Below are 109,956 nucleotides of genomic sequence, written 5' to 3' on the forward strand. Positions count from 1 at the left end.
TGTCATAGAGAATCCAATATTGAATCCTGAAAGGGAAAATGTTTAGAATCCTTTTCAGCAAGCAGAGGGTTTTCCCATGCTAGGCTCATGCCTCGTGCGTTCAAACTTGTAAGATTTCATGGGTATGTTGATTTTTGTGTCCGTCTCCAAATCTGTTTTGATATCACAGGAGATGACTTGCCTGCGCGAGCTTATAAAACAAATGCATATGATAGTGTTATAATTGTGAACCAGCGTTAGATAAGTGATAGAAATTAAAGGTACGATGGAGCAAATATTTCATAACAGAAAAAAAAGTTGTGTTGGTGATCAAAAATTTAGAGACAGAACAAAATGATTTGTAGCAATCTACAATGTTTATGAGGAAAGATACAGTACTTTTACCACATGATTTAGTTTTTCAGTTAATAAAAAGCAAAAAAATTACAAAGCTAAATTCTCTATCAACTTAATATTAAAAAATATAAACAAAAATAATTTTGGAAGGAAAAAAACCCATGAGAAAAAACGTTGCAGCAATTGACAATGTTTTGTGAGGAAAACTATAGCGCTTTTTCCAATAAAATAAACTAAAAAACCATTTAGAGAAATATTGTAGCAATTCACAGTGTTTTGTGAGAAAAACTACAACGCTTTCCTTATATGATTTAGCTTTATTGTAATTATAATTCTTAACTAACTCAATCTTCAAAAAAAAATCGACAAAGATAATTTTGAAAAAAATCATAAAAAAATCACATGGAAAAACACTTCAACAATTCACAGTGTTTTAAAGAAAAAAATTACAAAGCTAAATTCTTAATCAGCTCAATATTAAAAAAAAATTGACAGAGATAATTTTAGAAAAAAAAATAACAAAACAAACACCAAAAAAAGAAAAAAAATCCATGTTGGAAACACTGTAGCAATTCATAGTGTTTTGTGATGAAAGCTACAGTGCTTCCCCACATGATTTAGCCTTATTTGTAATGACTTGTAATTGTAATTCACAAACAACTCAATATTAAAAAAATAAAATTAAAAAAAGATAATTTGAAAAAAATTATAAAAAAAAACCATGCGGAGAGACACTGTAGCAATCTACAATGTTTTATGAGCAAAGCTACAATGCTTTCCCTACATGATTAAGCTTTATTACAAAGTTAAATTTTAACAAACTCAATATTAAAAAAAATAAAATTGATGAAGATAATTTTGAAAAAAAATATTACAAAAAAAGAAAACACAAAAGAAACTGGAAAAAAACTATGTGAGGAAAAACTGTGTCAATCCATAGTGTTTTGTGAGGAAAAACTTGTATTTACTTGTAATTGCAATTCTTAACCAGCTTAATATTTAAAAAATAAAATTGACAAAGATAATTTTAGGGAAAAACATAACAAAAATAGAAAAAAACCAAGTGGAAAAAAACACTGTAGCAACCAACAATAATTTTCGAGGAAAGTTATAGTGCTTTCCTCACATATTGTAACTGTAATTTTTAACCAGCTCAATATTAAAAAATAAAATAAAAAAAGATAATTTCGGAGAAAATCATAAAAAAAAACCATGCGGAGAAACACTGTAACAATCAAAAATGTTTTTAAGAAAAAAAATTACAAAACTAAATTCTCAATCAGCTCCATATTAAAAAAAAATCGACAAATATAATTTTAATAAATAAATAAATAAAATAGAAAAATTATGTGAAAAAGCATCGCAACAATCTACAGTATTTTAAAGAAAAAAAATTACAAAGCAAAAATTTTAACCAGGTCAATATTTAAAAAGTAAAATCAACAAAAATAATTTAAAAAAAAACAAAAGAAAAAATAAATGAAAAAAAAAGAAAAATTAGAAAAGTTGAAAAAAAAGAAAAAAGAGAAAAGTTAGCAAAAAAAAAGAAGAAGGGGGGAATCATTGTGGATTACTGATTACTGTTATAATCCACAGTGATTTAGGTGTGGAGGAACAGTGATTCCCCCACACCATTTAGATATTATTGTAATAAATACTCCAAATCGAGTGGCAAAACAGTCAATAATGATGTTTCGGATGGCAGTTCTGCCAAAGGATAGTTAGTTGTAGGAGTTCGAGTTGGCTGGTGATTCAATGTTGGATTGTTGGGTGTAAATCATGGTTTTAAACATATTTACAAGTCTACTCAAGAGTTCGACATGGTTTGAGGTGGTTTGGATTGCGAGTTGATCAGTGGGTTAAACCAAGGGTTTTTTTTTCAATAAAAAAACTATAAAAACGATGTCATAATATAGTTTTAAAGAAATTGTTTCACATGAATAACGTAATAACCGTGTTATATGATGCTGATGCTCTATATAGTGAAACTTGATGGTGATATTGGTTATGAAGAGAAGCAGTCATCATATGTGAAAACTGGAAAATAGTTTGGACATCTTGCTACCCATTCCCATTCATGTAAAACTTGAAATTACTAGTTGAGCTTTGCGTTTTCTTACACCTTGAAGTAAATGAAACTTGCTTTAATTCGAAGCAATACTTCGAGTGGATAGAATAATTCTCTTGTGAAAATCACGCGTACTAGGAAAGGGAAAGAGGCACACATGTAAAGCATCATCGTATTGTACGAATGCATTTGTGTCCTTTCCTCTACTCAATAATCAACATTACTTCGTGCATCGGTAATGTTACAGTGAAGGAGAATACGTAGGAATATGGAGTCTCTCTGTTTTATAACCAGGAAAAGTCCGTTGGCCTCCTCGTATGAAAGCTCCCTCTCTTGATTCCTCTCTCTTTTCATATGCTATCCCTAACTTTAATTATGGAGAACAAGAGACTGTAGTTTCCATAGGGACTAAGACTCGATACATTGCTTGCTTTAATTTACTTTTGACTGACTTGTAGTCAGTGTGTTCTTTCCATCTCAGTCTTCAGGAACCTGCCCCATTTTTTCTAATCAACTGTACGTTCATTTCTTTTCTCTCATTGGGATTTTGGTAGCTATCAAAAAAGAAGCATTGCCACCTTTTGGAAAAAATATCTGTACTAGCCTTACTGTAGGGTTGCTTGCTTCACTCATAAGAAACCTGTAGTTTCATTGTTTAATTCTTTGCAAGTTCAAGAGTTTTTATTTTGTTTCCTTATTATCGGCTTCGTCAACTGATTTTACAGACGCTTAATAGAGAGGTGAAACGATGGAGAAGAAAGTAGCGAAAACGAAAACTAAAGAAGGATTAGTAATTCCTGGTAGAAGCTTGGTAGATTTGGTGTTCTCTTGGTCTATCGGGCAAGTACTCAACAAAGATCGTTACAAAAACCAGGTTTGCATGCATGCCATTGTGGTCATGTTAACGTTTATGTGTATGATGGCGCTTCAGATTTTTAATTTTTTATATGGTCTGTTTTTCTGGTCAAAATCTGGTTGTTTAGTGGGCAGGATTTTATTTTTCCTGATTAAATTTGGCAACTTGATTAAAGTGAAATCATTCAGAGACATTCATGTCAATTTTATTTTTAATTTTTTTGACCTTATGTTTTTTTTTCCCTTGTTCTTGCATTTGATGTCTGGCACTAAATTGTTCACGAACAGGTGAAGAAGATGTTGGGTTATTCCCGAACTCAAACACACAAATTTACGTGGTTCGGCAACTTGCCTACTCCACGGAGCTACTGGTTTGTATTAATCAAGCTTAGAAACAATACAAACAACAAAAACAAGGAGGAGGAGAAATCTTCTCTACTCAACTCAAGCTCTCTCTCTCACGTTTTTCTCTCTGTGTTTTCACTCTTCTCTGCATTCTTCACACACCAACACTCTTCACTTTGTCTAATTATAGCCAAAGCTTGGGGGAAGAAGTCAAGGCCACCAATTACGGCAAAATAGTTGCCACCATTTATGCCTCCACTTTATGCTAAGTGGAAGGTGATGTGTTCCCACTAGGCATTAGTGGAGGTGGGGCATTGTTTGTCCCCATGATATTAACAATCTCCCACTTGGAGACAAACAATGAAATTATCTTTTATCCTTGAAGGCCAACTGAAGTTTTACACAACTTCAGTTTGTCCAGTGTAACTCCTTTGGTTAACATGTCAGCTGGATTCTTGCTTCCGCAGACCTTTTCTAGCAGTAGTTGCTCCTCGTCTAGCAATTGTCGGATGAAGTGATATTTGATCTGAATATGCTTAGTCCTGGAGTGATATGCTGGATTCTTGGCAAGGAAGATTGCACTCTGACTGTCGCTATACAAAGTACCCTTTCCATTCATCTTGCCCAATTCTTTCAGAAAACTCTGCAGCCATACGATCTCTTTTGCAGATTCTGAGACTGCAACATATTCAGCTTCTGTTGTTGAAAGAGCGACGATCTTTTGCAAGGTAGAACTCCAGGAAACAGCAGTACCTCCTAGAGTATATACATATCCTGTAGTGCTCTTTCTGCTATCAACATCTCCTGCTAGATCAGCGTCTACAAAACCTTCAAGTTTCAAACCACCAGCTGTGAAGGTAAGACATGTCTCTGATGAACCTTTTAAGTATCTCATAATCCATTTCACCGCCTCCCAATGTTGCTTTCCAGGATTGCTCATATATCGGCTTACAACTCCCACTGCATGGGCAATGTCTGGTCTAGTACAGACCATAGCATACATCAAAGAGCCGATAGCTGAGGCGTATGGAATCTTATCCATGTATCCACTTTCTAGCTCAGTTTTTGGTGACTGGTCTTTGCTGAGCTTGAAATGATTCCCCAGAGGTGTACTTACTGGTTTAGCATTATCCATACTAAACCTGCTGAGAACCTTCTTGACATACTCTGTTTGTGAAAGCTTTAGTATGCCTTTGTCTTGATCTCTGATGATTCTCATGCCAAGTATTTGTTTAGCAGCTCCCAGATCCTTCATTTCAAATTGTTTTGACAATTGTTGTTTCAGCTTGTCAATCTCCTCAATGTTGGATCCTGCAATCAACATATCATCCACATATAATAGTAGAATGATGTAGGAGTTATCAAAATGTTTGACATAGCAACAGTGATCAGCCTGGCATCTTGTGTATCCCGAACTACACATGAAGTTGTCAAACTTCTTGTACCACTGTCTTGGAGCTTGCTTCAAACCGTATAGGCTTTTCTTTAGCTTGCAGACTTGGTTCTCCTTTCCTGGTATTTCAAACCCCTCTGGTTGTTGCATGTAAATGTCTTCCTCCAATTCTCCATGAAGAAAAGCTGTTTTTACATCTAATTGTTCAAGATGTAAATTCTCTGCTGCTACTATCCCCAGAACAACTCTGATTGTTGTAAGCTTCACAACTGGAGAAAATATCTCAGAGTAGTCAATCCCTTTCTTTTGTTGAAACCCTTTTACAACAAGTCTTGCCTTGAACCGTTTGCTTCCATCATGCTCAGTCTTTACTCTATAGACCCACTTGTTTTGCAAAGCCTTCTTTCCTTCAGGTAGTGTGGTCAGCTCCCAGGTCTTGTTCTTCAGCAACGAACTCATCTCATCCTTCATGGCTAACTCCCACTTGCTTGAGTTTCCATCTTGTAAGGATTCTTCATAACTTAGCGGTTCACCACCATCTGTCAGCAAAATATAATTCAGTAGAAGTGTGAAACGTTGTGGGGGCTTTACAGTCCTTGAAGACCTGCGAACATAAACAATTGGTTCACTTGGCTCTGCATCATCTTGTGTAGTGGTGGGTACAGATGTGCTTGAATCTTCTTGTAAAGACTCTTGAGTTTTGTTTTGCTCGGTAACATCGGGAAGCCCTTCTAATCTGATGAATTCAGATTTTTGTGGACTTGTATCTGAATCAGTCATATCTGTTTCTGCACTTGATCTGTCTTTGTACAAAACTTTCTCATTGAAGATCACGTTCCTGCTTCTGATAATCTTTCTGTTCTGATCATCCCAGAACCGAAATCCAAATTCTTCATCTCCATAGCCAATGAAGAAACATTTCTTGGATTTGGCATCTAGCTTGTTGCGAGCATCAGAATCTATATGCACATAGGAAACACACCCAAAGACCTTTAAATGAGAAAGTTGTACCTCTTTTCCTCTCCATACTTCCTCGGGCAATCTGAACTCCAAAGGAACTGATGGTCCACGGTTGATCAAGTAAACTGCAGTATGAACTGCGTCAGCCCAGAATGTTTGAGGTAGCCCTGAATGCAGCCTCATGCTTCTAGCTCGTTCATTGATGGTCCGGTTCATTCTTTCAGCAATGCCATTCTGTTGTGGTGTGCCTGGAATGGTCTTTTCCATTCTGATACCATTAACAGCGCAATACTCCTTGAAACCTCCATCAATGTATTCTCCTCCATTATCAGATCTTAAGCATTTCAACTTTAAACCTGATTCATTTTCAACCATAGCCTTCCACTTCTTGAATGTTTCGAACACATCAGATTTATTTTTTAGAAAGTAGACCCATACCTTTCTGCTGAAATCATCAATGAAAGTTACGTAATACCGAGAACCTCCAAAAGATGCCACTGGAGACGGTCCCCATAAATCTGTGTGCACTAGTTCTAGCTTTCTTGGTCTTAAGGCCCTGCCAACCTTTAAGAAACTAAGCTTCTTCTGTTTTCCAAGAACACAGCTTTCACAAATGTCTAGATCAACATTTTTAAGCTCTGGCAGTTTTCCCTTCGACTGAAGTATTTTCATCCCTTTTTGACTCATATGGCCGAGTCTACAGTGCCATAGCTGTGCTTGATTTTCTGCTTCAGTAGAGGCAATAATGTCTGCAAATCTTGTGGTCATATACAGGGTGCCGGTTTTCTTTCCACGAGCCAAAACCATTGCTCCCTTTGATACCTTCCACATACCTCCAGAAAAAAGGATTGAATGACCACTCTCATCAAGTTGTCCGACTGAGATCAGCTTCTTCTTTAGTCCAGGAACATGCCTTACATTTTGCAAGTTCCATGTAGATCCATTCATTGTCTTGATCTGCACTTCTCCTATACCCACAATCTTCATTGGTTGTCCATCGGCTAGATAGACTACACCGTGATCTCCAGCAACATAGTTTTGCATCATCTCATGGTGTGGTGTACAATGGAATGAAGCACCAGAATCAAGAATCCAATCATCAATTGGACTTTGTACAGCAAGAATCAAAGCGTCTTGCACCTCATCTGTGGTAGTGTTTGCAGAGTCAGCTTCAGGTTTTTTCGGTTTTGTGCAATTCCTCATGAAATGACCAGGTTTGCCACAATTCCAACATTCAACCTGCTTTCTGGGTCCGAACTTGCTTTTACTTCTGTATCTTGATTTGGATCTGCCTCTGGATAAACCTCTATCCTGTCTCCTCCCTCGAGTGTTAATGTTGAGAGCTGATCCTGAACTTGAACTTTCACCTGAGTCTTTCCTTCGCACTTCTTCAGCTAAAATCAAGTCTCGGATATCATCATATTTCAGTTTGGATTTTCCAGCTGAGTTGCTCACGGCTGTCCTCATACCTTCCCAACTGCTTGGAAGTGAAGCTAGTAAAATGAGTGCACGGATCTCATCATCAAACTCAATCTCTACAGATGACAATTGATTTGTGATAGTATTGAAGTTGTTGAGATGCTGTGTAACAGAGGTGCTTTCTGTCATCTTCAAGTTGAACAACTTCTTCATCAGGTGCACTTTGTTATTTGCTGATGGCTTCTCATACATCCCAGACAGGGCTTCCATCAGTCTTGCAGTGGATCTTTCTTTTGTAACATTGTGAGCAACTCTTCTTGATAAAGATAACCGGATAATACCCAAAACTTGTCTATCAAGAAGCAACCAATCTTCTTCTGGCATATTTTCTGGTTTGCTCCCCAACAGAGGAAGATGAAGTTTCTTCCCATATAAATAGTCTTCAATTTGCATTTTCCAATATCCAAAATCTGATCCATCAAATTTTTCAATTCCCGCAGCCTTTATTTCATCTGCCATTTTTACTGTTTCTCTGATTCGAATTTGTCAAATCTGACCTTACAGATGTGTCCGGAACGGCCAAAACTATTGGAAACGACACTGAGATCACCCCAATCGGACTTCGGATGGCTCCGATTTTAACAATCAAAGTTTTGGATCAACGGACGGTGCAGATGAAGCCGCGTGTCAGGCCAGAATAGTGTCTGCGAAGCACTGGATCAAAACTCACTTTTGCTGACGTGTCAAGATGACGTGGCATCCACGTAGGCCAAATGGGACCCACGTTTGCTGACGTGGCAAAAGCACGCGTAATTTCGGCTGACGTGGCAGTTGATGACGTGTCTGCTGACTGGACGGATGACGTGGCGGATGACTGTGCAGGGTTGCTGGCGTGGCTGCTGACTGGCTGCTTGCGTGGCGGGTCAACCCGGTTCAGTTGCAGACAATCGGGTGAAGACGACGCGTGGAGAGCGTGGCGCGAGTGGTCGCGCGTGGGCAGTGCTGTCGTCGGCGCGTGTTGGCGCGTGCGGGCATGCAGGACGTCGGTTCTTCGCCGGGTTTTCACCAGTGAATTCGTCTCTTCTTCCTCTACGCGATGGTAATGTCAAAAACACGTTTTGAGAACTTTGATTTTTGAGTTTGGATCAAACACCCTCTTTTTCAAGAACAAGCTCTGATACCAGTTGTTGGGTTATTCCCAAACTCAAACACACAAATTTACGTGGTTCGGCAACTTGCCTACTCCACGGAGCTACTGGTTTGTATTAATCAAGCTTAGAAACAATACAAACAACAAAAACAAGGAGGAGGAGAAATCTTCTCTACTCAACTCAAGCTCTCTCTCTCACGTTTTTCTCTCTGTGTTTTCACTCTTCTCTGCATTCTTCACACACCAACACTCTTCACTTTGTCTAATTATAGCCAAAGCTTGGGGGAAGAAGTCAAGGCCACCAATTACGGCAAAATAGTTGCCACCATTTATGCCTCCACTTTATGCTAAGTGGAAGGTGATGTGTTCCCACTAGGCATTAGTGGAGGTGGGGCATTGTTTGTCCCCATGATATTAACAGAAGATACCGGAGACATTCATGTCAACGACACATTACATGGAGTCATTCATTCCTGCGCTAATCGAGGAAACTCGTGCTGACTTATGCTCAAACATGACAATGGTCTCCCAAGCACCTAAAAGAGAAATCTTTTCACTGGGAATAGCTAAAGAGAACAAACCTCCGAAAGACTTGTTTTATAAGATCTGGTTTGAAAAAATGAGAAACAATGTGAATGGGGAAGGAATATATGAGCCTGGGGTTGGAGATCTCCTTGCTTTGACAGATGTAAGACCGAAAGACATTGATGATTTGAACAGGCCTGGGTTTAACTATCTTCTTGCATATGTTCATGGACTATCTATAGCGAAAGATGATAACGATAAATATGACATTTTGTCAATTCTCACATCCAAACCCATTCAATTTGAATTAGAAGACAGGGAAAATAAAAAGGAGTCTGTCATTGCTGGAAAAGGAAGGCAAAAGAACATGAAAGCTAATGTCTTTGTTGTTTACCTAGTGAACATGATGACAAATATTCGTACATGGAGATCATTGAACTCAGAGCTGGAAGGAGGGAACATGAACATTATCCAGAATGTGCTTCATACTAGCTCAGCTGTAAGAAGGGTGGTTCATTTTTCCTGATATGCGGAAGTTTTAGCTATATTCTAATCATTCAATTGCCTAACTGACAGTGGTTGTGTCTGCTCCTGCAGGATGGCCAAGATTGCACTCACTGCTTATCTGAAGTGAATAGAAGTGCTACACTTTCTGGTATGGAAGAAACCTCTTCCAATTTAAATGACTCACAGCAAGATGCAATTGTAAGCTGCATTGGTCTGAGTGAATGCCAACATCAAAGTACTGTCAAACTAATTTGGGGCCCTCCGGGGACGGGCAAAACAAAGATGGTTGGTTTATTATTGTTTTCTCTACTTAAGTTGAAGTGCAGGACCCTTACATGTGCTCCAACCAATATTGCTGTGTTGGAAGTAACATCGAGACTCCTAAGGCAAGTTAGGCAAGTTACAGACTCTCTTGAATATGACACTTATGGACTTGGAGATATAGTTCTCTATGGGAACGGAAAGCGAATGAAGATCTCCGAGAATCATGATCTTGAAGATATATTTCTTGACAATCGTGTCGAAGCACTTTATCATTGCTTTAACCCGTCAACTGGCTGGAAGCACACTCTAGGCTCATTGATAACTTTGCTTGAAGATCCTGAGCATCAGTACCGCCGATACTTGGAAAGTAAGGATGGAATGCATGGATTTGAGGAGATAAACACCAACAAAGGGAAAGATGAAGCGGTCAACGATCAAGAAAAAAAGGGCAGGAACAGCAGGAAAGTTTTGAAGAAAGCTCTTATTCAGGCCTTGAAAGATAACAAGACAAAGGAAAAACAGAAACAAAATAAAGATGGCAAGGTAAAGAAGGAAGTTATTCTCTCTTTTGAGGAATTCGTAAAGGATAGTTTCGAATTCCTTAGTGCGAAGTTGGATGTTTTAATTGTAGATTTGTATACACACTTGCCAACATCTATCATTTCATTAGAAGTGGTGAAGAACATGATCAGAGCACTTGGTTCACTCAAGTGCTTCAAACCCTTGCTGTATAGTGTTAGTGTTGGAGATGAAGGTCTAAAACAAGTCCTCAGTGATTTTGAAAATGAAGGAAGCGGAGCTGATCAATTTTCACAGTTGGCCTATATGAGAAAATATTGTGCTCAGACACTGAATTCACTTCCTCGAGTATTTGACATTCCCAATATTTTTGAAGTTGAAGGTATAGCAGCACGAAACTTTTGCTTGGGAAATGCGTGTCTGGTTTTCTGTACTGCTTCAAGCTCTGCCAAGTTGCACACAGAAGGAGCAAAACCGATAAAATTGTTGGTTATTGATGAAGCTGCCCAGCTTAAAGAATGTGAATCGACTATTCCATTGCAACTTTCTGGTCTTCGCCATGCCATTCTTATAGGTGACGAGCGCCAACTTCCTGCCATGGTTCAAAGCAAGGTGATAAAGTTTATCTTTCTCGCGACCCATTTACTAGGTTATTCATAAGTTCTAATGTTTCTGTCACACACCTTCATCAGATTTCCGAGGAATCTGAATTCGGGAGGAGTTTGTTTGAGAGATTGGTAATACTGGAACACGAGAAACACCTTCTGAATACGCAGTATAGGATGCACCCATCTATAAGCTTATTCCCAAATAAAGAGTTCTATGATATGCGAATTCAGGATGCTTCAAATGTCAAAGAAAGAAATTATCAGAAACAATTCCTTCAAGGCAATATGTATGGCCCTTACTCATTTATTAATGTAGCCAATGGGAAAGAGCAATCCAATGACGGCCGCAGCAAGAAAAATTTGGTCGAGGTTGCTGTAGTTTCAGCAATAGTTGCAAGCCTTTTTAAAGGTATGCTTTTGAGTCATATCAGAAGCTATTAGATTTTTTGTTATTTAAGAAATGCTGTTAGGGAAATCAAATATATGACATTGCTATTGGTTTTACTTTTGATTGGCATGCAAGTTTGAAAGCTAAAGCTTTCCTTTTCTTTCTCTTGCAGAATTTAAAAGGGCAAGAAAGAGGATGAGCATAGGAGTCATATCACCATACAAGGCTCAAGTGTTTGCAATTCAACAAAAAATTGGAAATGCTTACAGTACATATAGTAACTTTGCTGTAAATGTTCGGTCTGTCGATGGATTTCAAGGCAGCGAGGAGGATGTTATCATTATCTCCACAGTCAGATGCAATGCAAGTGGATCAGTGGGTTTTCTTTCCAATCGCCAAAGGGTAAATGTTGCGCTGACCCGTGCAAGGTATTTTTTCCAAACACCAGAATTTAAACAATAGTTTGAGCAAGTTTAGGCAGGTTCATGTGTAAGTACATGTGTTTCGGTGATTTTGAATAAAATTTTACGACGCTATGTCTAATTAAGGTACTGCCTCTGGATATTGGGAAATGGAGCAACTCTTGTCAACAGTGACACTATTTGGAAGAAATTGGTTATTGACGCGAAGGAACGAGGGTGTTTCTACAATGCTGATGAGGATAAAAGCTTGTCCAAGGCTATAATGGATGCCTTGTTAGAGTTGGACCAACTTGATTATTTGTTGAATGCCAATTTTCTACTGTTCAGAAATGCAAGATGGAAGGTATGTATGCTGATTTTTCTTGCTGCACAAATTTCTTAATTCTTACTCTTATGTCTGAAGCTGAATACTACTCAGTGGACTTCTCACATCAACCTTTTTTCAATTGAAGTTTTTCTTCAGTGACAACTTTCGGAAATCTATTATGAAAGTGAGAAATGGGGCTCGTCATGAAGTGATTTCTTTGTTGGCAAAGCTTTCAAGTGGCTGGCGTCAATCTCCTGAAGAGAGAAACATCATTGTCCTACACGGAACTTCTTCTGAACTGTTAGAAAATTACAGAGTCAATGACCAGCTCAGTCTCATTTGGACAGTGGATATAATCAAGGAAAACAAAAACGACACTCAAATTCTTAAGGTTTGGGATGTTTTACTCTTACGTGATTTACCGAAACTAGCAAGGAGCCTCGATGCTGTCTTTGGGAATTATACAGTGAATAAGATGAACCGCTGCAGACACAAATGCACAGAAGGGTATGCATCTTTCTATTTTCCTTCTTCAGATATTATAGAGTGGGAGTTGTACAGCAGCAGTAGCTTGAGTTGGCTTCAGCATTAGGAAGCCATTGTTAAACATGCGTCTTCTTTTTCCTGTTTTGAGGAATAAGGGCAGGTCTCAAACCTGTGACCTCTCTCCTCCCTCTTTCTGTGCATTGAAATGGATGTTTATGTATACTTTGTCATTTATAAATTGGCAGGGATGTGGTTGTTCCAATGAGATGGTCAATAAGTTCCGGTGCCGCTCTCGAGAGTAGTAATCCTGAAACCGATCCTGCACAACTCCTGTCACAAACATTAGCTTCAATTGTTATCAGGGATGAATCAGAAGCACCAGCAGCAACTAGTAGGTATGCAATACTAAAACTCTGAACAATTTGTTTCACAATAGAAAGGTCAAATTTTATGTTGTCTTAGCTTCAACCTCCCACTCTATCAGTAGTATTCTTCGAATCACCAATTCTTGTATGATATTCATGAGTATCAGACAGCCCTGGAGGTCTAAGAAAGATGGATTTAGCAGTGGAACAAGGGGATCAAAACCTAGGCGGCGAAGGACAAATGATAATTAATGTGGTAAGAACATCTTTAGTGCTCTTGTTAAAATATTTTTAGAATAACCTCTCTTGCTCTAATGTGTGAAAACAAAAATTAAGATGGCAATTTGACTCCTCAGGTTGCTCTACAAGCTCTTGAATGGAAGTTGCAGGCTTGCAGCTGTCTGACTGAAGAATGAAGTCCTCCCTACTTGTTGATAGCTATATATCTGTTTAATCATGTCAATCTGGACTAAATATAATATGTTGCGAAAGGGTTGTAAAATTTAATGAAGATGTTTTTCCTTTCTAGCTTCAGGCATTAATTTAACGTTAATGTTTTTATTTTAGATGTGCTGAAGAAGAGAAATATGAAGTGGGAATCAAAGATGAGATGACGATTTCATCTCCCAGTTATTAAAATCCAGCCTAGGTTTCTTAAAAAACAGTGGGGAAGTTAAGACCATATAAAAAACAGGGAGCTAATACAATAATAGCAGTGATAATGGTAAAAATATATTATCTTCATTTTATTTGATTTTAGGACTTCATCGAATGAGGAACATGGAAGAGGGGAAGAAGATGAATATAAAAAATGAATTTTAACGAATTTTATATGAGTGGACAAATCAAATAAATTACCTAAATATTATGATTCCTACTTGTATATTATTATAATTATAATTATAACACATACTAAAGGGTGAAATGTCAAGATGTTTTACTCTTTGATTCTAAAAACCAACTTTTATATTTTATGGGATTGTTATAGTCTCATAATCAGGGTTGTGAGTTTTGCGGATAAGTTAGGTTGGCTAAGGTTTTTTTTTTTTAATTATTTTTTTAATTTCATCATTTAACATTAAGTCTAATGGGAATTGAATTTTATATTTTTTTTATATTTTTTTTCTATGGAGCTATCCCGATCTCTTGACCCGAGTTTGACAAGTTAACCCGAGTTGACTTGAGTTATTTTTTTAATTTTTTTTCAATTTTATCCTTCAATATTAGGTTGATTGAGAATTAGATTTTATATTTTTATTTATTTGCTTTATATATATATATATATATATATATATATATATATATGGAGTTATCATGGTCTTATGACCTAAGTTGCAGGTTAGGCCGGTTGATTTTTATTGAAACTTTTAATTTTTAATTTTATCATTTAATATTGGGTTGATTGAAAATTATGCTTCATAATTTATTTCAGTTTATGTTCTATGAGGTTATCATGGTCTCATGACTCGAGTTACGAGTATGGCCGGTTGACTCAAATGATTTTTTTTTATCTTTTTATAATTATTTTTTCCTTCTATTTTTATCTTTTAGCATTCAATCGATTGAGAATTAAATTTCATAATTTATTTTAATTTATTTTCTATGATGTTATTATGGTCACATGATCCGAGTTTGACAAATTAATTCAAATTGACTTAGTTTATTTTTTTAATTAAATTTTATTTTCAATTTTATTTTTCAATATTGAATTGAATAAAAATTAAGTTTAATAATTTATTTTTATAAAAGGTGTGCTGTCATGAAAAATAAGTGAGCAAAAATCACCCAATTAAGTTACAAGTAAGTTTTAAATATTTTATTTTGCATACGAATAAAATATCATAATTATTAAAAACTCAACGACACAATTTCTTCTTCGTCTTATTTGATGGAGATGTTTTACGTTTTTATATTTCAGCTCATCCTATTACAGATTATTTAGAATCTCATAAAAAATAATATTTTTTATTAAAAAATTGGTATAAGATTTTCTTTTAAGAAAATCAAGCTAATATATTAAATTGTACATTTATCAAGGTAACAGCCTCTTCAATCCCTTCAACTTTAGAGGGATGAAAGTGGTCGACGACAGCGACAACAAGATGATCTGAACTCGAGGAAAGAGCAAGGGGCAGAAATGTAAAGCATCATCGTATTGCATGTACGAATGCATTTGAGTCCTTTCCTCTACTCAATAATCAACATTAATTCGTGAATCGGTAATGTTACAGTAAAGGAGAATACGTAGGGATATGGAGTACTCTATCTGCTTTATACCAGGAAAAGTCCTTTGGCCTCCTCGTACGAAAGCTTCCTCTCTTGATTCCTCTCTTTTTTCATATGCTATCCCCAACTTTAATTGATGTTTAGTTTTGCTTTAAAACGTTTGAAAAAAAAAAAATGCTTGCTCTATATCTACAGGGGTAAAACAATGAACAAGACAACAAGAGACTGTAGTTTCTATAGGGACTAAGACTCTCGATACATTGCTCGCTTTAATTTACTTTTGAGTGACTTGTAGTCAGTGTGTTCTTTCCGTCTCAGTCTTCAGGAACCTGCCCCATTTTTCATTGTTTCTTTGTAAGTTCAAGAGTTTTTATTTTGTTTCCTTACTATCGGCTTCGTCAACAGATTTTACAGACGCTTACTAGAGAGGTGAAACGATGGAGAAAACTGAAGAAAAATTAGTAGCTGGTAGAAGCTTGGTAGATTTGGTGTTCTCTTGGTCTATCGGGGATGTACTCAACAAAGATCTTTACAGAAACCAGGTTTGCAAGCATGCCATTCTGCTCATGTTTATGTGTACGATGCACTTCAGATTTTTAATTTTTTATATGGTCTGTTTTTCTGGTTGTTTAGTGGGGAGGAAAGCCTGCTTAAGCTTTATTTTTCCTGATTAAATTTGGCAACTTGATTAAAGTGAGATCATTTAGAGACTTCTCCTTTTATGACCTTATGATTTTGCTGCAACAAGGTTATCTAACTTGGGATCAATAAGCTAAGCATCTGTTGGTTAGTGAGGCATAACATATTGTTTCTGATGTTCATTTATAGCAGTGACTACTTCTTATATCTTTTATAATTTTGAGAAATGACTTAAGAATAGTTGACAATTATGTACAATTGCAAGAATGCTCGATTATTTCTTGTTCCTGTGAATATGCTCTTTTTTTTTTACTCTCCCTTTTCTTGCATTTGATGTCTATGGCACTAATTATTGTTCATCAACAGGTGAAGAAGATACCAGAGACGTTCATGTCAACAACACATTACATGAAGTCATTCATTCCCGCACTAATCGAGGAAACTCGTGCAGACTTATGCTCAAACATGATAATGATCTCCCAAGCACCTACAAGAGAAATCTTTTCAGTGGGAATGGATAAAAAGAATAAGCCTCCGGGAGACTTGTTTTATAACATCTGGTTTCAAAAAATGAGAAACAAAGCCAATGGGAAAGAAATATATGAGCCTGACGTTGGAGATCTCCTTGCTTTGACAGATGTAAGACCGAAAGACATTGATGACTTGAACAGGCCTGGGTTTAACTATCTTCTTGCATATGTTCATAGGCTATCTGAATGGCAAGATGACGACGATAAATATGTAATTTTGTCAACTCTCACATCCAAACCCATTCAATTTGAAATAGAAGACCAGGAAAATAAAAAGGAGTCTATCATTGCTGGAAAAGGAAGGCGAAAGACCATGAAAGCTAATGTCTTTGTTGTTTACCTAGTGAACATGATGACAAATATTCGTATATGGAGATCCTTGAACTCAGATCTGGAAGGAGGGAACATGAACATTATCCAGAATGTGCTTCATACTAGCTCAGCTGTAAGAAGGGTGGTTCATTTAATTTTTCCTTATATGTGGAAATTTTAGCTATATTCTAACCATTCAGTACTTGCCTAGCTGACAGATGTTGTGTCTGATCCTGCAGGATGGCCAAGATTGCTCTCACTGCTTATCCGAAGTGGATAGAAGTGCTACACTTTCTGGTATGGAAGAAACCATAATCAACTCTTCCAATTTAAATGACTCGCAGCAAGATGCAATTGTAAGCTGCATTGGTCTGAGTGAATGCCAACATCAAAGTACTGTCAAACTAATTTGGGGCCCTCCGGGGACTGGCAAAACAAAGATGATTGGTTTATTATTGTTCTCTCTCCTTAAATTGAAGTGCAGGACCCTTACATGCGCTCCAACCAATATTGCTGTGTTGGAAGTAACATCGAGACTCCTAAGGCTAGTTACAGACTCTCGTGAAGATGACACTTACGGACTTGGAGATATAATTCTATTTGGGAATGGGAAGCGAATGAAGATCTCTGAGAATGATGATCTTGAAGATATATTTCTTGGCCATCGTGTTAAAGTACTTGAATATTGCTTTAGCCCGTCGAATGGGTGGAAGCACACTGTAGGCTCATTGATAAATTTGCTTGAAGATCCTGAGAATCAGTACCGCCGGTACTTGGAAAATATGGAGAAAAAAAATGAGGAGGGAGAGAGAGAGGATCAGGAAGATGAAATGCTTGAAATTGAAGAGATAAACAACAAGAAAGAGAAAGATGAAGTGGTCAATGATCAAAACAAAAAGGGCAGGAACAGAGTTCTTCTTCAGGCCTTGAAAGATGACATGAAAAAGGAAAAACAAAAACAAAAACAAAAGGTTTTTTCTCATCAAGAGAATCTAACAAAGTGTGAGGAAAAGGAATATAAAGATGGAAAGGTAAATAAGGAAGATATTCTCTCTTTCGAGGAATTCGTAAAGGAATGGTTCAAATTCCTTAGTGCGAAGTTGGATATTTTAATTGCAGGTTTATATACGCACTTGCCAACATCTATCATTTCATTAGAAGTGGTGAAGAGCATGACCAGAGCTGTTGATTCACTCAGCTACCTCAAACCCTTGTTGTATAGTGTTAGTGTTGGAGATGAAGGTTTAAAACAAGTCCTCAACGATTTTGAAAATGAAGGAAGCAGCGCTGGTCAATTTTCCCGGTTGTCCTTTATGAGAAACCATTGTATTCAGACCCTGAATTCACTTCCTCGAGAATTTGACATTCCCAATATTTTTGAAGTTGAAAGTAAAGCAGCCAGAAACTTTTGCTTGGGAAATGCGTGTCTGGTTTTCTGTACTGCTTCAAGCTCTGCCAAGTTGCACACAGAAGGAGTGACACCGATAAAATTGTTGGTTATTGATGAAGCTGCCCAGCTTAAAGAATGTGAATCGACTATTCCATTGCAACTTTCTGGTCTTCGCCATGCCATTCTTATAGGTGACGAGCGCCAACTTCCTGCCATGGTTCAAAGCAAGGTGATAAAGTTTATCTTTCTCGCGACCCATTTACTAGGTTATTCATAAGTTCTAATGTTTCTGTTACACACCTTCATCAGATTTCCGAGGAATCTGAATTCGGGAGGAGTTTGTTTGAGAGATTGGTAATACTGGAACACGAGAAACACCTTCTGAATACGCAGTATAGGATGCACCCATCTATAAGCTTATTCCCAAATAAAGAGTTCTATGATATGCTAATTCAGGATGCTTCAAATGTCAAAGAAAGAAATTATCAGAAACAATTCCTTCAAGGCAATATGTATGGCCCTTACTCATTTATTAATGTAGCCAATGGGAAAGAGCAATCCAATGACGGCCGCAGCAAGAAAAATTTGGTCGAGGTTGCTGTAGTTTCAGCAATAGTTGCAAGCCTTTTTGAAGGTATGCTTTTGAGTCATATCAGAAGCTATTAGATTTTTTGTTATTTAAGAAATGCTGTTAGGGAAATCAAATATATGACATTGCTATTGGTTTTACTTTTGATTGGCATGCAAGTTTGAAAGCTAAAGCTTTCCTTTTCTTTCTCTTGCAGAATTTAAAATGGCAAGAAAGAGGATGAGCATAGGAGTCATATCACCATACAATGCTCAAGTGTATGCAATTCAACAAAAAATTGGAAATACTTACAGTACATTTAGTGACTTTGCTGTAAATGTTCGGTCTGTCGATGGATTTCAAGGCAGCGAGGAGGATGTTATCATTATCTCCACAGTCAGATGCAATGCAAGTGGATCAGTGGGTTTTCTTTCCAATCGCCAAAGGGCAAATGTTGCGCTGACCCGTGCACGGTATTTTTTTCCAAACACTTTAAGTTAGACAATAGTTCGAGCAAGTATAGGCAGGTTCATGTGTAAGTACATGTGTATTGGTGATTTTGAATAAAATTTTGCGATGCTATGTCTAATTAAGGTACTGCCTCTGGATACTGGGAAATGGAGCAACTCTTGTCAACAGTGGCTCTATTTGGAAGAAATTGGTTAGTGACGCGAAGGAACGAGGGTGTTTCTACAATGCTGATGAGGATAAAAGCTTATCCAAGGCAATAATGGATGCCTTGTTAGAGTTGGACCAACTTGATGATTTGTTGAATGTCAATTTTCTACTGTTCAGAAATGCAAGATGGAAGGTATGTATGCTGATTTTTCTTGCTGCACAATTTTCTTAATTCTTACTCTTATGTCTGAAGCTGAATGCTACTCAGTGGACTTCTCACATCAACCTCTTTTCCATTGAAGTTTTGCTTCAGTGAAAACTTTCGGAAATCTATTATGAAAGTGGGAAATGAGGCTCGTCAGGAAGTGATTTCTTTGTTGGCAAAGCTTTCAAGTGGCTGGCGTCAATCTCCTGAAGAGAGAAACATCATTGTCCTACACGGAACTTCTTCTGAACTGTTAGAAAATTACAGAGTCAATGACCGGCTCAGTCTCATTTGGACAGTGGATATAATCAAGGAAAACAAAAACGACACTCAAATTCTTAAGGTTTGGGATGTTTTATCATTACATGATTTACCGAAACTAGCAAGGAGCCTCGATGCTGTCGTTGGAAATTATACAGTGAATAAGATGAACCGCTGCAGACACAAATGCACAGAAGGGTATGCATCTTTCTATTTTCCTTCTTCAGATATTATAGAGTGGGAGTTGTACAGCAGCAGTAGCTTGAGTTGGCTTCAGCATTAGGAAGCCATTGTTAAACATGCGTCTTCTTTTTCCTGTTTTGAGGAATAAGGGCAGGTCTCAAACCTGTGACCTCCCTCCTCCCTCCTTCTGTACATTGAAATGGATGTTTATGGATACTTTGTCATTTTTTAATTGGCAGGGATGTGGTTGTTCCAATGAGATGGTCAATAAGTTCCGGTGCCTCTCTGGAGAGTAGTAATCCTGAAATCGATCCTGCAGAATTTCTGTCACAACCATTAGCTTCACTTGTTATCAGGGATGAATCAGAAGCACCAGCAGCAACTAGTAGGTATGCAATACTAAAACTCTGAACAATTTGTTTCACAATAGAAAGGTCAAATTTTATGTTGTCTTAGCTTCGACCTACCACTCTATCAGTAGTATTCTTCGAATCACCAATTCTTGTATGATTTTCATGAGTATCAGACAGCCCTGGAGGTCTAAGAAAGATGGATTTAGCAGTGGAACAAGGGGATCAAAACCTAGGCGGCGAAGGACAAATGATAATTAATGTGGTAAGAACATCTTTAGTGCTCTTGTTAAAATATTTTTAGAATTAGCTCTCCTGCTCTAATGTGTGAAAACAAAAATTAAGATGGCAATTTGACTCCTCAGGTTGCTCTACAAGCTCTTGAATGGAAGTTGCAGCTGTCTGACTGAAGAATGAAGTGCTCCCTACTTGTTGCATAGTGTTGAATTCATGTCTCAGAAGCTGTTGACGAAGAAGCTGCTGATGAAGAAGCAGCTGATGTGGAATCTGCTGATGTGGAAGCTGATATGAGTTTTAGCTTTAATAAAACACTAGCTATTTGAATTTGTTAATTTATGTTAGGATTGATATAATCCTTTTGTTTAGTCATTATCCTTTGAATTCTGTTACGTAACAGCAGGAGATAATGTTGCTGTTACTTGCCTTTAAAGCTTTACTTTTCAATATTTTTCATTAAGCCTGTATGATCAATAAAACAGTGAAGTTAAACAAGAAGTCGATATTTGTTCTCTTTTGCATTTTCATTCTGTTAAAATCCAACAAATTGGTATCAGAGCCAATTTTTTCTTGAGAGATCTGTGAGATTGAGAGAGCTTAAACATTTACCCTAAACACTTACCCTAAACACTTTCCATTCTTCTAAAAAACCAATCAACACAAAATGAGTTCAGAAGTCTCCGTGAATTTGATGCACTACAGGCACAACATTTCCATTGTGTTCTTACTGCAAAAAATCCAACCATCCACAGAGAAGACTCATGAGACAAGCAGGTTCTGTGGAAGGTGCTTTTTTTGCAAAATCACAGAACAACATGCAACAAAGAAACAGAAATTACAACAGCAGCAACACAACATTTCCATTGTGTTCTTACTGCAAAAAATCCAACCATCCATAGAGCAGACGCTGGTGGAGGCCAGATATAAAATGTCACAAGTGTGGTCAGCTAGGACACATTGGAAGGGTATGCAAATTTCAACAACAACAGCAGCAACAAGGAGAAGTCAAAACTGTTGTTGAACAACCTGAAGAAGAACAGCTGTTTGTAGCATCATGTTTTGTTGCCAATAACTCAACAGAGAGCTGGCTTATAGACAGTGGTTGTACCAGCCACATGATCTATGATAAAGAGCTTTTCAAAAGGCTTGACAGAACAGCCATTTCTAAAGTGAGAATTGGAAACGGGGCATATCTTGTAGTAAAGGGTAAAGGAACAGTGGCAATCAAAGGCAACATAGGTTTAAAATTAATTTCTGATGTCTTATATGTTCCTGAAATTAATCAAAATCTTTTGAGTGTTGGTCAGTTGCCTGAGAAAGGATATAAGGTGTTGTTTGAAGACAAGTTTTGCTTGATTACTGATGCACAAAACAAGGAAGTATTTAAAATTCAGATGCAAAGTAAAAGCTTTGCTTTGAATTTTACAGAAGAAGAACAAGCTGCAGTACATGAAGAAAATAGCAGCACAATGCTTTGGCATAGAAGATTGGGGCATTTTCATCATACAGCTCTACTCTTTATGAAGAAGAACAATCTTGTGAAAGGCCTACCTGATTTAGAAGAAGATCTTCCATTGTGTGCAGCTTGTCAGTATGGGAAGCAGACAAGACTTCCATTTCCACACAATAAAAGCTGGAGAGCTACACAGAAACTACAACTAGTGCACACTGATGTGGGAGGACCTCTGAAAATATCATCATTAAATGGTAGTAAGTATTACATCACTTTCATTGATGATCATACAAGAATGTGCTGGATTTATTTCATGAAGTATAAATCTGAAGTTGCTGACATCTTCTGGAAGTTCAAAGCTTGGGTGGAAAAACAAAGCATACACAAAATGCAGGTGGTCAGATCAGATAATGGAACAGAATATACCTCAGAAAAATTCAACAAGTTCTGTGAGAAGGAAGGCATTGAACATCAGCTGACAACACCTTATACACCTCAGCAAAATGGGGTTGTTGAGAGAAAAAATAGAACACTCATGGAGATGACAAGATGTTTATTACATGACAAAGGATTGCCAAAGAATTTATGGGCTGAGGCTGCAAATACAACAGTGTTTCTTTTGAACAGATTGCCAACAAAAGCTCTGCAACAAAAAACTCCATTTGAGGCATGGTATGGCTATAAACCAAAGTTGCAAAATTTAAAAACTTTCGGTTGTCTTTGCTTCTCTTATATTCCGCAGGTCAAGAGAGACAAACTTGATAAAAAGGCAGAACCTGGAATCTTTATAGGCTACAGCTTAGTCTCCAAAGCCTACAGGATTTATCTTCCACAAGATAACAAAGTGATTGTTAGCAGAAATATCCAATTCTTTGAGTTAGAAAGCTGGAACTGGGAGAAAAATAAGCTTGAATTTCAAGAGGAGAATGCTGATGTTGATGATGCATCTGTTACAAAAATCAGATTGCTTTCTGATATCTATCAGAGTTGCAATATGGCATTAATTGAACCTGCAGGATATAAAGAAGCTGCTGCAGATCAACATTGGATGGCTGCAATGAAGGAGGAGCTTATAATGATTGAGAAGAATCAGACTTGGATACTTGTAAACAGACCTGCACATAAAAAGGCCATAGGAGTCAAATGGGTTTATAGAACCAAGTTCAATGCTGACGATTCTATAAATAAACACAAAGCAAGACTTGTTGTCAAGGGATATGCTCAGATGTTTGGGGTGGATTTCTCTGATACCTTTGCTCCGGTTGCTAGGCTTGATACTATAAGAATGCTGCTTGCTCTTGCTGCTCAAAATGGCTGGACTATACATCAAATGGATGTCAAATCTGCATTTTTAAATGGATATTTGGAGGAGGAAATATTTGTGGAGCAGCCTGAAGGTTTTGTTATTCAAGGAGAAGATGAGAAAGTATATCTGCTGAAAAAGGCTCTCTATGGTTTAAAGCAAACACCAAGGGCTTGGTACAGCAGGATTGATGCACATTTGTTAGACTTAGGCTTTACAAAAAGTCTAAGTGAATTTACACTCTATCTCAGAAAAATCAATGATGAATTGCTTGTTGTTTCTCTTTATGTGGATGACTTACTTGTGACAGGAAGTAACATGGAGCAGATTGATGTGTTCAAAAGAGAAATGAAGAATGTCTTTGAAATGACTGACTTGGGGAAAATGACATTCTTTCTCGGCATGGAAGTTCAACAAAAGCAGAATGCAATCTTCATATGTCAGCAAAAATATGCTAAAGAGATTTTAAAGAAGTTCAACATGGAAAAGTGCAGATCAACAGCAATACCAATGAATCAAAAGGAGAAATTTTGCAAAGAAGATGGAGCTGCAAAGATTGATGAAACACTCTATAGAACCTTAATAGGATGCTTGATGTATCTTACTGCAACAAGACCTGACATTATGAATGCTACAAGTATACTTTCAAGGTATATGCATTGTGCAAGTGAAATTCATTTTCAAGCAGCAAAAAGAATTGTCAGATATATTAAGGGAACAATTGACTACGGATTGAAGTTTTGTCAAGTCAAAAACTCCATACTCCATGGTTATTCTGACAGTGATTGGGCCAGCTGCGTTGATGACATGAGGAGCACTTCAGGTTATTGTTTTAGTTTTGGTTCTGCCATTTTTTCGTGGAGTTCAAAGAAGCAAGAAGTCATTGCTCAATCCACAGCTGAGGCAGAATATGTTGTTGCTACTGCTGCTGTGAATCAGGCTATTTGGATTAGAAAGTTAATGGCTGATTTGCAGATGGAGCAAAAGGAAAGCACACAAATACTTGTAGACAATCAAGCTGCAATTGCAATTGCAAAAAATCCTGTGTTTCATGGCAAAACGAAACATTTCAAACTGAAACTCTATTTCCTAAGAGAAGTTCAAAGAGAAAGTGAAATACAGCTGATCTATTGCAAAACAGAAAATCAAAATGCTGATATTCTGACCAAGCCACTTCCTCAAGCTAAGTATGAATTCTTTAGGCAGAGACTTGGAGTCTGCAACTTCAGAGCCAAAGAGGAGTGTTGAATTCATGTCTCAGAAGCTGCTGATGAAGAAGCAGCTGATGTGGAATCTGCTGATGTGGAAGCTGATATGAGTTTTAGCTTTAATAAAACACTAGCTATTTGAATTTGTCAATTTCTGTTAGGATTGATATAATCCTTTTGTTTAGTCATTATCCTTTGAATTCTGTTACGTAACAGCAGGAGATAATGTTGCTGTTACTTGCCTTTAAAGCTTTACTTTTCAATATTTTTCATTAAGCCTGTATGATCAATAAAACAGTGAAGTTAAACAAGAAGTCGATATTTGTTCTCTTTTGCATTTTCATTCTGTTAAAATCCAACACATAGCTATATATTTGTTTAACTCTGTCAACCTATGTTAAGTCTAATTATGTTGCAAAAGGGTTGTAAAAATTAATGAAGATATTTTTCCTTTCTAGTTTCAGGCATTAATTCAATGTTAATGTTTTTATTTTAGATGAAATAGGAGAAATGTATAGTGAGAATCAACAATGAGATGACGATCATCTCCTAAACAGGGTTGTTAAACTCGGGACAACTTTCGTATAAAATAACAAAGAAGTTGTCTCCCTATCTAGTTAAAATTTGTTGCGCTATATATATATATATTTCAAAACTACATCAAAATTCTTCTACATGCACGTTATTTCATTAGGTACCAAAAACGTTGTACGGCAAACTATATTTTTGCCTCTATAGCTTTTCCAACATTGATCTTATAGTTTCTAAAATGTTTCAATTTTACCACCGATAATTAAATGGCTAACAAAATGTTGGAACCGGCCCATACGGAGGGATCTCTTTGACAAACTAAAACAAATTCAAAGGTTGCAACAAGTTTCACTGCATACAAAGATTCTTGGCGCAGAAACCATATATATATAGAACAAAAATGAAAGAGAAGGGAGAAGGGATATTGCTTGAAAGAATCTTGTTTGAGTAGAAGGGTTGAGTTAGAAAACGTTTAAACGACAGAGATTATGCTAGGAATTCTGAACTACAGGGATAGGTATGGAGCATTTGTGAATCTAAAGTTATTCTTTTCTCTGTATCCCTGGCAAAGTCCATATACGAGGAAGAAAGACTTGAATATAAAAGGTGGAAACGATAGTTGACGTGAAGTCTATGAAAGGAATACATTTTAAATGTATCAAGCTTTTCTTTGTTTCCAAGGAAAAGCACGGCATATACTTTTCTTTCACTAGCAGAAGTGCTCAAGACATTAACTGTTCTGGATTTGCTACGGTATAGATGAGTTTGTGCTTCATTTTGCAACTCATAATAACCATATAATGTTGTTGTGCTTTTTGAGAAGCTGATGAATATGTAACAGGAAAGCAATGGACAAGAGAACTGATCGTGTGAAGTGGGAAAGGGTCAAGGGTAGAGGGTTCCTAGATTTAGTGTTTTCTTGGTCTATTCAAGATGTGCTCAATAAGGATCTTTACAAAGACCAGGTTCGTTAATTTGCAATAACATTCTCTTTGAAGATCATAATCTTATTCCATGTTTTGTTAAGTTCTTCATAGTTTTTTTTAAGAAGGAAAGCTCAAGGAAAAATATAGCTTGAAACTAAATAGAATAAGTTGAAAAACTAAGACGTAGAAGAGTTTGAAAACCTATCAAATACTCTTCTTTCAACTTCTTTTATTAAATTGAGAATTTATTGTTGTCAATAATTAATTATTTGTCATTAATGTTCTATTATTATCATTTTTAGTTGTATTTCTAAATTAAAGAGAATAAGCTGAAGAAACTAAGGTGTAGAAAAGTTTGAAAAATCCGCATAAATATCATCTATCAACCTTAATTGTCCACCATAAAACAAAATTAACAATATTTTTTGAATTTTACCCTTTCATGTTAAATAAAAAAACTTTTCATATTTATTATTCATAGACTAGATCAATTAATGAATTATTAAAAAATAGTTCATTACATGCTAAAGAAGAGTCAGAACCAAATTCAAGTCAATAATACAGTGAATTGCTATAGCTAGTCTCTAAAACATGAGATCCAAGTCCATGCCGGTACCTAAAGCCAAGGTCACTTTGCTTATATTTATTTATGATTCTTTAATTTTTTATTATATAAATTATAAGAAAATTTTGTATTTAGTCGGTGAAGTGTCAAGGGTTTTAGATTCTACAGGAACATACTAAAGTACTGTTTGAGATTAATTTCTAGTTTACATATAATAAATAAATTTATTTAAACCATGTTAATATTTCTGTTTAAAAAATCTTATTGAAATTTTTTTTTCAATAAAGTCTTAACTAAATGAAGTTTAACCATTTTAATTTGGCCCTTGGGAACAAATTTTCTAACATTATGTTCTTTTAAGAGCTTTTGGATTTAAATTTCTGTCAAAACCAGTTGGTTTTTCTACTGCAAGATTTTCTTCAAAAGTTTGGCAAATTAAGCTCTTGAAAATTCATACCAAGATTTCCTGCTAGCCAGATTACAAGCATGATAATGATTCTGAACTCTGATATTGTCCCCTAATAGGTGGAGGAGATCCCAAACTCCTTCATGTCAACAGCTCATTACATGAAAGCATTCATTACACCCCTACATGTGGAAACACATGCTGATTTGCTTTCAAGTACAGAATCACTGGCTGGAGCACCAACTTATAGAATACTTCGTGTTAGAAAATCTAAGGATTACAAGCCACCTAAGGACTTGTTTTATGAAATTTCGATGGAAGAAACCAGAGGTGGATATGTGCCTTGGGTTGGGGATCTTATAGCCCTGACAAATGTGAAACTGAAGTGCATTGATGATTTAAGGAAGACCCAGGAATCCTATCATGTTGCTTTCGTTCATACCGTGAAAAGGGGAAATCGTTTGACACCCTCGATTCTGTCTTCGAAGCCCATAGTGGATGAAGAAGGCTTGAAGAATGGAACACTCTTTGCTGTTCATTTGATAAATCTGACGACAAATTTGCGAATATGGAGATCGTTGCACTTGGAACTCGAAGGGAGGAACATGAACGTTATTGAGAAAGTGCTGCAAAATAATTTCAATGTAAGAAGAACTATGATTCTGGTTTCTTGATTCAGCATCTCATTTTGGTAATCCCCAGCTTTGAAGATGGCAAATCTGTTTGTTGTATTCATTTCTATATTGAGCTTGACTGCATCTATAACTGATCTCATGCAGGATGATGGAAATTGTACTATCTGCTCTTCTCGTAAAAAAAGTGATGCTGCCTCTGCCCGCATAAGGGATACATTACAGTCTTCTAATTTAAACAGCTCGCAAGAAGCTGCGGTTTTAAGCTGTATTCACACAGCCAGATGCTGTCATCAGTACACTGTCAAATTAGTACAGGGTCCTCCAGGAACTGGGAAAACAAAGACAGCTAGTTGCTTATTACAATCACTATTAAGAATGAAATGCAGAACACTTACATGTGCTCCAACTAACATTGCAGTGCTAGAAGTTGCAGCTCGTGTCGTGAGTACAGTTGCCGATTTAGTTGGATATGAAACTTATGGCATGGGAGACATAATTCTGTTTGGGAATCGGGAGAGAATGAAGGTTGATGGTGATCAGAATGACCTTCTTCATGTATTTCTTGATCATCGTGCTGATATACTTGAGAAGAGCTTTGATCCATCAACTGGCTGGAAACACAGTTTAGCTTCATTGATTAGTTTACTTGAAGACTCTGAAGCGCAATACCATTTGTACTTGCAGGATAACATGGGAAAGGAAGGACTTTTGACTTGTGAGCGATTCGAATGGAAAAGATTTGATTTCTCCGGAAAGCAATTAAAGTTCTGTATTGTGAATTTGTATACACACTTACCGACTACTTTGATTTCATTAGAAGTGATGAGGATCATGACCAGGGCTCTTGATTTGATGACATCACTTGAAACCTTGTTGCTTAGTCTCAGTGCTGCCGATGAAGGTTTAAAGCAGATTCCAGGGGAAAATGAAGATGAAGAAAGAAAACTTCATAATCGTATAAAGTTGATAAATGAAAAAAGGGAATGCCTCAATACTCTACGCTTACTTTCTCTAAAATTTCAGGTTCCAGAACTCGCTGATAAAAATGCTATTGAGAAATTCTGCTTATCAAATGCATGCCTGATTTTCTGTACCGTGTCAAACTCTGCCAGGCTGCATAGTATAAGAATGGCACCTCTGCGTTGCTTGGTGATTGACGAAGCTGCTCAGCTCAAAGAATGTGAATCAACCATCCCCTTACAACTCTGCGGCCTTCACCATGCTATTCTCATAGGAGATGAACAGCAATTGCCTGCCATCGTTAATAGCAAGGTTTGGATTTTCCTGAATGGTTCTATTCCTCTATCTTTTGATGCCATCAAAACCTTTTACTTTTTCGTACCATAACATGTTTAAAATGCACCACTATTAGATTTCTGAGAAGGCTGGTTTTGGTAGAAGTTTGTTTGAGAGGCTCGTAAAGCTGGGATGCAAGAGCCATCTTCTAAACATTCAATATCGAATGCATCCATCAATAAGCTTATTTCCGAATACGGAGTTCTATGGAAGGCAGGTTTTGGATGCGCCAAACGTCCAAGAAACTGGCTACAGGAGACGGTTCCTCCAAGGAGACATGTTTGAATCCTACTCTTTCATAAATATAGCCCATGGAAAAGAGGAATTTGTTGAGAAACAGAGTTTCAAAAATACAGTCGAGGCTGCTGCTGCTGCTGATATAGTTGGGAGACTTTTCAAAGGTTCTATTTAGAAATATCAGATGTTTCTGATGTATCTATTGATCTACAGAATTCTTTTGACTTCATTTTGATGTTACAGATATTAATGGCACTGGGAAGAAGGTTAGCATAGGTATCATATCACCATACCAGGCTCAAGTTCATGCAATTCAAGAGAAGATTGGGAAATTCATTTCAGACTCTGACAGTGCCTTTTCTGTAAGTGTTGGCACGGTTGATGGTTTTCAGGGTGGAGAGGAGGATCTGATAATTATCTCTACTGTTCGAAGCAATGAGAACGGATCGGTGGGTTTTGTTTCGAATCCTCAACGCGCAAATGTGGCGCTGACTCGTGCAAGGTACTAAATAAGAATCGAGAAAACATCAGCAGCTCAAAAGTTTCATTTCCTTTTTTTTTTTGCCTCTCCATTCCTATTTGAACTTTTATATTTTCTGGTGTGGAGGTATTGCCTCTGGATTTTAGGAAATGAAGCAACTTTAGTTAAGAGTGAATCTATTTGGAAGAAGATAGTCAACGATGCGAAGCATCGGCAATGCTTCTATAACGCTGAAGAGGATGAGAGTTTGGCTCAGGCTATTACAGAAAGCTTGATCGAGCATGGCCGACTTGATGTTCTGCTACAAACTCACTCCCCATTGTTCCGGAATGCAAGATGGATGGTAAGCTTATTAGTTCTTGGCAAGTCTTGAATATTTTTTTCAGAAATATTAACAGAATATACAATAGTTGCTGCTCTGCTGATCCATGGAACTGGAGCAAGCCATTCTTCAGAACAGATATTACTGCTTCTTAGCCCACAATAATGTCATGCTCCGGTGCCAAGTATTAATCAGCTTTTACCTTCACTTTAATACAGGTTTTTTTCAGTGATGATTTTCGGAGATCCGTGGCGAGAGTTAGGAATGTCAGAATCTGTAAGGAAGTGCTTTCCCTATTAGCCAAGCTTTCAAACGGTTGGCGTCAGCATCAGTCTCGCAAGAAGAGAAGACTGCTGGTTCACAATGGCATTTCTTCTCCACTGATAGAGCAGTATAAAGTTAGTGGACAGCTAAATATGATCTGGACTGTGGACATTCTGCAGGAAAACTCATTCTGCATTCAAGTTTTGAAGGTTTGGGATATTTTACCATCATCTGATATACCAAAACTAGCACCGCGTCTCGACACCTTGTTTCAGAATTACACGGAGGAGCAGATGAATCGCTGCTTATACAAATGTATGGAGGGGTAAGTTAACTGCAAAGATTTCAAGATATTTTTCATTCTTAGGATTCAAAATGTTGCTTATCACTTTTCCATTTCTGCTGCAGGAATTTGGTTGTTCCAATGAGATGGACAGTGGACTCGTCTAGTGATCATCAGGACAGCTGCGGCGAAGCCGATGCTGTGCAGCTGCCGAAATCACTTGCATCACCCTGTCTAGACGATGGACAGGGGACTCGTCAAGTGATCATCGAGTAAAGCTGCCAGGTATGCTACAGTTCTAGGTGGTACCGCCTTAGATTTTATCCCTGCCTTGATGGTTTTTGCTGGAAATAGCATCTAACATTAGTTTTATGCTGACTGTGATCAGAAAACAATGGAGGCTCAGAAGGAATTAGCAGAAGCGATGTTGTCGATCAGAATGATCACTGTTGGGGTCAGATTCTTTCCTCGTCAAGAACCAAATTACAATTCCAATCCAAAGAAATAGAAGTTCTTGAAGGGCAAGGACAATGATGCCTCTTTTACATTTCCAGCTTCTAGCCAGAGAATGTCTCCCTAGGTCTTTGAAACTCATGAACGTAACATTACAGTAATTTCTAATTTTAGATTCTTCAAATAATAATAATAATAATAAAGTTTGGATTTCTGAAGGATGAAGTTCCATTTCCTGGTTGCATTTTTACTTGTAAAAAATTACAAACATAGTTATTAAAGCCCGGCCAATTGCAAAATTTTACTTGTAAAAAACTATTATAGCTCGACCGGCCTAACAAATTATTTGAGATTCAAAATCTAACCTCGAGTTTTTATTTGAATCGATAGTGATATTAACTCGACTAAACCTAAGTGATCTAATATATTGACTCGTTACCTGATTGATTTGAAGCAACTCAGTTCAAATCCAGTTGAGTCAATATTAAGGAATTTTTATTTTTTTTAAAAAAACCCTAAACATCATCATTTAGAAAAAAAAAATTCAGATTGACATGATGATTCATGGGTTGGCGTGGAGATCTAGTTACCCCGGCCCTAAATCAAATCAGACCTGGACAGCTATGATAAAAAATAATTTTTCATTTGAATGAAAGATTATTTCAGCTATTCAAATATGATAATGATGTTATATGTAGAAGCTCTAGTAAGGGGGAAAAAAAAGTAGAGAACAAGAGATCACTAACTAATCTTCAAAAATTTAAGCTTTAAGTAGCATGGAAATCAACCAGCAATTGCACCGTACCAAAAGCTGTGCCTTCTGCCATCTGCCTTACTCTTCTAACTAATCTTCATACCTAGTTTGATGGTAGATTATTAATGCTTACTCTGATGCAAAAGTGTGCGATCTGCATTTGTCACCATATTCAGATTTATTTATTTTCAATGTGGTCCTTGAACAAAATAATTTCTTAATTTGGTTCCCAACAGATCAAGGATTCCGTAACTGGGTTTCTCCCGAAATTATCAGAAATTTATAAAATATACAGTTTAGATAGAAAATGCTTTCACGGACATGGAAGGATGACTCAATTAAGAAATGATTAAAACTTCAGAAACCCAATTGGAGAAACTTTTAGTTTGAGAACCCAATTAAAGAAACGATCCCCTTGATGTTTGAAGCTGAATGAATGAATAAAGATTATAATTGTCTCTCCATTTGGATAGAAGAAGAAAATGAAAGAAATCCTTCAGATGAGAAACAAAAATGATGGGGGGAAATGGAACCATGAATTATATTGGATCATCTTTTCAAAAAAAAAAAAAAAAACTACTATTGTGAAAGACCAGTTCGAGGATAGGAAAACATGACAAACGGTTGCGCATATGACAAAAATAAGATCCTAGATTGGGTGCTAATGCCAATTCTGAAGAGACCAACTTAATCCCTCATGGGCCTCATCATTACAGCAATTACCTCCTTTAGCCCTTTGTTTCCCATCACCATCTTTCTATAAGCTCTCCATTCCTCCCCTCCCAAACTAATGGCTTTGCTCCATGGTGATTATTGATTGCCCCAAGATAAAGGAAACTGTGGTTTTTTTCACTCTCTTTTGCTCTTCTGAGTCTTAGATTCAACCCCTGAGGACAAAGTATGCCATGCAATGAGCAAGCGAATACATTCAATTAGAAAACCCAATTCTATAGCTGAATGGAATAAATAGAAATGAAGATAATCACTTCATGACAATTGACTTGTAAGGACAAGATTTGAATCCAATACTTTAGTAGAAAATTTAAAAGTACAAAAGCAGTGATTCTTTTAGCTAAAAAAAAACCTGCTTAACCAACTTTACTTTCACCATAGTTCAGTTAAAAATCTCCAGGGTTTTTTTTTTTTTGAATCAAAAGCACCAATTCTTCTATAGTTAAATAAAAGACCATGGTTAAATAAAAGACCAACCTCTTGATGGTTCGACTACACCCAGCTCTTCTTGAACTCCAGTGATATTACGATTCTGAAACAAAAGGAACCTTAATGTATCATCATCCTTGTAAAACCATGGGGGTAGAAGAGGGAGCAGTGACAGAAAGAAAACTTTTTAGAAGTGTGTACTTCCTACAGATTGGACATTTAATGAGGTCCAATAAACATACATTTAATGAACATTTGGAATCTATGCGGAGAGACAGACATGGGTAATGAAAATATGACAGGAACCATAAAAAAAAAATGTTTCTAAATTGAAATGACAAGATATGAGCAATCACCTCCAATCACTCACCCCTTAACATGAATCCTACAATCCTACAACATCAGTTCTTGTAAAGTCAATTACTGTAGACAAATTCACATAGTTCTTCACAGCTTTGTTTCACACATAACTTTTGACCAAGTGAAGGTACTTATAAAAACTCAACAAACTCTGCATGTTTTACCAGATACACAATGCTTCAATACGTGTCAATGTTAATGACTGTATCATAAATGAGAATTGCATGTATCACAAAGCTTTGATATGTGTCGTTAATGACTGTATCAAAAACACTCCCCAAAGTGTTTTTTGTCATGTCCATAATGCCTGTCCCAAAATATTACTATTTTGAAGAGTCAAGCATTAATATTATCATGTCTGTCCCAAATTTACCCTATATATGTCGTTCTCTAAGAGTTAAATGCAGAAAACAATATCTGCAAATTGGACTTTAATATCCTCAAGAAGACTTCATGGGAGCATATCATATGTGTTCAACTAATGGACGGTGTTTGCCAAGTCTGAACAGGTGCTATCACAATCCAAAAAATGCAAAAATGGGAATATACCAGAGATACCACTAACCTCATCATAAACTGGAATTTGGTTGCGCCAGAAATCTAGGGTAGGTAAAAGTAGTCTCCCTGCAACATGTACAAAATGATTAAATAGTTGGTGAATCAGATTACAGAAGATATATTAACAGACCCTCCATAGAGATGATTTCCATCACTGGGTTTCTCAAACATGGGGAAAACCACGATCTCAGAAATGGCCATCTAAAACAGTTCAAGAGTTTGACAAATAGCTTCTGCAAAAACATAAGCAACAAGACATCTCATTTTGATTTCCTGAAATCAGAAAACTGATCTTTATGTCATAAAGGCCATAAAAATATCATATTTCTGTAATGTTCCATGTATAAAAATTCATAGACCAGGAATAAACTACAAAAAAGTAGCAAACAAACCTGATCTGGATCTTTTGAGATTCAATGATTCTGGAGAATGAATACATGTTGTCATTTCTCTAATCTGATTACAAGAATTTACCAAGGTAGACAAATTAAAAACAAGTATTTTGTATAGACTAAAAAGGTGTTAAAAAATAATGATAAAATTTGAGGCAGACATTTTAGTGCAAAGCAAAAGCGCAAATGAAAAACGCAGATCATAAAAAGCTCTATCAACTAATAGCTAGTAATAGCAGGTTCAATTACCAAAAAAAGGTGATATTCAAGTCTAATCTAAATATAGAAGTAAGCAAAAAAGTAACCCCACATAAATGACAAAATGTTACCCTTTATTTTGAAATGGTAGACTGGCAGATGCTAAAACTATCAGGATATCTACAATTTTCTTCTGAGAACATTTTTCAAGTGATGAGGGCATGAAAACATCAGAAACTTACAAGGAATTCACTTGAATTATTGGGGGAACAGCTATCTTTAAGATGGCGATGATAAAACATAAAGACAGGCCAGTTGTAACTGGTTATGATTTATGAATCGGTGGACAGTAAAAATAAATGTTGAGGATTTGCACATTTGAAAAGGAAAAAAACTAAATTACCATGAAAAAAAATCAGAATAGCTTACATCGGCATCAAAAATAACTTTCCTTCTAGCTTGCTTCATGGACAAACCTCCTTTCTCAACAGCTATTGTTTCTTTCTTCTCTTTACTTTTTGAATTTCCTGACAGTGTATTCATCTTTCTTGAAGCTCTCAACATTGCCTCTGCTATATCAAGAGTTGTGCCTGAATTTCTCTTCGGTTTACCTTCAACTGATACCAACCTTTTGGCTTTGTACCTCACTGAATGTCCAGAGACCGATTTCTGTATCGGTAAATTTATCAGATTTGTCACAGAGGCAGTGCTTTTCCTATGTCCAGAATCAATGAGATTAGCATCCAATGTCTCTGTTTCTTCCATGGATGGACTAATGATATTGGCTTCCGCACCTGACCGCATGCTGGAAAACAGAGAGTTTTCCACGAGACATTTTTCAGATTGATTTAAAATATCAGAATCTCCCCGAGTCGGAGATCTAGAAAGAGACGGCCCTTGTGTAGTATTATTTTCAGTGCATCTTAGCATAGCCTGAGGGCCTTGAGGCAAAGATGGCATTGAGAAATCACTTCCACTCTTCAGTCCATCCTTGTTTCCCTCATTTTCCCTTTTCCTTTTCTTTAAACTCGGGCTCACTTCCAAGGATACAGCCAGTACCCCACCTGAAGTTCTAACAGACCGTGTCTGGTCAGAGTTTGATTTAGTGATATTGCCCACATTATAATCCGTGAGTGCTGAGCATTCCCCCGATGCATCATTCTTGATGCTGATTCTTTCTAAACTACTTGACCTTTTAGCCATCAACTTTCCAAAGGACCTGGTTTTGCTTTTCTTGCTGCCTATCTTTTCCGAAGATAGTGCCACATCCACATGGTGACCAGAAGGTTTTGCTGGTACCACCACGCTATCTTTCACCCAACTTACATCATTTACACGACAACTTGATAGTGGTGAAAGATTCTTTGAGTCATCATTCTTCAAATTATTAACACCATCATCTACTGGCAATGATAAGAAAATAGGCCGGCATTCATTTTGAGACACCGGAGGCTCTGCCACGCTTTCACAGTTACTATTCAGAAACTTGGTTCCACATTCTTCCCAATCAGGAGGAAAGCCGAAACAGAAATGCCGAAAGACCTGTTGCAACATGAACTTTAACCTAACTTAAAGTACGATATGATGTCGAAAAACAAATAATATTAATAAACACGAAATAAAATAAGGAAAAAAAAAACCTGAGAGGAAAACCCATTTTCAACAGTGAGTGTCCTGTTAATATAACCTTGGAGAAGAACATTGACGCCATCAGCTGTCTGAAGAGTGAAAACATCGTATCTTTTGGTAATTGCTGCTGAGTGAAACACACGAACAGGTTTTTTCCTGAAATTTTTAATAATTAAAAAATAATTATTATTTACAAAGAAATCAAAGATTATAAGAGAGACAATGTAAAAATAAATAATTACTCAGGAGAAGTTAAGCCGGCAACAGCAATTTTCTTCCCTTGGAACTCCTGCTCGGCTTTGATCAACCACCAGTCATGTAACAACACCTATTTTTTCCAAAAAAATAATTAAAATAGGAGACATTATCAGCATCGTAGTGTAAAAGCGGTGGTTAAAGAAAGCAGTGATTAGTAACTAACTGTTTTCTGGAAAGATGAGGTGGCGGCTTCGGTAGTCATCTCGATACTGGAACATGGGATGAAGGTGAAGGAAATACGAGAGAAGTGAAGTGACCGTTGAGAAAGAAGAAAGAGAATTAGGAGACATTATTAAAATCGAATTGGGGTTTCTTTTGATCACTATCATTAAAAACGCTGTCGTATAAAGGATAGACACCGTTTGTTTGTTTTTGCGGTGCTTCTGAAAAAAATTAAGTTATTTTTTGCTTTAATTATTTTTTTATTATTTTGATTTGTTAATATTAAAAAATAAATTTAATATATATATATATATATATATATATATATATATTTTAAAACAAAAAAAATTAAAAATTAATCACAAACTCTAAATAAATAACATGAGTACCATCAGGGAAAAAAAAGTTATTCTTCAACTTGATTATTAAACCCAATCTAACTTAATTTAAATCAAATTTTAATTTAAATATATTTTAATAATAATTTAATTAAATTTAGGTGATCTAATAAGTTAATTCATTAGTGAATTAAAATTATTGGGTTAACGAGATTTTTCTTAAAAAAAACTTTTACCACCGGAATAGGATTAACCCTAACTAATCCGGATTAGGATATCCAAGATGGAACAGGAATCCCATCGGCTTACTGATCAATAGAATAGATTAGCAGCCTATATAATTAAGCACCTCCAGGGTTGAAATCCACTCCATTCTTTAGCCTTCCAAGAATTGATCGTTAGAATAATTAGGAGAAACCAAATTAAGCCATCTCTCCATGTCTCTCACGAAGCTCAAACGCTCTTCTAGTCAAGAAAATATGGATCATGTTTCTGTCAAAAGACTCAAACTCTTCAAGAATAAACTAGTATCCTATTCGCCATCGCCATCGCCATCTTGGGAGCTTCTTTTTCTAGTGGCTCGGTATCTAGACCCTAAATCCCTTGCTACTGCTTCTTGTGTGTCCAAATCATGGCTGGAGTCATTCTCCTCTGAGGATATTTGGCGGTCGATATGCTCTGCTCACTACCCTTCTGTCTACAACCTCAAACACGTAGACCCAGCTGTCTCTTGCCACCGCCTTTACGGTATTGCCTCCACGGCAGCCTCCAAGCTCCAGCTTCAAAAGCCAATAAAACCCCACCTGCCCCTAAATGACCTCCTCTTCGTCATCAATGCAAGGACCGGAGAGTCTTCCACTTTATTCACCCTATCCAAACCATGCGATGAACTCCAGGTAGATCCTAATGGGATATTCAAGTTCGCTGTCGACGTAGATCTTGAGTCTTCACTGAAAAAAGAAGCGATACGGGAGATAAAAGTCACATGGAACGTTGTGTTGAGAGGTTGGAAAGCTGTATTTAATATGATGGAATCTTGTAGTGGAAAGGCCAGCCTTGTTCCGGAGGCAGAAGACTTGTTTTCCAAGGAGCTTCCATTGCCGGGGTGTTGCTCAAACATGGTCACCGCGAGCAGCCTTGTTGCTGAGATAAAGTTGGGATTTTGCAGTGAGAATTGTATTGATGAGGAGGAGGGTATAGAGGATGACGGCAAGTTCAAGAGAGGAAAGTTGAGTTTGGCCATCATGAATACAAAACATTGGAGGTACCTAAGCATGGATGATGCTCAGAGACATTTGCAGCACTTTTTGCTGCCTTGCGATGCCTAAGTCGTTCTCGTCTCTTTTCTGATCACTTCTGGGAAGCTTGCATGGTGGCTCCTCTGATCAAAGCTTCTTGCAGTTCTTTTTTTTATTCATTTTAGTTTTACAAGTCTGGCATTGTGTAGCCTGTGATGCAATGATTAATGTTAATAAATTTCATCAGCAGTGATTTGTACTGTTAATATCTTTGATGATTCTGTCTTCCTACCCATGAAATCTTTGTTACTCTCAAAATAATAATAATAATAATAATCCCTGACAGCACAAGACACAAGCCCTTCTTCCCAAAAAAAAAAAAAAAATACTATTGCTATCGAATTCAGATAGAATATAACTCAAAATGAGTCCCTGTAACTCCTGCATGTATAGCAAAAGCAACTCCAGCCATGCCAATAACTTCACCAGCAACAGGTTCGGGGTGTTGATTTTTTTTCTCTCTTCTTTTTCAAGGTAAAAAAATAATTTTACCTGGTCAATAAAATATAAAATTTTCTATCAAAAACTTTATTGACTTTGGATAAGTTGTTTAATAGTAAAAATATATATTTGTCTCGTGATAAAAAAATAAAATTATTGCACTGTTAGATAAGAGTGTTTTGAGGTTTTTAAATTTTAATATACAATGCAATTACATTTTTAACCTTGAAAAAGAAAAAATATAATATTAGCATTTGGGGGTATTTTTATACTTTCATATAGGTAGTTTGTGTAATTGTCAAGGTCATAATATACAATTTGGTATTTTCAAATTTTTTAATGTTTAAAGTTATTGTAGCGTGCTCGGCACTCCTTAGCACGTGGGTGGCGGCTACATCATTTAGGAGGCGTGTATGACGTCACCCAGTGAACATGCATAACTAGCCTTCTATCATCTCTTTAGTCGCATCTTTGTGTCTTCTTCCATTTGGAGTGGCGCATAGCAGCTTACAGTGATCAAATTATCGTTTGTGGTCATTTGATTTCCCCCTTCTTTTCTCTCTCTTAATATGTAATGTACACCATTATTTTCTTTTCAATTTCAGTTTTTAATATATTAATTTCTTATTTCGATCCTTTTTTTATTTATAGAAGTTTTTATTCTTTTCAATTTAGTCTTTTAATTGCAATTTCTCATATGTTTGGTTTTTCACTTTAGTTCTTATTTTTTAAAATTTTTAATTTTGTCTTTGGCACTTTTGTTGAAGTTTTTTTCTTTCAATTTCATCCTTTAATCAAATTTTTTGTTGTTTTATTTTTTTTCAATTTGACCCTCATTCTTTATAATTTTTTAAAGCTATTTTTCAATTCAATTAAACCCTCCAATTGAAAATTTTTATCCCTCTAATTATTAATGTTTTCTCACCCTCATTTTTTTCAATCTTTTTATGTTATTAATTTTTTTTGTTTTATTTTTCAACATTTAATTTGTTGGGAATTCGGCTTTGTATGATCTTATTGTTCTGCATTAGTTATTTTTTAATATTAGTCTTGTGATTATCTTCAAGTTTTTTTTCTGTGAGTTTATCTCAGTTTCATGATCTAAGTCACGATTTTTTCATGACTTTTTTTAATATAAGTTTTTTTAGATGTTTTGTTTCTATTTCAATTTTCAATGTATTATTTTAATTCATCTATAATTTTTTTTATACAAATGAATTTTTTTAAAAAATAAAAAATATTCATTTTTAAATTATATTGCAAATGTATTCGGCCTTGCAAAATTTTTTAAAAATAAAAAAATATCATTGGCATGTATTTCGGCACAAAAAGTTATTTGAAAAGCAACCGCTACCACACTGCCAAGCACCTTCTAAATCATGAGTTTTTTAAGATGTAGATTTATCTTTTATTTATTTAAATAAATATATTTAATAAACATAATCATATGCATGTTTCATTTTATGTTATGAAATATCTTGATCTTGCTTGCATAGACTTTTCAATTTATAATTTGAATTTTCTCATGTAAAAATACATTGTGAAGCAACTTGCATACCATTTTAGTTTTTATACCAGATTTAGTTTTCATTGTTTTGATTACTATTTATTTTCTTTTTAATTTTTTGATGGTTAAGAATTTTATTCAAGATTTTTTTTTATCTTTTATATGGTCATTTCAGTCTTATGATCAAAATTGCTGGTTATGAAGATTGATTTGATTTAATTTTTATTTTTATTTATTTTATTATTTGATATTAAGCTATTAGGCCTTGAGTTTTTTTTTTTTTTCCTTCTTCTGGATTATCCCGGATTATAGGTTAATCAACTTAACTTAGAGTTCATTTAGGTTTTCACCATTTGAATATCTTCTTTTATGTTAAAAAAAAATAAGTCACTCCATAACGTAACACGGAAAAAAAAATCTAGTGTATATCTCGTCCATTCTCAACTAAATCTTCCTTTTTGACAATTGAATGTACCCTTGTAAGCACATAAATTTAGTAATTTCATAACTCTTTCTTGGGTATTATGATCACCAATATAAGTAAAAATATTAATTAATTATTTTTCTTGAATCAATTGGGATGGGATAATAAATTTTTGTTTTCACCTTTTTGCTAATAAATCAATATTTTTGTGAGGAATAGCATGATATATAAAATTATAATGATCAATACATATGATTCAATTAATGTCTGAATAATCAAGAATTCTACTTTTGATTTTACTGGAAAGATATGAACTAAAGAATTTATGTTTAATTTTATTATTATTTATTGAAGGGTTAGAAATTCAATATAAACCCAAAAGGATAAAATTAGAAAAAAAATAAAATCATTGTTATATTTAACAATTCAATGAACAGTGAAGAAGGCAAATCATACTCCAATATGTGTATAACAATAACCACAATAGCTGCAAGAAAGTAACCAGATAACCAGCCGCAAACAGGCAGCTAAGAAAATCAAGGCTCGAGGATCTAAACAAGACAGAAACATCCAGCTTCAAGCCAATGACCGCAAGGAGCTCACTGTTGTAGAAGATCTGAGCCGACAAGACACTGAGATTATGCAAACAAAGAATTTAACACTAATGGCAAGTTCAAAAAAATCTTAATATCTTAGTGGATGAATCAGTTAACTATTAATCAGAAAGCAATATCATACCAGCTCGCTCTTCTTGCTCTGGTAAAGAGGTTTTCCATTGAATCTCTACAGGTCCAAAACACAAGCATATATCGCATACTTATTGAACAACACACGGGGAGAAAAATGACACAACGTGTAGCGAAAGAAGAACCTATTAAGATGTTTTTTAAATGTTTACAGTCAACATCAATATGAGGGACATGAGCAATCTTGGGCCAATCTTCTCCTATTTCCCTTTGGCACCTTCCGCCCAGACTTGGACACATCCTGATCACAAGCTTTTGAAGTTCCTTCAGATTGCCGGTGCACTCTGGCAATTCTATGATGTTTGGACAGTCTTATATTGCAAATGTTTGTAAGGAGCCTGCAGATCCTTGAAGAAACTGTTTTGGTAATGCTCGCGTTGCTGGTAATGTTATAAAACATAGAGTCTGAAGGTTAAGTGGCTTAAATCCCTCCTCTTGCTCTTCGTCTATTGTCATCAGATCAAGCTTTTCACATACCATAATACTCAAATACTCAAGTGCAGTTAGGTATTTCATACTTCGTGGCAAAAAGATCAAGTTTTTACACCCTTCAATGCACAATTTCTGAAGACTTTTAAGACCTTGCATATCTTCACACAAATATTCAGGATTTTCACAGCTAGAAATCAATAAAATTTGAAGACTCTCCAAGCACCCAACTCCACCTTCTGGCAACCGCTTCTGCTTGGTGATTAGAAATAACAATCTAAGGCTGATCAAGCACCTCACATCTTTTGGCAGCTCTTCGAATCCATCACCTAGAATCAGAGCCTGTAAATTTTGTAACTTGAAAATAGATTTTGGGAATCTTTTCAGCTTTGTATTCTCAACCAAATTCAGATATCTCAACTCTTTCAGGGAGCCAATCTTATCCGGCAGAAATTCACAGACATCCATTAGTTCCAGCGACCGCAAATGCTTAAATCCTGACAAACATTTCTCGAAGTCTGTTCTGCAACTAGGTTCCTCTAGACTGGTTACAAAAACAAGCGTTCTCACACGCTCTATCTCATTTGGGAACTTAGGAAGAGCTTGGAAAAAAAAATTAAGAGTCAACAACTGATAAATGTCTGGTAGTTTTGAAAACTTGGTGGTTATTTGAGCGTAGGATTGAACATTCATTTTGAACCAATGATGATGCAAGATCATGCACTAAATCATGCATTTTAAAGCTAAGTACAAAAAGCAAATCGTTAACATCTTGGAAGAAACATTTTGAGATCAACTCACGCACATAGCGAATCCCAACATCTTCCAAGTTTTCACTTGGATGTGATGATTGATGAACCAGTCCTTGTGCCATCCAAAACTGCACCAATACGGATCCGTGAACTTATAATCTTTTGGAAAGATCGATCAATAAAGAAAGCATCTTTTCAAGTGATTTTAGAGTCGTTGATAGCTTATTTTTAAAGCAGGTAAAATACCATCTTCCTTCTCTTCCCAGGTCTCACTATCTCTTACCAATTTACACTCCCTTTCATCAGTTATACCATAAAGTTGAGTTCCCAAGTTGATTACTGCCAGAGGAATTTGCTTGCATTTTCCCACTATTTCTTTCCCAATTTCTACCAAATTTGGATGTTGCTCCTTCTGCCTTTCCATAAATGCACACTTGTAAAACAAAGACAGACAATCCTTTTGATCAAGAAGACTTAACTCGTGCGCGCCAGCAGAACCCATAATCTGTGCAACACGTTTACTTCTGGTGGTTACTATGATCTTACTTCCAAGTGCACCTTTTGATAATATAGGCTTCAGCAAGAGCCACTTCTGGGAGTCTTCGTTCCAAACATCATCTAAAATAAGCAAGTCTTTCCTACCATTTAAAATCGCTTCTAGTTTTGCTTTTAGTTCAATCTCTTCCAAGTCGTTACATCTTTCCCCAGTTGCAGATTTGATCATCTTTTGCATCACTTGTTTGAGAGCAAATCCATCTGAAACACATGCCTGCATCTTCAGCTCAAAAAAGGCATCCTCACTTCCATCGTCATACACCGATTTGGCAAGAGCAGTCTCCCCCAAACTAACCCATTCCAACTATTGGAATGACAAAGGGATGAGCTTCATCAACCTTGAAAGGTTCTACTAAGAGGTTGATGATGCATTCCTTGTCTTTGTCTCTTCCAATAAGACCGGAAAAGCTATCAAAGGATTGTTTCATCTCTGATATTTCCTCAGGCAAGACAGAACTATGATCACTAGTCTGCTCGGTGAGGCTAAGCAGAGACTTCAGAGATTCAATCTCGGCTAGCTTGTCGTTGAGGTCCTTTATTTTACGACCCGTTTTAAAACGGAATGCAAGCTTGTTAGAACTTGAAAAGAAGCGGCGTAGCTTTCTGCTACTGCTCCCTGTAGTTTTCACCACTTGCCTCCTCAAATCTTCACACTCAAATCCATCCAGTGCGTCCTCTTCATCATACATGAATTCTCGGAGCATCTGAAGCCAGAACCGAATCTTCTCATTCCGAGACTGTTTCTTCTCGGCATCCATCAAAACTGCATTGATGGCTAACAATTTCTCTTCAAGACTTGCAAGTTCAGCTTTAAGTCCCCATGCCAGATAAAGTTCTTTAATTGCAGAAGAGCCTAACTTCCCTAAAAGGTATTTCGCAATGTCGGTTGCAAATTCTTCCATTTAATACAAATAATTTATGTATGTTGATGTTGACTATATAATGATTACAAATAATATTCTTGGATGTCTATATATGTTGATTTATTTTCCAAGTTTTCATTAGTTAATTTCTTGAATTAATTTGTATTCAAATTTTGTTGATTGAATATGTATATATGTTATTGGTTATAGCAATCTGTATACCTAGTTGGTGAAAGACATTAACATGCGGCGACTTATCCTCCACAGTTATTAGAGTTGTAAACTTCGTTTGTTATTGAAACCTTAGGGTTTCATCTGTTATTTGATCTTATAACTCAGTCTGATATCAGACATGTATACCACTACAACATTACTATTATGCTTAATATGTGTGTGTATATCTATTTTAGTTCTTGTACTTTTATTATATCACAATTTATGGCATATAACTTGAAAATATTTATAATGCATATTAAATGTTATTCCATTACTGAGTTGATTGAACTCATCTTTTCATTCTAATATTATTTTTAGATTCTTAATTTCTATTAGCAGGTTAACATTTAATTGAGAGTTTCTGCCATTTCATTTGTTGATATACTATGCTTGTTTTCGCTAGACTTTTCTTCTTAATTCTTTTTTATTCGATTATTAGACGCTTTAGTATTACGTTGTTTTTAATTTAAATTTGGATTTTTATTTCAAACATTGAATTTTATTTAATATAATAAGTATTATGAAGTTTTGTTTTGTTTTTATTTAATGATGAGAAATTTTGAAGTTTTATATATATGTTTTATAAAATGTATGTTCGGAGATGTAGCGTATGTGACACATATACTGTTGGGCTGAAAAGAACAATGTGCAGAACAGATACCCTCAGTACTAATTCCTGGAAAGGAGAAGATGTTGTTGAAAGGGTAAAAAAAAGTTGTTTTTGCAGAAATTTATTGAGAAGGAGAATATGGAACAAGAGAAAGCAGAGAGGCGAGGCAGGTAGAGAGTCTAAAAGGGAGGACACGTCATTAACGATCAATAGTGGCTTTGTCACGAACAAGGGTGTTTTAGGAAAGACGTTTCTGCTAACTTTATCTAATTCGTATCCATGTTAGAGGGATGAAAGTGGTCGACGACGGCGACAAGTCGACGACAAGATGATCTGAACTCGAGGAAAGAGCAAGGGGCAGAAATGTAAAGCATCATCGTATTGCATGTACGAATGCATTTGAGTCCTTTCCTCTACTCAATAATCAACACTTGTGAATCGGTAATGTCACAGTAAAGGAGAATACGTAGGAATATGGAGTCTATCTGCTTTATAACCAGGAAAAGTCCTTCGGCCTCCTCGTATGAAAGCTTCCTCTTTTGATTCCTCTCTTTTTTCATATGCTTTCCCTAACTTTAATTGATGTTTAGTTTTGCTTTAAAACGCTTGAAAAAAAAGCAATGCTTGCTCTATATCTACAGGGGTAAAACAATGAACAAGAAAACAAAGAGACTGTAGTTTCCATAGGGACTAAGACTCTCGATACATTGCTCGCTTTAATTTACTTTTGATTGACTTGTAGTCAGTGTGTTCTTTCCGTCTCAGTCTTCAGGAACCTGCCTCATTTTTTCATTGTTTCTTTGTAAGTTCAAGAGCTGTTTATTTTGTTTCCTTACTATCGGCTTCGTCAACTGATTTTACAGACTCTTACTAGATAGAGGTGAAACGATGGAGAAAACTGAAGAAGAATTAGTTGCTGGTAGAAGCTTGGTAGATTTGGTGTTCTCTTGGTCTATCGGGGATGTACTCAACAAAGATCTTTACAGAAACCAGGTTTGCATGCATGCCATTGTGCTCATGTTTATGTGTATGATGCACTTCAGATTTTTAATTTTTATATGGTCTGTTTTTTTGGTTGTTTAGCGGGGAGGAAAGCCTGCTTAAGCTTTATTTTTCCTGATTAAATTTAGCAACTTGATTAAAGTGAGATCATTTAGAGACTTCTCCTTTTATGACCTTATGATTTTGCTGCAACAAGGATATCTAACTTGGGATCAATACGCTAAGCATCTTTTGGTTAGTAAGGCATAACATATTGTCTCTGACGTTCATTTATAGCAGTGATTATGTCTCGACCCGAATTCCGGATCCATGACCGGCAACACAGGAACGGTGTCGAAAGGACATCTTATCTATGCTAAACCTTAGAACAGACATTTCAAAAGAATAATTCATTAAAAAAAATACACAGCATTATATAATCTTCAGAAATATTATATTATTCAAAACTGATGAAACTAAAAAATAGTTCAAAACTCCTCATCAGTAATTAAAATAAAAACAATAAGTTATAATACTCATTAGATTGTCAAAATCCAAACTTAATTAAAATAAGGTAATAGTGGAGTGTCTAAGATATCGAATCAAAATTAAAAAGAAAGCCTCGCAAAATAAGTAAGGCATGTCGACTAAAACTGAAGAAGTAGGAACACTCAACAAAGTTCACCTGCTTATAGAAACTAAGAACCTGAAATAATATTAAGAATGAGGGGCGAGTTCAACCAACTCAATGAGAGAATAACATTTAATATATATTTTAGATATTAATAATTTGCAAGTCGATTTATCTTGATATACATATACATATTATCATAAAGTTGTGGAATACATGTCAGAGATTAGATAACACCCGAAGGTGACCAGATGACACCCAAAGGTGACCACTGTGGGATGATTAGTCGTCATAGGCTGACGCATCTCTCACCAGTTAGGTATACAAAATATTATGTGCACATAGGCTAACTACTTTATGTTATCATAGAGTTACTGACAAGTCCTATATCAAGGTATAATAGATATTCACAAAACCATCAAAGAAACGTATATCATATCAATAGAATTTAGTTCGATAGATTGTGAGTGCAAATTCAAGAATAAATGAGTACTTAGAAAAAAAACAATATATATATATTGAAGAAATTAACTGGTTGTGCTCATCGTATAATCAACATACATATTTATATATATTATATGCATATTAAAGATTATCCCACTCACCCGGAAAATATAGAACTAAAAAAAATATCAGATGAAAGACATGAAAAACATATTGAGAATCGTTAGGAGAACCTACAATAAATATACGAAATATACTAAAAAACAACTCAAAGCAACACAAATAAAAGATTCCAATGCATAAAAGAAAACCAGGTTTAGTTTTCTAGATTTAGAGACTAAAACGAAAATTATCCAAAACAAGGACCAAAACATAATTTTACCAAAACTGGACCAAATTATAAATACATAACCATACTGAAATTTCACTCATAAACCATCCTCAATTCTGTCTAGAACGAACCAGGGATCGAATTGTAATTTTTATAAAGTTGAGGGACTAAAATGTAAATTCCTAAAATTGAGGAACCAAACTGAAAATATTCCAAATCAATTATCAAACTGAGATTCATCATCATTAATCTCATAATAACACTGTCCAGAATCTCAAAATACATTTAGGGGTCAAATTGTAAATTTTCCAAAGTTTAGAGACTAAACTGAAATTTTCATAAATCAATGACCAAAATAAAATTTGGTCATCTCCAACCTCAAGACCATTCTGTCCATATTTTCCAGCAAGGTTAAAATAAATTTCTTAACTCATAAAAATTAATTTAAACAAATCAACTCACAAGCCCTTATTTTTAACAACATACTAATTAATCACATACCTAACATTAAACCCTTAATAATCATAAATCAATCTTAACAACATAAACTTCTAATCCTTCTAAACCCTAATCTCTCTCTCTCTCTCTCTTTTAATCCTTCCATAAACAAATCATAATTAAAAGTAACATGAAAGAGAATTACTTACTTGCTACTTTCATTTTTCTTAAATCCAAAACTCAAGATTAAAAACTGAAATTTTTAGTATGATGAGGAGAGCTAGGGTCACAGTGACCACAAGATTTAGAAGAGAGAACGTAATTCTCTTGCAACTTTTACTTATATATCTAGGTTAACTTAGGTTGAGTTTCAGCATACTTAGGCTTGGATTTAGACCAAAAGTTTGGATATTACATTTACTTCTTGTATCTTTTATAATTTTGAGAAATGACTTGAGAATAGTTGACAATTATGTACAATTGCAAGAATGCTCGATTATTTCTTGTTCCTGTGAATATGCTCTTTTTTTTCCCTCTCCCTTTTCTTGCATTTGATGTCTATGGCACTAATTATTGTTCATCAACAGGTGAAGAAGATACCAGAGACGTTCATGTCAACAACACATTACATGAAGTCATTCATTCCCGCACTAATCGAGGAAACTCGTGCTGACTTATGCTCAAACATGACAATGGTCTCCCAAGCACCTAAAAGAGAAATCTTTTCACTGGGAATAGCTAAAGAGAATAAGCCTCCGAAAGACCTGTTTTATAAGATCTGGTTTGAAAAACTGAGAAACAATGTGAACGGGGAAGGAATATATGAGCCTGGGGTTGGAGATCTCCTAGCTTTGACAGATGTAAGACCTAAAGACATTGATGATTTGAACAGGCCTGGGTTTAACTATCTTCTTGCATATGTTCATGGACTATCTTTAGCGAAAGATGATAACGATAAATATGACATTTTGTCAATTCTCACATCCAAACCCATTCAATTTGAATTACAAGAGAGGGAAAATAAAAAGGAGACTGTCATTGCTGGAAAAGGATGGCGAAAGAACATAACAGCTAATGTCTTTGTTGTTTACCTAGTGAACATGATGACAAATATTCGTATATGGAGATCATTGAACTCAGATCTGGAAGGAGGGAACATGAAAATTATCCAGAATGTGCTTCATACTAGCTCAGCTGTAAGAAGAGTGGTTCATTTAATTTTTCCAGATATGTGGAAATTTTAGCTATATTCTAACCATTCACTTGCCAAGCTGACGGATGTTGTGTCTGCTCCTGCAGGATGGCCAACATTGCTCTCACTGCTTATCTGAAGTGAATAGAAATGCTACACTTTCTGGTATGGAAGAAACCATAATCAGCTCTTCCAATTTAAATTTCTCACAGCAAGATGCAATTGTAAGCTGCATTGGTCTGAGTGAATGCCGACATCAAAATACTGTGAAACTAATTTGGGGCCCTCCGGGGACGGGAAAAACAAAGATGGTTGGTTTATTATTGTTCTCTCTACTTAAGTTGAAGTGCAGAACCCTTACATGTGCTCCAACCAATATTGCTGTGTTGGAAGTAACATCAAGACTCCTAAGGCAAGTTAGGCAAGTTACAGACTCTCTTGAATATAAAACTTATGGACTTGGAGATATAGTTCTCTTTGGGAACGGAAAGCGAATGAAGATCTCCGAGAAAGATGATCTTGAAGATATATTTCTTGACCATCGTGTCGAAGTACTTGAATATTGCTTTAACCCGTCGACTGGGTGGAAGCACACTGTGGACTCATTGATAAATTTGCTTGCAGATCCTGAGCATCAGTACCGCCGGTACTTGGAAAATAAGGAGAAAAAAAATGGGGAGGGAGAGAGAGAGGATCAGTATGATGAAATGCTTGAAATTGAAGAGATAAACAACAACAAAGAGAAAGATGAAGTGGTCAATGATCAAAACAGAAAGGGCAGGAACAGCAGGGAAATCTTGAAAAAAGTTCTTCTTCAGACCTTGAAAGATAACAAGAAAAAGGAAAAACAAAAACAAAAGGTTTTTTCTCATCAAGAGAATCCTACTAAGTGTGAGGAAAAGGAATATAAAGATGGAAAGGTAAATAAGGAAGCTATTCTCTCTTTCGAGGAATTCTTAAAGGATAGTTTCAAATTCCTTAGTGCGAAGTTGGGTTTTTTAGTTTCAGGTTTATTTACGCACTTGCCAACATCTATCATTTCATTAGAAGTGGTGAAGAGCATGACCAGAGCTGTTGATTCACTCAGCTGCCTCAAACCCTTGTTGTATAGTGTTAGTGTTGGAGATGAAGGTTTAAAACAAGTCCTCAACGATTTTGAAATTGTAGGAAGCAGCGCTGGTCAATTTTCCCGGTTGTCCTTTATGAGAAACCATTGTATTCAGACACTGAATTCACTTCCTCGAGAATTTGAAGTTCCCAATATTTTTGAAGTTGAAAGTAAAGCAGCCAGAAACTTTTGCTTGGGAAATGCGTGTCTGGTTTTCTGTACGGCTTCAAGCTCTGCCAAGTTGCACACAGAAGGAGTGACACCGATAAAATTGTTGGTTATTGATGAAGCTGCCCAGCTTAAAGAATGTGAATCGACTATTCCATTGCAACTTTCTGGTCTTCGCCATGCCATTCTTATAGGTGACGAGCGCCAACTTCCTGCCATGGTTCAAAGCAAGGTGATAAATTTTATCTTTCTCGCGACCCATTTACTAGGTTATTCATAAGTTCTAATGTTTCTGTCACACACCTTCATCAGATTTCCGAGGAAGCTGAATTCGGGAGGAGTTTGTTTGAGAGATTGGTAATACTGGAACACGAGAAACACCTTCTGAATACGCAGTATAGGATGCACCCATCTATAAGCTTATTCCCAAATAAAGAGTTCTATGATATGCTAATTCAGGATGCTTCAAATGTCAAAGAAAGAAACTATCAGAAACAATTCCTTCAAGGCAATATGTATGGCCCTTACTCATTTATTAATGTAGCAAATGGGAAAGAGCAATTCAATGACGGCCGCAGCAAGAAAAATTTGGTCGAGGTTGCTGTAGTTTCAGCAATTGTTGCAAGCCTTTTTGAAGGTATGCATTTGAGTCATATCAGAAGCTATTAGATTTTTTGTTATTTAATAAATGTTGTCTGTAATATATGATATTGCTATTGGTTTTACTTTTGATTTGCAAGTTTGAAAGCTAAAGCTTTTCTTTTCTTTCTTTTGCAGAATTTATAAGGGCAAGAAAGACGATGAGCATAGGAGTAATATCACCATACAAGGCTCAAGTGCATGCAATCCAACAAAAAATTGGAAATACTTACAGTGCATTTACTAAATTTGCTGTAAATGTCCGGTCTGTCGATGGATTTCAAGGCAGCGAGGAGGATGTTATCATTATCTCTACAGTCAGATGCAATGCAAGTGGATCAGTGGGTTTTCTTTCCAATCGCCAAAGGGCAAATGTTGCGCTGACCCGTGCACGGTATTTTTTTCCAAACACATTAAGTTAGACAATAGTTCGAGCAAGTACAGGCAGGTTCATGTGTAAGTACATGTGTATTGGTGATTTTGAATAAAATTTTGCGATGCTATGTCTAATTAAGGTACTGCCTCTGGATACTGGGAAATGGAGCAACTCTTGTCAACAGTGGCTCTATTTGGAAGAAATTGGTTACCGACGCGAAGGAACGAGGGTGTTTCTACAATGCTGATGAGGATAAAAGCTTGTCCAAGGCAATAATGGATGCCTTGTTAGAGTTGGACCAACTTGATGATTTGTTGAATGTCAATTTTCTACTGTTCAGAAATGCAAGATGGAAGGTATGTATGCTGATTTTTCTTGCTGCACAATTTTCTTAATTCTTACTCTTATGTCTGAAGCTGAATGCTACTCAGTGGACTTCTCACATCAACCTCTTTTCCATTGAAGTTTTGCTTCAGTGAAAACTTTCGGAAATCTATTATGAAAGTGGGAAATGAGGCTCGTCAGGAAGTGATTTCTTTGTTGGCAAAGCTTTCAAGTGGCTGGCGTCAATCTCCTGAAGAGAGAAACATCATTGTCCTACACGGAACTTCTTCTGAACTGTTAGAAAATTACAGAGTCAATGACCGGCTCAGTCTCATTTGGACAGTGGATATAATCAAGGAAAACAAAAACGACACTCAAATTCTTAAGGTTTGGGATGTTTTATCATTACGTGATTCACCGGAACTAGCAAGGAGCCTCGATGCTGTCATTGGAAATTATACAGAGAATAAGATGAACCGCTGCAGACACAAATGCACAGAAGGGTATGCATCTTTCTATTTTCCTTCTCCAGATATTATAGAGTGGGAGTTGTACAGCAGCAGTAGCTTGAGTTGGCTTCAGCATTAGGAAGCCAATGTTAAACATGCGTGTTCTTTTTCCTGTTTTGAGGAATAAGGGCAGGTCTCAAACCTGTGACCTCTCTCCTCCCTCCTTCTGTGCATTGAAATGGATGTTTATGGATACTTTGTCATTTATAAATTGGCAGGGATTTGGTTGTTCCAATGAGATGGTCAATAAGTTCCGGTGCTGGTCTCGAGAGTAGTAATCCTGAAACCGATCCTGCACAACTGCTGTCACAACCATTAGCTTCACTTGTTATCAGGGATGAATCAGAAGCACCAGCAACAACTAGTAGGTATGCAATACTAAAACTCTGAATAATTTGTTTCACAATAGAAAGGTCAAATTTTATGTTGTCTTAGCTTCGACCTACCACTCTATCAGTAGTATTCTTCGAATCACCAATTCTTGTATGATATTCATGAGTATCAGACAGCCCTGGAGGTCTAAGAAAGATGGATTTAGCAGTGGAACAAGGGGATCAAAACCTAGGTGGTGAAGGCCAAGTAATAATTAATGTGGTAAGAACATCTTTAGTAATCCTGTTAAAATATTTTTAGAATAATCTCTCCTGCTCTAATGTGTGAAAACAAAAATTAAGATGGCAATTTGACTCCTCAGGTTGCTCTACAAGCTCTTGAATGGAAGTTGCAGCTGTCTGACTGAAGAATGAAGTGCTCCCTACTTGTTGCATAGCTATATATTTGTTTAACTATGTCAACCTATGCTAAGTCTAATTATGTTGCAAAAGGGTTGTAAAAGTTAATGAAGATATTTTTCCTTTCTAGTTTCAGGCATTAATTCAATGTCAATGTTTTTATTTTAGATGAGCTAAAGAGGAGAAATATGAAGTGGGAATCAAAGATGAGATAACGGAGGATTTGCACATTTGAAAAGGAAAAAAACTAAATTACCATGAAAAAAATCAGAATAGCTTACATCGGCATCAAAAATAACTTTCCTTCTCCTTGCTTCATGGACAAACCTCCTTTCTCAACAGCTATTGTTTCTTTCTTCTCTTTACTTTTTGAATTTCCTGACAGTGTATTCATCTTTCTTGAAGCTGTCAACATTGCCTCTGCTATATCAAGAGTTGTGCCTGAATTTCTCTTCGGTTTACCTTCAACTGATACCAACCTTTTGGCTTTGTACCTCACTGAATGTCCAGAGACCGATTTCTGTATCGGTAAATTTTTCAGATTTGTCACAGAGGCAGTGCTTTTCCTATGTCCAGAATCAATGAGATTAGCATCCAATGTCTCTGTTTCTTCCATGGATGGACTAATGATATTGGCTTCCGCACCTGACCGCATGCTGGAAAACAGAGAGTTTTCCACGAGACATTTTTCAGATTGATTTAAAATATCAGAATCTCCCCGAGTCGGAGATCTAGAAAGAGACGGCCCTTGTGTAGTATTATTTTCAGTGCATCTTAGCATAACCTGAGGGCCTTGAGGCAAAGATGGCATTGAGAAATCACTTCCACTCTTCAGTCCATCCTTGTTTCCCTCATTTTCCCTTTTCTTTTTCTTTAAACTCGGGCTCACTTCTAAGGATACAGCCAGTACCCCACCTGAAGTTCTAACAGACCGTGTCTGGTCATAGTTTGATTTAGTGATATTGCCCGCATTATAATCCGTGAGTGCTGAGCATTCCCCCGATGCATCATTCTTGATGCTGATTCTTTCTAAACTACTTGACCTTTTAGCCATCAACTTTCCAAAGGACCTGGTTTTGCTTTTCTTGCTGCCTATCTTTTCCGAAGATAGTGCCACATCCACATGGTGACCAGAAGGTTTTGCTGGTACCACCACGCTATCTTTCACCCAACTTACATCATTTACACGACAACTTGATAGTGGTGAAAGATTCTTTGAGTCATCATTCTTCAAATTATTAACACCATCATCTACTGGCAATGATAAGAAAATAGGCCGGCATTCATTTTGAGACACCGGAGGCTCTGCCACGCTTTCACAGTTACTATTCAGAAACTTGGTTCCACATTCTTCCCAATCAGGAGGAAAGCCGAAACAGAAATGCCGAAAGACCTGTTGCAACATGAACTTTAACCTAACTTAAAGTACGATATGATGTCGAAAAACAAATAATATTAATAAACACGAAATAAAATAAGGAAAAAAAAACCTGAGAGGAAAACCCATTTTCAACAGTGAGTGTCCTGTTAATATAACCTTGGAGAAGAACATTGACGCCATCAGCTGTCTGAAGAGTGAAAACATCGTATCTTTCGGTAATTGCTGCTGAGTGAAACACACGAACAGGTTTTTTCCTGAAATTTTTAATAATTAAAAAATTATTATTATTTACAAAGAAATCAAAGATAAAATACGAGAGAAGTGAAGTGACCGTTGAGAAAGAAGAAAGAGAATTGGGGTTTCTTTTGATCACTATCACTAAAAACGCTGTCGTACAAAGGATAGTCAAGGCACCGTTTGTTTGTTTTTGCGGAAAAAAAATAGGTCGATTTTTGTTTTTAATTATTTTTTTATATTTTTTATCATTTTAATTTGATAATATTAAAAAATAAATTTTAAAAAATAAAAAATATATATTATTTTAATATATTTTAAAACAAAAAATAATTTAAAAAATAATTATTATTATAATATTAAACAGATTCTAAATAAATAACATGAGTACCATCAAGAGAAAAAAAAATATTATTCTTCAACTTGATTATTAAACCTAATCTAACTTAATTTAAATCAAATTTTAATTTTAATATATTTTAATAATAATTAAATTTAGGTAATCAAATAAGTTAATTCATTAGTGAATTAAAATTATTGGGTTAACGAGATTTTTCTTAAAAAAAACTTTTACCACCGGAATAGGATTAACCCTAACTAATCCGGATTAGGATATCCAAGATGGAACAGGAATCCCATCGGCTTACTGATCAATAGAATAGATTAGCAGCCTATATAATTAAGCACCTCCAGGGTTGAAATCCACTCCATTCTTTAGCCTTCCAAGAATTGATCGTTAGAATAATTAGGAGAAACCAAATTAAGCCATCTCTCCATGTCTCTCACGAAGCTCAAACGCTCTTCTAGTCAAGAAAATATGGATCATGTTTCTGTCAAAAGACTCAAACTCTTCAAGAATAAACTAGTATCCTATTCGCCATCGCCATCGCCATCTTGGGAGCTTCTTTTTCTGGTGGCTCAGTATCTAGACCCTAAATCCCTTGCTACTGCTTCTTGTGTGTCCAAATCATGGCTGGAGTCATTCTCCTCTGAGGATATTTGGCGGCCGATATGCTCTGCTCACTACCCTTCTGTCTACAACCTCAAACACGTAGACCCAGCTGTCTCTTGCCACCGCCTTTACGGTATTGCCTCCACGGCAGCCTCCAAGCTCCAGCTTCAAAGGCCAATAAAACCCCACCTGCCCCTAAATGACCTCCTCTTCGTCATCAATGCAAGGACCGGAGAGTCTTCCACTTTATTCACCCTATCGAAACCATGCGATGAACTCCAGGTAGATCCTAATGGGATATTCAAGTTCGCTGTCGCCTGTCGACGTAGATCTTGAGTCTTCACTGAAAAAAGAAGCGATACGGGAGATAAAAGTGACATGGAACGTTGTGTTGAGAGGTTGGAAAGCTGTATTTAATATGATGGAATCTTGTAGTGGAAAGGCCAGCCTTGTTCCGGAGGCAGAAGACTTGTTTTCCAAGGAGCTTCCATTGCCGGGGTGTTGCTCAAACATGGTCACCGCAAGCAGCCTTGTTGCTGAGTTAAAGTTGGGATTTTGCAGTGAGAATTGTACTGATGAGGAGGAGGGTATAGAGGATGACGGCAAGTTCAAGAGAGGAAAGTTGAGTTTGGCCATCATGAATACAAAACATTGGAGGTACCTAAGCATGGATGATGCTCTGAGACATTTGCAGCACTTTTTGCTGCCTTGCGATGCCTAAGTCGTTCTCATCTCTTTTCTGATCACTTCTGGGAAGCTTGCATGGTGGCTCCTCTGATCAAAGCTTCTTGCAGTTCTTTTTTTTATTCATTTTAGTTTTACAAGACTGGCATTGTGTAGCCTGTGATACAATGATTAATGTTTGTTTTCTTCATTAATAAATTTTACCAGCAGTGATTTGTACTGTTAATATCTTTGATGATTCTGTCTTCCTACCCATGAAATCCTTGTTACTCTCAAAATAATAATAATAAAAAAAATCTCTGACAGCACAGAATTCAGATATAATATAACTCAAAATGAGTCACTATAACTCCTGGATGTATAGCAAAAGCAACTCCAGCCATGCCAATAACTTCACCAGCAACAGGTGTGTGTATTATTACTACCTAAAAAATGGCAAAAATGTTTTACTGTAGTAAAATATATCTTGAGATTCGGTAAAATTATATTTGTGCTCTTTTGTAAAAAAAAAATTAAGCCTCTCTCAGTTAGGGGTGTTGATATCTTTAACTTTTTCTTTCAAGGTAAAAGTATTCTTTTAACTTTAAAGTCAAATTCTTGACTTTGCATTATAAGTTTTTTAACCGTTAAAATATATATCTGTCTCATAGTCAAAAAAATTATTGTGGTGCTGGAATAGGATATTTTGGAATTTTTAAATTTTAATATATAGTGCAGTTATATTTTTAACTTTAGAATAGCAAAATATAAGATTAGTATTTGGAGATATTTTCATACTTTTATATAGGTATTTTGTGTAATTATCAGAGTCATAGGGAATATTTTAACATTTTTAAATTTTTTAATGCTTAAAGCTATTAGAGCGTGCTAGACTCGTCCCAACGCGTGGATGGTATCTACATCATTCAGGAGGCGTGTGTAACGCCGCTCGGTGGACATAACTAGCCTTCCACCGTCTTCCTAGATGAGGAATAGCATCAATTAATGTCAATACATATGACTCAATTAATGTTTGAATAATCAAGAATTCTACTTTTGATTTTACTGGAAAGATATGAACTAAAGAATTTATGTTTAATTTTATTATTATTACTATTAATTGAAGGGTTAGAAATTCAATATAAACCCAAGAGGATAAAATTAGAAAAAAGGAAAAAAATCATTGTTATATATAACAATTCAATGAACAGTGAGGAAGGCAAATCATACTCCAATATGTGTATAACAATAAGCACAATAGCTGCAAGAAAGTAACCAGATAACCAGCCGCAAACAGGCAGCTAAGAAAATCAAGGCTCGAGGATCTAAACAAGACAGAAACATCCAGCTTCAAGCCAATGACCGCAAGGAGCTCACTGTTGTAGAAGATCTGAGCCGACAAGACACTGAGATTATACAAACAAAGAATTTAACACTAATGGCAAGTTCAAAAAAATCTTATTATCTTACTGGATGAATCAATTAACTATTAATGAGAAAGCAATATCATACCAGCTCGCTCTTCTTGCTCTGGTAAAGCTGGTTTTCCATTGAATCTACAGCTCCAAAACACAAGCATCGCATACTTATTAAACAACACATGGGGAGAAAAATGACACAACGTGTAGCGAAAGAAGAACCTATTAAGATGTTTTTTAAATGTTTACATAGTCAACATCAATATGAGGGACATGAGCAATCTTGGGCCAATCTTCTCCTGTTTCCCTTTGGCACCTTTCGCCCAGACTTGGACACATCCTGATCACAAGCTTTTGAAGTTCCTTCAGATTGCCGGTGCACTCTGGCAATTCTATGATGTTTGGACAGTCTTATATTGCAAATGTTTGTAAGGAGCCTGCAGATCCTTGAAGAAACTGTTTTGGTAATGCTCGCGTTGCTGGTAATGTTATAAAACATAGAGTCTGAAGGTTAAGTGGCTTAAATCCCTCCTCTTGCTCTTCGTCTATTGTCATCAGATCAAGCTTTTCACATACCATAATACTCAAATACTCAAGTGCAGTTAGGTATTTCATACTTTGTGGCAAAAAGATCAAGTTTTTACACCCTTCAATGCACAATTTCTGAAGACTTTTAAGACCTTGCATATCTTCACACAAATATTCAGGATTTTCACAGCTAGCAATCAATAAAATTTGAAGACTCTCCAAGCACCCAACTCCACCTTCTGGCAACCGCTTCTGCTTGGTGATTAGAAATAACAATCTAAGGCTGATCAAGCACCTCACATCTTTTGGCAGCTCTTCGAATCCATCACTTAGAATCAGAGCCTGTAAATTTTGTAACTTGAAAATAGATTTTGGGAATCTTTTCAGCTTTGTATTCTCAACCAAATTCAGATATCTCAACTCTTTCAGGGAGCCAATCTTATCCGGCAGAAATTCACAGACATCCATTAGTTCCAGCGACCGCAAATGCTTAAATCCTGACAAACATTTCTCGAAGTCTGTTCTGCAACTAGGTTCCTCTAGACTGGTTACAAAAACAAGCGTTCTCACACGCTCTATCTCATTTGGGAACTTAGGAAGAGCTTGGAAAAAAAAATTAAGAGTCAACAACTGATAAATGTCTGGTAGTTTTGAAAACTTGGTGGTTATTTGAGCGTAGGATTGAACATTCATTTTGAACCAATGATGATGCAAGATCATGCACTAAATCATGCATTTTAAAGCTAAGTACAAAAAGCAAATCGTTAACATCTTGGAAGAAACATTTTGAGATCAACTCACGCACATAGCGAATCCCAACATCTTCCAAGTTTTCACTTGGATGTGATGATTGATGAACCAGTCCTTGTGCCATCCAAAACTGCACCAATACGGATCCGTGAACTTATAATCTTTTGGAAAGATCGATAAATAAAGAAAGCATCTTTTTAAGTGATTTTAGAGTCGTTGATAGCTTATTTTTAAAGCAGGTAAAATACCATCTTCCTTCTCTTCCCAGGTCTCACTATCTCTTACCAATTTCCACTCCCTTTCATCAGTTATACCATAAAGTTGAGTTCCAAGTTGATTACTGCCAGAGGAATTTGCTTGCATTTTCCCACTATTTCTTTCCCAATTTCTACCAAATTTGGATGTTGCTCCTTCTGCCTTTCCTTAAATGCACACTTGTAAAACAAAGTCAGACAATCCTTTTGATCAAGAAGACTTGACTCTTGTGCACCAGCAGAACCCATAATCTGTGCAACACGTTTACTTCTGGTGGTTACTATGATCTTACTTCCAAGTGCACCTTTTGATAATATAGGCTTCAGCAAGAGACACTTCTGGGAGTCTTCGTTCCAAACATCATCTAAAATAAGCAAGTCTTTCCTACCATTTCTAGTTTTGCTTTTAGTTCAACCTCTTCCAAGTCGTTACATCTTTCCCCAGTTGCAGAGTTGATCATCTTTTGCATCACTTGTTTGAGAGCAAATCCATCTGAAACACATGCCTGCATCTTCAGCTCAAAAAAGGCATCCACACTTCCATCGTCATACACCGATTTGGCAAGAGCAGTCTTCCCCAAACCAGCCATTCCGACTATTGGAATGGCAAAGGGATGAGCTTCATCAACCTTGAAAGGTTCTCCTAAGAGGTTGATGATGCATTCCTTGTCCCTGTCTCTTCCAATAAGACCGAAAAAGCTCTCAAAGGATTGTTTCATCTCTGATATTTCCTCAGGCAAGACAGAACTATGATCACTTGTCTGCTCGGTGAGGCCAAGCAGAGACTTCAGAGATTCAATCTTGGCTAGCCTGTCGTTGAGGTCCTATATTTTATGACCCATTTTAAAACGCAATGCAAGCTTGTTAGAACTTGAAAAGAAGCGGCTTAGCTTTCTGCTACTGCTCCCTGTAGTTTTCACCACTTGCCTCCTCAAATCTTCACACTTAAATCAATCCAGTGCGTCCTCTTCATCATACATGAATTCTCGGAGCATCTGAAGCCAGAACCGAATCTTCTCATTCTGGGACTGTTTCTTCTCGGCATCCATCAAAACTGCATTGATGGCTAACAATTTCTCTTCAAGACTTGCAAGTTCAGCTTTAAGTCCCCATGCCAGATAAAGTTCTTTAATTGCAGAAGAGCCTAACTTCCCTAAAAGGGATTTCGCAGCAAATTCTTCCATCTTCTTTTTGAGTGGAGAGAAGCGATTGATAGGAAGAATGATGGAGAAGGGAGTGAAGTTATTTTCAAAGAGGCATAATACCTCTTCATCTCTAGCTAAAAGATTGCTTAAATTATTTAACTTTCATGTGAAGGCAACACAAATGCTTGTATTTTCTTTATTTTGCTGACATTTCCCTATGAATATTCTTTCCTTTGGTAGTAATTAGTTTATCTTACTTTGCGACGCGGAGAAAGGTACGAATTCGAGTAACAAGTCTAAACCTACGAACATTCTTTCCTTTGGTAGTAATTTAAGTTTTATTTAACATTCAGATCAAAATTTATAATTATTTTATGTCAGGCTGCTCATTTGAAAAACTTAAACCGTTTCTATTCTCAATCCAATCCATAAACCCCAGGCTAATTGTTCTGCAAACAAAACAAAAATGTTGAGAATCTATCCTATGGTACTTTTTATTTTGCTGACATTGCCCTATGAATATTCTTCCCTTCGGTTGTAATTAATTTATCGTACTTTTGACACAAAACAATTTCCCAAGAATCTAACCTCTGGTACTTTTCTTGAATTGTCAATTTTGATAGTGATGATATATTGTTAATTAATTTTAGGTTAAAAAAATACCAACAGGACACAGTTAACTAATATCATGTGATGCTCTTTTCTCACAGCCTAGACCTAGACTCCAGTCTCCTTTATTTTAACAACAACCATAACCCTAAAATCAACAAATATTGGAAGATCAAACCTTGAATTTGCAGAAGCAGCAGCAGCAAAAACCACAAATATTTAAGCATGATTTTGATGATCAATAATTTCTTCCAAATATTTATTGAATTCAAACAACTTTAATTGCACCCCAAGCCGATAAAATACCCATTTTGATTATCATTTTGAGATTTATTCATGGCTTTAGGCTTGTTTCATCATGTGTGCCAGAAAAATCTTTAGATGATTTACCTTTCTGTGATTTTACAGAGAAAGGAAGCGAGCGGATTCCTTGGCAGCGTATGCAAGTTGCCTCAGGCTGAAGTTGCAGTCATAAAGTAAAGCATCATTTCTTGAGATTTATTGCTTCCAGCTTTTTTACAATTTTGGATTTAGCATCAAGAAACTATTTTTATGACATTTGAAACTCTTGGATACAATAGTACAGATGCTTTAGGATTCCATTTATCCTTCAAAGAGAGTTCATTTTCCTAGTATGTTATTACCATATAAACGGGATCCATACCACTACCATACCATGGCAAATTACGTTCACGGGAGACTTGAAAAGAAAAGGGCAAAAAAAAGAGAGATTTCAGTTTTAAGTCAGAGAAAGGCATGGAAACCTCATAACCACATAGGAATGCGCCACCACAAGCATACAGAAGTTTACAGAGATGCATCTGAACAATAATAATGCACATAACCACACTTCTAAACTTTCCCATTTCATGGGGGCTCCATTTGATAAACGGCTTAGTCAAATTTTACAAGAGTATGCTTCAACCCTATCAAAACATCTTAAGCCTCTAAGAAAGTGTGAGGGCTGGACCATTTTACAACAGTAACCTTCAATCCTATCAACAAAACTAGGCCTCTATGAAAGTTCGAAGGCTGATATAAATTTCAGAACTCTTGCTTGCACTCGCTCCTTCTCTTCAGGTCCATCGAGGTCACCAATGTTATCATGATATTCCTATATATGATTCATAAAAGGAAGCATCACACAAAAGGTACTTGCTACGTTATGGCATTTGCTAGTTCAATGAAGTTTTTATGCAGTGCAATTTGATGGAAAATTACAATTTGTAATTTAAGGCTACCATTTCTACATATTTCATTCTTTCATATCCCATGTGATTATTTATGACTATTTTGGTATTCCATATATGGATTCTACACCCATACCCTTTTATAATGTGAAAATATGTTCTTAATAGTCTGAACTGTTAATTTCTTTTCAGACAGTGCTAAAAGTTCACTTCACAGATAAGAACTGACTATGTTTTATAAGAATGGACATCACCAATAACACAGGTCACTGGACAGAATCTAGATGCAGCTACAAAGCACGTACCAGAAGTATATCCTTAACATCGCTCTTAGTAAGCTTTTGCTGCTTCAATAATAGTTCAATCCTTGCTCTCATTCGAGGGTGCCTGAAGAAAAACCCACAAATCATCTTAAGAATTCAAAGTTAAGATAAGATATAACCTACAAATAAAGCTCCTCTAATGAGCTGATAAAATTATGGTTGATGGGAAACTTACTCGGAGCACCAAAGATGGCCCAGAATAATGGCTATCGACTGCAGGTTAAAACAAAAAACAGAGCTGAGATATTGAAAGCACGAAACTATTGAAAATCAGAGACAGAAACATGTTGAAACTCAGATAAATGGTTTTCTCAATCAGAAACTTTTCCAGATAACTTTTTTATCAGAAACTTTTCCAGATTACTTTAAATGACCAATATCTGTGCTTGATATAAACTTTCCATAGCAATGCTAATTAAAAAGACCTCAAACTAAAAATTACTTACTGATTGAATTACAGTAGCAAGATCTAAATTACAGCCATGAATCAATGATAACTTCCTACCACCAACTACATGATATATCCCACAACTTGTGCAAGTTCATCAACAAAGTAAACAATTTCATAGACAATTCTGACCAAAAGCCACTAGAATAGAAACTAACCTGAAGGGTGTACAGTCCAGATTCTAGTTTTCGATTATATCTTTCATCTCCATCCATCTGTATAACACACAACCCATTGTAAACAAAGTGGTTTCAATGTCAAATATGGACAAGACAACAAAAAAGCAAATGTGATGTACCTCCAGATCATCCAATTCAAGCTCATCCATTCGTTTAGTCTCTTCTTTTACTCTATCTGAATATCTGAGTAAAGATCATCATTAATCGGGTGTTAAAGTCTGAATATAGACATTAGAAACAGAATTTACAGCAACACCCCTGCCTCCTCTGCAGCAGAAAGAGGGTAGAAAGGAACAAGGGTGGAGGAATAGGGCAACTGTTCAAAATCCATGGGTAGAAATTCAAAAAAAACGAGTGGGTTATTACCTTATATAAAGTTCCATAAGGCGGTCTATCTTCTCACACTCATTTTCCACAAATTTACTTAGCAGTCTCTCCCTTCTTGAACCTCTCAAAATTCCACCTGGAAAAGAAAGAAACACCAGGAAAGATAGATTACATCTGTGGTTTTCTTGACGGGGGGTACCATAATATCCAGCAACTGAAAATTCTTTGTATAATTCATTTTTTTCATGTGAATTTAGTTGTGTACAATTTAACTCCAGTACGATCTTCAGATAATTCTTTTAATATTACAGCTATAAAATCCAGTATGATGAAAACAAGGTTTGCATAAATATATTACAAATAGAAGAGCACCATACATGACTCCAATTTGGGTCTACCAATCTCTACCACCATCATATAACTGGCCCACCACACCATGGGATAACAGATCTGATGGTAGACAGATATCTGAATATCCATTCGATTCACTGGTTTCAGCCCGGATATGCTTTTGCCAAGTGAAACTCAATACTCCAATAAGTGAACTTTTAGAACTCTTTTTGGACATTAATTTACTTTGCATCAGGTGACAATGCCACAACTCCTCCTTAGTGACCATGTATGAAAGCCAACAGATTAATAGATAGAATCATGTGTATTATAAGATTATAATGTTGTATTGAATCAATCAACTAAGAAAAAATGCCAAAATCTCAATTCCCAGTTCTTTTTTCTTTTAAGTTTGCTAACCAAACACCAGGAAGAGCAAAGGGGCATCATTTGCATCCACTCCAATTACTGTTATAGGTTACCAAATGGTCCTTGAAGCTTTAAGTATTGACTGCTAGCAACCATGAACAGAATGTTTAAAACGGTTTCACTACTTACCAAATAATGATGCAATTAGGGAAATAACACGCTCTTCTAACTCCTCTTGATATCGTTCTTTCTTATTCTTCTTGCTCATGGGAATCTGAAGAATTGAAGGTAACAAAAAAAAACATGTTAGTCCAATTACCTTCTACGGAGACAAATTAATGGCACAATCAAATCACAATTTCACTGCACCTCTGTTGCATTATGCAATGAAAGATGTGCTTATACTTTATGTCAACAAAAGATGAATGTTTATACGAAGAGAAGAAGAGCACAAATACATAAGGAGAACCAAGACATCTTCCACAAAGTAAAGGGATTAAAAAGAAAGAAAATCAGAAAACTTGTGCATTCTAGCCCATCTAATTGTGGCTAATGACAGTTCCAAGAAGCTGAAATCCACAAAGAGACCAAGACAGCCAAGTTTAGGGCATTTTTTGCCCCATTGAATATTGATTGACAGGTCTCCTTTAAAGTACTAGAAGCTGAGACAACTAGGCTAGTGATTGTCCTGAAAGGGATCATTAAAAGTTCTTGAACACAGTACCCTGTGCAGCTGCAGCATCTTATAATGTTTCACGCTCCAGAACCTCCCAAGAACACCTCCAATAAACTAGAGACCCCCCTTGATTAACCACAAATCTCAAACAACATTTTCTGCACATCTTAAAACAATAAAAAAATTGTGGGAAAATAATGTTACAGGTCTCCCAACTACTGTGACACATGACATAAACACCCACGCTCCATTCTTATCCCTACATGATTGATGAAAATGAAGGTGAAACTATAGAAACTGAGAATAACCAGTGACGGGAGGAAATCCTATGTTTGTCTATCACACTAATAGACAACGCCATGCAAGCACACATGTCTGGGGAGAAGGAAGCAGGGTATCTATGCAGGGATGATTTCTTGAAGAGATAAATAATCTCCATGTATGTTTTTATCAACTGCCAAGGTTTGATCTTTGAAGCTCAGAAAGCAACAGAAACTGAAACACAACAGAAAAACTTCAATCGTGAAAAATAATAAAACAGCAGACAAGTGCTTTCATATCTATAATCTACTTCAACACTAACACAACCAACCACACAAAAAAAAATAAAAAAATTTAACAAGACTCGAACAATAAAATGTTGCAGAATCCCAAATTTTAACTAGAGTTCCGAACTTTTTAATATCTTTTCATCAAACAAAAGGGACCTAAATTATCACACAAATTGTTCCAACTCTACGATATTTACACCACCTCAGTTACATTGTGTCATACAAATCTCATATCCTTCATTAACTAAATTCAATATCCATATTCAAGCATTAACATTAGCATAAAAAGTACAGCTAACCAATGAATGTAACGAAACCAATAGGAAACACAAGATCAGGGAAAAGAAGGAAATAACTTGCCTTACCCATGAAGGCAGCAAAAGCAGTTTTCAGCCCCAAAACATCAACAAACCTCTCACATGCCGGCGGATAATTAGTCATAGCAAAATCAAGCGCTCTAATCGCAGACCCATAAGCCAATTTCTTCTGTTTGATAATAATAATCATCAACTCCACTCCCTCTGCCTTCACAAACCTCTCCTTGTTCTCCAAAGGCATTAACAAACAACACAGACAATCAAACAAATTCTCCACCATTTCCTCCTCATCCCCACTCTTCGGGTCCTTACTCTTATACATCGCAACCGCCTGCAAAACCACATCAACACCGTTCATTTGCCCCAATTTCTTCTGATTCGCCTCACTATTCTGCAACAAAATCGACAAAATCTCCGCCGCATACTGCTTATTACTATCAAACTCCCTCACCTTCAACTTCCCCAACAACCACTTCAAAACCCTCGTTTTCTCACAAATCATCTCCGCCACCTTCGGCTCCACCTCAATCATGTTCTCCACCGTCGCCAACGTGTTATAAACCGCCGCCATTTCATCCTGATCATCGGAATCCGACAACCTCTGCAAATTCTGCACTAACAATTCCAACACATTGTTCTCGATAAGCGTGTTAACCAGGGCCTTCATCGACTCCTCTTCGTTCTCGTTGCTCATTTCTACTACATCCTCGTCGGTTAGGTCTTGTAATAACTGAATAACATCGATGGCAATATCGGTATTTTCATGTGATAATAGGGATAAAACGGAAGGAATGGTGTTTAGGTTTATTAAATCGGGGTAAAGTTCCGGTGCAGAGGAGAGTATTTTGAGTTTGTGGAGCTCGTTATGGAGGTCAATTTCGGAATCGGCGAATTTTTCCGGCTGGTCAGGGTATTTGAGGCGGGACTCGATGTTTTCTTTGTATTTGCGTTCGAAGGAGAGGATTAGTTTTTTTAGGGTTTTGGGATCTAGGGTTTCTATGGGTTGGGACTTTGACAAGGATTGGGATTTTTCTATTGCGTCGAGGAGAGAGAGGTCGATTTCTTCGGTAGTGATTTCGCCGTTGGAGTATGGTGGAGGAGGAGAGGTGGCGTCGCGTTTACGTTTAGGGTTGTGGCTGCGCGCGGTGGCGGTTTCCATGGTCGTTTAGCTTTTGCAGCTGGAGAGAAGAATGTACTGTGATGACTGTCTTCTCTATTTGTAGTGTGCTGGTAAAGTTTGATTTAGTCCCTATAATTTATATTATCTTATATTTAAACCTTAAGATAAACAATTCTCAATATTGAACTCGAATGAAAGCCGCGAAAGTTTCAATTTAATCCCTCTTTTGTTAACATAAAGGCTCATAGATATTTCTATTTTTATTTTTATCCTCCAAATTTTCTTGTTTCCCCCCCCTTTTTTTTTTCTTCCAAAATATCATAGAACTCTCACATATTCCACTAAAATTCTTGAAACAGAAAACATATTAAATAAAAAAAACAAAAACTAATAATATATTTAAATTAATTTGTTCATCAATTAAAAATAATACAACTCATCTCTCGGTTGATTTGCTTGCTTGGTGCCCGGTTCTCATTTCAGTTGTTATATATTATCGTGCTAAGGGTATGTTTGTTATTTTGTTGAAAACATTGTTTTAGAAAATTTAATTTTTTTTAGCGGCTGTCATTTTAGCTGTTATATATATTATTATACTAATGTGAAAAATATATTTTAAAAATAAAAAATATTTTAAAATACAATTACTGTTATAATATGTTATAACTATTTTCGCAACACTTGGATTTAGACTTCATCTTTCCATGTCAAAAAAATAAGGTAGAAAAAAACATGTTTCATCATTTATTAAGGAGCACAACAAAGGGTTTGTTGGATTCTATCTTTTTTTTTTTTAATGTTTTCAAATTGGTTTAAAAAATAAAAATAATTATTTTAATATATTTTTTTAATAAAAATTATTTTAAAAAAATAATCACTATCATAATCTTTAACATGTTCTAACTATGCTCATAATACTTAGATGCAGACTCCATCTTTAAATGTAAAAAAAAAAAAAAAAAAAAAAAAAAGAGACTTGTTTCATCCTTTGTTAAGGTTTTGTTTGGGAACGTGATTCAAACCGTACTTTATCAAAATTTTAAAAATAATTTTTTATATTTTTAGATTTTTTAAAATATTGATGTCAAAAATAATTTTTAATAAATAAAATAATATTATTTTTATACATTTCTAAATAAAAAAACACTTTGAATATAAACGATACTATATTTTCAACCACAGCTTAAAAATTTGGAAGGAGACCAAAAAAAAAAAGAAATAGTTCTTAAAAGTATAAACCAACAGTGTGTTATTTGATATTAAAATTAAGTTTGATATGAAAAAATTGTATCAAAATTATTAATAGGAAAACAAAAGGATTTATTTGTATTAATTAGTATCAGTTGGGAATAATCTTATGATACATGTGTGATCAAATTAGAGAACTGGAGTCCTGAGGTGGATGCAAGCGCTCTACCATTCATGGAGGAGATGCATAGAGAGGGTTACGTATTAAAAGTTTATTTATTTTTGTATTTTAAAAATATTTTTAAAAAAATTATTTTGTTATTTTAAATTATTTTTTTTATTTTTAGATAGTTTTAATATACTAATATCAAAAATAATTTTAAAAAACATAAAAAAATATATTATTTTAATATATTTTTATATAAAAATACTTTAAAAAACAATCGTTTTATTCTCTCAAACAATCCTAGAAATACGCTGGGTGCAATTTAAAAAACAAATAATCCATAAGTCAGGTGCAAGTCATAGGAGTTAAGGAATTGATTTTTTTATGTTTTTATTAATTTTGGTAATATAGTATATAAATTTTGATTTTTGATTTTTTCATGGGAAAGGAATCCTCGTGCTAGCTTGCATGTCAATCGAGATTAAGTTTCTTCGTAGATGATTTTAAGAACACGTCGACAATATTAATATGATGTATTAAGAAAAACTAAGTCTGCAAGAACAACATTTGTTTTTGTGTAATGAATACAAGTTGGGGGCAACTGTTGGTCTTGCTGATGCAAAAAATGTGCTGAAACTGATCACACTTCTTCTAGCCCTCCCATCTTGAGAGTAGAGTAAAGCTAGAAGATTTTGTGTGAAGTCTGTATTTAGAACTCAAATCGCCAACGTCCCAACACACTAATTGATCAAAGTTGGAACGGATTTTCTGCATCTTAATTGTGCAAACAGCAGAGAGTCTTCAAGAGCAATATGCTACATTGACTAGCTCAGGCCATGGAGTTTTCCAAGACATTTTTGGTACAATGCTTCATGGCCTGGTGCAAGGAAGACGCGATGCGTATTTAAAACTTAAAGGTCATGGATTATGATAGCGGTGCTCGAGGAATCTGAAATTGATCCATGAGGAGATCTTGGAGGGGAAGACAAGATCGGTCTCGGTGGGATTGGCAAGGACTCGAGGCTTCCTTGCAGCATTTCTACCACTCGAGACATGGGTGGCCGATTTGAGGGATCAGTTTGTATGCACCACAAGCTTACTAAAATCATTTTTCTTGCAATTTGCTCTTCCACTTTATTGCCCGTCCCTTGAAGTCCAAGTTCTTCACCTAGTTCAAGACGCTTGTATATCAAATATGGAAAATAGATCTCACTGGTATTACCAGCTCCGACGCAGAAGTTTTTTCTCCCTCCAATCATTTCTAATACTAGCATCCCGTAGCTATAAACATCAGATTTGTGAGAGACCCCTCCAAAATTTCGACAAAATACTTCGGGGGCAATGTATCCAATAGTTCCTCTTGGACCCATCATCGATACGATACTCTCTTTTCTAGGGCATATTTTAGCCAGGCCGAAATCAGAAATTTTAGGACAGAAGTTTTCATCTAGAAGAATATTATGAGGTTTGATGTCGAAATGTAAAATTCTTGTGTTGCAACCTCTGTGCAAGTATTCTAATCCTCGAGCAATGCCAACTGCAATTTGGTATAGTGTTTCCCACCCTAATTGGCGATCTACTTTTGAGAGATTTTCTTCTTCATATATGTGCTTGTCAAGAGACCCATTAGACATAAACTCATAGATTAGAGCTCGTTTGGAACCCTCAAAACAGAACCCTAGAAGAGTAACAATGTTGACGTGGGAAGTCTGGCTGATGCTTGAAACTTCGTTGACAAATTCTTCTCCATTACTCTTTGATTTCTTCAAGACTTTAACAGCAACAAGACGACCATCAGGTAAATTGCCTTTGAAAACACTTCCATAGCCTCCTTGGCCTAGTTTCTCTTTGAAGGTTTTGGTCATTTTCTTAAGTTCTGAATAACTGTATCTTTTTGGTGCCAAGGTTCCATAGTTCCTCAGAAAAACCTCTATACTTCGACTTCCTCTGGTTTTTCTCAAACAAGAAAGGAAGTTGACGGGTGAGAACTTTCTGATGATGACGCAGCAGATTGTAATTATTAGAACTCCAAAGCCGGCAGCTGAGGCAGCTGCAGTGAAGAAAGGAGATGAGGAAGGAAAATAATGCAGTCTAAGAATGAGTCATTTAAACTATTTTTGAAGAGGTTTCAACCTCTCACAGTGAAGGAAAGTTTGGTAAAGCATGTCTTGTATGCACATGTGCTGCTAAACACTTTGTACTATGCTTGTTTAACAGATTGGAGTAGGAGGAGAACAGTTTCAGTTGGGAGATATAGTGTCCGTCTTGGTCAGGTTTTTTGGTTGAAGAAAATAATGCGAGGGATGAAAACGATGATTGGCTTGTTCAAGTTCACTGAAAGAGAGAACTCTGCTTTTAATCAGAAAAGGGAAATGCATAGTGGCAACAGAATTATCATTATAGCTTGGCCTCCTGTTCCTACACCTTGATGATGGACAGGCATGGAGAAAAGCATACGACAGTCGAATTCAAGTGAAGATTGTGAAGGAACATAAAAGCATAAAAATGATATATTATTCTGTTACCTATTATAAGCTTTCGTCCCATATTGTCATTCCCTGCATCATAGTTGACAGGATATAATGTTATGTTCGAATAATAAGAGCTGAAGCAATGCAGAAGAAAAAACAGAGCTGCAAGTTAATTTCCTGATCTAAATTCATTGAAACAGAACCAGTTCTATTCCTGAAGAATCATTCAGAAAACGATACAAATCAAATTGTATAAATATTAAAAAATCGAGTTTCTATGCATGCATGAAAGTAGCTATCTCCCCATTTTTCATCAAAGACTCTTTGCCTAAACCACCCAGTACCTACTGCCAGTTTGTTAGTGGTGTGTGCCACTGTTCATCGAAGACTTTGCTAGCCTAGCAAGATGGACCTCTTCTAGACAGTGGAAGGAAGAGAGTTTTTTTTTTTTTTTGTCATGGTTGTGTGGACATAACGATCCCAGCGTAACACACAACTAGCAACTTTTTAGCCAAGGCAAACAAGTGGGCAATGGCTCTATGCCATAAAATAACATCAACAAAATTTCAAGACAGGAAAAAAAAAAATTAAAATGACTCACCGGAAGGACAAAACCGAGAATGAGGTCTATCAGGGCAGAAACATTTGAAATGGTATGTGGCGTTATCAAATCCACACTTGCCACCACTCTCTTCACAGATGCTACAATTACTTGCTATCCAATTCAACACAAACCCTCTTTCTAACAATAGCATCCTTTCACTCCCAACATTCTCTCCTCTATACACATCCACAGGTGCCACAGCTCCAGTTTCACACTTGTCCGATGCAGGACCCAACAGAGGATCATCATCAAGCATTGCTAGAGTTGAAACAGTTCCATTCTCCCCAAAACAATCAACCTTGTAATTCAGAAGTTCACTATCATTTGCTAGCAGTGTTGAGTTGCAATTGTAAAGCAAGAAGAGGCTTGCTCTGTTAGAAGGTAGACGGAACCCGTCATCAGCTAGAGACATGTTTTGTATTTGAGGAATACAGGAGGTGGTATTCCCAAAAACAGCTGCATTTGAGACACGAAGAGACTGGTTTTGGTAGTAGATTTCGTGGATGATATACTCATTATTGGACAGTTTAAGGACTGGCTTGCCTTTGTTATTGCAAGAGAGACTGAATCCAGGGTAGCCACAAGAGGGTTCTTGCTTGTTCTGGATGTAAAATGGGAAGTTTATGTTTTGGCCATCGCCACAGCTTTCGGGATTACAAGCTAGGAACTGGGGATCTGTACATGAGGCTTTCTTTGCCAGGAGGAACAAAGTGACAACAAAGAGATTTATTATTGGAGAAAAGGATGTTAAAAGGAAGTTGTGGTTCATTTAGGAATCTTGATTTTGTGGAGGAGATAGAGGAAGAGACACGGTGGTGAATAAATTATGGGGGAGGAAGGTGAAGAGGGAATCAGTATAAAGAAGGTTGTGAGAGAGTGAGTTTGAGTTGATTATTGGGGCTTCTCTGCCTGACAATATTTGTAACAGGAGGCGTGGCCGTGTCTGGCCTGAAATCTTTGACCGTTGAAATTTGAATGTAAGGCAATATAAGTAGGTAGTAGGTACTGCGCAAATGCTACTTTCATTGCCAAGAAAGCAGTGCAAGTTGACCAGCTGGCCTTTTTATCACTTGAAATGATAGTTACTTGGAAGTTGACCGTAGTGCTGTCACAAAGAACTTTTTCGCAAATCCAGTACTGTTTGGTGGGTCAATATGAAAGCAAAATGGGGGGAGTTGAATCGGTGTATATTAGCTTACTTGATTGCTGTAACCGTAAATTGGTTGGTTTTGATTTTTTTAAAAAAAAGTTCTAAAATAAATAGCAGTTGAATATTTTTTTATAAAAAAATAAATTAATTTAATAATATTTTAAATTAATTTAATTAAATTAGGTTAATCTGCTTAACACGTGTTTTAAATCATGCCCTAGTCAAGTTCAATAACCTTACTTTTTGCAATTATTTTTTATTTAATTAAATGATTATAAAAATATATATTTTAATAAAAAATAATAAATTAAATCATTGAGTAGTTTTTTTTCACTGCAATTGTTTTTTCTAATTCATGTTTTTTTTTTTACATTCAAAATTGTCCAAGTCTCAATATTTAAGTAAACTAATTGATATGATTTATACAAAAATAAAATAAAAAAATTTAAATTTTTGATAAAAAATCACTAACCAAATAGTTTTACATTGTAGCATGTAATGTTCAATAGTCATATTAAGTTGAAATTTTATATGGAGTCTTCATAAATATTTTTTTAACTTTGATTAAGGTTTCAGAATTTTTGGAGTTCAATAAGATTTTTAAAAAAGTTAAGTACAATAAACATATAAAAAATTAAATAGTATAAATGATTGTCTAGAAATTTATGCAAGGACCAATTTAAAAAATTTCCCAAAATAGCCCTCCGTAGAAGTTGCTTGCAATGTAAAAAAAAAAAAAGGAATGTGCAGTAAGTCAAAAGAAGAAAACAGAGAAAAAAGAGCTCTTGTCATTTTTTATAGAAATTACTTGAAAAAACAAATTATGTGTGATAGGAAGAGTGTTGAAAAATTAAATAGAGGATTTGATATATTAAGAAGTTTAAGAGTTAAAATGTGTTTTTAGAGAATAAAAAATTAAGCTTAGAGGAAAGTGTGGAGGAGAACTACCCTTCGCACTTCAAGAGTTAAAGTGTGCTTTTAGAGAATGAAAAATTATGTGTTTTTCCTCTTTTTTTTTGCACTTTAATCCTTCACTTTATCATAGTAGTTTTAAAATTACCCTTCATATTTCTAATTTAGTCCTCCTAGTTAATTTACTAGACTTTCATTTTAATCTCTTCCTTGTATAAGCCCTTTCATTTATTTCAAGTTATTCTTGACCATTTATAAACTTTATTTTGTTTCAACCAAGTTTTACAAAAATAAAAATTGGCACTTTTGTAATTTATATTAAAAATAAATAGCATGCACAATAACCTCTTGTATAGTAAAATCATTAGCTGTTTTAGTTTTCTTTGTAATTGTAGTTTTTTATATCCATTACTAGTTTATTTTACTTTTAAATGTATTGTAATATATTTTTATTCTGACACCCTTTATTTTCAAAATCCAAATTTTTCCCCCGCTTCCAGTTGATTAGATTTGGTTTTAACAACTATCATAACCAAAGCTCAGAGAAAAAATAAACAGAGTTACTTGCCAAAAAAATTAATAATAATCAAAGATGTTTTAGTTTCCAACTAGATTTATTGCTTATGATGTGAGTTTCTATTTTAATTTATGGATACGTCGAATAAATAATTGAAAAAAATTGATAGTATTTTTAAATTTTAAATATTTTTATCAAGAAAGTGAAAATTTGGTGTATTTACTGTAATGTTTTGAATTAAAAGAGTTAGGAAAATACAACAAAGCCCTTGGTGGCTTAAAGAGTGGGTATAATTAAATGAGGGGTATAGTAGTAATTGAATAAAGAGATGATAAATATAAATATGAAGTAAAAAAAAAAAAAAGGAAAGAGGGATCTGAATTTTGAGAGAGAACCGGCAGGAGAGAAAGGGGGGAAGAAGAAGAAGAAGAGAAAAGAGGGGAAAATAAGGGAAAAAGAAAAGGAGTTGGAGGAAATAAGTTTAAAGGTAAGATTTAGGTTGTTAAATGTATAAATATGTGTTAATTAAGCTTTAATTTTGGTTTTGATAAATGTTAGGGTTTTGAAAATTTGTGTTTTGGGTTAATTGATGAATTAAGTTGAATGTTATAGAGTTAATTGTTGTGGGTATTTGATTATTTGGTTGATTTTGAGAGATTGAATTGAAAGATGATGATTTTGAGTTATGAATTGTGTAAATGGTGAATGTTGAGTTAGAAATTTGGCAAGAACAGTAGGTAACCTGTGAGAATTCTGAGTTGGAGGTTGAAGATGACGAAAATTCAATTTGGTCCCTCAATTTTGGAAAATTACAGTTTAGTCCCCAAACTTTGGAAAATTTGCAGAATGGTCCCTGGAGCCTATTCCGAGATTCTGAACAGAATAACATATGAATTATGGACAGAATTAATGTATAGATAAGAGAATTTAACACTTTCAATTTGGTCCTCCAATTTGACAAAAATTACAATTTGACCCTAAAAATTTGGTAAAATTCCAGAATGGTCCCTGGAGTATAATGAGATGATCTGGACAGAAATGAGGATGAATTATGGACATAATTTCAGTAAATTCATGGATTTATGATAAATTTTAGTTTGGTCCTCCAATTTGACAAAAGTTGCAATTTGACCCTTAAAAATATGATAAATTCCAGATTAGTCCCTAGCTGTAATATTATCTTTTTCAGATTAGTTTGATGAATAATTGAGGGTTATTTAGTGAATTATTACCAATTTTATTAATTGTTTTATTATGGATTAGATTTCGGGAAAACCGTTAAATGTTGCGTTTTTAGGAAAGATAACTAATTAGTTCAAAAACATTTAGGGTTATGGAATACACCCTTAGATAAGTGTATTAAATAGGTTATATATATTTTTTTGAGTCATTCTTAAATATGTCTCCTTTATATTCAGATAATCCTGATATTCTACCGGTGGGACGTCAGTAGGATTTTCTTCGATATCAGCTTTGAGTTTTGTTGCTTTCGAATCAGGTGAGTGGATAATTTTCCATATGCATGAGAAATAGTATAAATATTTGATTTGTTAATATGAATTGAATCATGCTTCTTGATAATATATATGTTGATTATTATCCTTGTTATGATAAAGCATGATCAATTATTGAATCTGAATTCTTGATATGAACCAACATATATTTTGAATGGACTTCTGAATTGATAGCTCCTCATTTGATTGATGTCATGAGTTGAGCTTTGAGATATGAATATATCTGTTTGATTATGATTATGAACATATGGTATGTCAGTCAGAATACCCATGCTAACAGGGTAGTGTTAGTCTTTGTGCACATCGTATCTGAACCCTAGTTGGTCGGGGGAGTCACCAACCTGTGTGGACTGATCATCCCACAGTACGGAGCCTCATGCTCATTGCATTTTGATTTCTGACGAACTTTACCATTTGATCTTCTTGTTATGGCCTATTTGAGAAATCTTTCTATAAGAACCTAAAGTCATACTTGTATATATATTTCTCATTGTTTTATTACCTCGTGTGTGTATATTGAACGTTATCTACTCACTGAATTGTTGAACTCACCCTCTCATTATTTATCCTTTTCAGGCTTATAGCTTGATAGCAGGTCATTTTGTTGGACCTTCAGAACCTGCTTTTTGGTTGTACTTTGTACCTTTCCTTTATGTCTAGTTAGTGCTCCAAAACTCTGAACTTTTATAAACTTTTGTATTAAGACAATTCAATTATATTATGAAATTGATTTTGTTATTAATGCTGCGTTGAACTCTGATTGAGTTAGGATAAGTTTGGGTTTGCATAGGCATGGAACCTTGAAGGGGAACCTTGCCTATATGCCGGTCATGGATCCGGGGATCGGGTCGTGACATTTACATAATAATATGTTTTTCTTTAATTAAAACTTCCTTTCCTTGTTTATGTTTTTTTATAAGATCATATATTTTTATTCATAACATAGTTTTTTAAATAAAAAGTTATCATGATTTGAAAATATTGTTTCAGTAAAATATATATATGTGTGTGGAAAAATAAAAAAAAATAAGTTGAGAGAATTGTATAAAATATTCATAATAAAAAAATAAAAAATAGACTTAATATTGAATATTCAAGGGAAATGATTTTTAAAAAACATATAATAATCTTCAAACACTAGAAAATTAGAGTCCAAGTTTTTTTATCCTCGAAACTCAAATTTTAACTTATTTTCACTTAAAACTATACAAAAAAAATATCGCGCCTCTGTAACTTGGTTTCAACTCCAAAACACATTTTAATTGGTTAAAAAATTTAAAATCAAATTAAATCAAAATATACTTTTTGAATTCCGGTATACTTTCTTTAACAAATTCTTTAAGCTTTAAATCACCTTCATTAGACTCCCTTATTCAAGAAAAACTAATTGACACCGAGATATGTGATTTTCATAGCCAATATAAAGCTTTCTCTATTTATTCTTTAAGGTTTCCGGTCAATTTTGTAGTCCAATTCGAGACTTATGTTTACTGTTGCTTTAGGGTTGTAAAGTTCCTCAAAGCCAGCAAGAATCGAAACTAGGATGTTGTTACCACATGATTGAATATATGGTTGCCGGTTCTGTTTGTCTATGTAGAAACCTCCGGCAGTCGTAACTTTTATGGGGCATTTTGAGGTAATAGGTATTTGATTCTACTTTTCAGGGGGGAAATCGTATATAAAACTTGGGTTTATACTCCAAGGAGCATAATCAAAGGGAGCATTGCTGAGGGTGATGTTAAAAAGATCCTCAGGGAAACCATCATCCTCTTCATGATATCCATTCGAACTACTGTACGAATAGGAAGCTCTTTGTCGATTGACATTAATGCTGTAATTCTGTGACATGATCTCTATAACAGTGTTATTGTTATGGCACTAAATCTTGAATGCTAGACGTCCACAGTCCAGGCTTCTGTTGTTGCCCCAGAAAGGATATGACAAGTCTTGTAATGGTCCGCAGCGGAACAGGTGGCTACATTCTTTAAATCTCTCGTTGCCATGGCGATCTAGAGGTGTGGGTATGGCCAAAAAGACAAATATAGTGGCCAAGAAGAAGAGGAAGGAGCGCAAGCGCAATATAGGATGCATAAGGAACGTTTTAGAGCAGGGGGCTGTAAAGAAATAGCACGATGATTAATGATGTATGATTGAGCTCTTCAAAGAAAAGGATTATTTCGAAGATATTTGAGATTAACAGAGAAGGTGAGAGAGCAAGATTTTATTCACTTTCCCCAAATGAATTTCCGTGAATGGGAATTTCTTGCCGATTTCTTAGATGAATCTTGTTGTATATACGGGACAATTCAATCATTCCATCATTCATCATCAAGAAATAGTGTCTTCAACAAGTTTTCAGAATGATATGGCTTTACAGACGACAAATTTTAGAGTGAACAGTAGCGATCAACTATAATTTTAGCGCAACATCTGCAGTGGTCAGTTTATGTTGTCCATTTCAGACCGACACCAAAGTGCGGTGCATAAATGAAGAGGATCTTCAAATTGAACTGGCAAGGATCGAACAACTAACACTGGAAATCTTGAATCTAAAAAATGAGTTCGATATTAAACCCCACAAAGCAATTAGAGCAGCAACAGATCAAAATCATCACAATAGCAAGAATCAGATCCAAATTTAGGCAGTGGAAGCCAAAATGAATTCAAGCAATCTGAGGACACCATATGAGTACGTAGAGATACCTCCGAGAACTCAAAAGGAGGAAGATCTGATTGCAAGAAATAGAGTACTACTGTTTGTCAAAACTATGGTCCTCAAATTGTCTGCAAATATATTCAGTTAAGTCTGGTTTGTTTTTGTATTTTAAAAGTGTTTTTAAAAAAAATTTAAATTTTTTTTGTTTTAAATTAATATGTTTTTAGTGTTTTTATATTATTTTAATACGCTAATATTAAAAATAATTTTTAAAAATAAAAATTATTATTTTAATACATTTCAAAATAAAAAAATACTTTAAAAAATCATCACAACTATAATGCATCCTAATCTTTAAGGTTGTTGCGGATGAAAATCTTTTAGTGATATTTGAGGAGATCTTTCAGGGAAATATAAGAAAGGTTAATTGCTTTAACTTAATTTTTTAAGTATTTTTATGTTATTTTAATGTATTGATATTAAAAATAAATTTTTAAAAATAAAAAATATATATTTTTAATATATTTTTAAATAAAAAAATAAAAAATAACTACACTCAACGTAACCTTGCAATATTTTCACCACGCTACCCATTGACGGCAAAGTTTTTTATGTTTTCTTCTTTCTTGACATTTAGCTTTTCCCCCTTTTTTTCAGTATTATTGAATCATCAAAACCAAAGCTATAAAATATATCTCACTTTTTTTAAATATGAAAATTACAATTCAGAGCATTAGTTAGAGAAATCTAAACCTTTTGTCTTCCTCTTGCTCCTACCACGACACACAGCTTCGACGTGGAGATTTGACTCCACCAATTACGCTAGCCGCCTCCCTCCCCTGTCTTGTCTTAACTTCATTACTCATTTGTGAAAATAGCGTATCGCAAAGTACATGGAATAGAAAAGACAAGATTCGGAGAGTATTTACGTGTAAGGTTATGGTTGTTTTTTAAATAATTTTTTATGTTAAAATATATATTAATGATTTTTTTATTTAAAAAAAATTATTTTTAACATCAGCACAACAAAACAATTTAAAACATATAAAACATATTAAATTTTAACCAAAAATATTGAATTTTTTAGGAACACGATTTGCACCGCGTTTCCAAATATATTATAAGAAGCTATATTCAACAATTACTTTATGATGCATAATTTTTTTTTTATTTAGGTGGATTTCAGTATAAATCACATTATTAAAACCATTAATTTATTCATCTGGATAATTAGTTCATAAGCAACCTAGCAAAATAACTCTAAACAATATAACTCAATTAATTAGATTTTAAATTTGTTCTTCATAAATTATCAGTTCGAATCTCATAAATTTCAGAGCCATTAAAAACTTATATAATCATTAATTTTAAGATTTATTAGATTAATTAAGACACATATAATTTGATATAAACAACTATACTAATTTAAAAACAAAAATACATGGATTAGTGCTTAATTAGATAAGAATATGCAGCATTAAGACTTGACCGTTAGCAATCAACATCCATTGACCTGAGACTTGAAGGGGTTGGTACGATGATTGGGAGAGTGTGTTCTTTCCTTGATCATCAAAATCCAAATTAGTTTTCAGGCAATGAAAAATAAAATTCTTACTTGTATTTCTTGTCTCTACACGTGAATAGCCTGTTTTTCACTTAACAAAAGGATAAATTCGATCTTAGTATGTATGAAAATTTACTTAGCCATAAAACCAAAATAGAAATCCTGTTCTTCAATTATAATATAATACGTATGCATAATATTTTTTAAAAGTATTATTTATTTTAAAAATATATAAAAATAATTGTTTTTTCAATTTTTTTTTAATTATTGATATCATCACATCAAAATTATATAAAAAAAATACTATAAAAATAACCAATTATTTTTTCATGCCAAATATAATCCAATACAGTTTTAATACAAAAACAAATCGCACGTTTAGAGTTCTACAAAACTTCAGTATCTGGTAAAGATTTCTGATGTACTTTGAGACCAATATACATCAAGCACTATGTATAGAATTTTCGTTGGTCAAATATTTTTATTTTTTATAAAAAATTATTTATTAAAATTTTTTTAATATATTTTGATTGTTCAAAAAATATAACAAATTAAAAAATATATTTTCATGACAATCATGGTTATCAACCCGGCCTGAAGGTTGACCTAATCAAGGGGCTAGGTTCTAGGTTACAGGAGTTGATTCGGGTCAAACCAAAAAAATTAAAAAAAAATATTTAAAATTTTAATATTTTATATGAAAAAATAAAAAAATAATCCATATGGATATGAATTATACATGTTGTAAACAATTAAGTTTAAAAGATCATGTCAAAAAGATTTTTTATCCCACATTGATATGATAGTATTTTATTCTTCTAAATTGAAGTATTTAAATCAAAAAAGTTTTTTATCCTACATTGAAAAAACATAACTTTTTTTTTGTGAACACAGAGTACATATACTAAAGGACTTCAAATCTCACATTGAAACAATAAAATATTTTTCTAGTATTTATATAGTAAACTTTGAAATGAGTTAGTAATCAACTGAAAAATATTTTTAAAAAATAAGGGTCTCTAGGTAAGAAAAAAATAAATTTGATAAAAAAAAAAGGGACTCTACTGGGTTTTTGTCATGTCACCCGAGTTCCAGGTTGATCTAGCGGGTCAATCGGTTTCCTCCAGCCCAATTATAGGCAAGGATTTTGAATGAAACAGACTCGGCCAAGGCCCCATAAAAAATTAAAAATATATATTTGATGTTTTATTATTTTATATAAAAAATTAAGAAATAATTTATGTGGATATAGGCTATACATGTTGTAAATAATTGAGTTTAAAAGATTATTTTAAAAGGTTTTTTATCCCATATTGAAAAAAAATTATTTTATACTTTTAAGTTGAACAATTTAAACTAAAAAATTTTTTTATCCCACATTGAAAAAACACAATTTTTTTTCTTATGAACAAAGAGTATATATATTAAAAGACTTTTAATCCCACATTGAAAAAATAAAATATTCCTCTAATATTTATATAGTGAACATTAAAATGAATTAATAATCAATTGAAAAATATAAAAAGAAAAGGGTTTTTGGGTAGGCAAAAACACATTTTAATAAAAAAAATATTTTTATTGGGTTTTTGCTTGGCACTATCATTAGATCTGGCGGCGGAGCCAAATCCAATTAAGCCCAACAATGCTAGGCAGCATGGCACAAAATCATTAGGTCATGCTTAGCAGAGGTAGGTTTTGCAGGGCAGCAAGACCCAACGACTTTGGGTTCTTCTGCCAAGCATGACCCACTATCCTTATAATATTTTTCAAAATAATATTATATTATAATATTTATGAATTGTTTTTTAATAGATTTTATTGTTAAAAAATTCTCTTATATAATATAAATATATAAAGTATATGATGTGAATAAATAATTTATTTAAAACTTCATCAACTTTAATATGATAATATTAGAATTATAATTTTTCTGAAAGGTTTTTTTTTTAAGAGTTCATTTTGATTATATGTGAGACATGTATTAAAAATATGCACAAATAAAATTTTTATGTCACTATTTAATTGTTTTTGAATATTCATAAAGTTTGTTAAAATATATAAATTATTACTCTAATATAAAAGAATCAAAGATAACAACACCCTACAATTATCAAGATTTTTTTTTAAAAAAATAATATTACTAAATGAATTCCCTTTTTAATGTTTTTATTAATTTTGGTGATATAGTATATAAATTTTGATTTTTGTTTTTTATGGTAAAGATATCTCGTGCTAGCTTGCATGTCAATCGAGACTAAGTTTCTTCTTAGATGATTTTAAGAACACATCAACAATATAAATATAATGTATTAAAAAAACCTATGCCTGCAAGAACAATTTAAACTAGAGCATATTTGTTTTTGTGTTCCAAAATCATCTTCAACCCTGCGTAATGACTACAAGTTGGGGGCAACTGTTGGTCTTGCTGATGCAAAAAATGTGCTGAAACTGATCTCACTTCTTCTAGCCCTCCCATTTCGAGAGTAGAGTAAAGCTAGAAGATTTTGTTTGAAGTCTGTATCTAGAACTCAAATCGCCAACGTGCCAACACACTAATTGATTAAAGTTGGAACGGATTTTCTGCATCTGAATTATGCAAACAGCAGAGTCTTTAAGAGCAATATGCTAAATTGACTAGCTCAGGCCATGGAGTTTTCAAAGACATTTTTGATACAGTGTTTCTTAAAGGTCATGGATTATGATAGCGGTGCTCGAGGAATCTGAAATTGATCCATGAGGAGATCTTGGAGGGGAAGACAAGGTCGGTCTTGGTGGGATTGGCAAGGACTCGAGGCTTCCTTGCAGCATTTCTACCACTCTAGACATGGGTGGCCGATTTGAGGGATCAGTTTGAATGCACCACAAGCTTGCCAAAATCATTTTTCTTGCAATTTGCTCTTCCACTTTATTGCCTGTCCCTCGAAGTCCAAGTTTTTCGCCTAGTTCAAGACGCTTGTATATCCAATATGGAAAATAGATCTCACTGGTATTACCAGCTCCGCCGCAGAAGTTTTTTCTCCCTCCAATCATTTCTAATACTAGCATCCCGTAGCTATAAACATCAGATTTGTGAGAGACCCCTCCAAAATTTCGACAAAATACTTCGGGGGCAATGTATCCAATAGTTCCTCTTGCACCCAACATCGATACGATACTCTTTTTTCTAGGGCATATTTTAGCCAGGCCGAAATCAGAAATTTTAGGTAAGAAGTTTTCATCTAGAAGAATATTATGAGGCTTGATGTCGAAATGTAAAATCCTTGTGTTGCAACCTCTGTGCAGGTATTCTAATCCTCGAGCAATGCCAACTGCAATTTGGTATAGTGTTTCCCACCCCAATTGGCGATCTGCCTTCGAGAGATTTTCTTCATATATGTGCTTGTCAAGTGACCCGTTAGACATGAACTCATAGATTAGAGCTCGTTTGGAACCCTCAAAACAGAACCCCAGAAGAGTAACAATGTTGACGTGGGAAGTCTGGCTGATGCTTGAAACTTCGTTGACAAATTCTTCTCCATTACTCTTTGATTTCTTCAAGACTTTAACAGCAACAAGACGACCATCAGGTAAATTGCCTTTGAAAACACTTCCATAGCCTCCTTGGCCTAGTTTCTCTTTGAAGGTTTTGGTCATTTTCTTAAGTTCTGAATAACTGTATCTTTTTGGTGCTAAGGTTCCATAATTCCTCAGAAAAACCTCTATACTGCGACTTCCTCTGGTTTTTCTCAAACAGGAAAGGAAGTTGACGGGTGAGAACTTTCTGATGATGACGCAGCAGATTGTAATTATTAGAACTCCAACGCCGGCAGCTGAGGCAGCTGCAGTAAAAAAAGGGGATGAGGAAGGAAAATAATGCAGTCTAAGAATGAGTCATTTAAACTATTTTTGAAGAGGTTTCAACCTCTGACAGTGAAGGAAAGTTTGGTAAAGCATGCCTTGCATGCACATGTGCTGCTAAACACTTTGTACTACGTTTGTTTAACAGATTGGAGAAGGAGGAGAACAGTTTCAGTTGGGAGATATAGTGTCCGTCTTGGTCAGGTATTTTGGTTGAAGAAAATAATGCGAGGGATGAAAACGATGATTGGCTTGTTCAATTTCACTGAAAGAGAGAGCTCTGCTTTTAATCAGAAAAGGGAAATGCATAATGGCAACAGAATTATCATTATAGCTTGGCCTCCTGTTCCTACGCCTTGATGATGGGCAGGCATGGAGAAAAGCATACGACAGTCGAATTCAAGTGAAGATTGTGAAGGAACATAAAAGCATAAAAATGATATATTATTCTGTTACCTATTATAAGCTTTCGTCCCATATTGTCATTCCCTGCATCATAGTTGACAGGATATAATGTTATGTTCGAATAATAAGAGCTGAAGCAATGCAGAAGAAAAAACAGAGCTGCAAGTTAATTTCCTGATCTAAATTCATTGAAACAGAACCAGTTCTATTCCTGAAGAATCATTCAGAAAACGATACAAATCAAATTGTATAAATATTAAAAAATCGAGTTTCTATGCATGCATGAAAGTAGCTATCTCCCCATTTTTCATCAAAGACTCTTTGCCTAAACCACCCAGTACCTACTGCCAGTTTGTTAGTGGTGTGTGCCACTGTTCATCGAAGACTTTGCTAGCCTAGCAAGATGGACCTCTTCTAGACAGTGGAAGGAAGAGAGTTTTTTTTTTTTTTGTCATGGTTGTGTGGACATAACGATCCCAGCGTAACACACAACTAGCAACTTTTTAGCCAAGGCAAACAAGTGGGCAATGGCTCTATGCCATAAAATAACATTAACAAAATTTCAAGACAGGAAAAAAGAAAAAATTAAAATGACTCACCGGAAGTACAAGCCCGAGAATGAGGTCTATCAGGGCAGAAACATTTGAAATGGTATGTGGCGTTATCAAATCCACACTTGCCACCACTCTCTTCACAGATGCTACAATTACTTGCTATCCAATTCAACACAAACCCTCTTTCTAACAATAGCATCCTTTCACTCCCAACATTCTCTCCTCTATACACATCCACAGGTGCCACAGCTCCAGTTTCACACTTGTCCGATGCAGGACCCAACAGAGGATCATCATCAAGCATTGCTAGAGTTGAAACAGTTCCATTCTCCCCAAAACAATCAACCTTGTAATTCAGAAGTTCACTATCATTTGCTAGCAGTGTTGAGTTGCAATTGTAAAGCAAGAAGAGGCTTGCTCTGTTAGAAGGTAGATGGAACCTGTCATCAGCTAGAGACATGTTTTGTATTTGAGGAATACAGGAGGTGCTTTTCCCAAAAACAGCTGCATTTGAGACACGAAGAGACTGGTTTTGGTAGTAGATTTCGTGGATGATATACTCATTATTGGACAGTTTAAGGACTGGCTTGCTTTTGTTATTGCAGGAGAGACTGAATCCAGGGTAGCCACAGGAGGGTTCTTGCTTGTTCCGGATGTAAAATGGGAAGTTTATGTTTTGGCCATCGCCACAGCTTTCGGGATTGCAAGCTAGGAACTGAGGGTCTGTACATGAGGCTTTCTTTTCCAGGAGGAACAAAGAGACAACAAAGAGACTTATTATTGGAGAAAAGGATGTTAAAAAGAAGTTATGGTTCATTTAGGAATCTTGATTTTGTGGAGGAGATAGAGGAAGAGACACGGTGGTGAATAAATTATGGGGGAGGAGGGTGAAGAGGGAATCAGTATAATGAAGCTTATGAGAGGGTGAGTTTGAGTTGATTATTGGAGCTTTTCTGCCAGACAATTTTTGACCAGCCGGCCTTTTCATCACTTGAAATGATAGTTACTGGGAAGTTTACCTTGTATTGGCACAAAGGTTTTTTTTGCAGTGTCACGGCGGGTTGTTTTGGAACATGATATTGAGTTTTTTTTTTAAAAAAAAAATTTAAATATATTAAAATAATATTTTTTATTTTAAAAAAAATATTTTTAATATTAGCACATTAAAATATTCAAAAAATAATAATTTAAAATAAAAAATAAAATTCTTTTTAAAAGTCCAAAAACAAAATGCATCAGTTGAGTTTGATGGGTAAAGTGTGTTTGGTATTGTGATAGCTTTTATGGTTGTGGTTTGAAAAAAATTGTTTTATAAAAAGTATTTTTGGTTGAAGTTGATTTATTATTTATGTATGTTTGGTTAAAACTGTGGTTAAAATTGAGGTTGAACAAAAAGTAGTTTAATGTATTTGGTTAAAAATGTTTTTGAAATTAAGGTTATAAAATAATTTTAAAAAATATATATTAATATTGATGGTTTTTAATTTAAATATTATAGATTTAATTATTGTTATTACATCATGAAATAAATAATACTTTATATAAAATATTTTTTATTGTTCAATTAAACTATCTACAATTCCATCACGTATGAAATACATCTGACAAGGACTACAATTTTCTTGGTTTTTTAAGTGCGCAACAACATCAGGTAAAATATAATCAGGAACAAAATTGGGATTGCGATCAATCAAGCAATCTCCGTCTAATTTATGTAGTGTCATTGAATAATGTTAAACACTAGTTTTTCGAATAAAACACAATTAAAAATAAAAAATAAAATTTAATTTTTTTATTGAGTCGGATCCGGTTCAATGCATTTAGCTTTGAACCGGACCCGGTCCGACCGGAACAATAGAGACAGGCTCCACTGTTCACGTGAACAGTGGAGACGCTCTCCACAACTGAAAGTAGTATTGTGCTACTTTCAATGATCCTGCATTTTCAACGCAGATACTAATAGGGTCCATGAACAGTGAATTGAGTTTTATTAATTACCAAACATTTATTTTCTCGTGGTTTGTTTCAAAAGCAGAAGCAACCACGGAACAAACGGTTAGTCCATTCAATATGACAAGATGGAGTTTTTCTTTTCTTCACACCGCCCGCCCTCTTCTAAGAGAGAGGCTAAACTTTCCTCTCTTTTTTTACATTTTAGTCCTTCACTTTATAATAATTTTAAAATTATCCCTCATGTTTCTAATTTAGTCCTACTTAATTTACTAGACTTTCATTCTCACCTCTTACTTGTATAAGCCCATTTATGTTTTCTAGACAAGTTTCAACTAGGTTTTACAAAAAGAAAAATGGCACTATTGTAATTCATAATGAAAATAGAGAGCGTGCACAATAACTTCTTGTCCAGTAAAACCACTGGCTTTTTTTTGTAATTGTAATTTTCTATAGTCATTACTAGTTTATTTTATTTTTAAATGTATTCTAATATATTTTCATTTTGGCACCCTTAATTTTCAAAATCCTAATTTTGCCCCCGTTTTCAGTTGATTAGAATCATCCTAATTATTTTCATGACAAAGCAGGAACCATGCATGCATGCATCTTTGACATGGATAAGATCTTTCTTTTCCTTCAAAAAAAATATGATCAACACGCCATAGTATCAAGCAAATAGATTTTTATTGTGAATTTTTGCCAAGTTTTTCTTTAATTAAAACTTCCTTTCCTTGTTTATGTTTTTTTTTTTTGTAAGATTTAAATCACTTTCATTAGACTCATAATTTATTCAAGAAAGACTCATTAACACCAATCGATTTTCATCACCGATATAAAGCTTTCTCTCTTTATTTTCATCTTCAGTGTCTCTCAACAGTCAAAGATTGAAAGGTGAAAGAATGAAGTTTTATGATCGAAATGTAAACTCTAAATACTACACGGATAATGTCCACATTGTCCATCTCTTGTTGTGGTACATAACGAGTGAGGTTTCCAGTCAGCTTTGTAGTCCGATTCAAGACCTATCTTTACTGTTGCTTTAGGGTTGTAAAGTTCCTCAAAGCCAGCAAGAATCGAAACTAGGATGTTGTTACCACATGATTGAATATGTGGTTGCCGGTTCCGTTTGTCTATGTAGAAACCTCCGGCCGTCGTAACTTTTATGGGGCATTTTGAGGTCATGGGTATTTGATTCTACTTTCCAGGGGGGAAATCGTATATAAAACTAGGGTTTATACTCCAAGGAGCATAATCAAAGGGAGTATTGCTGAGGGTGATGTTAAAAAGATGCTCAGGGCAACCATCATCCTTCATAACCATTCGAACTACTGCACGAATAGGAAGCTCTTTGTCGATTGACATTAATGCTGTAATTCTGTGACATGATCTCTATAACAGTGTTAATGCTTCGGTTGTTGGCCCAGAAAGGATATGACAAGTCTTGCATTGATCCGCAGCTGAACAGGTGGCTGCATTCTTTAAATCTCTCGTTGCCATGGCGATCTAGAGGTGTGGATATGGCCACAAGGACAAAAATAGTGGCCAAGAAGAAGAGGAAGGAGCGCGAGCGCGAGCGCAATATGGGATGCATAAGGAACGTTTTGGAGCAGGGGGGCTGTAAAGAAATAGCACGATGATTAATGATGTATGATTGATTTGAAAGGATTATTTTTAATATCAATATATTAAAATAAGATAAGAATATAAAAGGAGAATTTTAAAATTTAAGGGAAATGGTTTCCAAATAGATTATAAGGTTGTTGCGGATGAAAATATTTTACTCATATTTGAGGATATATATTTGTTAAGGTTTGTTTGGTATTCCAGTATATCCGTCCTTTTAAAAAAACTAAAAATTTATTTTAAATTATTTTTTGATGTTTTTAATGTAGTTTTGATATACTGGTATAAAAAGTAAAAAATATATTATTTTAATTTATTTTTAAATAAAAAATATTTTAATCAAAAATTTACAATAAAATTATATAGGATGTATTAATTCAACAAACATTTTCAAAACTCCGCGTCTGAAGTTAAGACAAGATAGGTAAGGAGAGGCGGCTAGCATAATTGGTGGTCAAATCTCCATGTAACAGGAACTTCGACTAAGACACGTCCACAAACCAATTGAGCTAAGCACAACAATTAAAAAATATATATTTATTAACTTTTTTTTTCTCGATGTTTTTATATGAATAGTGTGAACCCGAACTTAAGTCGTTTTCGTTAATAACAAACCTCCCATTTTCTTTATTCTATTCGTCAGAATGTGCATCGAGTCAACATTAACAAAGAGAGTTAAAGTACAAAACGTTTCTCCTGCACTTATAAATTTATAACCACTCAAATAGCAATACACAGAGAGCTAAATCTAAAGCGTCATTGTTAGCATCAGCAATGGCTAATTGCAAGCCACAGAAGAAAGTTCTATTGTTATGTGGGGATTTCATGGAAGATTATGAGGTGGGTTGCTTTCGTTTTTATCTGTCTTTCTCATTTTGAAGTTGTTTTTCTTCTTTAAGTGATGGGGTTTTGTTATTGTTTTTGCAGGCTATGGTTCCATTTCAAGCCTTGCAGGCTTATGGAATAGCAGTTGATGCTGTTTGTCCTGGAAAGAAAGCTGGAGATTATTGCCGCACTACAGTTGAGGACTCCGGTGCCTATCATGGATATCAGGTCCCCCCCCCCTTCCTTGTATTTATTAATTTGTTATTTTATAAATATCCATTTCATGATTGTTAACGAAAACATTGTTTGCTTGGCAATACATATTTCTTTGTAACACCTCCATCTATGTCTTGTATGGATGTGCAAATTATTGTATAGGGCATGTTAGTATGTCAGTCTCTAGATATTAGTGGACAAAGCCCATGGTGTTAGGCAAATCTTCTTGGATTAAAGAAGATTTCAAATCTAAGATTTTGATTTTTCTGAAACTAATTAGAGGGTTTTTCTGTTTAATTGCTTGTCATATTGGTGATGGTAGTGGTTGGGGTGAGACTGGTAGTGATAATGATTCCATGATCGTTTTACATTCATAATGTGTCAAGCGAGCTCTCTTTTTGATAAAAACCGTGTTTTGAACTCCTGATAAACTTGGTGGGTGTAGCCCAACTGATCAAATAAAGTACATCCATTATTTGGCCATTCATTTCCTTAGTTCTGATGTGTTTGTTGGAACTTTACTTTCCGTAGACTTATACTGAGAAGCCTGGGCACAACTTTAGTCTCAATGCAACTTTCGATGAAGTTGATTTCAGCAAATATGATGCGCTTGTTATACCAGGAGGAAGGGCTCCAGAATATCTTGCCATGAATGAATCTGTGTTAAATTGTGCGAGGCAATTTTTCGATTCAGGAAAGCTGATTGCTGCTATTTGCCATGGGCCATTGATCTTGGCAGCTGCAGGCTTATTAAAGGGTCGGAAGTGCACTGCATACCGTGCACTGGGACCTGTTCTCATCGATGCCGGTGCTCTTTGGATTGAACCCAAAACCATGATGGATTGTGTTTCTGATGGCAATCTCATTACTGGAGTTATATATAAGGCGCATCCTGAGTACATCCAGCTTGTTGTGAAGGCACTGGGAGCCAAGATAGCTGGTTCAGATAAAAGGATTCTGTTTCTCTGTGGGGTAAGTTCTAATACAAAAATTATTTGACTCTGGTTCCTATCATCAAGCTCGAAGAAACAAGTGTTTTTTCTTGTTTACTAAGAAGTATTTATTCTCTTATTCTTGCTTTCAGGATTTCATGGAAGATTATGAGGTTACTGTTCCTCTTCAATCCCTTCAAGCTCTTGGGTGCCACGTTGATGCAGTTTGCCCCAAGAAGAAGGCTGGGGATTTCTGCCCGACTGCAGTCCATGACTTTGAAGGTGACCAAACATACACTGAGAAGCCAGGCCATAATTTCATTCTAACAGCTTCCTATGAAGGCTTGGATGCCTCGAGTTACGACGCTCTCGTCATCCCTGGAGGCCGCTCTCCAGAATATTTGGCACTGGATGAGACAGTGATTGCCTTGGTGAAGAAATTCATGCAATCAAAGAAGCCAGTTGCCTCTATTTGTCACGGGCAGCAGATCCTAGCTGCTGCGGGAGTTCTCAAGGTAGTATCCAATGTTTTCTTTCACCTTCATAGAATCACACAAGTAATCATTTTCTTCACACCTGCCATCCTTATTCTTGTATACGTGAATCATGTTGCTGCAGGGAAGAAAGTGCACCGCATACCCTGCCGTGAAGCTGAACGTCGTCTTGGGAGGGGCAACATGGCTAGAACCGGATCCAATCGATCGTTGCTACACCGAAGAAAACCTGGTTACCGGAGCTGCATGGCCAGGGCACCCTCAGTTTGTGTCTCAGCTGATGGCCTTACTTGGTATCCGAGTGTCATTCTAGCTGTGCTGTTGCAATAATACTACCTGTTCATGTATGTCTATCAAATAACATCCGGATTCAAAGCCCTTGATGACCCTGCTTTAATGTTTAAGTGGATGGCCTCATTTGGCATTGTATTTTATTTTTTATTGAGTATAAACTATTAAATACTATATTCTAATTATAAAAAAATATATGAAAATACGTGAACCCATACCAAATCCGATAGCAGGGACAAGGGAGGAACAACTCCCCTCCATTCACAAACAACAGCCGGCGTCTCTGAAAGATTTTCAAGTCAATTGGAAATAAAATGGAATATTTCTGCATCTACAAGTGCTAGTATTTTTTAAATATTACAAAACACCCTCAAAAATTTGGCAATTGTAGCTATACTCACATATCACTAGAACAGTGTTTTTTTCCTTTTATGTTCCCAGCCCCTCAAAAAATTTTGACAAGGCATTTCGATTTTAGGTTGCGACTTGATATTGCGGAGATCAAATTAATTTTATGGTTCTAATTGGATTAGAAGCTAGCGTACCAATATTGAATAACAATCAAAATGGCAGCTCTGATATAGGGGAAAAAAACAGTACCTCTGCTTTTTTGTCAAAGTTTCTTTTCGGTCCATTTAGTTTTGAAAACACATGTATAATTTTCTTGATTATTTAAGTTGAAGGACCAAAATATATTTTGTTGAAACTCATGGTGCGTCACCCATGTTTGCCATGTTTTTCATTTTGGTCCTCCTTTTTTCAATCTCACCCTTTCATAAAAATTTAAAGCCAATTGCTTCTTAATTGGGACTAAAATGCCCAAAAAAAAGTTTAATTACAAAATTTAAAAAATACAAATTTTATACGGTAATAAATGCACAATGAAAATCCCACTCATGTCAGAGTACAAGTAATGAGACCATGAAAATAAAGATGCATGTCTTTTATGTTTTTTTTATTTTGTAATACTTAAGTTGATTTTAAAATTAGTTTACAAATATATTTTTCTTAAACAAAATATGTTGTCTTTTCTTAAACTTACACGCTAACCAATGATAGTTGGATTAAGTGATCTGGCACTTATTCTCCTTAAATAAGATCTTGAATTTAAGTCTTGTGAATGGAGTACATTGTTATTGGAAGAGCTTTACCTCTTAGTGGATCATCCCAGATTGACTAAATTGATTAAAGCCTATTGAATTTCTAAATACAAAGATTTAGAGAGAGAAAAAAAACTTATGCTTATTTTATTATCTTCTGCATTTATTGAGCACACTAACCAAATATAAAAGTCAAAGCTATTGTAATGTTTTGTTTGATATTGCATAATGCTGCTGTGATATCAAAAAAGCTAAAGATTATAGCTTTTTACTAGCTTTGGATGGCGACGCAATGCTGAGGGTGTTTTAAGTGAAATTTGATTCTAATTATTATAATAGACAAAGATAAAACGCCCAGAAATATCATGAAGTAAAAGACATGGAATTCATAAAGTTAGTGATACGATTGGAAAAGTTAAGTAAAGGCATGGAATTCATAAAGTTAGTGACAGGATTGCAAAAGTTGAGTAAAGATAGTTAAATCAAAGCAAAACAAAAGGTGCCTAGAGTCAAGTACTTTATGTCTCGTACATAGAGAAAAGGTGGACGTCGATGAACTGCAGGTTGCAATAAAAAAGCAGGTGAAGAAGATGTCCAATGAGCTTGCGATGCTGGATAAGAAAGCATTGATTAACTGAATGCTAGTTTTTTTCCTACTTTAAAAGATAAGTGTAAGTGTAAGCTACAAATGATTCTTAAAAGAAATAAGAATGATGTAGCTGTTTGAGATTGAATAATTGGTTATCTAGCGAGTTGATCTGTACGAAAAGTATCTTTGTTAAATAGAGAGAAGGTGGAGCAGCACAGAGAAATAAATGATGTTGTAGATGCAAACCTTTTCAGGAATGGAATGGAGAGGCATTGCTTCTTTGGAAGTGCTGGTGCAGGACCGACATCATCTCCGCCAAGATGTTTCTTTGATGAACCTGCATAATCTTTCAAGGTTCTCTTGGCTGGGGAAGTTGGGTGGTGCTGAATCACATATTAAGATGAAATACTTAACCAATGGCAAGTGTAAACTTAAGGAATGAAAGGCAAAACCATTTATTTATTAAGTAATAACTATCAAGGGAATGTATATAGAGCAAATGAGACAGTGGTTTCGGTCAGTGCATCATCTCGACATTTGAAAATAACAAATAAAACTTTGACATGGTTTGTAGCTGTTGGGAATTCCGGCCGGTGATGTACTGATAGTTGCTCAAAGGAGGCTAAGCACACTCTCTCACATTTTGCTCTCTCTCTGTGTGCCTTTTTATAAGCAACAATGGTGCCATAACTCCAGCTCTTCTTCAACAAAGGTGGCTGCATATGGGTTGCACCATTTTGTCAATGGTTGATGCAACTACCATTGTAGCCTTTTGACAATGGCTTCCCTCTTTCTTAGGGTAGGCTGCAACTGTTGTTGCCCATTAAATGGCAATATCCCAACAATCACCCCCTTTGACATTTATATGGGCAATTGTCCTCTTGCTTGTTCAGCACAAGCTTGCATCCTGCAGCTCTTCCAAGCTTACCATTCTGAAAGCGTCTGTGGCCAAGTTTACAGGTACTTGCCACACCTTTCAGTCACGAGAGTCACCAAAACACACCCTTGCTCACACCAAAGGATCACTTCAACCAGATGGTCTCCCACATCACATCTGAAGAGTGTTAACGCTTGTCTCTAGGACACAACATTCCTCTTTGAGCGTATTAACCATGCTCGGTCCGGAATGATTCATTAAGCCTCACACCAAGGCTTACAACATCCCCTCAAATCTATTTCCAAGTGTGACAGTCATTATCTGAGTATCACAATATGATCATGAGCTCACCACTCTTTCAAGAGTCTACTCATCTAGGAGTTGCGTCTGCCCTCTGTTCCACCCTAGGAACCACGTCTTACTTCTCTGTGAGTCTCTCGCTCTTAGTCTCAAGAGTCCAGGTAGCTTTCCACCTTTACCTATGAGGACAACCCATTAAAGGTTGATCCATATATGTCTTGATACTCTGAGTATTACAATGCCTTCACCGAGCTCACCACCTTGACAAGAGTCAACTTGTTCCCAGAACTTGCGCATGCCCTCTGCTCCTTAATAGCAGTCACGTCTTAATGCTCCACAAGTCACCCACTTATTGTCCAAGGCAAATGTCTTCTAGCTCATTGATCTTTAGCATGGGGGCAATATCCATGAAAGTCAATCCTGTATTTGTCTCCATACTCATCATAACCACTTCATTGGCTATACACCTGTCCACTCATATCTAACCATCACATTGGCTCTGGGGTGTTCTGAACTAGGCTCCTTTCATGGCCCTCACACCTTCTCTAAGGTGTCTTCGCCCGTTGTCATAAGGCGGTCTGATCTTAGGCTCATATCAAAGCCCTCGCACCTTCTCTAAAGGCGTCTTCGCCCGTTGTCATAAGGCGGTCTGAACTAAGGCTCCTATCATGGCACTCACACTTTATCTTAGGTGTCTTCGCCTTTCATAGGCGGTCGCATCCTTCTTCAGCTAGGATGCATCAAAGTGGCTCTAAAATTCTCTACCATCATGTGGGCTATGGGAGATCACTGCCACTAATTACATAGAAAGAGAAACTTGCGGTATACTCCTCGCAATCCTCCACCTTGATTTCTATGTTTGGAGCTTCTACGTCTTTTTGCTTGACAGCTCCACCTACACCAACTGTCTTTGGTGTCTTCGCCTTTCAAAATAGGTAGTTGCCTTTTATCACAGACGTTTGCACCCCCTCAATTAGGTGCCTCTACAACAGCTCTCTTTCCATCCTTGCATGCATTGGAAAGGTCTTCACTTGTTGTCTACATCAAGAGCACAAGAGACTTTCTGTTGTATAACTTTTCACACAGTCTTTGCTCTGAGCTTCATCTAGGAACTCTTCTTCTCCTTGCACCTGTTGTCTCATTACAGTACCTCCTACGGGTACTCCTGCACAATTTCTGTGTGCCCTCGTGCAATTTCTGTTCTCTAGATTTCTCCCTATTCCTTACTTATGTTTGACAACAGCTCATCTTGTCACAACACTTGTCCAAGTCAAAATAAGGTGCCAATCTTTATCCTCTTGCTGTATTTCTCTTCCATTATCAGGGTCTTCATCAATTCTACCCTCGAGAAATCACAGTCACCGAATCTAACTTATTTGGAGAAATCACCACTACATCAGATCCTTGAATATACGGAACCCAACTGTTCCCTTGTGTCGTCATCTTGCTAGTCTTCAACCATTTCATTCCAAACTACTATATATACGAAAATAGTACCGAATGGATAATCCTTCCACTAAGCAAGTTCCTAGGAAAGATTGGAGGGGTCATACTGGTCCCACTTAAAACCCAATTTCCTAGACATAACTTCTTAGGCCATATCTATCCATCGTACTGTCTTTTTGTATATACAACCATTTGCTAGCTTTGTTGCGGCTTTCCTTCACAAGTGATCTGGAATATACTGGCTTAATACATGATTTCTCAACATCTGGTGAGACTACCAGTACTTAGATTCGTTAAGATTGGTCTTCGTCAATTTTCACTCTATACCTCTAATTGTCCACATAACCGGGTATCCAGAGTGTCCCAATTTTGCCTTCCCTCAAGGTAACTAAAATATTCCCACTAATCAATTCAGCACATGTAATTGGGCAAACATGTGCGATTTCTTCCTCTTCATCTCCATCGACTACCATGATGACCTTTAGATGCCTCTTAATCGGGCAATCTGTCTTAATAATTCACCACCACCACTTTCAGTCTCAAATAGCAATGATCGGACTTTACCATTGCATCCAAAATGATCAAATTAGCTGGAAACAAATCTGAAATTGTCCAAATCGCATTTCAGACGGCTAAGATTTGATCAAAACAATTCTGGCCTGATGAACGGCCCAGATTCAATCTCAGATCTGGTTGCACGTAGACTCCGCTGCACAGAATCTTCTCCCTCGGCTCCAAAACAGCTCGGCTCGCGGCTGATGACGTGGCACGTAGACTCCGCAACCCACTATGCTGACGTGTCAGCTAGCTGGACGCTGACATGGCATGCCAACTGTGCATGATGACGTCATCTTTATTTGGGTCTGTTACATGGGTCAGGTCGTCTGATATACGGGCCGGGTCAGCCCATCCGGGTGAAGAAGACGCGTGGCGCGCGTCTATACGTGTGGCTAGCCACCCCGCCAGCGCGTGCGATAGTTTCCGACTTCCTTTTTCGATGCAGGTTTCACCAGTGGCTTCGTCTCTTCCTCCTCTATATAGTGGTATGGTCAAAACACAATTTTGACAACTTTCATTTTCGAGCAAAAATCAAATACCACTTTAAACCATATGCTCTGATACCAATTATTGGGCTATTTCGGCTCCCCTATGCGCGGACCAGTGGTGTACTGATAGTTGCTCAAAGGAAGCTAAGCACACTCTCTCACATTTTGCTCTCTCTCTCTGTGCCTTTTTATAGGCAACAATAGTGCCACAACTCCAGCTTTTCTTCAACAAAGGTAACCGCATGGGTTGCACCATTTTGTCAGTGGTTGGTGCTACTATCATTGTAGCCTTTTGACAATGACTTCTCTTTTTTTTAGGGTAGGCTGCATCTGTTGTTGCCCATTAAATGACAACATCCCAACAGAAGCAGCATCCCGCAAGATGAAAAATGCATCACACTATGCATGGATTGTCTAGGTGTGAGCAAGTGGAACAAACCTGTCATGTTGCCCAGCATCAGTGAAGATTAATGCCCTCTTTGAAAAGTGCAGGTAAACCTTATGTGATGTGTGTATATTTTTAAAACCCCACGCTTGAAGTTAAGACAAGATAGGTGAGGAGAGGCGGCTAGCGTGGTCGATGGAGTCAAATCTCCACGTTTACAAATTCAACCGTGTTTTTTACAACAGTGTGCACACGTTTTTTATTTGATGCTAGCAAGACTGTCATCAGTGGACAGCAGGGAGACATGGAAATGCTTAAAGAATAGTTTTACCGCTTTTAACATTTTAAACTATACTTCTTTTAGAACTTTACCTCTGAAGAAAATTCGTATGCAACAGATCATGGCTCATATCATCAAATGACAGATTCAACCACCTTTATCTTCTATGTTTGAAACAGGATTGCTCCATAGAATTGCAAATATCATATGTTAACTACATGTGTTATACCGTATAATCCCTCGTACGAATCACCTTTGCAGGGACTAAAATGCACAGTAAACCCTGCGGTGAAGCTGAATGTTGTCTTGGGAGGGGCAACATGGCTACAAGCCTAGAAACTGATCCAATGCATCGGTGCTACACCGATGAGAATTTAATCACAGGAGCTGCTTGGCCTGGGCACCCTGAGTTTGTCTCTCTGTTGATGGCCTTACTTGGAATCCGGGTGTCATTTTAGCTATTTTCATGTTAACTGCTGTGCTTGTACCTTATATCAAATAACACACGGATGCAGACTCCATGTTTGGGTCTAGAAATCCATCTTGTAACAAATAACACATGGATTCTATGTTAGTGTCTAGAAATCCTTGTAACTTGTCTGCTGTTTTGCCTGTGGCGAAAATAGACTCTCCTGCTGGGCAAAGAAATGGGTTTTCATCATGTTGGTTGTGCGAATGAATGATGACCTGTCAGTGTCATTGGCAGAGGATTTTGCTTACAATATGAATGATGTCAGTGAAAAATTAACAAGATCACTTTAAATATCATGCTAATTTCGATAGTGAGTTGTTGTGTTTCATTTTCACCTGAAAATTATCATTAATAATGATTCAGTATTGATGTAAGACTTGATTGGATCAAGTCTAAATGCAATTTAGTCTAACTCGTATTTTTTTTCTATTTTCAGGTTACGAACAACATTTATCATCCATTTTTTTAAAGGAAAAAAAAAAGATTATCTATCACATAGCAGACACTTCGAATAAGACACGTCCACTAACCAATTGAGCTAAGCATTACAATGTTAGAAAACAATTAAAATATATATATATATATATATATATGAACTCTTTTTTTTTCGATGTTTTTATATGACTAGTGAAACCGAACTGAAGTCATGTAGTTGTTTTCGTTAATAACAAACCTCCCATTTTCTTTATTCTATTCGTCAGAATGTACATCGAGTCAACATTAACAAAGAGAGTTAAAGAACAATACGTTTCTCCTGCACTTATAATCATTCAGATGGCAATACACAGAGAGCTAAAGCTCAAGCTTCATTGTTAGCATCAGCAATGGCTAATTGCAAGCCACAGAAGAAAGTTCTGTTGTTATGTGGGGATTACATGGACGATTATGAGGTCGGTTGCTTTTCTCATTTTGAAGTTGTTTTTCTTCTTTAAGTGATGGGGTTTTGTTATTGTTTTTGCAGGTTATGGTTCCATTTCATGCCTTGCAGGCTTATGGAATAGCAGTTGATGCTGTTTGCCCTGGAAAGAAAGCTGGTGATTATTGCCGCACTACAGTTGATGTCTCTGGTGCCTATCATGGATATCAGGTCCCCCCCCCCCCCCCTGTACTTGTTAATTTGTTATTATATAAATATCCATTTCATGATTGTTAACGAAAACTTTGTATGCTTGGCAATACATTTTTCGTTGTAACACCTCCATCTATGTCTTGTATGGATGTGCAAATTATTGTACAGGGCATGTGAGTATGTCAGTCTCTAGATATTAGTGGACAAAACCCATTGTGTTAGGCAAATCTTCTTGGATTAAAGAAGATTTCAAATATAAGATTTTGATTTTTCTGAAACTAATTAGAGGGTTTTTCTGATTAATTGCCTGTCATGTGATATGGATTCTGGAGGTGGAGGTAGTAATGTTGGTGTTAATGCTGGCTCCGATGGCAGTGGAGGAATGTAATAGTGATGATCTTGGTGATGATAGTGGTCGTGGTGAGACTGATAGTGATAATGATTCCATGATCGTATTACATTCATAATGTGTCTAGCGAGCTCCCTTGTTGATAAAAACCGTGTTTGGAACTTCTGACAAACTTGGTGGGTGTAGCCCAACTGATCAAATAAAGTACATCCATAATATGGCCATTCATTTCCTTAGTTCTGATGTGTTTGTTGGAACTTTACTTGCTGTAGACTTATACTGAGAAGCCTGGGCACAACTTTAGTCTCAATGCAACTTTCGATGAAGTTGATTTCAGCAAATATGATGCGCTTGTTATACCAGGAGGAAGGGCTCCAGAATATCTTGCCATGAATGAATCTGTGTTAAATTGTGCGAGGCAATTTTTCGATTCAGGAAAGCTGATTGCTGCAATTTGCCATGGGCCATTGATCTTGGCAGCTGCAGGCTTATTAAAGGGTCGGAAGTGCACTGCATACCGTGCTCTGGGACCTGTTCTCATCGATGCCGGTGCTCTTTGGATTGAACCCAAAACCATGATGGATTGTGTTTCTGATGGCAATCTCATTACTGGAGTTATATATAAGGCGCATCCTGAGTACATCCAGCTTGTTGTGAAGGCACTGGGAGCCAAGATAGCTGGTTCAGATAAAAGGATTCTGTTTCTCTGTGGGGTAAGTTCTAATACAAAAATTATTTGACTCTGGTTGCTATCATCAAGCTCGAAGAAACAAGTGTTTTTTCATGTTTACTAAGAAGTATTTATTCTCTTATTCTTGCTTTCAGGATTTCATGGAAGATTATGAGGTTACTGTTCCTCTTCAATCCCTTCAAGCTCTTGGGTGCCACGTTGATGCAGTTTGCCCCAAGAAGAAGGCTGGGGATTTCTGCCCGACTGCAGTCCATGACTTTGAAGGTGACCAGACATACACTGAGAAGCCAGGCCATAATTTCATTCTAACAGCTTCCTATGAAGGCTTGGATGCCTCGAGTTACGACGCTCTCGTCATCCCTGGAGGCCGGTCTCCAGAATATTTGGCACTGGGTGAGACAGTGATTGCCTGGGTGAAGAAATTCATGCAATCAAAGAAGCCAGTTGCCTCTATTTGTCACGGGCAGCAGATCCTAGCTGCTGCGGGAGTTCTCAAGGTAGTATCCAATGTTTTCTTTCACTTTCATAGAATCACACAAGTAATCATTTTCTTCACACATGCCATCCTTATTCTTGTATATGTGAATCATGTTGCTGCAGCCTGCAGGGAAGAAAGTGCACCGCATACCCTGCCGTGAAGCTGAACGTCGTCTTGGGAGGGGCAACATGGCTAGCAGTGTTGAAACAGCTCCATTCTCCCCAAAACAATCAACCTTGTAATTCAGAAGTTCACTATCATTTGCTAGCAGTGTTGAGTTGCAATTGTAAAGCAAGAAGAGGCTTGCTCTGTTAGAAGGTAGACGGAACCTGTCATCAGCTAGAGACATGTTTTGTATTTGAGGAATACAGGAGGTGGTATTCCCAAAAACAGCTGCATTTGAGACACGAAGAGACTGGTTTTTGTAGTAGATTTCGTGGATGATATACTCATTATTGGACTGTTTAAGGACTGGCTTGCCTTTGTTATTGCAGGAGAGACTGAATCCAGGGTAGCCACAGGAGGGTTCTTGCTTGTTCCGGATGTAAAATGGGAAGTTTATGTTTTGGCCATCGCCACAGCTTTCGGGATTACAAGCTAGGAACTGAGGGTCTGTACATGAGGCTTTCTTTGCCAGGAGGGACAAAGTGACAACAAAGAGGTTTATTATTGGAGATGTTAAAAGGAAGTTGTGGATCATTTAGGAATCTTGATTTTGTGGAGGAGAAAGAGGAAGAGACACGGTGGTGAATAAATTATGGGGGAGGAGGGTGAAGAGGGGATCAGTATAATGAAGGTTTTGAGAGGGTGAGTTTGAGTTGATTATTGGAGCTTCTCTGCCTCTGCAAATTTTTGTAACAGGAGGCTTGGCCAAATCTGACCTGAAATCTTAACACTCTTGAAATTTGAATTTAAGGCAATATAAGGCTATAAGCAGTGCAAGTTGACCAGCTGGCATTTTTATCACTTGAAATGATAGTTACTGACTTACTGGGAAGTTTACCTTGTGCTGTCCCACAGATTTTTTATTTTTTTTTGCAATATTACCAGGGTTTCGGGGAATACGGTATTAATTGTTTTTTTAAAAAAAAATAAAATATATTAAAATAATTTTTTTGTTTTTTAAAAATTATTTTTCGCATAACATATTAAAATATATAAAAAAACTAAAAAAATATTAATTTAAAATAAAAAAATATTTTTAAAACCCAAAAACAAAAATGCCTTGAATCTAGTTAATTCAACCGCTTTCCCTTAAATTTTATCAAAAATACATCAAATCCGGTTAATGCACCACATTTCTAAACATATTCCTAGTCCATTCAATACGGCATGATGGAGTTTTTCTTCTCTTCAGACTGCCAGCCCTCTTTTAAGAGAAAGGCTATACTTTTTTTATCTTTTTTTTTGCATTTTAATCCTTTACTTTATAATAATTTTAAAATTATTCCTCGTATTTCTAATTTAGTCCAGTTAATTTACTAGACTTTTATTTTCACCTCTTACTTTTATTTATTTCATACGTGATGGAATTGTAGATAGTTTAATTGATCAATAAAAAATATTTTATATAAAGTATTATTTATCTCATGATGTAATAACAATAGTTAAATCTACAATATTTAAATTAAAAACCATCAATATTAATATATATTTTTTAAAATTATTTTATAGCCTCAATTTCAAAAGCATTATTAACCAAACACATTAAATTGCTTTTAGTTCAACCTCAATTCAATCACAGTTTTAACCAAACACCTATTTTTTAAACCAATCTCAACTAAAAATACTTTTTATAAAAATAATTTTTTTCAAACCACAACAACAACACACCTACCGTAATGCCAAACACATTCATTGTGTCCCTTTCTATAATTCTTCAAAAACCTAATTAACCCATATTTCTCCCTTTCTATTCCTTTTCCAGGAGCCAAACCCATATGTCCCTTTCAATTCTACCTATCCCTGTCAGGCGTCATTTTCCACAAACATAACTTGTTGTTTTCTTGACTTCTTCTCCAGTTACTTTACGCTAAAAATTCAATCTTACAGGGAGCAAACATTGTGTGAAAAATTAAAATAGTAGGTGTAATCAAAAACCCATATTTAAGAGATTATGTTTGTAATTTAGAGAGAATATATATTGTTTGATTAACTAATTTTACAGAATAATTTTGTAGATCTATTGCAAATTATTTGTTAAATAGGAAAGTAGTGAGACTTTTTATAGAGTTCTGGGTTTTTTGAGAGAAATATGGGTAATGTGTCTTAGAAAGGATGGCAGAGTTTGTGTAAAATTTATGGTAAAAACTATATATGATAGCAGGGAATGTGTCTTAGTCGGCTTCCTATCAAAGCTTCCCAACTTCTCCATACAAAGTTTGGGTAATGTGTCTTAGGAAGGTTGGCTAGGCAGCAGAAATGCAAAAAAAGAGAGCTGATTGGGGGAATATGGGTTTGATTAATTTTAGGTTAATAAAAATATTAATATTTTAATTTTTTTATTTTAGATTTAATTTTGGCTGAATCAATTTCAAGTTTTTGAAATTAAAATTAAACTGGAAATAATTTTTTTAGATTTTATAATCAGTTAATTTGGTTTTTTTATTTAATTAATTTTTGAAGGATTTTTTATTTCAAGGCTTTATCGATACTGCATGTGCACTTAATGAACTCAAACATCCAAACATGCCGAGAGAGGAGAAATTTTAAATTTTCCGGTTCAGGGAGAAGATTAATGACTCAAATATGTTAAAAAATTTACCTTCCGGCCGATATACTTTCCTGCTTTCTCCGATTTTGCAGAGGCAACCCATCGCAGTAGTTCCTTCATTCTCGATATGGCTTTGGCTCTATCTCCTTTAACCATGTCTTTTTTCTCCAACGTGCTACATTTTTTTTTTTTTAACTAGTACGTAGTTATGTTGATTTTCATGGAGACTCATTATCTGAAACAAATGGAGACAAGAACGATGCATTTTAATATTTTGTTTCTTTTGTACTATTAATTGCTGGAGGATTTCCTTCTGCGAAGGGTCAGCTGTCATCAATATCAAGTTATTTAGCCTGAGGTTGAGCTGAAAGGTGAGTTGAAATCTACTCCAATTCCGTCCCCCGGTGATTGCCAATTCTCTTTCCAGCCTGTTAAATAATTATTTTCTGATTTTAGTTTTGGGTGGGCAAGGATATGGTGGTGTTGGGATTCTCTTTCCAGCCTATTAAATGATTTTATTTTCCAGCCTGTTAAATGACTTTTATTTTATAAAATCCTAGTTGGAAACATTATTCAATGCTATTCTTGCTCATTACATGCTAATTTATTTTTTTAATTTTTTAATACTATTATTCTTATTTATTTTTATTTTTATTTTTTTAATTTCAGATTGTTGAACCCATCATCATCGCATTACTTATTTGCATTTGGAGTTTCCAAGTTTTTGGGTTGTACATATTGGTCCTCCAGGTTTGTCAATGTAGCTTAAAACTTTTTATTAATTTTAGAAGATAACTTGATTTGTAGAAAAATTGCATTGTAATTAAATCTTAGCCTCTGTTTGCTAATAATGATATAATTTGTCTCCAAAGTGTTTTTAGTTTGTTAGTATTTCTTTGTTTAATGTGACGATCTTAAGTAATAAATTATTGATGAAATAAATATTTAATAGTTGGTTAAAAATAATAATTATGGCATATGTTTGCATGCAAACTTTATTTCTACAATATTACTTGACAATGAAAATGATTATATTTTTTTCCATTGGAATAGTCTATATTACTGAAGTTGAAGAAAAAAAATTATGGTGAGAAATAATAAACAGAGCAATTGCTTGGTGTATCCTATTTAGCTAACTATTTTGCCTACATCATTTTACTAATCCAATGGACAATCAAAACAACGTATTATATTTCCCTTTGATAAATTATGAATGATGTGTTTTTGGTGTTGCATCAGAATGCTAAGAAGCGTGAAACTTTCATAGATAACAAGTCTAAAAAAGTTGTTGTAAGTATTTTTTTTATGTAATTTAATTATTATTTAAAATTAAAATGAATTTATTATTATATTTAATTTTATTGTAGGAGAATTACATAAAAGAGATGATTTCAAGATATGAAACTGATCGGGAAAATTATCCTTCATTTGATGGAGCAACTTGGTGTGTGGCTATAGAAGGAGTTATAAAGGGTAAAATATATAGTGCACCTGGTATGCCGAAATCCATGGTTAGTGCGAGTGCTTCATCACAATCCTATACGATGGAGTCAACACCTCCTAGCTCATCAATTCAGGCATTGAAAGGGCAAATAAAGGAAAGAGATGGTCATATTTTATCACTAAAACAGGAGATGACTTCAATCAAAAACTTTCTTAGTAATATGGGATACCAAGCTTGGGCATCAAATATGGACCAAGGTATGTCAACACCTATGGCTTCATCTATGCCGTCGCATATGGCTCCACAGATGTATCTCTTGTCTAATCCGGTATATCGACCGAGGCCTCAACCACCGTATACCGGTCCCACCTCATGATGGTCAGCATTGTTTTGGTTCGTTTTCACCACCACCACCTTTATGATAAAACATATTTATTAAATTGTGACTTATCTATTTTGATGTAAGTTTGACGAGATTTAAAAATTTATTGTGAAATTTATTTTATTTGACTTATTATTTTTGATAAAATAATTTCTAGTATTAATTTATGTTCTTTGTATATTTATCTATAATTTTTGAAATAGCCACAAATAATTAAAAAAATTCAATAAATGAAAAAAATAATTTAAAAAATTCATGTTAAATGGATTAGCAACAAAATTTCTATTGTTAATCAGCAACGTTCATTAACAATGGATTATTCGTTGTTGATTTACACATTCAGCAACCGAATTTCAGTAACGGATAATTTGTTGCTAAACAAATTAGCAACTGATAATTCGTTGCTAAAAAATTAATACCTATTATTTGCATATGAAATTTTATCAGTAACAGATTTTAATATTATAGTTAGTTGCTAATAGGCTCATTAGTGTCTATAACAGTGTTATTGTTTTGGCACTAAATCTTGAATCCTTTACGTCCACAGTCCAGGCTTCGGTTGTTGGCACAGAAAGGATATGACAAGTCTTGTATTGATCCGCAGCTGAACAGGTGGCTATGTTCTTTGAATATCTCGTTGCCATGGCGATCTAGAGGTGTGGATATGGCCAAAAAGAAAAATACAGTGGCCAAGAAGAAGAGGAAGGAGCGCAAGCGCAATATAGGATGCATAAGGAACGTTTTGGAGCAGGGGGGCTGTAAAGAAATAGCACGATGATTAATGATGTATGATTGAGCTCTTCAAAGAAAAGGATTATTTCGAAGATATAGGAGATTAACAGAGAAGGTGTTCATTTGGAAAATCAAGCATTCAACTGCAGCAAGCAAGCAACCTAATGAATTTTTCCAAAAGAAAATAACAGAAAGAGAGACCAAGATTTTATTCACTTTCCCCATATGAATTTCCGTGACTGGGAATTTCTTGCCGATTTCTTAGATGAATCTTGTTGTCTATACGAGACAATTCAATCATTCCATCATTCATCATTCATAATCAAGAAATAGTGTCTTCGACAAGTTTTCAGAATGATATGGCTTTACAGACGACAAATTTTAGAGTGAACAGTAGCGATCAACTATAATTTTAGCGCAACATCTGCAGTGGTCAGTTTATGTTGTCCATTCAGACCGACACCAAAGTGCAGTGCATACATGAAGAGGAGCTTCAAATTGAACTGGCAAGGATCAAACAACTAATACTGGAGGAAATCTTGAATCTAAAAAATGAGTTCGGTATTAAACCCCACAAAGCAATTAGAGCAGCAACAGACCAAAATCATTACAATAGCAAGAATCAGATCCAAATTTAGGCAGTGGCAGCCAAAATGAATTCAAGCAATCTGAGGACACCATATGAGTACGTAGAGATACCTCCCAGAACTCAAAAGGAGGAAGATCTGATTGCAAGAAATAGAGTACTAATGTTTGCCAAAACTATGGCCTTGAAATTGCCTGCAAAGATGTTCTAGTTACTCGGAGCATCATAATCTTTAACAGTATGTTTAGGATTGTAGTAGCAGTTGTGGTTTAGAGTATTTTTTATTTAAAAATATATTAAAATAATATTTTTATAAAAAATTATTTTTAATATTTTTTATCGTTTTGATATGCTGGTATCAAAAATAAAATTTTAAAAATAAAAAATATATTATTTTAATATATTTTTAAATAAAAAATATTTTAATAAAAAATTTACAATAAAAATTATATAGTATGTATTAATTGAACAAACATTTTCAAAACTCCGCGTCTGAAGTTAAGACAAGATAGGTGAGGAGAGGCGGCTAGCATAATCGGTGGTCAAATCTCCAGGTAACAGGAACTTCGACTAAGACACGTCCACAAACCAATTGAGCTAAGCACAACAATTAAAAAATATATATTTATTAACTCTTTTTTTCTCGATGTTTTTATATGAATAGTGTGAAACCGAACTTAAATCGTTTACGTTAATAACAAACCTCCCATTTTCTTTATTTTATTCGTCAGAATGTGCATCGAGATCGAGTCAACATTAACAAAGAGAGTAAAAGAACAAAGCGTTTCTCCTGCACTTATAAATTTATAATCACTCCAATAGCAATACACACAGAGCTAAATCTCAAGCGTCATTGTTAGCATCAGCAATGGCTAATTGCAAGCCACAGAAGAAAGTTCTATTGTTATGTGGGGATTACATGGAAGATTATGAGGTGGGGTACTATCGTTTTTATCTGTCTTTCTCATTTTGAAGTTGTTTTTCTTCTTTAAGTGATGGGGTTTTGTTATTGTTTTTGCAGGCTATGGTTCCATTTCAAGCCTTGCAGGCTTATGGAATAGCAGTTGATGCTGTTTGTCCTGGAAAGAAAGCTGGTGATTATTGCCGCACTACAGTTGGGGACTCTGGTGCCTATCATGGATATCAGGTCCCCCCCTTCCTTGTATTTATTAATTTGCTATTTTATAAATATCCATTTCATGATTGTTAACGAAAACATTGTTTGCTTGGCAATACATATTTCTTTGTAACACCCCCATCTATGTCTTGTATGGATGTGCAAATTATTGTACAGGGCATGTGAGTATGTCAGTCTCTAGATATTAGTGGACAAAACCCATGGTGTTAGACAAATCTTCTTGGATTAAAGAAGATTTCAAATCTAAGATTTTGATTTTTCTGAAACTAATTAGAGTGTTTTTCTGATTAATTGCTTGTCATGTGATATGGATGCTGGAGGTGGAGGTGGAGGTGGAGGTGGTAATATTGGTGTTAATGCTGGCTCCGATGGTAGTAGAGGATGTAATAGTGATGATCTTGGTGATGATAGTGGTTGTGGTTGTGGTGAGACTGATAGTGATAATGATTCCATGATCGTTTTACATTCATAATGTGTCTAGCGAGCTCCCTTTTTGATAAGAACCGTGTTTTGAACTTCTGATAAACTTGGTGGGTGTAGCCCAACTGATCAAATAAAGTACATCCATAATTTGGCCATTCATTTCCTTAGTTCTGATGTGTTTGTTGGAACTTTACTTGCTGTAGACTTATACTGAGAAGCCTGGGCACAACTTTAGTCTCAATGCAACTTTCGATGAAGTTGATTTCAGCAAATATGATGCGCTTGTTATACCAGGAGGAAGGGCTCCAGAATATCTTGCCATCAATGAATCTGTGTTAAATTGTGCGAGGCAATTTTCCGATTCAGGAAAGCTGATTGCTGCTATTTGCCATGGGCAATTGATCTTGGCAGCTGCAGGCTTATTAAAAGGTCGGAAGTGCACTGCATACCATGCTCTGAGACCTGTTCTCATCGATGCCGGTGCTCATTGGATTGAACCCAAAACCATGATGGATTGTGTTTCTGATGGCAATCTCATTACTGGAGTTATATATAAGGCGCATCCTGAGTACATCCAACTTGTTGTGAAGGCACTGGGAGGCAAGATAGCTGGTTCAGATAAAAGGATTCTGTTTCTCTGTGGGGTAAGTTCTAATGCAAAAATTATTTGAGGATTATGTTTCTCTGTGGGGTAATTTGACTCTGGTTACTATCATCAAGCTCGAAGAAACAAGTGTTTTTTCTTGTTTACTAAGAAGTATTTATTCTCTTATTCTTGCGTTCAGGATTTCATGGAAGATTATGAGGTTACTGTTCCTCTTCAATCCCTTCAAGCTCTTGGGTGCCACGTTGATGCAGTTTGCCCCAAGAAGAAGGCTGGGGATTTCTGCCCGACTGCAGTCCATGACTTTGAAGGTGACCAAACATACACTGAGAAGCCAGGCCATAATTTCATTCTAACAGCTTCCTATGAAGGCTTGGATGCCTCGAGTTACGACGCTCTCGTCATCCCTGGAGGCCGGTCTCCAGAATATTTGGCACTGGATGAGACAGTGATTGCCTTGGTGAAGAAATTCATGCAATCAAAGAAGCCAGTTGCCTCTATTTGTCACGGGCAGCAGATCCTAGCTGCTGCGGGAGTTCTCAAGGTAGTATCCAATGTTTTCTTTCACCTTCATAGAATCACACAAGTAATCATTTTCTTCACACCTGCCATCCTTATTCTTGTATACGTGAATCATGTTGCTGCAGGGAAGAAAGTGCACCGCATACCCTGCCGTGAAGCTGAACGTCGTCTTGGGAGGGGCAACATGGCTAGAACCGGATCCAATCGATCGTTGCTACACCGACGAAAACCTGGTCACCGGAGCTGCATGGCCAGGGCACCCTCAGTTTGTGTCTCAGCTGATGGCCTTACTTGGTATCCGAGTGTCATTCTAGCTGTGCTGTTGCAATAATACTACCTGTTCATGTATGTCTATCAAATAACATCCGGATTCAAAGCCCTTGATGACCCTGCTTTAATGTTTAAGTGGATGGCCTCATTTGGCATTGTATTTTATTTTTTATTGAGTATAAACTATTAAATACTATATTCTAATTATAAAAAAAAATATATGAAAATACGTGAACCCATACCAAATCCGATGGCAGGGACAAGGGAGGAACAACTCCCCTCCATTCACAGACAACAGCCGGCGTCTCTGAAAGATTTTCAAGTCAATTGGAAATAAAATGGAATATTTCTGCATCTACAAGTGCTACTATTTTTTAAATATTACAAAACACCCTCAAAGATTTGGCAATTGTAGCTATACTCACATGTCACTAGAACAGTGTTTTTTTCCTTTTATGTTCCCGGCCCCTCTAATTTTTATTTTTTTTGAGGTTTTTTTTTTCGATTGAATCCTTTGATATTAAGTGAATTTAGGTATTTGTGTTCTAAGTTGATCCTGCTTGCCTTCTGTTAGGCTAGCGTAGTCTTGACAAGGCATTTCGATTTTAGGTTGCGACTTGAAATTGCGGAGATCAAATTAATTTTATGGTTCTAAATGGATTAGAAGCTAGGGTACCAATATTGAATAACAATCAAAATGGCAGCTCTGATATAGGGGGAAAAAACAGTACCTCTGCTTTTTTGTCAAAGTTTCTTTTTGGTCCATTTAGTTTTGAAAACACATGTTTTGATCCAAGATTTTATTTTGTTTTCATTTTGATCCCTGATTTGATACAAGAAAGATTAGCAAGTAAATGGCAAAGAAATGACAAAGTTATTAGTTGGGCATGGTTTCGGGCACAAAAAAGATCGTTCTTGATGTTAATGGGTTTTTTCGATGAGAAAAGTTCTATTGATATGTTTTTTTGGCTTTTATCTTGTCTAAAAAGGTAGAACAAGTCTCTGAAAGCTTTTTAGAGTAGGATTGATTATGTTGTGGGGTTTTTTTTTTTTAATATTAATACCTTTTTTTCAATCTTGCCTAAAATGGATTTTTCAAGGTCTTTACATTGTTTTATAGAAAGTTTTTAGATGAAATATTGGTTGGAAAATGAATTTCTAGGGTTTAAAAATTTAAGCCCTGAGTTTTTTAGCCTCAACAATGGTTACTAGAATTTGGATTCATTCAAATGACGCATAATTTATTTCTACATATGATGTGTTATTTGTTAAGATAAAAAGAAGTTGATGACATGTCTTCCACCCTTAGAAGAAACCAAAAAATAATAATAACTCAAGTGTTTGGACTTGGTTTTCTTGTCAGGTATGTAGTTCTGACAAAGCAGACTTAAAAATACCTAGCTTTATTTTTTTGTTTTTTTCTTTACAATTTTTATTCAAACTCTTTTCTTTTTTTTTAGTTTGTGTTTGTTTTTTAATCTAAATTTTGATTAAAACCCTCCCTTTTATTTTTAAGATTATTAATCATTCAATTAAACAAGAAATACTTTTAAAGACAAGATTATTCAACCTAGTAAGAGCTATGATCGAGATTACAGTTTAAGTAGATTAACTCGGTTTGACCTGTATCTATCCAAGATATCATCTTTTCAATATTTTTTCTAGACATCATTATTTTTTTAAAAAAACAAAAGCATATTGGATTTTGACACATTTTATTTTTTATATTGTTAATCATTCAATTAAACAAAAAATAAGCTCTAAAAAATAAGATTATTCTACTCGATAAGAACTATGACATGAGTCACGAGTTGGGTGAGTTAACTTTATTTGACCTAAGTGTATCCAAATATCATCTTTCTAGTATTTTTTTTCTCATCATCATTTTATTTTATTTTAAAAAAAAAAATCAAGGTTTGGCCAACTATACCCTGAGACCCATATCAACACAAAATAAGATCATTTTAAATTTAAAAAATTAATTAAAATAACAACATTTATAATTTTTTTTAGTCAATTTTAATCATGTCAATTCAGGTCACATTCGTACCCTTTAAATTGGTTGTTCACATTCAGGTTTGTACCCTTCAAATTGGTAAGGT

General features: G+C 35.6%; 17 protein-coding genes and 1 long non-coding RNA gene across 28 annotated transcripts; 10 read left to right on the forward strand and 8 right to left on the reverse strand.

The window, feature by feature from the left end:
- Positions 1–2,792: 2,792 nt before the first annotated feature.
- Positions 2,793–20,963, forward strand: LOC133698282 (uncharacterized). 3 transcript variants are annotated; one of them, XM_062121154.1, is made up of 11 exons: positions 2,793–2,920; positions 3,130–3,278; positions 16,149–16,757; positions 16,864–18,243; positions 18,324–18,648; positions 18,800–19,055; positions 19,177–19,393; positions 19,503–19,864; positions 20,089–20,238; positions 20,376–20,464; positions 20,565–20,963. In XM_062121154.1, the coding sequence occupies exons 2-10, from the start codon at positions 3,153–3,155 to the stop codon at positions 20,458–20,460; spliced, it is 3,510 nt and encodes a 1,169-aa protein (XP_061977138.1). In that variant the 5' UTR covers positions 2,793–2,920; positions 3,130–3,152; the 3' UTR covers positions 20,461–20,464; positions 20,565–20,963. The 3 variants fall into 3 exon arrangements, with proteins under 3 accessions (XP_061977138.1, XP_061977139.1, XP_061977140.1); XM_062121155.1 differs by lacking the exon at positions 2,793–2,920 and adding an exon at positions 2,925–3,014; XM_062121156.1 differs by lacking the exons at positions 2,793–2,920; positions 3,130–3,278 and adding an exon at positions 15,255–15,685.
- Positions 8,150–13,445, forward strand: LOC133699343 (uncharacterized). Its single transcript, XM_062122581.1, has 10 exons — positions 8,150–8,407; positions 8,948–9,550; positions 9,649–10,953; positions 11,034–11,358; positions 11,510–11,765; positions 11,886–12,102; positions 12,212–12,573; positions 12,798–12,947; positions 13,085–13,173; positions 13,274–13,445. Exons 1-9 carry the CDS (start codon positions 8,150–8,152, stop codon positions 13,167–13,169), a joined length of 3,561 nt encoding a protein of 1,186 aa, XP_061978565.1. The 3' UTR covers positions 13,170–13,173; positions 13,274–13,445.
- A 4,611-nt stretch (positions 20,964–25,574) lies between the features above and the next one.
- Positions 25,575–31,017, forward strand: LOC133698686 (uncharacterized ATP-dependent helicase C29A10.10c-like). Its single transcript, XM_062121706.1, has 10 exons — positions 25,575–25,684; positions 25,773–25,896; positions 26,948–27,472; positions 27,608–28,735; positions 28,836–29,160; positions 29,240–29,498; positions 29,604–29,820; positions 30,018–30,388; positions 30,472–30,631; positions 30,735–31,017. Exons 2-9 carry the CDS (start codon positions 25,780–25,782, stop codon positions 30,620–30,622), a joined length of 3,093 nt encoding a protein of 1,030 aa, XP_061977690.1. The 5' UTR covers positions 25,575–25,684; positions 25,773–25,779; the 3' UTR covers positions 30,623–30,631; positions 30,735–31,017.
- Positions 31,018–32,070: 1,053 nt separating this feature from the next.
- LOC133698210 (kinetochore-associated protein KNL-2 homolog) lies at positions 32,071–36,411 on the reverse strand. 7 transcript variants are annotated; one of them, XR_009843030.1, is made up of 9 exons: positions 36,273–36,411; positions 36,094–36,179; positions 35,863–36,007; positions 34,652–35,779; positions 34,025–34,088; positions 33,763–33,865; positions 33,640–33,698; positions 32,763–32,817; positions 32,411–32,440 (listed from the first exon to the last, which is right to left on the reverse strand). XR_009843030.1 is itself a non-coding variant. In XM_062121063.1 (8 exons), exons 1-8 carry the CDS (start codon positions 36,309–36,311, stop codon positions 32,403–32,405), a joined length of 1,599 nt encoding a protein of 532 aa, XP_061977047.1. In that variant the 5' UTR covers positions 36,312–36,411; the 3' UTR covers positions 32,071–32,402. The 7 variants fall into 7 exon arrangements, 3 of the variants coding, with proteins under 3 accessions (XP_061977047.1, XP_061977046.1, XP_061977048.1); XR_009843032.1 differs by having other exon boundaries at positions 33,763–33,919; XM_062121063.1 differs by lacking the exon at positions 33,763–33,865 and having other exon boundaries at positions 32,071–32,440; positions 34,652–35,764.
- Positions 36,412–37,088: 677 nt separating this feature from the next.
- On the forward strand, positions 37,089–37,937 carry LOC133700117 (probable F-box protein At5g04010). The gene has a single exon (XM_062123674.1). The coding sequence runs from the start codon at positions 37,089–37,091 to the stop codon at positions 37,935–37,937; it is 849 nt and encodes a 282-aa protein (XP_061979658.1).
- A 4,223-nt stretch (positions 37,938–42,160) lies between these two features.
- Positions 42,161–42,981, reverse strand: LOC133698309 (putative disease resistance protein RGA3). Its single transcript, XM_062121189.1, has one exon. It carries the CDS (start codon positions 42,979–42,981, stop codon positions 42,412–42,414), a length of 570 nt encoding a protein of 189 aa, XP_061977173.1. The 3' UTR covers positions 42,161–42,411.
- A 2,094-nt stretch (positions 42,982–45,075) lies between these two features.
- Positions 45,076–52,489, forward strand: LOC133698283 (uncharacterized). Of its 2 annotated transcripts, XM_062121160.1 has the most exons (11): positions 45,076–45,252; positions 45,325–45,443; positions 47,863–48,471; positions 48,575–49,975; positions 50,056–50,380; positions 50,521–50,776; positions 50,898–51,114; positions 51,224–51,585; positions 51,810–51,959; positions 52,097–52,185; positions 52,286–52,489. In XM_062121160.1, exons 2-10 carry the CDS (start codon positions 45,339–45,341, stop codon positions 52,161–52,163), a joined length of 3,492 nt encoding a protein of 1,163 aa, XP_061977144.1. In that variant the 5' UTR covers positions 45,076–45,252; positions 45,325–45,338; the 3' UTR covers positions 52,164–52,185; positions 52,286–52,489. The 2 variants fall into 2 exon arrangements, with proteins under 2 accessions (XP_061977144.1, XP_061977143.1); XM_062121159.1 differs by having other exon boundaries at positions 45,076–45,443.
- Positions 51,460–53,953, reverse strand: LOC133698285 (uncharacterized). The gene is made up of 3 exons (XM_062121162.1): positions 53,813–53,953; positions 52,604–53,737; positions 51,460–51,883 (listed from the first exon to the last, which is right to left on the reverse strand). The coding sequence occupies exons 1-3, from the start codon at positions 53,905–53,907 to the stop codon at positions 51,835–51,837; spliced, it is 1,278 nt and encodes a 425-aa protein (XP_061977146.1). The 5' UTR covers positions 53,908–53,953; the 3' UTR covers positions 51,460–51,834.
- An 801-nt stretch (positions 53,954–54,754) lies between these two features.
- On the forward strand, positions 54,755–55,610 carry LOC133700118 (probable F-box protein At5g04010). The gene is made up of 2 exons (XM_062123675.1): positions 54,755–55,194; positions 55,325–55,610. The coding sequence occupies exons 1-2, from the start codon at positions 54,755–54,757 to the stop codon at positions 55,608–55,610; spliced, it is 726 nt and encodes a 241-aa protein (XP_061979659.1).
- An 830-nt stretch (positions 55,611–56,440) lies between these two features.
- Positions 56,441–59,686, reverse strand: LOC133700119 (putative disease resistance protein RGA4). Its single transcript, XM_062123676.1, has 9 exons — positions 59,465–59,686; positions 58,892–59,326; positions 58,563–58,754; positions 58,300–58,378; positions 57,651–58,100; positions 57,220–57,362; positions 57,065–57,108; positions 56,829–56,958; positions 56,441–56,533 (listed from the first exon to the last, which is right to left on the reverse strand). Exons 1-9 carry the CDS (start codon positions 59,684–59,686, stop codon positions 56,441–56,443), a joined length of 1,788 nt encoding a protein of 595 aa, XP_061979660.1.
- A 1,420-nt stretch (positions 59,687–61,106) lies between these two features.
- Positions 61,107–66,168, reverse strand: LOC133699524 (uncharacterized). Its single transcript, XM_062122804.1, has 8 exons — positions 65,010–66,168; positions 63,612–63,696; positions 62,763–62,859; positions 62,516–62,579; positions 62,376–62,432; positions 61,945–61,982; positions 61,752–61,833; positions 61,107–61,370 (listed from the first exon to the last, which is right to left on the reverse strand). Exons 1-8 carry the CDS (start codon positions 66,123–66,125, stop codon positions 61,272–61,274), a joined length of 1,638 nt encoding a protein of 545 aa, XP_061978788.1. The 5' UTR covers positions 66,126–66,168; the 3' UTR covers positions 61,107–61,271.
- Positions 66,169–67,941: 1,773 nt separating this feature from the next.
- On the reverse strand, positions 67,942–71,457 carry LOC133698284 (LEAF RUST 10 DISEASE-RESISTANCE LOCUS RECEPTOR-LIKE PROTEIN KINASE-like 2.1). Its single transcript, XM_062121161.1, has 3 exons — positions 70,513–71,457; positions 69,966–69,998; positions 67,942–69,490 (listed from the first exon to the last, which is right to left on the reverse strand). The coding sequence occupies exons 1-3, from the start codon at positions 71,282–71,284 to the stop codon at positions 68,352–68,354; spliced, it is 1,944 nt and encodes a 647-aa protein (XP_061977145.1). The 5' UTR covers positions 71,285–71,457; the 3' UTR covers positions 67,942–68,351.
- A 2,019-nt stretch (positions 71,458–73,476) lies between these two features.
- Positions 73,477–75,350, forward strand: LOC133698287 (uncharacterized). Of its 2 annotated transcripts, XR_009843052.1 has the most exons (3): positions 73,477–73,581; positions 74,513–74,592; positions 75,185–75,350. It is a non-coding gene; the product is annotated as an uncharacterized LOC133698287 (long non-coding RNA). The 2 variants fall into 2 exon arrangements; XR_009843051.1 differs by having other exon boundaries at positions 74,513–75,350.
- Positions 75,351–81,428: 6,078 nt separating this feature from the next.
- On the reverse strand, positions 81,429–83,611 carry LOC133698286 (PR5-like receptor kinase). Its single transcript, XM_062121163.1, has 2 exons — positions 83,122–83,611; positions 81,429–82,646 (listed from the first exon to the last, which is right to left on the reverse strand). Exons 1-2 carry the CDS (start codon positions 83,141–83,143, stop codon positions 81,511–81,513), a joined length of 1,158 nt encoding a protein of 385 aa, XP_061977147.1. The 5' UTR covers positions 83,144–83,611; the 3' UTR covers positions 81,429–81,510.
- A 44-nt stretch (positions 83,612–83,655) lies between these two features.
- On the reverse strand, positions 83,656–84,441 carry LOC133700120 (LEAF RUST 10 DISEASE-RESISTANCE LOCUS RECEPTOR-LIKE PROTEIN KINASE-like 1.2). Its single transcript, XM_062123677.1, has one exon. It carries the CDS (start codon positions 84,439–84,441, stop codon positions 83,656–83,658), a length of 786 nt encoding a protein of 261 aa, XP_061979661.1.
- A 3,404-nt stretch (positions 84,442–87,845) lies between these two features.
- LOC133698909 (protein DJ-1 homolog D-like) lies at positions 87,846–90,101 on the forward strand. Its single transcript, XM_062122018.1, has 5 exons — positions 87,846–88,040; positions 88,128–88,253; positions 88,773–89,213; positions 89,326–89,688; positions 89,792–90,101. The coding sequence occupies exons 1-5, from the start codon at positions 87,975–87,977 to the stop codon at positions 89,978–89,980; spliced, it is 1,185 nt and encodes a 394-aa protein (XP_061978002.1). The 5' UTR covers positions 87,846–87,974; the 3' UTR covers positions 89,981–90,101.
- Positions 90,102–97,263: 7,162 nt separating this feature from the next.
- On the forward strand, positions 97,264–99,987 carry LOC133699994 (protein DJ-1 homolog D-like). The gene is made up of 5 exons (XM_062123545.1): positions 97,264–97,343; positions 97,415–97,540; positions 98,144–98,584; positions 98,697–99,059; positions 99,170–99,987. Exons 1-5 carry the CDS (start codon positions 97,278–97,280, stop codon positions 99,353–99,355), a joined length of 1,182 nt encoding a protein of 393 aa, XP_061979529.1. The 5' UTR covers positions 97,264–97,277; the 3' UTR covers positions 99,356–99,987.
- Positions 99,988–105,592: 5,605 nt separating this feature from the next.
- Positions 105,593–108,019, forward strand: LOC133699087 (protein DJ-1 homolog D-like). Its single transcript, XM_062122225.1, has 5 exons — positions 105,593–105,831; positions 105,919–106,044; positions 106,662–107,102; positions 107,244–107,606; positions 107,710–108,019. Exons 1-5 carry the CDS (start codon positions 105,766–105,768, stop codon positions 107,896–107,898), a joined length of 1,185 nt encoding a protein of 394 aa, XP_061978209.1. The 5' UTR covers positions 105,593–105,765; the 3' UTR covers positions 107,899–108,019.
- The last annotated feature ends 1,937 nt before the right edge of the window (positions 108,020–109,956 follow it).

Source organism: Populus nigra, chromosome 7 (assembly GCF_951802175.1).
Source record: "Populus nigra chromosome 7, ddPopNigr1.1, whole genome shotgun sequence".
NCBI classification, from domain to species: Eukaryota; Viridiplantae; Streptophyta; class Magnoliopsida; order Malpighiales; family Salicaceae; genus Populus; species Populus nigra.

Bases quoted from the DNA above. Each gene is read 5' to 3' on its own strand.
- LOC133700120 (XM_062123677.1), bottom strand. From the start codon at position 84,441: ATGAACCATAACTTCTTTTTAACATCCTTTTCTCCAATAATAAGTCTC.
- LOC133698283 (XM_062121159.1), top strand. From the start codon at position 45,339: ATGGAGAAAACTGAAGAAGAATTAGTTGCTGGTAGAAGCTTGGTAGAT. The intron at 50,777-50,897 runs GTATTTTTTTCC...TGTCTAATTAAG, and splicing joins GTTGCGCTGACCCGTGCACG to GTACTGCCTCTGGATACTGG. The intron at 51,960-52,096 runs GTATGCAATACT...CATGAGTATCAG, and splicing joins GCACCAGCAACAACTAGTAG to ACAGCCCTGGAGGTCTAAGA.
- LOC133698286 (XM_062121163.1), bottom strand. From the start codon at position 83,143: ATGGGACGAAAGCTTATAATAG. The intron at 82,647-83,121 runs GTAACAGAATAA...TTTTTACTGCAG, and splicing joins GGGACGAAAGCTTATAATAG to CTGCCTCAGCTGCCGGCGTT.
- LOC133700118 (XM_062123675.1), top strand. From the start codon at position 54,755: ATGGATCATGTTTCTGTCAAAAGACTCAAACTCTTCAAGAATAAACTA. The intron at 55,195-55,324 runs GTTCGCTGTCGC...GGAATCTTGTAG, and splicing joins GATCCTAATGGGATATTCAA to TGGAAAGGCCAGCCTTGTTC.
- LOC133698285 (XM_062121162.1), bottom strand. From the start codon at position 53,907: ATGTTTTCACTCTTCAGACAGCTGATGGCGTCAATGTTCTTCTCCAAG. The intron at 53,738-53,812 runs GTTTTTTTTTCC...ACTTTAAGTTAG, and splicing joins AAAATGGGTTTTCCTCTCAG to GTTAAAGTTCATGTTGCAAC. The intron at 51,884-52,603 runs GTAAGCTATTCT...GCAGTTGTGCAG, and splicing joins AAGTTATTTTTGATGCCGAT to GATCGGTTTCAGGATTACTA.
- LOC133700119 (XM_062123676.1), bottom strand. From the start codon at position 59,686: ATGGAAGAATTTGCTGCGAAATCCCTTTTAGGGAAGTTAGGCTCTTCT. The intron at 57,363-57,650 runs GTCTTAAAAGTC...CAAACATCATAG, and splicing joins TTTGTGTGAAGATATGCAAG to AATTGCCAGAGTGCACCGGC. The intron at 56,959-57,064 runs GTATGATATTGC...GTATAATCTCAG, and splicing joins AGAGCAAGAAGAGCGAGCTG to TGTCTTGTCGGCTCAGATCT.
- LOC133699343 (XM_062122581.1), top strand. From the start codon at position 8,150: ATGGGACCCACGTTTGCTGACGTGGCAAAAGCACGCGTAATTTCGGCT. The intron at 10,954-11,033 runs GTGATAAAGTTT...CACCTTCATCAG, and splicing joins CTGCCATGGTTCAAAGCAAG to ATTTCCGAGGAATCTGAATT. The intron at 12,574-12,797 runs GTATGCATCTTT...ATAAATTGGCAG, and splicing joins AGACACAAATGCACAGAAGG to GGATGTGGTTGTTCCAATGA.
- LOC133698909 (XM_062122018.1), top strand. From the start codon at position 87,975: ATGGCTAATTGCAAGCCACAGAAGAAAGTTCTATTGTTATGTGGGGAT. The intron at 88,254-88,772 runs GTCCCCCCCCCC...TACTTTCCGTAG, and splicing joins GTGCCTATCATGGATATCAG to ACTTATACTGAGAAGCCTGG. The intron at 89,214-89,325 runs GTAAGTTCTAAT...TCTTGCTTTCAG, and splicing joins GGATTCTGTTTCTCTGTGGG to GATTTCATGGAAGATTATGA.
- LOC133698686 (XM_062121706.1), top strand. From the start codon at position 25,780: ATGGACAAGAGAACTGATCGTGTGAAGTGGGAAAGGGTCAAGGGTAGA. The intron at 25,897-26,947 runs GTTCGTTAATTT...GTCCCCTAATAG, and splicing joins AGGATCTTTACAAAGACCAG to GTGGAGGAGATCCCAAACTC. The intron at 28,736-28,835 runs GTTTGGATTTTC...CACCACTATTAG, and splicing joins CTGCCATCGTTAATAGCAAG to ATTTCTGAGAAGGCTGGTTT.
- LOC133698284 (XM_062121161.1), bottom strand. From the start codon at position 71,284: ATGAACCACAACTTCCTTTTAACATCCTTTTCTCCAATAATAAATCTC. The intron at 69,999-70,512 runs GTGAGTCATTTT...ACTATGATGCAG, and splicing joins TTCTCGGTTTTGTCCTTCCG to GGAATGACAATATGGGACGA. The intron at 69,491-69,965 runs GTAACAGAATAA...TCTTCACTGCAG, and splicing joins GGGACGAAAGCTTATAATAG to CTGCCTCAGCTGCCGGCTTT.
- LOC133699087 (XM_062122225.1), top strand. From the start codon at position 105,766: ATGGCTAATTGCAAGCCACAGAAGAAAGTTCTATTGTTATGTGGGGAT. The intron at 106,045-106,661 runs GTCCCCCCCTTC...TACTTGCTGTAG, and splicing joins GTGCCTATCATGGATATCAG to ACTTATACTGAGAAGCCTGG. The intron at 107,607-107,709 runs GTAGTATCCAAT...ATGTTGCTGCAG, and splicing joins CTGCTGCGGGAGTTCTCAAG to GGAAGAAAGTGCACCGCATA.
- LOC133699994 (XM_062123545.1), top strand. From the start codon at position 97,278: ATGGCTAATTGCAAGCCACAGAAGAAAGTTCTGTTGTTATGTGGGGAT. The intron at 97,344-97,414 runs GTCGGTTGCTTT...TTGTTTTTGCAG, and splicing joins ATTACATGGACGATTATGAG to GTTATGGTTCCATTTCATGC. The intron at 97,541-98,143 runs GTCCCCCCCCCC...TACTTGCTGTAG, and splicing joins GTGCCTATCATGGATATCAG to ACTTATACTGAGAAGCCTGG.
- LOC133698210 (XM_062121062.1), bottom strand. From the start codon at position 36,311: ATGACTACCGAAGCCGCCACCTCATCTTTCCAGAAAACA. The intron at 36,008-36,093 runs GTAATTATTTAT...TAAAAATTTCAG, and splicing joins GCCGGCTTAACTTCTCCTGA to GAAAAAACCTGTTCGTGTGT. The intron at 34,089-34,651 runs GTAAGCTATTCT...TCTTGTAATCAG, and splicing joins AAGTTATTTTTGATGCCGAT to ATTAGAGAAATGACAACATG.
- LOC133698282 (XM_062121154.1), top strand. From the start codon at position 3,153: ATGGAGAAGAAAGTAGCGAAAACGAAAACTAAAGAAGGATTAGTAATT. The intron at 19,865-20,088 runs GTATGCATCTTT...TTTAATTGGCAG, and splicing joins AGACACAAATGCACAGAAGG to GGATGTGGTTGTTCCAATGA. The intron at 20,239-20,375 runs GTATGCAATACT...CATGAGTATCAG, and splicing joins GCACCAGCAGCAACTAGTAG to ACAGCCCTGGAGGTCTAAGA.
- LOC133698309 (XM_062121189.1), bottom strand. From the start codon at position 42,981: ATGCAGGCATGTGTTTCAGATGGATTTGCTCTCAAACAAGTGATGCAA.
- LOC133699524 (XM_062122804.1), bottom strand. From the start codon at position 66,125: ATGGAAACCGCCACCGCGCGCAGCCACAACCCTAAACGTAAACGCGAC. The intron at 62,860-63,611 runs GTAAGTAGTGAA...TTTCTTTTCCAG, and splicing joins CCTAATTGCATCATTATTTG to GTGGAATTTTGAGAGGTTCA. The intron at 61,834-61,944 runs GTAAGTTTCCCA...GTTTTTCTTCAG, and splicing joins GGCCATCTTTGGTGCTCCGA to GCACCCTCGAATGAGAGCAA.
- LOC133700117 (XM_062123674.1), top strand. From the start codon at position 37,089: ATGGATCATGTTTCTGTCAAAAGACTCAAACTCTTCAAGAATAAACTA.